We start from the raw sequence: 144,179 nt of genomic DNA on the forward strand, positions 1-144,179 counted from the left end.
TCAGTACAAGTATTTAGAGGAAATTAAATAGGCATCCTAATTGGGAAACTTATTTAGGTGTTCATTCTAGTGTGTTTGAATACTTATGTGTTCATCCTCAAATTGTTATGTTGCCCCATTATGCCCTTGATAATTAATTAATATCTATATTGTATTTTACGTATCTTTATCTATAAGATTAGGATGTTCCTATTTTTGTGGGATTAGTTGAATTTGGCACAAGTGGTTGACAGGAAACAATACACCCAATTACCCACTTTGAATCACAATCAATCTCTCTCTCTCTCTCTCTCTCTCTCTCTCTCTCTCTCTCTCTCTCTCTCTCTCTCCAATGGTAAACTAGCACGTGAGAATGGATGCAGAAAAAGAATCTCTTCTGCACTTTACCCGTACGCACTCTACTTCATCCAAAGTTCATCAATTGTACTCTCCCACTCCAACATTGATCTCCGACTCACCGCCGAACTATCACCACCCAACTCCCCTTCTTGACCAGAAAATCGCTCCATGGATTTGTATCGATTTTTGTATTTTTTTGTCATCTAAGGATGCGCAACTGTTGATGAAATGGCCAACAGACTTGACATGCTTTAAATTTCGGATCGGACTTGTACCGGTGTCCTCTAGCTTTTTAATGGTAAGCACCGGTATCCTTTGTTTGCGCGCATCTGATGCCCAGGGATATTCGAGTAATTTCAACTGAAAAGGGCCTATCTTTTTTTTGTTTGGATTGTTTCAGTTGGTTTCATTGTGTAGAGGTATGAAATCATGCGTAGTAGCACAATATTAATTCTAAAATGTATACTTGTAGTTACCGTTTCGATTGTTCGACTTGGAGTGTAAATTAATCATATTAGTTTTGAATTCATCATATTTAAAATGAATACTTATCCCAACAAATAAGCTCCTACTTCTTGTCATGATTTTAGCATATGTGTTTCAATTTTTCTAAATTTTGTCATGATTTTTGTTTATTGTAGTATTGTCCGGACAATTATTCGATACGTGTTCATGATTTTTTTTATGTTTTATGGTGATTCCACAAATTTTGTTATGATTTTCTTAATTGCCGCCGTTACCAGATTCTGTTGCTGGAATATGAGGTATTATGTTTTTCAATTTTTGTCATGTTTGTGAATTGATAATGTTTGGTTCATCTACCTCGATTGAAACCTACACTTCTCAAAAAATTTCATGTTTTTTATTTGATCATGTTTTGTTCATCTATCTCAATCGAAACCTACACTTCTCGAAACTTGCCATGTTTTTCGATTTTGTCATTTTTTTAAATTGATCTTGTTTTGCTACCTCGATCAGGTTTTGCCATGTTTTGTGTATTGATCATATTTTGCCATGTTTTCCGGCTTATACATTCGTTTTTGTAAGAGTTGTGTTTCTTTTTAGATTTTAGGGGAATGCAAATATGATAGAGAAGATTAGGAGAGAGAAAAAATTCAAAAGATTAGGTGAGAGAAATGTTTGAAAGATGAGAGAGAATTGAGATAATTAGAAAAGATAAATAAAAAAAGAGAGAGAAAGATTTGAAAAATTAGGAGAAATAAAGGGTAGTTTAGGATTTAATTGAATTTGAGGATGAAAAGATAAGTATTTAAACACATTAGGATGAATACCTAAATAAGTAAGGGGAAAAGGATGGCTAATTAAGTTCCTATAATAAGAGAATGTTTGCCGAACAAGTAAATTATACGAGACTACTCCCTTCGTCCATTTTTAAATGTCCCGCTTCGTAACTCCAATTTATTAAAAAAACATCATCATTACATCTTTCACCTCAATTTTTACCTCCACTTTTTCAATTTACCCTTTATAGAGATATTATTATTATACTTTTACTCACTAACTTTTCAAATTGGAATCTACGTTTAGGAACAAAATGAAAAATATATCAACTTTTATCCGCTAACTTTACAAAATGGACACTTATTAAGGCACAACCCAAAATGAAATATTGAACTTTAAAAAGGAGACGGAGGGAGTATTACATTTTCTCTCGCACGCAAATAATGAATTCCGACACAAAGTATTTGTCATAAGAGAATATTTTCTAAAAAAATCCTTGCCAAAGTAGATTTCTAACTCCATAAAAGCCATATAGTGCAAAATCCTAAGTTGCCGCGCACCTGGCCGGGCTTAACTGCCGTCCGGACGAAAATAAACAGAGAGCTTCAAAACGACGTTGTCAGTGACCATCCGAACGGCCATCATCTCAATTCAGACAGAGGTGACTATACTAGGCCAACTGATCACCACAAATTTCCACCTTGGCGAGATATCCATATGCCACTCAAAGCACGGACACATAAGTAACTACCCAAAACCATTCTCTTCATGCTCGAACCAACAAGATTCCAAGGAAACAACCAAGCCCTTGATGAACGAACGGAATTGAACAAGCAACCAACTACAGATGAACCAAAACTCAATCCAAATCTTCAAACATCGGAACAAACGACCCATGCAAAATCAAAGGACCAAATTTCTAAAGTATCAAGCTAACTTGAAACACAAACAAAGCCGTGACAACTTTAAATTTCGAGTCCCAATAGCCAAAATTAAACCAAATTGTCAAACCAAACCAAAAAACTAAACCACAACGAGAGCGCATAAACACAATATGTAAAGTCAAACAAAGCGCCTTCAAGGCCGTCCCAAACCACGCCCTAAGTTGGATATGCCCAAAAAGGTGTTCAAACAACTGCAAATTCGACTAATTCTCAACCACATTCAAACTCAACACCCAAAAAACTTGAAACACCAAATTTGTAGTCCCGTATAACAAATACGAATGTTTCAACTCAAATTTGAATCCCAAGTTAATCTTCAAAGGATCTATCTCTAACAGCTTCAAGTAGCTATGAAAATTTTCAAAACCAATTTTCAAATGATAGATCCAATAGCAACACAAATGAAAACCGACTAAGAAACCAAATTAATACGTAGCTCCAAGAGAAGCAACATCAGCGGACCCTAACCGAAGTCAAGCATATCAAAGAATTGAGAGTGCCTCCACCATCCCTAATCTCAACAATCGAATTCACAAAATAAAATTGAGAGTACTTTATGATCTAATAGTTCGCTACGGTGGCGTCGAGCTTTTGGTGGTTATGGTGGACACATGTCAAGTGGCGATGGTGGGTTTCCTTGTTTGCAATGGTGCTGGTGTGAGAGGAGATATGGTGTTGGTAATAGAGTACGCCGGCAGACTTTCTCCCTAGTTTAGGAATAGAACTATAGAAGACCAAAACGATGTCATTTTGGCGAAACTCAAGTGTCTTATTTTCTACCCCAAAACTACACCGATTTGGCAGGGCTTTAAAGTGCAGTGACTCTTCAGGGCTACAGGGACCCGGAATCCGTATCCAACACCTAGAATTCGAGGCTCTCTCCAATCAAATAATTTACATGTCAAATTTTCATTTTTACCTTAAGATTGTGGACATGGGATTCTTCACAATGAAACATGGCATCATTCTTTACCAAAAGTTTGTCAAGTTGGACCAGGTAGGCAAGTATCCAATTCTCAAATGAAACATGGCATCATTCTTTACCAAAAGTTTGTCAAGTTGGACCAAGTAAGCAAGTATCCAATTCTCAATTGTGTGCCCATATATGGTTTTAGTAGTTTATTTTGCAAATAATAATGTTCGAAATGCCGTGTTAAAAAATCGGTTCATTCAGATATTGGTAAGTTCTTGAATAATTCATCCATTTTTCTGTCGTAAAATTCTGTATTGCAAACTTTTGGACCAAAAACTTGGTGAATTGTTCTAGCATTTATCCATATCTCATTGAGCTAATTCTTTTATAGAATCTGTTAAGGAAATCTTTTCTATAAAATGAAGATCTTTGATCATTGATGCGAGACTTGATGAGTACAAAAATTTTGGATCCCCTTCCATCAATATTCCTAGAATTCTTGGCAACATAAATGACCCCACTCAAAATTATCTTGTTGGACAAAGTTCTTTTATTGGTCACTATGTATGGGGCCACCTCCACATGTATTCATGGATGAAATCGAGGCCTCCAATCAATTCTTTATGATGGAAGAGTAAGAAATACATTAATAACAACAAATATTACAATACACTATGTGCATCTTAATCAACTCACTACGCAAAAACGTTAAAAATCATCATCGAACCCTCTACCCAATCTCTAGAAAAATCCCCCACATCCCCGAATTTCAGATCTATTCGGGACAGGATGTGAGCGGGTAGGGTCATCAGCCGAAATAGCCATCCCTACCTTTCCCTGGTTGAATTGTGGGACACCTTGTGGGTGAGGAGTTATCCGTTTACAATATGCTAGGACCCAGTTTTTTTTTCATTTTGAGATTTCTGCTAAGGGAGTTGTTTGTCCATTTTTCTCCCTTTGTATTTTTTACTAGAATGTTATAACTTGTTTGGTTGCAGAGATTATTAAGATCTCCGGAGAATTTGCCTTTCGTAAAGATTGGCGATTCAACATCTCAAACAGGTTTCAAATTCGGGTTGAAGTCCGATGATCCATAGTAGGACACTCCGGGGACTATCTTTGGACAAGCAACAACTTAACATAAATAAGAAACAAGATAATAGCAAAAGAAATGTGCCTAACGAATAGCTAAATTCAATGCCATGAACTTTCAGATAATCAAACCAAAGTACACATTTGACATCCCTTGTTTTCAATCAAGCATACAATTCCGATAGCATCCCAAATTTTATGTCGTTACTTCTTAGGTCGAATGATAGCACATTTCACGACAAGTCCGTGCTTCCAGTCCCCATCATATTGCCCCAGGCTGAATTCCATGTATCCAACGTACTGTGCCGACAACACGAACTCACCTACCAAGACCTCACACCAATTGTTCAGAGGCTTGTCTTCTAAACTTTCAGAGCGCTTCAAAGCTTTTGAGTGTTGGGGTTTGATTGTAAGATCCAAATTGAACTGTGAGTCGTTGTTACGTTTCATCAGGATAAATACAATTTCGTACAAAGTTCCTGGTGAGAGATTAATTGTTCGGATAGCGCCTCCAATCTCCAACCAACATATCTTCAATAGCTCAGCCACTTCTATGTCTTTCCCGCTACAAAACAAGAAATGAGAATCTTAAACTATCAATGTCTGAAAATGATATTAGATTTGCTATATGTGAGTGGATATATTAGTACTCAATTGTAAAGCTCTTGAATTTCAAGTACCACTGTTGTTGCTGCCTAGTACTTAAAACTATAGATGTTCAAGAGCAAGATGCATTACCAAGCAAGGTGGCCTTTGGATGGTGCTGGTAATAGTATGTGAAATACAATGTCTGACACATTTTACTTAAAAATCGAGAGGCGGAGATGTAGGTTAAGATTTTGCAAGAAGTTGCTCAATGCATTTTTTATCCTACTATATTGTACTGATTTCATTTTGTATCCTGATTTTATCGTGATAAATGAAATTATTTTTGCCGATAAAAAAAAAAAGGTGATCCAAACCTGCAACATGCCATCCTAAACATCGGTTCACTCTTCCATTTCTACACCCTCAGGGGAATTCGTCTTCTCATTAACCTAGGGTAGATGAATTTCGCCCCACATAGCAAAATAGATTTCCGATGTTGCGCTAGTATTAAGGAAATCACTCATAATTTGGCCCCATTGGTTTGAGTACTGATTATAAGTGTTAAATAGAGCTTGCACTAATTAATGGTAAGATGAAGTTGCTAGAAATAATTTTCTTACCTTGTTTCGTTATCTTCCATCCATCTCCAATAATCAGGATTGTCACCATGGACGACTGCGAGTTCTCTTGCGAATAGCACGAAGCAGTTCTTGTTTGACTTCTCATCAACAAAGTACTTCTGCAACAAGAAGATAAGAACATGAACAAAACCCACGAGCTAGCTAGTAAAAAGAAGAAGTCGCTTCATGCACGAGGCTCTTATTGAATCACATATCAAAACGGTAAAAACTCATGCAATTTTACTCCACGATGATTGACAGCGAAGCATATCCTAAAAAAAACATTGTAGGCATCACAATGTTCCATCAATTTAATGGGTAGGAAAATTAACATCCTTGGTGATCCAGGCGAGAATCACAGATTAACAACGTTGTCCCATTGAATCTAGTTCTTGGGATCTCGGTTAAAGAACTTACCATTTTGTTGGGCTTCAAGAAAACACCGTCATAAAGCTGCTGACAGAGCTGGTCAGGACAAGAAGTGTCGAGGGCTATGCCGTGTTCGTAGAGAATCGCTAAGAAACTGAGTGGGGGCCTTGTGATTCGTCTACTGTTTCCAGCTGCTATTTCCTTCCCCTTGGATTCTTTCCCCCTTGTTTCTTCATCTTGGTTCCTGGCCAAGAAAAATTAGGATGAGCAGTGAAAATTAAGAGAAATTTTGATCAAAACCATAAGCACAACGAGCTGATCGATCAATGTTTCCATAAAAGAATATATCAGTGCAAAAAGAACCAGTGCCACAATCACTTACAATGCCATCTGATCTATCGATTTGAGTTGTTGGCAAGCAGATTGATGTGGGAGCAAAGAAGGAGTCGGCTTTCCAGTTGGAGGGGAAAGAAAAACTTATTATGCACTACCGAAATACACGTAGGACCTAGGGTGTGTGAGACCCACCCATATTGTGAGTGAGTGTGTGTAAGTGTTTTATGTATTTGTTGTAGTATTGTTGACCGAAATATTGGGCGGTGTGATTTACGGAATACTCTCAAATATATTTACGTCACTTTTTATTTTTCAATCACCCAATAAAAGGGTTTTGTTTGAAACCTATGGAAAGATAAGAAATGAAGGGAAATTAACTTTTCCTCTGTTTGGTTTAAGGGAACATTAAGATAAATAACAGAACAGAGAGTAATTTTCCTTTACACTTTCATTTTCTTTCTTTTCTTCTATTTTCCTTTTCTTTCTTATCCCCAAGTTCCAAACAAGCGCTGTTTTTTGGCACGTGGGCAATATAGCACTAAATGTTAGTTAGAGTATCACATGAAAAGTATACTCCTTCCGTTCTAAATTGCTTGTCCCTTATACTACTTTGGGATATTTTAAATTGTTAGTTCTTTTCGATAAGTCAAAACAAAATGTATTCAATCCTTCAAAATAGTCCACAATAACAATGATTTATTCAAAAATTGAAATATAAGGGCATTGCTTCAAATCAATGTACCTCTTTTTAAGCATAAATGCATTTATTAATGCATGCTTCCTTAAAAAGTTCAAATTCCTATAACGAATTAGCAATTTAGAACAAAGGAGTATATATCAAACTATGGATTGCAAAGTTCAAAACGATTGAACAGAGAAAGTATCACATGAAAATATCATATGGAATTAATGGAACTCTTGATTGCGAAGTTGAAAAAGATTGACCCTCTGTTTGGAACATAGGGAAAACAAAGGAAACAAAAGGAAAATAAGAACTTTTAATCCGTGGATGATTGGTTCCTCATTAAGGAAGAAAAGAATAAGAAAATAAATTAAAGGGAGATTGCTGGAAACATGTGTAAAAGATTGAGTCTCGGATTGGATAAATAGAAAAAGAGTTGGACCTTAATATATAATTGGATGACTCAACTCTTATAAAGTTTAACCGTTTAAGTGAATATGGATCATTCAATGTATATTAGATCCATGAGATGTGGTCGGGACTTTATAAATACTCTCTAATGGATTAGCCTTATGTGCACACGGGAATACCTAACAATTAATTAATGTTTCGAATTGAAAATCTTGAGTGAAATTTTACCAAAAGAAGTAGGAAAATCCATTGATGCGCTCGCTTGAGGACACGCAAAGGATAAGAATATGAAGTAGTATTAATTATTGAGTACTGCTAGGTGTACCGACCATTTTTGGACCGAAACCGTACCGACGGCCGCGCGCGGCCGTCTCCGGCCACCGGACGGCCGATCCGAGCCGTCCAAAAATTTTAAAAAAAAAAACCGAGGGGCCCCACGCGGGAATTAACGTCATCCGATGTGTGTAGGGTGCTTGATCTAAACACCCTATTTTTCGTGTATACATATATACACGAAAAATAGGGTGTTTAGATCAAGCACCCTACACACATCGGATGACGTTAATTCCCGCGTGGGGCCCCTCGGTTTTTTTTTTTAAAATTTTTGGACGGCTCGGATCGGCCGTCCGGTGGCCGGAGACGGCCGCGCGCGGCTGTCGGTACGGTTTCGGTCCAAAAATGGTCGGTACACATAGGATTTTCGATTAATTATTACCTCGTAAAGCACCTTCAATATAGTTGTGATTCAGTGTCATTGTCGGGGTCTCTCTCTTTTTTGTTGTCCGTGCTTTGTTTCTAAGTTACACTTCTTCTTTTTCCCTTTTTACCTTTACTCTTTCAGTACTTCATGGTCCTTAGGACCCACAAAATTAAATAGCTGCCACAGTAATTAGCGTGAAAGACGAGAAATTTTTGGGTACCGGATGAATAACACGTGGCCGTGCCCGCTCGGTGCATTCAGGCCGTTCAAAAGTGTGTTAGATGACCCAGATTAAAACCCTCTCTCTCCTCTCTCTTTCTCCAAATCCGAGTCATCCAACACACTTTTGGACGGCCCGTATGTGCCAGGTGGGCATCACGTGGTACCAACCCGGCAACAACAAAAACAGAATCAGCATACGGAAAAATCTATAGCATCTTGAACTTCTTGATCCTTATGTCTTATGTTTTCTAAAGCATTTGTCTCATTATTGCTTGGTACTTTTTTCTTGCATGATACTCCATTTAGATACAACAAAGAATCCTGGGCGAAGACTCAGAATTTTTTATGTTTGTTGAATAGAATATAGTCATGCATTGCGAGAGTATACAGTGGGGTTGTTTTCACTAAATTTTGTTGTCTTCAGGCTAATAATAATAGTTAAGTTAATTTTGTTAAATGGTATTTTAGTAGGTGTATGTGAGGAAAATGACCTACATAGAAACCCGTAAAAATATTAGCCATTCAGCAAAATTGATCATGTTTTCCGAAATTTTCAAATCTTCATACCCCTATGTGGATATGCTATTTTCGGAAACTACAAAGATTTTGCCTATAAATTTGTAAAGTAGATACTCTCTCCGTCACTTTTTAAGTGTCTAGTTTCGTAACTCCAACTTATTAAGAAGACATTATCATTACACATTTCAAATCAACTTTTATTTCTACTTTTCCTACTTACCCTCTATGGAGATATCATCATCACACGTACATTTAGGTGCAAAATAAAAAATATACCAACTTTTACCCACTATGAAGATTGAAGCGATTGCACATGCATGCAGATTGAAAAACGATGCTAATACAATCCTAAATAGTTTTTGTAGAAGAATAGGGAATTAGTACAAATGATAAATATCTCAAGCTAATAACTTATTCTTTTTCGTTCGATTCCAATATTTCTACAGCAGCCAACTATCCAAGAGTTAACTTGATTATAGAGATTTGCAGATAAACACAAGTCAGATGATCAGTGTTAGATAGAGAGAGTCATGTCTAAAGAAAGAAAAAAAAAAACAATTCATATATAGCAGTCTAGGGAGATTTGAGAGCTTCAATTCGAGACGGACTTCATTGTATAGCTTTTTGAGTTTTGTTTCCCCGTGTTTTGTGAAAATATTTGATTGTGTGATTGCCCGTGGAGTTGGTTTACATTCCGGTAAGCTGAACCACATAAATGTCTATCTCGTTTGATTGTTTGTATTTCTCTCTCACCCTTACTATGTGGTTTGGTTCACTACAAGAATTTTGGGATCTCCCAACGGTTTTTTAGTAACGGTTAAAAAAACCGTTGGTATAGATGGTGTTTAGCAACGGTTTTCCAAACGTTACTAGAAACAAGAATATAGCAACGGTTTTCATGCCACCGTTACTAGATTACAAGACTATAGCAACGGTTTTCCATAACTGTTACTAAAAACCGGACTATAGCAACGGTTTTCCATAACCGTTACTAAAAACCCAACTATAGCAACGGTTTTCCATAACCGTTACTAAAAACCGGACTATAAAGACGAAAAAATTGACTTATTGGCTTATTTTTTGTTTTTATTCAAAAAAATTAAGTTTTGATTGAAATTTTTTACTTTTATGATTCCTCTCGTCATGACGAAGCAATCATCCCAAAAAAATTGAAGAGAAACTAACAAATGCAAAAAAAATTTGAATAAGGACAAAAAATAATCCGAACAAGCGTAGCTATCTTTACTATGTAAAAAATAGACGGTTCCAATCGAAAAAAAAAAGTAGGTGTTTGTATAGTATAAACCAAATTTAAAAACTTGGATTAAGAATAAATCGATAAAACTCTGATGACATAAGTTAGCCCAACCGGTTTGCATAGTATAAATATTAAAAGGCCCTCAATATTACACAAGTGCTGGGCTAGCCCAGCTGGTTCGTACTCGCGCGCGCATACGCGAGGTCCTGGGTTCAATTCCCAGGAGAAGCAAAATTATTGTGTTGCCTTCCATGCGCCACGCGGGCGCCACGTGGGCGACAGGTGGGGGGGCCACATCAGTGCCACGTGGCTGCCATGTCATATTTTACCCCAGATTTAAAAAAAAAAAAACTTGCCTTTAGCAACTGTTAAGAAACCGTTACTAAAAAATTACCCCAGATTTTAAAAAAAAAAAAATTTGCCTTTGCTAAATAAACCGTTACTAAAAAAAAATCTATACCAACGCTTGTCAAAACCGTTGCTATATGTCTACACCAACGGACATCTCGCAACGGTTTGGGTAACGGTTGGTGAACCGTTGGTATTGCTTTTAGTAACGCTTTTGGCCGTTGTTAGATCCCAATTTTTTTGTAGTGGTTTAATTTTTTCGTTTGCGATGCTTACTGTTAGACTTATCCAACATCGCTCATTTAAGCCACCCAAACTTGGTTAATATATTATAGAAGTTACTCTACTTATAGCCAATTGGTTTTAAGTTGAAACCCTCTAATAAATCTAACATGATATCAGAGTTAAGCTTTGGGTGTCCTCACTTCTGGTAGGAAAGTCTCTTTCATCCCTTCCGCACAACACTTTCTATACACACATCAATGTGGGGGCCATTATTGATTGGATGACTTGTACCAGATTCTTACGTGATGGGGAAGGGAGTTGGGGCCATTGGGACCGTGAATAATCTCTTCTTTTGGACACTCGTACCATGTTTTTTTTCTAATAACGGTGGACAAGTCCAGCGATCCAGGAGAGAGAGAGAGAGAGGCAGGCTTTTCCCATCGTTCCTTCTCAGTTCCTTTTTACTCAATCATCAAAGATAAAATGAGACCCCACTTAAATATATAGCCATCACTCTCTCTTTGTCTGTGTGCGCGTGTCTATTGGAGAAGAAGGGTACCATTCAGCTATCTCATTAATGTTGATTCAAGCAGGTACGTACTATCTCATTAATCTAACAACTTAGCATTTTCAAGATTTTGAATAATGGGGTATCGGGCAGTAGCTGTAGCGGAAGTATATATTGAACGACACGTAATGGGAAATGGTTGTAGCAGTCGTGAACTTCTGAAAATTATTTTTGACAAAAAAAGTTAATTTTGAGTGCGGTCTAAATCACTCATAACGGTCGAGTATTGGCCTAAAAAGTTAATTTTGAGTGTGGCCTGAATCACCCATACGCATGTAGTTTTCGTCTCACCAGTATATGGGGCAACAGTATTGAAAGGCTAAAAATATCATTAGGCTTTAACCGACACGATACATAGCGGACGATTATTAAAATGTTGCCACTGATTTTTTTTTTATAAAATACTGTTGCCCTAGTCCGGAGGGTTGCCCAAGCCCACGGACTTGCTGGGCTTACCCTGGCTGGCCTTGCTGATTAGTAAAGGAATACTGCAGCACCAATTTTATTTTGGTGAAAAATGTTTTCCGATACATAATTTACACATTTTTTTTGGTGTTTGTTGCGATAGAGGCAAAAAGCCAAAGCAAATGTTAATTGTCAATAATTCAACAAAGAACCGAACTTAGCCGAAGAAAATTATCTGTTTTCTTACCACCACACCATTATCCAATATGATCAGTGACTGGGCCGGACTGAAGCAGGGGAATGTGAAAAATTCAAATGATTTTTTGGTGTTTGGAGATTTTGACACCGAATTAGGAACCGAGCTGATTATTCTCTATGAATTGTGAAATTAGGGCTTTAATCCGGTCTTTGGAAGTTTTGACGTATCTTGATTATTTGGGCAAATTAGTGTTTTTGTTTGCAAGATATTCTTGATGGACGTACATACCAATGATATTTTCATGCAAAACTTAATTTCATGGTCATCCATTAAAAATGAGAACACTTAATTAACAATGAATGCTCACATTTTTGTTTTTTCGTTTAGTTAAAATTTTTCAGTATTTTAGTTCAGAACTTCAGATTTTATTTTTACTTAATGAATAATGAATATATAAGTTTAGTTTCACATATTGAGGTTGATGGCAAATGATTTGTAAGGTTAAGAATAATGGATGCCGCTGTTTGATAAAACTGATAATTGAAAGCTGAAAAATTAAATACTGAATGCTGAACTTTTTAAGTTGAAAAGCTATTTGATAAATGTATTAAGTACTGAATTAAGAAAATGATAAATAACTTTAGTTTCGATTCTCTCTTAATTTTACTAATGGTCACAATGTATTTGTGATAATAGTGGAGTGATGATTGTGGTGGGGGTGGTGGGCTAGTGGTGATGGAGTGAGGGTGGTGGCGGTGGCGTAATGGTGGCGGTGGTTGTGTACTGGTGGCGATGGAGTGGTGGTGGTGTAATGGTGGCAGTGGGTGGTGGCGGTATAATGAGGGGGGTGGTGGCGGTGGTTGTGTATTGGTGGCGGTGGAGTGGTGGTGGTGGTGGTGTGGAGTAGTGGTGGTGGTGTAGTGATGGCATGGTGATGGTGGTGAAGTGGTAGTGGTGTTAATGGAGTAGTGATGGTGGTGGTGGAGTGATAGTGGTGAAGTGGTGGTGTAGCGGCAGCGGCAGTAGTGGTGGTGGAGTGGCGGCGATCGTGGTGGCGGTAGTGGAGTAATAGTGGTGGTGGAATGATAGTGGTGGTGTATTAGTGGTGGTAGAGTGATGGTGGTGGTGGAGTGGCAGTGGCGATGGTGGTAGTGGAGTACTGGTGGTGGTGGAGTGATGGTGGCGGGTGTGATTGTGGTGGTGGTGGTTGAATGAAAACACATATTTTTTAAAAACTTTTTAGCCTACATTTTAAGACACTTAATTTGTCAAGCAATGTGAAATGTTTTTATCAAACACTTAATCACTTATTACTTAATTGATTAATTTTAAGTGTTGAATTTAGGTTATCAAGCAACCCTTATGTCATTTCCTGCGTCCCAATATGTTTGTCTAGTTTTTGTCCCAATATGTTTGTCTAGTTTTGAGATTCCAACTTTTTAACGAGACAAAAAATATTACTACCAAAAAGCGTTAAGTTTTCAACAATACCCCTCACTATTTTGATAGTACATGATATTGCACATTCTTTTAGGCATAATTAAAGAGAAAGGGTATTAAGAGGACTTTTTTTTAAGTCAATTTAAAATTGGACAAATATTTTGGGATATGTAAAATTTAAAAAGTAAATAAACAAATTGAAATGGAGAGTAGTTTCCTAGTCCGCCATGCACCAAACACCAAACAACAAGAAAATGGACCAGGGAGGTACATATGGTAACGATGATTGTTACAATAGAATTAATTCATGATATTCTTTTCATTTTCAAATGTTTCTTAATACAACAATATTTTTGTTCTGTACATATTCACTCGAAAAATGAAAATGTCCAGTTCGTCCTTGACCATCGTCATTACCATAGTCACTAGCTAGCACCATCCTTTTCACGATTGCAATGAAGAGAAAAACTTCTTTACGGAGCAACCCGTAAATAAAGTTTACGACGCTCAACAGCATGTGTCCCATAGTGTTTTGAACGGTTCGGATTAAAAACCAATTGTTACGGGTCAAATTTGAAAAACAAATCTCAACTATTGATTGCCAAAATAGATGGCCGTGATTGTGCGGAGCCGTGAATAAGTTATTTCTCTCTTGCAACGAAACGTAATAAATTGTTTTCCCTTGAAAAGTTTGCCACCGGAACAACATATGGAGCGTAGAATTAGAAAGTTCAATCCGTTAATTTACTTTCCTACTGCTATAAACTAGCATTCGACATGATTTCACATATTGAAATAGCTGTATGATCAGTTGTTGGCAGTGTGATTTTGATCAGCAGAAGACAGACCCGCCAACTCATTCCATCGAGTTGGACAAACCTGTGGAGGGAATGGGAGCCACGAGGATTGATCTTGCTCAGCCTCACTGCCCAAATCGTCCTCGTGGGTCTCGGAAACCGCCGAAAGTACATCGCCAAAACTTGGGTCAGAACCATTGTCTGGTTCTTCTACTTGCTTGCCGACTCTGTAGCCACAATGGCCATTGGCATCCTGTCGGATGATATCGGGGAAGTCTACTGGAACGGTAAGAACAGGAATCCTCGCTCTTCGAATAACCAGTTAACGGCATTTTGGGCCTCTTTTTTGCTCTTGCACTTGGGTGGGATGGACACCATCACCGCCTACTCGTTGGAAGACAATGAGCTATGGCTGAGGCATTCTTTCAGCGTCATTGCCCAAGCAGGGACGACCATGTACATCATGCTCTTGTCATGGTCAACGTCGTCTCGTCTTTCGCCACTATTTATCGTGGTCTTCTTTGTTGGCCTGATCAAGTACTGCGAACGAGTTTGGTCTCTCTTCTCAGCGAGTGAGAAAAGGTTTAGGGACTCGATTCCTCAAATCCCAACTAGCGAGTCCAAGATAATGGAGGAATGTAAGATGAAGCAGTTGCAGGGGTACCATGTCACCTCGCATCAAGTTCTTGAGGCTGAGGTCCCGGTGGTCGATGATCGGATTCCCGAATCTCACGATGCAAAGGAAATACTTTTGGCCAATGCCTTCTTTGAGATGGTCAAGCGTCTCTTCGCTGACCTCATACTTGGCTTCCAAGATCGGGATGCCAGTAGGGCAATCTTTGAAAGCAACGCGATGAACCCTGAGAAGGCTTTAAAGGTAGTCGAGATTGAACTCGGATTGATGTACGATGTTATGTACACCAAAGCAACAGTAGTCTATTCGGCTTGGGGGGTCACTCAACGAATCGTCGGAAGTTTTCTGATCCTTGGCGTATTGCTGATGGTATCACTGGACGGTGCACTGGTGGTAAAAAACTCCTCCAAGACAGACCAAACCATAACTCTGGTATTGTTGGTAGTTGCTTTGATTCTGGATTTATGTGCATTTGGGGAACTATTGCTCTCCGACCAAACTGCTCATTGGTTGATTAAGCGCGGGAAATATGCAAGATTAGAAAATATCAATCATATCCGTACCATGATACCAACAAACTGGGGTCGAAAACGCAAGAGGTGGTCGAAAACCGTGGAACAATTCAGTCTGCTAGAATTCTGCTTTGCGACAAGAAGAAAACCCTTGTTTTGCCTCAAAATCCTAAAGCTGTTACACATTGAGGAAGTTGCCGAGATTTTTTGGTACCAGAGCAATACTCCTCCAGACCCACTTTATCTCGGATTAGACGAAGATTTACCAAAACAAATCTTTAAACGGTTCAAGAATGTTATGTCTTGGGGAAGAAATAACAACAAAGACACAGATCTAAAGTCCCTGTACGGCTATCGGGGAGGCCTAGTGCTCGAAATTTACAGCCGCAAAGATCTTCAGTGGAGCGTGGATATGGCATTCGAGCGGAGCGTTCTTGTGTGGCACCTTGCTACAGAGATACGTTACAACCTCGATTGCAGAAGGAAGCCGGATGCTACTAATACCCCGTCGTACTTGCACGACAGAGGCAAGTGCATGTCGCGCTATATGCTATACCTCCTAGTTAAGCATCCAGATATGTTGCCGATTGGGATGGGACAAATCAAGTTCAGAGACCTATATTCCAACCTTGCGGACTTCATAGAAATGCATAAATCCAAGTCGCTTAAAAACGTGACGGAAAAAGAGGCTGCGGATTTGTTGATAGGCTTGGTGAAGGATGAGAACATGGTTGTTGGAGGAGGGGACATGAATAATTCTGTGATATTTGACGGCTGTAAGCTCGCATCACAACTCGGAATGTACGAGCAGGAACAAGGAAAAGACGACGTACAGGAACGTATATGGAACGTAATTGTTTTTGTTTGGATGGAAATATTGGGTTATGCTGCAAGCCAATGTAAAGGACGACAACATGCTCAACAGTTGAGACGAGGAGGAGAGTATCTCACTCATCTCTGGCTTCTCATGGCACATTTTGGTTTAACTGATCACTTCCAAATACCTCGTAGTCGTGCTGTAGCTGAGGTCGTTTTTAGGTAAACAAAACTAAGGGTATGAATGTTTAATTGTTTAGTAGCCGTTCTTTTGGATTGTGGCTGTTTTAAATTTGGTGTTAGGTTGCTTTGCGGCTTTCGTGCTTCTTGTGATGTTTTTGGTCGGCTAGCTTCTTGCCTTTCTTTGGGTGTGATTTCCAGGAGGCTTTTGCCAGTGTGCCCGTGATCTTTTTAATCTTCGTTATCATCTTCAAAGATTTATAAAATTTTCTTTTTGCCTATCAAGTATATAAACCACCAAACTTTCCTGATATATAAACCACCAAACTTTCCTCTTGTGTTAGTTATATCAGTTAATCCAACTTCCCTCTTGGAATAGGAGTCCTTGTGATGTTCATATATGTGGATTGTGAGAGGCAATGTCATGTACCCTGTTAAATCCAGCTAGCGACTAGTCTTGGGAAGATTTTATACGTCTTCCTTTAAATACCTCGTAGTTGGGATTTTTAGAGGCAGGTCCTTTTTTTAGCTTCGGTTTCATCTCAATCTTGAATAATCTCCTCCAATATTACCTTTAGAGCATCTCCAATCCATCTCCATTCCTTCAAAATAGAGAATGAATGTGACCCATTGAGGGGAGATTTTGTAATTTATTTCCTTTTTTCTTCACTTTTTGTACTTTTTGGGAGAATTTTTGAGGGACCCATCGTCCTTTTTAGAGTTTTGGAGAAATTTCATACTCCAAATTTGCTTTTGGTCCTCTAAAAATTTACGTTTGGAGGATGAAACTCTAAAAAGGACGGTGGGTCCCTTAAAGATTCTCCTAAAAAGTACAAAAAGTGAAGAAAAAATGGAATAAATTACAAAATCTTCCCACAATGTGTCACATCCATCTTCTATTTTGGATAAATAGAGATGGATTGGAGATGCTCTTACCCAATATAGTTTTTGACTCATTATTTCAAACAAAAATACCCTCTACAATTCACATAACACAGTTCATATAGCGCCCAATTCACATAGGCCAGTTCACATAGCACACAGTTCACGTAGCCCCAATAATACACAGTTCACATAACCGATGAGGGGGTGTCCTTGGGACTCCCGTATTCCTTAAAAAAACCGATCGCTTCCCAAGCACGTTGACAGAAACATGTTCTTTGGACAACAAATCAATAACATTGGCTTGTGATTGTTCTTTAAGCTTAGCATCCATTTCAGCCTGTTAAATCTTAAAATTGTAAGCTTATGATATATTTACGTAGACATACCAACTAAAAATATGTGTGCAAAGAGGAAAGGAAAATGGATATAAATGAAAGCAAATTGCCATAAAAGATTTTTTAAAAAGCTATAGATAATCCCACTGACGATGTTAGGCACACAGTCTGACAGCAGCAAAATGATGATGGATATAAATGAAACCAAGTGAACACAACAGTCGCCATATTAAAAGGATAACCTGCAAACATGTCCCAAAGAGGAAAGGACTATAATCATTCAAATGTTTGATTCCTAGTGATTAGAACTGTTAAAATGACCCTTGGTTGATGACTAAGTCCAAATATTTTGCACAAACACATTACCTTATTTGCCTGAAACCTGGAAGATGCAACATCTTCGCGAGAGCTCATCCCTTCCTCATCCTCACACAATTGATACTCCTCATCATCATTGCAACAATCCATCTTGCTCTTTCCCTCCTTGATAGTTTTTTCCTTGGCTGTCAGATTTGAACCAAATAATGCCTTTGACATGGTCTTTAATCCCAAAGCAGATAGCACTGCTGAGTCTCGTCCAACGTTTCTCTGTCTGTCCATCTCATATTTTGTCAGCCTCTAAGAACTACACCCAGGCTTGACAAAATTTCTCTGAACTTTGGGCATCCTTGGCAAAACCACATATAAATGACAAACGAAGAGATTAAATAAATATCAACTAAAGCAAGCAGCAAACAAAACTAGCATTTTGAACAAACAAACAATTGCAAGCACAAGAAACTAAAAAAAGAAAAAGGAAATCTAATAACTGATTACATCACCCCTCGTAATTGATAATTGACGGTAAACCTCATAGAAATCAACATACTCAAATCAATTTTGTGTGATCCTCTATAAAACTGAGAAAATTTCACTATGCCCCAACAGATCGATCTTGGAGAATCACTGACTAGTGCTCAGAATATGTAATGAGTCCATGAATTGGTAAGTGATATGGTAACTGTATTGGGAAATACTATTAATCAAACTATTAGGGTATAAATCAAGACAAACCTACATATAACGCATGGGATGGGTCTAGGATCTGTAAGAATTGTCAACAACTAGCATCACATAAGTCTTAATTGTTCATCCGGAATCACTCTCCGATTACAAGGCTTTAAATCACAGAGAGAGGGAGATCATCTAAGTTATGCGCAATCAACGTGTAGGTCTTCACAGAACACACAAAACTTAGAGTAGAATATTTACCTTTATAGTCTGCTTCTCGTAAAAGAGCCCTAGAATAAACCTTCAAACGATTGAAAGAAGAAAGAGGAACAGATCTTAAGAAGGAAACAGAGAGCGGAAGAAACCGTCTAGAGAAGAGGAAGTCGTGGGTGTTGTTTCTCCGCAAAAAGTGTAAAAACCAAATCCACTTGGAATCGCAGAATGCTAGGACTGGATTGTTGTCCAAATTTGTATCAAAGGCTTGAAAACCTCCATCTGACTTCTAATTGAACGAAAGTGCACAGCTTAAGGTAAAACCGTGAGGAGGTTTGTGGTTTGCATTAACAAAAAGGAATTAAAAATTCCCTAACTGTGGTTAGAAAATGAAAAGAAAAGTAGACAAGACTTAAAATAGAATTAAAAGTACTTTATTAACGGTTAAATAAAGTCTGATTACAATAAAATGAAATGAAATAAAATGTATTCTTGGCTAGATTAATGGGAAAGTAAAAATAATTGAAAGATAAATTGGATAAGTCATGGACTTGATGGTCGTGTACAAAGGCCAAAGCCTACAAATGTGATATTTATAGGCAGAAGTTCCAACTACTTGAGCTGCTTCCAAAGGCTTTTATGCATGGCTGTCAAGTGTCCTCCTGGTTAAGGCTTAGGCTTGAGCTGCTTCTACTTCCTCCAATGAGTGATTGCCACATGTCCAAGCCTTGCTCCTCACTCCAAGAAATTTGGTAAGACCTGAAAGGCCTGAAAAAACTCTCATTTTCTGCATAAAAACTTGTAAAAGGGTAAAAAGAATTTTGGCTGTGCAGAATTTCTAGGCCTTTTGAGCTATTTGTAAGCTATTTGAATACCTGGATAGAAGATCTTGGGCCCACCAAGGTCAAAATTTTACCAAACCTTTCAGCTATTTCATTGGCTCTTGAGCCCTTTTTGATAGCCCACTTGTTATTTTTAGGTATATATATATACACACACAATTATATATGGAATAGAGAGATTTTGTGGGACTTGTGCCCTACCATTTGCTTTCTTTAAGCTTTCATACAGCAGACCTAATTGAGTTATTTGTGAGCAGCTTGTATGTTGCTAGAGAGAACCTTCTAGACCTGTGAGCTGCTTGGGATGTTACCTTGCATGGCTGCCATGTGTCCCAAGCTTTGCTTCATGCTGAAGGATAGTAAAAACTCAGACCTTGAGTTGCTTGTAAGCAGCTTACCTAGACCACCTACTAAGCAAGAACATCCTAGGCCTTCAAGCTGGTTATAAGCAACTTAAGGCCTTTTCTTGTCAAATAAAGGCCATATGAGACATTTTAAAAAGCAGGCCCATCCGTCATTTGGGCCTGAGCTTGAGGTGAATCATAGGCCTCCATCATTTATAAGCCTTGTGAGCCTTTGGAGAAAACCCCAGGTTTTAGCTGATTTGGACCTACTAGAAGACCTTATTGTTGCTAGGGGAACTTCCTGGCCGGTCATGTCTGGGTCAAAAATAGCCTACTAGGTCCTGCCCAAAGAGCCAATAGCCCAATAAGTCCTCTTCATTGTTTTGTTGATAAAATTACCCCTCGTAAAAAAAAAAAAAAAAAAAGCGATTGGAGAGGACGATCCAGCTGCCACCACCGTCACCACCACCACCACCACCACTACCACCAGCGCTACCACCATGCCACCACCACGTCACCGCCACCACCACAACCAAGTCACCACCACCACGCCGTCGCCGCCACCACCACCACCACCACCACATTAACAGTGTTAATTTTTGTCTAAATTAACATTCGATCCATACAACCTCCTATACCACCACCACCACAACGCCGCCACCGCCACCACTACTGCCGCCACCGCCACCACTCTACCATCACCACCACGCCGCCACCACCACCACCACAATGACCACTACCATGCCGCCGCCTCCACCACCATAATTAACAGTGTTAATTTCCATATAAATTAACACCACAATTAACAATTAACAGTGTTAATTAATAGTTGGCCCATATAACCACCACCACCACCACCACCACCACGCCGCCGCCGCCACCACCACCATAATTATCAATGTTAATTTTTTTCTAAATTAACTGTCGACCCATACAACCTCCTACACCACAACCACCACAACGCCCCCACCGCCACCGCCACTGCCACCACTACCATCACCACCACCACCACCACTCAACCATCACTAACACCATCACCACTACACCGCCGCCACCACAATGACCACTGCCACGCCGCCGCCGCCGCAGCTGCGACCATAATTAACAGTGTTAATTTCTCTCTAAATTAACGGTTATAAATTAACACCACAATTAACAATTAACAGTGTTAATTAACAGTTAGCCTATATAACCTCCTATATCACGACTTACACCACCACTCCACCACCACCACCGCCGCCACCACGCCGCCACCACTACCACCACCACGATTAACAATATTAAATTTTGTCTAAATTTATAATTAACAGTGTTAAATTCTATCCAAATTTACAGTTAATTGTAGGAATCCTTCATATACAAGAGTGTGTACCGTAGACTTTTCCATATATTAATAATAAGACCGCAAGAAAGCTACAGCCTCTCATATCTTTTTCCTGTACACAATCTTATCCTTTCCTTAATTGATAATTGGCTAAGAAATGAAGACAACAGGAACGCTGGAACCTCCACCACCACCACCACCACCCATACTCCACTACCGCCACGACCACCAAACAAGTAACTCAAATAACAATCCAAAAACAAATATTCCCTTTGTCCCATAATGTTTGTTCGGTTCGCAAAATGAGAACTACAAAATAATGCATTTCTTTTAAGAAAAAATTCAAATTTTTTTCATAAGTTAAAAGAACTCGTCGAGATCTAGTAAATTGTTGAATTTTTTCCAACTTTTCTTACAAAAATAGTATTATTTTTACGTTTCCGTTTTGTGGACCGGACAATTTAGACAGAAGTTAACACTGTTAATCGTAAATTTAGACATAATTTAACACTATTAATCGTAAATTTAAATAAAAGTTAACACTGTTAACCATAAATTTAGATAGAATTTAACACTGTTAATCTTGGCGGCGGTGGTGGTGCCGTGGTAGTTCTGATGGTGGAGGCGTGGTGGTGGTGGTAGTCATTGTGGTGGCGGCGGCGTGGTGGTAGTTAATTAACAGTTTTAAAACAGTGTTAATTGACAAAATTGGTACACTAAACAACATCAGAACAACCGGATACAACACCAAACAAAAATCAAACTTTGAGCCATCTTTCTCTACCACAGAATTCGTAAATGGTGTATCGTACACCCAAAACTAAAATGAGCCACATAAAATAAAAAATAAACCACAAAAATTCGTAAAATCAACCTTAAAAATTCGTAAAAAAGGATGCATGCCAAATTTCAAACTTTACAAAGAAAAAGGGGTGATAAAGAGTTACTAGCAATGACATGCGCCATGCTCAACAAACGCCACTTGTTTCACTACCCCTAATGTAACCACAAACTCATAGCCCACCTTCATCAATCACCGAATTCTTATCGGTGCTTCAACTTCCGATGATTCAACTCATCAATTATTTTCATTTTCACAACGCAAAAGATTCGGCAAAAATTTACCTTATTTTCATTTTCCAAGCACTACTAATTGGAGTATTAATCAAACCTTCATCATCTTCTTAAACTCCTCAAAATTAACACACCCGTCGCCGTGGACGTTGACTGAGGCGATCATCCTTGAGCAGTCGGCGAGGGAGCACTTCTCCCCCAGGATCTTCACCACCGAGTGCAGCTCCTTCGCCAATATCAGCCCGTTACCATCCTTGTCGTACAAGTCGAACGCGTCGCGAAGCTCCTTGTTTGCTGCGTCCGGCGACGATGACATTCCATTTCAGTGGAACTCGGTGAACTTGCGGAGGTCGATGAAGCCGTCGCCGTCCTTGTCGATCTCCGCCATCACGCGGCCGACCTCCTCCGCAGCACCGCCGTGAACTCCAAGGCGGAGATCTTGCCGTCGCCGTTCGAGTCGAACTTTCTGAATATCTAGAGACAGAGAGGGGAGTAAAGTCGGGGCAGAGTTTTGTAGCTATTTAATTAAGGGCAAATAAGTAAAATCACGGTGCGAGGACTTAGTGGGAATTGAACTAGTGGAGAAAAGGAGCTGATGGGCTATGAATGGGAAACTTGCGACCGGCCTGGTATTTTCTCTTGTTGCTAAGAACTAGCTTGGGTTTGGATGAAACGCTCAGATCTAGTGAGTTGTTCCAAGACTTTGCAAACTCAATTGGCCCTTTTGCATTCAAATTGGCCCAATTCTGTAGGTGACCGATTTATAAGGTTTCTCAAGGCCTGAAACTACCTCCAAAGCCATTATTCTATTCTTTTTCTAATTTTAGCCAAAAATGGGTGTAAACAGATTTATGCTCGGAACACATGAAAATATCAGAGCGCCAATTTTACAAGCGAAAACTTTCCATGGGTTCTGTTTTTACTACTAGATTCTATAGAACTGTGGATATACCATTGCACACCAAATGTATATTGCGTTTTATGGGACACACTTTGAGATCCTACACAAACTATAAGAGTCGCTTAATTTTTAAACACATTTTTAAGGGAATTTGTAAAAGATTAGCTTAGCCGAATATCGATAAAGACTTGATCGATTCTATACACAAACTACTAATAAGAAATTGAGCAAAGAACTAATCAAGCCTTTATCGATATTTAGATGAGCTCATTTTATGCGGAGACCCTTGGAAAATATTTTTTAAAAATTGAGCGTCTCCGATCATTTATGTTGAATTCCGAAATGAGTCCCATTAAATGCGGTGTACATTTGGTGTACCCATAGCGGGGAATAGGTTCTATTTTTTATTTACTCATAAATCTTTATTGTATTACGTGATTTACTCTTTTATGGAATTCCTTTTTTGTTATTTTTTTTATTCTTTGGTCAAATTTTTATGAGTAAATCACGTGATAGTTTGACAAAAAAAAAAAAGGAGTCCACATTTTTCATCTTAATTTCTTCTTTTAAAGTAAAAAATTAAAATTTTCCATAGTTTTTGCTTTTTTGAAAGAGGAATAAAAAATATTAAATGTTCCAATCACAAGCCAAAAAATGTTCACTTAAAACAAAAAAAAATTCAAATGTCTTATAGGTAAAATTATGCTAGAAAAAAGGTCCATGTATGAAATGTATGAATCTAGCCTTTTCCCAACTTGGAGAGCTTGTCGCCGAAAGATTTCATCTTTTACCTATCCATAACACATTGCCAAAGAATAATTGGGTGTTGGCAAAATCTTTCCCTCCATGAGCTGACTTTTCCCAATAGCTTTTGCCAAGGAAAAGAGCAAACGTCGCAATTCTTTGCCAACATAATCAATTTGTCATCGCCAAAAGCCTACATTTACCAATGAAATTTGTGCTGCGTCGGCAAATTTATTCACTAATAGTGCATTTTCTTGTAGTGACCACCATCATATACTGTCGTCGATCGCCATTATCGTCACCACTCTGCCATTGCCACAAATACTTTGTTGCCACTTCTTCTGCCACCATTATGACTAGCACCACCACGACTACCTCAACCATGCACGCCTCCACTCCACCAGCACCAGCTCGCAGCACCACCACCACAAACACTGTCTACCACTCCACCACCACCACCATCACTCTACCACCACCAGTATCACTCCACCATCAGCACCACAATCACCACTCCACAAATTACCACAAATACATGGTGATCATTAGTAAATTATAAGAGAATCACTAGAACTAATGGAACTAATATAATTCATCATTTGTTTTAATTCAGCATTCAATCTTGTGTCAAGTATCCCTCTGTAATTGCGGATATATACTTGACATCATTACAACTAGTGGAACTATAATTAATTCATCATAGTAAGATTAGAAGGATTAACTGACTTTGTATGGGGTGATACGAGAGAATTTGGGCTTACTAAACAGGTATCCCTGACATAGACTCAATGGAAAAATTGGATTCATGTAGCCAGCTACCTAAATTTATTGGGACATGAGACTTGGTTTTGTTTGTTTGGTATTTGTTTCGATTCAATGTTTAATATATTTCTCAAACATCTTTTCAATCTAAAAAATTCTACATTTAGCTTATAGTACTTAATTTTTTAGGTTTTAGTTTAAGTTTTCAGTTTTATCAAACAACATCATAGTTTGGCTTGGGACCACATATAAGATAAAGATAAGTTGTACCAAAAGACTCGACCCAAAAAGAGCCACGACTCTCTCTCTCTCCCTTAGGCGAGTTTTCCCCTCTAGGGTTTCTCATTTGTTGTCACCGCCGGGGGGGGGGGGGGGGAGGCTCCTTCCCTCCTCCCCCGGGCTCCTTTCTTCCTCCTTCATCTCCCCCTATTCCCTCTCTCACCTTCCCTCTACCCTTCGATCGTTGCTTTCTCTCACCCCTCTGTTTTCTCTGCTTGATGTTCATTTCACCGCCTTCCCTTGTGTGGGAGGGTGTGGCGATTGAGCTCTTGCTTTTTTCGCCTCCGGTCAAAGGTTCCTTGGTCCCTCCGGGAGCCTAGTGTTGTTGGGTGGTGCGGGGAGTCTCAGAGGTGCAGGGGTTTGGTTGGTGGCGATGATTTGGCAGGTGGTGTGTTTGTGGTGGTGGGTGGTGGAGCGATGGTCATGGGTGGTGTACCGTAGTTTGTTTTTTCTCTAACTATTGTTTTGTAGGTTTCTCAAAACTCCAAAAATGATCGGTAAAGATGCAGTTTCCATTGATGATGCTTCCTTTCGGTGGTGGTAGGGTGGACATGATTCCCATGGCTGGATTGCTCAAGTCGCTTTGTTTGCCGAAGTCCAGTCGATGGCCACTCCAAGTTTCTCAGTCGGGCGAGGGGTCAACATTTTCATCGCTCTGGGTTTTTGCTGTTGCTGATTTAGATCAGGTGTTGTTGGGGATTTGCTGGGGCCTGATGTTGGTGGTGGTGTGCTCCTCTTTGCCTTGACTGTCTTCGGTGTTCATTTCTGTAGGCCGGTTCCCTTTGCCGATCTCTACATCTGGGAGAGACCAGGTCGGCTTAACAGCGAGGCTGGACTCTAGTGTTTTGTGCAACAGTGGATGTTGAAGGTGGTTTGGGTGGGCCGGTCCAAGGGTTGGGCCGGATTTGGGTGTTTTGGGCTTTCATTATACATTTTGGTTATATGGTTGGGCTTTATCGCTTATCTATTTCAGACCTTTGTAGACCTTTGGGTGTTCCGAGCTTTGCCCTAGAGATGTATTGTCCAACTTTTTGTTAGATTCCCTTCCCCTTTTTCCGTTAATGAAATTTATTTTTGCCGATAAAAAAAAAAGACTAAAAATTCTCACAAACAGTCAACAACTTAACAAAATTAAGTAACAAGATAACTGCAGGAGGAATGTGCCAGCAACTGCTAAACTAACGACTAGCTAAACTCAGTCACGTAAACATTAGGACAAACATAGCTAAACTCAGTCACGTAAACATTAGGACAAACAAACCAAACCCAAACTTGACATCTGCCAGGCATAAATCTCATGAATAGCATCCCAGAATTCATGTGGCTACTTCTTTAGGTCGAATGATAGCACATTTCACGACAAGCCCACTCTTCCAGCTCCCATCATGCTGCTCCAAACCGAATTCCATGTTTCCAACGTACTCTGGTGACATCATGAACTCACCTACCAGCAACTCAAACCATTTCTCCAAAGGCTTTCCTTCAAAACTTTCAGTGCGCGTCAAAGCTTTCGAGTGCTGGGGTTTGATGACAAGATCAAAACTGAAGTCTGAGTTCATCCGGCCATCAAATTTCTTCACTTCAAATACGATTTCGTACACAGTTCCTGGAGAGAGATTAATTATTCGGACATAGCCTTTGATGTCTATCCAACAAACAGCCAATAGCTTAGCCACTTCAATGTCTTCCCCACTACAAAACAATTTATTGAGAAAAACATCAAATTAACTATTATTGTTTGAAAGCCATCGAAAAGTAGATTTGGTGACCCATGGGATTAATGTTAATCTATTGGTATGTGATTGGACAAATTAGTAGTCAGTTGGCAAGCTCTCTTGAGTTTAAGTACTTCTCATGTTGCTGCGTTTTGCGTTTTGTTTGTGGGCATGTGATTAGGTGTTCATTGATTAATTTTCTAAAAGAGATTGTGTCTAGTTTCACACATTTCTCAAGCTAAAAGTGCTTGTTTACTAACCTATATATCCCGTTCTCCTTAACTTTTTTGAAAACAAAGTTGATTTTGTCTTTATTTGAATTTTTTTCGCATTTGTTAGTTTTTCGTCAAACTTTTTTGACTTACTGATTTGCCTCGACAAGAGAAATCAGAAAAGTAATTTTTTTTTTTACTTTTACCCAAATATTTTGAACTTTTACCTAAATATTTTGAACAAGGACCACTTTTAAGTAAATTAAAAATGTATTTTATGTTGGTTGTTTTGTTAAAAAGTGGTCATTATTCAAAATATTTGGGTAAAAGTAAAAAAAAAATTTACTTTTCCAATTCCTCTTGTCTAGATGAATCAAAAAGTCAAAAAAATTTAGTACAAAACTAACAAACGCAAAAAAAAATTTGAATAAGGACAAAACTAAAAAAGTGAAATAAGTTGTTAGAGGAACGGGAGTCACGGGACCATATTGGCATGCTTTTATTATCTATATATAGGCATGCTTGTATTATCTATGTAGGCATGATGATAGTGACTAGCTTAGAGATCATGATTTAACTGTTGTGTAATGAGATCTTGCTCGGGTCTGAATACGTTTCTTCAATAGATATATGTCCTTATTAGAAGGGGACTATATATATTCTTGTTTCTTTTTCGTCGAATACAATTTTTACTTTTCATGAGGGCGAGTAATAATCCCTTTAAATCTATCACACTTTTATTGGCTTTTAGTCTTTTTCACATGGAGAATGTACAATGCCAAAAGTGCTATATTTTTCGCTGAAAAAATTATTTACTTTTGGTTATAGTATTCGGTAGTGATATGTCACATGGGCCTTAATTTATAAAGGAACCACCTCACTCAAATAGGACATCACGCATATTAAATTGAATAAACGATTATAAGCATGCCCATAACCACTCACAACACTGCTGCGGCCACCAAATTGATCCACCTCACAAGTCTACTGTGCGTCACGTGAGGCTTGCTCCGAGTCTCACAAAAATACAAAAATACATATTAATAAAATTTTAAAATATTTTTTTATGGAACTCTGTAAAAAATTAGTTCCAACGGATCGGATATCGGAAGGTATGTTTTTTAAATTTGTATTTTCGTCCTTACGAATTCAGAAAACATACCTACGGATACCCGTAGGAGATGATTTTTTTTACAGGGCTCTGTAAAAAATTATTTTAAAATTTATAAATATTTATCTGTATTTTTGTGGGGCTAAAGTAGGCCCCACGTGGCGCGCGGTGGACTTGTGCGGTGGGCTTAGACTTAGTGAAACACTAAGACCCCGTTCGTTTTGGTATTTTGGATTTGGATTTATAGGTAATAAGTGTTGAGAGAAATAGAGTAACGATTGGAGAGTGACAGAGAGAAAAATGAGAGTAATGATCAGAGAGAAATAAAATAATGATTAGAATAAAAATCCAAAACCCTTATTCTTGAAGGAGGACAGCCAAAAAGGGTTATGGTCCCAAGAAACCAATACACCTACGCATCTTGTACTCTCCTCAAGCACCTTCTCCTCCATCACTCACTTACTAGATTCTTAGTGTGGTCACCTTACAAGGCCGAGTGGTTCTTTGACTTCCTCAATGATTTTTATTTATTTTTAATTTTTGATAGTCAAAAGGGTGGGAAGGAGCAACCAGCTTAGCAATAACCCCCATTGAGCGTGACTATAGGGGTTCCCTATCCGCCATGGCACCACCTGATGCACAATTGGCCTAACCGCACCCCCCCCTCCCCCCCCAATAGCCCAAAGACTCATTTGCAAACGTGAGACCAAGCTACTAGCCGGGACTCGAACCCACGTCTCCGTCAAGGAGGGTAGTGAACCCTGCCAACTGGACTACCACCTCAGTGGTGTCCTCACTAATTCACTTGTCCTCACTAATTCACTTTCCCATTTCTACAACCTCAAGGGTATTCATCTTCTCATCAACCCTACCATGAAGGAATCGCTCGTGATTTGGCCGCATTGCTTGTGGTGTTATTGATTTGAGTGGTTAAGTGTTAAACAGGGCTTGCAACACGAATTAATGGCAAGATGAAGTTGCTAGACTATGATTTTCTTACCTTGTTTCCTTATCTTTCATCCATCCCCAATATTGAGGACTTGCACGGTGGACGATGCTGAGTTCTCTGGCAAATAACGCGAAGCAATTCTTCTTTGAATTCTTATCAACATAGTACTTCTGCAACGACGAGATAAAATATGAACAAAATCCATGATTAAAAAGAAAAAAAGTAGCTTCATGCACGAGTTCTCTCAAAAAATCACATATATATGGGAATAGCAAAACTTCTTACAATTTTTACTATGAGTCCTCTTGGTGTGCTGGTAAGATGACTACTAACCCACACGTCATGGCTGGGTTTGATTCCCGCCCAGCACTTCCTTTGTAAGTTTTTATTTGTCAAATAACAATAACATCATGGGAAAATCTGTTCTAGCCAGGTTTGGAACCTTTATCAAAGTCAACACAAAGAAAAACCCAAACCCCTAAATCAAAGCATGTTTTGGGTGAAACGTGGTCTAATATTGTTATATATAGAAACTATTTCTTATTACATTGTAATTGTTAAAAAATTAGAAGCCCCATTTGATGATTTGGCCTAGGACCCCCAACATACCTTGGCCGGGCCCTGGTTTCTGCTTTAATTATGATTAGCTTCAGTAATTGTTGGTTAGATAAATATACCATACAATGATATTATTATAATGGTCATTCAACTCGACCATGCTGCAGATTGATTCTTGATCAAAGAATTCATGCATGTCTGTGTTTTTTTAATTATTTCAATTTCACCTTAATATTTGCTAGTACGTAGTAAAAGTCTCCTCCCAATACTCCAATGTTATTACTCACCAGTTTGTTGGGTTTTAAGAAAACACCGTCATAAAGCTGCTGACAGAGCTGGTCAGGACGAGAAGTGTCGAGGGCTACGCCGTGTTCGTAGAGAATCGCCAAGAAATTGAGTTGGGGCCTTGTGATAATTCGTCTTCTGTTAATTCCAGCCCATGCTATTTCCTTCCCCTTCGAGTCTTTCCCACTTGTCTCTTCATCTTGGTTCCTAGCCGATCGAGCAAAATTAGGATAAGTGCAAATGATCCGAGAAACCAAAAAAACAAAAAAAAAAAAATTATGTATATATGATGATCAGATCATATGCACAAGTTGATAGCCCCCGCCACAACCACATACAGGCCCATCGGATTCTGGTTGTCCGCGAGCAGATGGAGATCGATCTATTGGTTTCGTTTCTAATGCTGTATGTCTCGTGTGTGCATGTGTGAGAATACGCGCGGGAGCAAAGTACATACGAGCCAGCTTTGGAGTTGGGAGGGGAAAGAAAAACTTGTTAGAGCATCTCTAATCCAATACTTCATTTTTGTCTTCATTTCTTCATTTGAGAGTATCAAAATAATATATTTTATTGCAAAAGTGATTTTAGAGGAAATCTAACTCCAACCCAATACTCTATTTCTACTTCTATTTCTTTAAAAACTCATCCCAAATCTCAAACTTCCCCACTTTCCCTCCAAAACTCAAATTTTCATTTTTCTAACTTCATTAAAAAAATACTCAATATGAGTCTTATTTTGAAGATATTGTACATATCTTTTGATTGGTACCAATTTTATAAAGGATTAGTGTATCAAAACTAATTTGATGAACAAAATGGGATTTGGTGAGGGTGAATAGTGAAATGGAGGACATCCTCCATTTTTTTCTCCATCCTCCATATTTGGAGTACCAAACATGATCCTCTCAAATGGAGGAGAAAATAGAGGATGAATTGAAATGGTATTTCTTCCAAAAATGATCCTCTCAAATGGAGAAATAGAGGAATGGATGGTGCATTGGAGATGCTCTAAGAAGAGCATCTCCAACCCATGCTTTATTCCTCCATTTGAGAGTATGAAATTCCTCCAACCCATCCTCTCAAGCCTCCTCTATTTGAGAGGACGGGATTTTGATCCTCCATATTTAGAGGATGGGAGAAAATATTGAGGATCTCCTCTAAAATCACTTTATGAATAATAGAGGGTTTGTGGTTGGAGTAAATATGAATAGTAATTTCCTCTAAAATCACTTTATGAATAAAATAGAGTATTTTGATACTCTCAAATAGAGTATTGGATTGGAAATGCTCTTATATAGACGCTCCCAAGTTATTGGGTCGTGTTACTTTCGGAATAGGGCTGGCTATTGGAGATAATCGATGCCACCCTTGTCAACATCGTATCCCACGATCCAAGGATATTCTCATACTCAATGTTCTAAAAATCGCTAGGCACTAGTCGGGCAGAAAAGGGGTGACTAGCCTAGTTGGTCGCCTAACACCTAGGCAAGGACTAGGCACCCAACTAGTCGGCTGTCTAATCTAGGCATCGGACCACCGCGGGGACTAATAGGCCTAGGCAGCCGCTTTTTAGAACACTGCTCATACTAGGGCTCTACTTCTAAAGCGTCTATATATTCACTCCCCATGCAATGGGGATATAGGGATAGTCACACGAGTACTCTTGCAACATAATTTGCTTGATCTCTATATAGTTTTCTCCACAAATATTCTTAGGCTTTAAAAGGGGTGTTGGCCGGCATGACACCGGTGTCGAGTTCTCTTTCACAGATTATTAAGATTGACCGCGCCAAAAACTGACTCATCAACTTGCATATACGGTATCAAGTCGGCAGTAAGCTTTTGGCGGTGATGGGTCTATGGACCATGGTGCAGTGTGGGTGTTTTCACGGCTTGGTAGCAGCAAGTTCAGAGTGGTTGCTGGCGGCTGAAGGTGGTGATAGGAGCTTGGATATGGGTTTCTGATGGCAGCAATTGCAAAGGTGTTTATCACGGGTGATGGTTGGGATGCAAGGCGTTTGCGGCTGGCTCGGGGCGTTAGTGGTGGAGAAAATGTGTAATGATAAGTATCATGTAAAAATGCAAAATGATAAGTATCATGTAAAAATGTCATATGGAACTCCAGATTGCAAAGTTCGAAAAGATTGAATTACATTAGTGGTGGAGAAAATGTGTAATCCACTCTCATTAAGAACCTGATAAAACTTAAGTAACAAAATGTGCGCTTGTAAGTTGTACAAACGAATGCTCAAAAGAGCTTAAAAAAAGAGTATGTATCTGCAGTAACCCCTCTAAAATCTCACCAAATCCAAAATACAAATATTCTCTCATAAATCCTAATTGAGACTGATGTTTTCTTTCACACGTAAATAATGAATCTCAGTACAAGTATTTGGAGGAAATTAAATAGGCATCCTAATTGGGAAACTTATTTAGGTGTTCATCCTAGTGTGTTTGAATACTTATGTGTTCATCCTCAAATTGTTATGTTGCCCCATTATGCCCTTGATAATTAATTAATATCTATATTGTATTTTACGTATCTTTATCTATAAGATTAGGATGTTCCTATTTTTGTGGGATTAGTTGAATTTGGCACAAGTGGTTGACGGGAAACAATACACCCAATTACCCACTTTGAATCACAATCAATCTCTCTCTCTCTCTCTCTCTCTCTCTCTCTCTCTACTCTCCCACTCCAACATCGATCTCCGACTCACCGCCGAACTATCACCACCCAACTCCCCTTCCTGACCAGAAAATCGCTCCATGGATTTGTATCGATTTTTGTATTTTTTTGTCATCTAAGGATGCGCAACTGTTGATGAAATGGCCAACGGACTCGACACGCTTCAAATTTCGGATCGGACTTGTACCGGTGTCCTCTAGCTTTTTAACGGTAAGCACCGGTGTCCTTTGTTTGCGCGCATCTGATGCCCAGGGATATTCGAGTAATTTCAACTGAAAAGGGCCTATCTTTTTTTTTTTTGGATTGTTTCAGTTGGTTTCATTGTGTAGAGGTATGAAATCATGCGTAGTAGCACAATATTAATTCTAAAATGTATACTTGTAGTTACCGTTTCGATTGTTCGACTTGGAGTGTAAATTAATCATATTAGTTTTGAATTCATCATATTTAAAATGAATACTTATCCCGACAAATAAGCTCCTACTTCTTGTCATGATTTTAGCGTATGTGTTTCAATTTTTCTAAATTTTGTCATGATTTTTGTTTATTGTAGTATTGTCCGGACAATTATTCGATACGTGTTCATGATTTTTTTTATGTTTTATGGTGATTCCACAAATTTTGTTATGATTTTCTTAATCGCCGCCGTTACCAGATTCTGTTGCTGGAATATGAGGTATTATGTTTTTTAATTTTTGTCATGTTTGTGAGTTGATAATGTTTGGTTCATCTACCTCGATTGAAACCTACACTTCTCAAAAAATTTCATGTTTTTTATTTGATCATGTTTTGTTCATCTATCTCAATCGAAACCTACACTTCTCGAAACTTGCCATGTTTTTCGATTTTGTCATTTTTTTAAATTGATCTTGTTTTGCTACCTCTATCAGGTTTTGCCATGTTTTGTGTATTGATCATATTTTGCCATGTTTTCCGGCTTATACATTCGTTTTTGTAAGAGTCGTGTTTCTTTTTAGATTTTAGGGGAATGCAAATATGATAGAGAAGATTAGGAGAGAGAAAAAATTCAAAAGATTAGGTGAGAGAAATGTTTGAAAGATGAGAGAGAATTGAGATAATTAGAAAAGATAAATGAAAAAAGAGAGAGAAAGATTTGAAAAATTAGGAGAAATAAAGGGTAGTTTAGGATTTAATTGAATTTGAGGATGAAAAGATAAGTATTTAAACACATTAGGATGAATACCTAAATAAGTAAGGGGAGAAGGATGGCTAATTAAGTTCCTATAATAAGAGAATGTTTGCCGAACAAGTAAATTATACGAGACTACTCCCTTCGTCCATTTTTAAATGTCCCGCTTCGTAACTCCAACTTATTAAAAAAACATCATCATTACATCTTTCACCTCAATTTTTACCTCCACTTTTTCAATTTACCCTTTATAGAGATATTATTATTATACTTTTACTCACTAACTTTTCAAATTGGAATCTACGTTTAGGAACAAAATGAAAAATATATCAACTTTTATCCGCTAACTTTACAAAATGGACACTTATTAAGGCACAACCCAAAATGAAATATTGAACTTTAAAAAGGAGACGGAGGGAGTATTACATTTTCTCTCGCACGCAAATAATGAATTCCGACACAAAGTATTTGTCATAAGAGAATATTTTCTAAAAAAATCCTTGCCAAAGTAGATTTCTAACTCCATAAAAGCCATATAGTGCAAAATCCTAAGTTGCCGCGCACCTGGACGGGCTTAACTGCCATCCGGACGAAAATAAACAGAGAGCTTCAAAACGACGTTGTCAGTGACCATCCGAACGGCCATCATCTCAATTCAGACAGAGGTGACTATACTAGGCCAACTGATCACAACAAATTTCCACCTTGGCGAGATATCCATATGCCACTCAAAGCACGGACACATAAGTAACTACCCAAAACCATTCTCTTCATGCTCGAACCAACAAGATTCCAAGGAAACAACCAAGCCCTTGATGAACGAACGGAATTGAACAAGCAACCAACTACAGATGAACCAAAACTCAATCCATATCTTCAAACATCGGAACAAACGACCCATGCAAAATCAAAGGACCAAATTTCGAAAGTATCAAGCTAACTTGAAACACAAACAAAGCCGTGGCAACTTTAAATTTTGAGTCCCAATAGCCAAAACCAAATTGTCAAACCAAACCAAAAACTAAACCACAACGAGAGCGCACAAATACAATATGTAAAGTCAAACAAAGCGCCTTCAAGGCCGTCCCAAACCACGCCCTAAGTTGGATATGCCCAAAAAGGTGTTCAAACAACTGCAAATTCGACTAATTCTCAACCACATTCAAACTCAACACCCAAAAAACTTGAAACACCAAATTTGTAGTCCCGTATAACAAATACGAATGTTTCAACTTAAATTTGAATCCCAAGTTAATCTTCAAAGGATCTATCTCTAACAGCTTCAAGTAGCTATGAAAATTTTCAAAACCAATTTTCAAATGATAGATCCAATAGCAACACAAATGAAAACCGACTAAGAAACAAAATTAATACGTAGCTCCAAGAGAAGCAACATCAGCGGACCCTAACCGAAGTCAAGTATATCAAAGAATTGAGAGTGCCTCCACCATCCCTAATCTCAACAATCGAATTTTCAAAATAAAATTGAGAGTACTTTATGATCTAATAGTTCGCTACGGTGGCGTCGAGCTTTTGGTGGTTATGGTGGACACATGTCAAGTGGCGATGGTGGGTTTCCTTGTTTGCAATGGTGCTGGTGTGAGAGGAGATATGGTGTTGGTAATAGAGTACGCCGGCAGACTTTCTCCCTAGTTTAGGAATAGAACTATAGAAGACCAAAACGACGTCATTTTGGCGAAACTCAAGTGTCTTATTTTCTACCCCAAAACTACACCGTTTTGGCAGGGCTTTAAAGTGCAGTGACTCTTCAGGGCTACAGGGACCCGGAATCCGTATCCAACACCTAGAATTCGAGGCTCTCTCCAATCAAATAATTTACATGTCAAATTTTCATTTTTACCTTAAGATTGTGGACATGGGATTCTTCACAATGAAACATGGCATCATTCTTTACCAAAAGTTTGTCAAGTTGGACCAGGTAGGCAAGTATCCAATTCTCAAATGAAACATGGCATCATTCTTTACCAAAAGTTTGTCACGTTGGACCAAGTAAGCAAGTATCCAATTCTCAATTGTGTGCCCATATATGGTTTTAGTAGTTTATTTTGCAAATAATAATGTTCGAAATGCCGTGTTAAAAAATCGGTCCATTCAGATATTGGTAAGTTCTTGAATAATTCATCCATTTTTCTGCCGTAAAATTCTGTATTGCAAACTTTTGGACCAAAAACTTGGTGAATTGTTCTAGCATTTATCCATATCTCATTGAGCTAATTCTTTTATAGAATCTGTTAGGGAAATCTTTTCTATAAAATGAAGATCTTTGATCACTGATGTGAGACTTGATGAGTACAAAAATTTTGGATCCCCTTCCATCGATATTCCTAGAATTCTTGGCAACATAAATGACCCCACTCAAAATTATCTTGTTGGACAAAGTTCTTTTATTGGTCACTACGTATGGGGCCACCTCCACATGTATTCATGGATGAAATCGAGGCCTCCAATCAATTCTTTATGATGGAAGAGTAAGAAATACATTAATAACAACAAATATTACAATACACTATGTGCATCTTAATCAACTCTCTACACAAAAACTTTAAAAATCATCATCGAATCCTCTACCCAATCTCTAGAAAAATCCCCCACATCCCCGAATTTCAGGTCTATTCGGGACAGGATGTGAGCGGGTAGGGTCATCAGCCGAAATAGCCATCCCTACTTTTCCCTGGTTGAATTGTGGGACACCTTGTGGGTGAGGAGTTATCCGTTTACAATATGCTAGGACCCAGTTTTTTTTCATTTTGAGATTTCTGCTAAGGGAGTTGTTTGTCCATTTTTCTCCCTTTGTATTTTTTACTAGAATGTTATAACTTGTTTGGTTGCAGAGATTATTAAGATCTCCGGAGAATTTGCCTTTCGTAAAGATTGGCGATTCAACATCTCAAACAGGTTTCAAATTCGGGTTGAAGTCCGATGACCCATAGTAGGACACTCTGGGGACTATCTTTGGACAAGCAACAACTTAACATGAATAAGAAACAAGATAATAGCAAAAGAAATGTGCCTAACGAATAGCTAAATTCAATGCCATGAACTTTCAGATAAACAAACCAAAGTACACATTTGACATCCCTTGTTTTCAATCAAGCATACAATTCCGATAGCATCCCAAATTTTATGTCGTTACTTCTTAGGTCGAATGATAGCACATTTCACAACAAGTCCGTGCTTCCAGTCCCCATCATATTGCCCCAGGCTGAATTCCATGTATCCAACGTACTGTGCCGACAACACGAACTCACCTACCAAGACCTCAAACCAATTGTTCAGAGGCTTGTGTTCTTAACTTTCAGAGCGCTTCAAAGCTTTTGAGTGTTGGGGTTTGATTGTAAGATCCAAATTGAACTGTGAGTCGTTGTTACGTTTCATCAGGATAAATACAATTTCGTACAAAGTTTCTGGTGAGAGATTAATTGTTCGGATAGCGCCTCCAATCTCTAACCAACATATCTTCAATAGCTCAGCCACTTCTATGTCTTTCCCACTACAAAACAAGAAATGAGAATCTTAAACTATCAATGTCTGAAAATGATATTAGATTTGGTATATGTGAGTGGATATATTAGTACTCAATTGTAAAGCTCTTGAATTTCAAGTACCACTGTTGTTGCTGCCTAGTACTTAAAACTATAGATCGATGTTCAAGAGCAAGATGCATTACCAAGCAAGGTGGCCTTTGGATGGTGCTGGTAATAGTATGTGAAATACAATGGCTGACACATTTTACTTAAAAATCGAGAGGCGGAGATGTAGGTTAAGATTTTGCAAGAAGTTGCTCAATGCATTTTTTATCCTACTGCATGTATTGTACTGATTTCATTTTGTATCCTGATTTTATCGTGATAAATGAAATTATTTTTGCCGATAAAAAAAAAAAGTGATCCAAACCTGCAACATGCCATCCTAAACATCGGTTCACTTTTCCATTTCTAAACCCTTAGGGGAATTCGTCTTCTCATTAACCTAGGGTAGATGAATTTCGCCCCACATAGCAAAATAGATTTCCGATGTTGCACTAATTAATGGAAATCACTCATAATTTGGCCCCATTGGTTTGAGTACTGATTATAAGTGTTAAATAGAGCTTGCACTAATTAATGGTAAGATGAAGTTGCTAGAAAGAATTTTCTTACCTTGTTTCGTTATCTTCCATCCATCTCCAATAATCAGGATTGTCACCATGGACGACTGCGAGTTCTCTTGCGAATAGCACGAAGCAGTTCTTGTTTGACTTCTCATCAACAAAGTACTTCTGCAACAACAAGATAAGAACATGAACAAAACCCATGAGCTAGCTAGTAAAAAGAAGAAGTCGCTTCATGCACGAGGCTCTTATTGAATCACATATCAAAACGGCAAAAACTCTTGCAATTTTACTCCACGATGATTGACAGCGAAGCATATCCTAAAAAAAACATTGTAGGCATCACAATGTTCTATCAATTTAATGGGTAGCAAAATTAACATCCTTGGTGATCCAGGCGAGAATCACAGATTAACAATGTTGTCCCATTGAATCTAGTTCTTGGGATCTCGGTTAAAGAACTTACCAGTTTGTTGGGCTTCAAGAAAACACCGTCATAAAGCTGCTGACAGAGCTGGTCAGGACAAGAAGTGTCGAGGGCTATGCCGTGTTCGTAGAGAATCGCTAAGAAACTGAGTGGGGGCCTTGTGATTCGTCTACTGTTTCCAGCTGCTATTTCCTTCCCTTTGGAGTCTTTTCCCCTTGTTTCTTCATCTTGGTTCCCGGCCAAGAAAAATTAGGATGAGCAGTGAAAATGAAGAGAAATTTTGATCAAAACCATAGCCACAGCCACTTACAATGCCATCTGATCTATAGATTCGAGTCGTTGGCAAGCAGATTGATGGAGGGGAAAGAAAAACTTAGGGTGTGTGAGACCCATCCATATTGTGAGTGAGTGTGCGTAAATGTTTTATGTATTTGTTTTAGTGTTGTTGACCGAAATATTGGGCGGTGTGATTTACGGAATCCTATGGATAAATGAAAGACTATCAAATATATTTACGTCACTTTTTATTTTTCAATCACCCAATAAAAGGGTTTTGTTTGAAACCTATGGAAAGATAAGAAATGAAGGAACTTTTCCTTTGTTTGGTTTAAGGGAACATTAAGATAAATAACAGAACAGAGAGTAATTTTCCTTTACACTTTCATTTTCTTTCTTTTCTTCTATTTAACTTTTCTTTCTTATCCCCAAGTTCCAAACAAGCGCTGCTTTTTGGCACGTGGGCAATATAGCACTAAATGTTAGTTAGAGTATCACATGAAAAGTATACTCCTTCCGTTCCAAATTGCTCGTCCCTTATACTACTTTGGGATGTTTTAAATTGTTAGTTCTTTTTGATAAGTCAAAACAAAATGTATTCAATCCTTCAAAATAGTCCACAATAACAATGATTTATTCAAAAATTGAAATATAAGGGCATTGCTTCAAATCAATGTACCTCTGTTTAAGCATAAATGCATTTATTAATGCATGCTTCCTTAAAAAGTTCAAATTCCTATAATGAATTAGCAATTTAGAACAAAAGGAGTATCATATCAAACTGTGGATTGCAAAGTTCAAAACGATTTAACAGAGGAAGTATCACATGAAAATATCATATGGAATTAATGGAACTCTTGATTGCGAAGTTGAAAAAGATTGACCCTCTGTTTGGAACATAGGGAAAACAAAGGAAATGAAAGGAAAATAAGAACTTTTAATCAGTGGATGTTTGGTTCCTCATTAAGGAAGAAAAGAATAAGAAAATAAATTAAAGGGAGATTGTTGGAAACATCTGTAAAAGATTGAGTCTCGGATCGGATAAATAGAAAAAGAGTTGAACCTTAATATATCATTGGATGACTCAACTCTTACAAGGTTTAGCCATTTAAATAAATATGAATTATTCAATGTATATTAGATCCATCAGATATGGTTGGGACTTTATAAATACTCTCCAACGGATTAGACTTATGTGCACACGGGAAAACATAACAACTAATTAATGTTTCGAACTGAAACTTGAGTGAAATTTTACCAAAAGAAGTATGAAAATCCATTGATGTGCTCACTTGAGGACACGCAAAGGATAAGAATATGAAGTAGTATTAATTATTACCTCGTAAAACCAAAGGTATAGCTTACCTTTGTTCTCTTTTCTGTTCTGATCTTTGAGGGGGCTGGCAGGGCCAAGGCTGGTAATCAATACCAGTCCTGGTCCTAAAGCTGGCAAGGTTTCAAAAATCGTCATGGTAGGAACCAGCGCGCGATGGTCTCACTCTCTCGCGCGACACTCTGGTGCTGCATGAGATGGACCGCATGGGGATTGGTGTCCTACTGTTTTGCATTTATGTATATATAGATCATTCTGCTAAGTATGATAAAAATCAGTTTACTGCTTTCTTTAGTATAAACTGCTAGTTTGTATTTCAATATGAGTTTCTGCTGTTTTGAAGTACCCTTGGGATCATTCTGGACCTGTCCCAGAACCCAGAAATGTGTAAACCAAGCACTGGTCTGGTTGCGCCAGGGCGCGGCCATCCCGCGCTAGGGCGCATCATCGCGCGCCAGACTGGCTCTATCGCGCGACAGAGCGCCAGGGCGCACCATCGCGCGCCAGACTGCCTCCATCGCGCGACAGAGCGCCAAGGCGCATTCTTGCGCGACAGACTGGCTCTGTCGCGCGATAGTATACCCCTGACCAGTGAGTGGCCTTGCACGGGTAGCTTAGTTTTAGGCCATTATGTTGTCCCCACACTGTTTATGGGGTGTTTTATTAATTTGTAAAGCTTTAAACTGCTTTAGACAGTATATTATGCTGCCTATAAACTGCGTGGTTTGTCCTGGATGTGCACTGGTCCTTCCAGAGCCCAGAGGGTTTGAGAATAAGAGCTGTGGATTTGAGCTCACCGGCGTGCGCGTATCTTGGAATTGTGCGCGCAGGAGTGAACAGCATGCAGTGACTTGTTCAGTGCATGCTGGTTTCTTCCTGCGCACGTCACTCCAAAATAGGGGCCTTCCAGTTTGTTTAAACTCCCACAATAGTCTATTCTCATCCTATACTAACTGCTCATCCATGCTATCTATCACATTTTGCAAACATGTTACAGTTTTAATTCCCAATTAACTGTTCCCCCGCCCTAATTGGCTAAAGAATTGATTAATCAAAAAGAATCGCAAATGAACATCTTTCGCAAATGCCTAAGTAGAGACCGATCTCCCGATTGAGCGAGAAGGGTGCCATAAAACCCTTCCTCTCTCATAACCTGGCTCCCGAACCCAGATATGGTTTCGACGGACTGGTTCCTTAACTTTTTCAAATCAAACAGCGCGGCAAGTACTTCGAAATACGGTTCCTTGGGTGTCGGACGTTCAAAACCCAAGTGGCGACTCTGTATTTTCGCGAGCGCTTGACGTCCAGCTAAAAAGCGCTCCCGCGAACCGGCATTTTTCTCTCTTTGGGAAGGGAACGGAATCCTTTTCCCAAAAAGAAAAAAAGGGCACGCATGCCCACAATGGCGACTCTGCTGGGGATCGAATCAATATTGGTCTATACTTAGATTTTAATACGCTCGAGAACAATCCCACAAAAGCCTGTCAAAATAGTGAGCTTCGCGCTGCTAAAGAAAGGATTGGTGATTTAACAGGATCTCATGTTCGGCCATCTGATCTGGGACTTTTTCCGATTGTTCTCTGGTGTAGTTTTCTCTAAGTATTGATTAAATAAAGAGAGCCTAATTTGAAACGGCATTTGCGAATTTGCGATTTCATTTCATTAATCAATTTCTTTGGCATCTTCATTTGCATCGATGTGGGATAAGCCTCGTTGGATCGTTTTGGCAATCCGGCACGGTTTACCGGAGCTTGGGGACCCTGAATGACCGACAACCTTCGACGATGATGAGTCATTCTACCGTTTAACTGTTGCTCTGCGATTACGCGGGTAGCGGGAGGTATATCTTGGCTCTAGTCTGAGGAACCCGTTACAAGCCAAAACCAGCCTTTGCATATACACAGCATTAGAACTCTCCAAACTAGGACAGGTACCTACAGGGTAAGATTACTTGCATCTAACCCCCATATACTGTCTACGTGTTACTGCTTTCCCTATCGCATGTACTGTAATACACTATTTTGCATAAGAGCATGCTTAAGGTTGTCTTGTCTTTCAAGTTTGTCATGCGTTGTCTAAGACATTGTTGGACCCGATGAGGAGTCGTTCATTCTGTTGAATGTTCGTTATCAATCACAAAGTCTTTAGTTCAATGAGACTTTGAGCAATCAAAATTTACTACATCCTTGGCTCATGCCCGATTGAGGATTCAACCGAAAATATGGAACAACAAAAGTAGTGATGCCATGTCACTGACGCCACCCAGGTTGAAGTGCGAAGTCACTATACACCGCAGCGTTCAAGGTTAAGCTGCCATGTCATCACCGCCGGGTCATTCCAGATTCAAAGTTGAACTTTTAAATGGGACTAGTCGAAGATTTAGTCTATTTTGACATCTTTTAGGATCTGTCAATCTACTCAGGGACACATCGCCGAAAAGAATTCTGAGGATTCTGGCAACGTCTGAAATTCGTGAGGCAAACTCGTCTCTGTTTTTGTACATACATACCGTTATGCGTAGGAGCATGTTTAGGGCGGCTTCTAAGTAGTCTTTTTCGAGTCTGTCTTATGTTTATTAGGACACTGCTAGACCCAATGAAGAGTCGTGCATCTCGATGGAGCACGTTGTCAATTTTCAAAGTCCTTGGATCAGCGAGACTTTGAGAAATCAAACCTTTTTAAGCCCTTATCTCATGCCTGATTGAAGTTTCAACCAAAAATAAGGAACCACAAAGTATGGATGTCATGTCACTGGCACTACCCAGGTTGAAGTGCGAAGTCACTATACACCGCGGCGTTCAAAGTTAAGGTGCCATGTCATCAATACCGAGTTGTTCTGAATTCTAAGTTGAAACTTCAAGAACGAAATAGACAAAGGTTTAGTCTGTTTTGACATCTCTTAGTGTTAATCGATCTGTTCAAAAGATACACCTCGAAAAGAAATCCGAGGATTTTGGCAGCGTTCGAGCATCATGAGACAGACTCGTCTCTAGTTCTAAGGTCTAGGAGGACACTGACGACGATGATCTCTACATTTTCGTTCTTTCAATTCTCTCAATAAACTGCTGAAAAGGCGTCACTGAGCTTTCATTACTTTACTGCCAAAGCTTTGAGCCATTGCATCGTCGGAGAGTACCAAAAAGAAAAGCCAAACCTGCTTGGAAACATCTGCCGGAGCTGTTGCACCTTTGCTTCCAAGGTCATATCACCTGCCTCGTTCATCAATTCAGAATGGCAGTACAAATGGAGCTGGCTGAGCTCAAGAAGGCTGTAGAAGAATTGGGTCACAAGATGGACAAACAGATGATTATGGTCCAGGGACTCGTTGGCCTCGTTACCTCCACAGCCTCGCAGTCAGATATGGGGCTAGTCGAAGAACCTTCTCAAGCCTACCACCCTCCAATGGTCAGAATCAAACTGTGCTCAGGAGACATGTTCAAAGACCTGGCTGAGTTTCATGATGTCAAGACTCACTCGAAAGAGGATGATGATTCCTTGTTCAAAGCCATTGCCAAAGGGGAGGACATGCTTAGTGATGAATTTAGCCCCGAAGGCAAAAGAATGCATCCTGTTGATGTAGCAAACTGCAAAGCAAACAAGGGTTTCGCTTTGGATTCTCAGGTTCACTCGCCGGAACCCACCAAGAACTTTCTCATGCTTCTCTACACCTTTGGCCTCAATTTATGAGAAGCTCCTCGATGCTGGTTCCATCAAGCCCCTCAATCCAACTCCTCTACCCAAAAATCCATCACCCAACTTCAAGTAAAACCTCTATTGTGCCTACTGCCTGGCCATCCTACCAATTCTTGCTTCCGGCTTCGACATGCCGTTCAAGATCTCGTTGATTGTGGTATCATCACAACCCAACCACCATCAACAGCCGATATCAATCAGGTTCAAAACGCTCAAAGCTTCCGAGCCCGAACCCAACCCTGGAGTTTTTCTGTCTTCGAGGCACCTCTATCTACAGTAATGGAGAAGCTTTTCCAATCCAGGCATCTCAAGCCTTTGACCCCGACTTCCCCACCCAAAGTCTTACAGCCAACTGCAATGCCAACCATTTCTGTGCCTTCCACCAAATGCCTGGCCATCTCACAGACAAGTGCTATCGTCTCCGACACGAGATACAAGATCTTATCAACGATGGCAAGATTCAAGTTCCACCAAAGCCCAATGTCATTTTTGACTCCTTGCCTTAACACGGGTCTGACCCTCTGGATGGTCATATAACAGTCAACCCTACTTAAATCAACCCGAGCTCCGAGCCGAATGTACCCATCTCGTCCGAGCCCGAGGATAGCCTGCTGGCTGCTGTTTGTGCAATTGGGACTTTCTCTGCCGACATTTGGTTTGACAGTGATAAGGGGCTTGCAAATGAGAAGACCGACTGGCTGAGGTCCGTTGATCAAAGGAGCACCGAGTAGGTTTGGTCGAAGAAGCTGAGGAGGGCGAAGTGCTGTTGCTTGGGCCTGATACCCGCTGGATCCTACCTCTTTTTGTGGAAGCTACGGGTAGCTTTTTAACAATTGCGTTTTCAAAACCACGTCTAGTTTGCATTGGTGTTTTGTCTGAGTCTGACACAGAGTCTTTTGAGTCTATCTAAGTCTAGCTCTAAGTCGGAGGTTGTGCCTCTTGGCCCTCCACGTCGTAACTTTTATTTCAAGTTTTAAGTCTGCTATACTTGGCAAACTCGAGGGGCTTTCTTTATGATATGCATTATCTTGCTTCTAAGTACTTTGCTGGCTTGTGAATAAACTGTGTCGACCCAGACGACGAAGGGATAGATTTCGATGGGATCATTCTCATGTGTTCCCTCGCCGAAAGGGAAGACGAAAGGCATGCTCAGCCTATAAATTGAAATAATAGTTTTCAAATAAACTTGAAAGATGAAGTAGACCTCCAAATGGTTCAAACTGGTTTAACACTGTCCCCAAAGAAGCATTGCGCCCAGTCAGGCAAGCTTGAAGAATTCATCGATGTCTTGGCATTGTCTCACAAAGACACGCCTGGCATTGATCTTGAGACGAAAAAGCATCAAACCCCCTGCTATCGGGTGCCAATCTAGAAAACAAAAGCTCAGAAGGCTCCGGGCCTCGTACCGTGGTCAAAAAGTAACAACAGTGGCGTTCCGCCAAGTATAAATGGGGAAATGCACAAAATGGCTCGGAGCAAGGCATTTCCAACTGAAGCACTCTTGACTCTTCGTCATCAAAGCCATTTTATCTAGGGCTGTAGCAAAAGATCATCGACCTCGATGGCAACAATTCAATACTTTGGTCAGCCTGGATCAATTCAAAAGCTACCTTTTCCCTGAGAGAAGCTCGTTGGGCTGAAAACCCCAAGAGTGGGCGGTTCCAAGCAAAAATTAGAGCAGCCTGCTAGACCAAGAACCTATGAAGGAGGTCTAGGCAAAAGTAAAGGCAACATTTGAAAGCTCGCTAGACCGAAAACCCGAATGGGCGGTTCTAGGCAAAAGTTAGAGCGTAAAAGGTGAGGTAAAATACTGGAGCGAACCTTGGCCTGAATTACGTTTTGACCTGATTCCCTAAAATGTGGGATACGTAGGCAGTCTCTCTTCGAGACTCAGTCATATTTTATCAACATGGTCCATGGTTGACATTTTTGGTGCACACCAAGGGTCGAGAAGGGTCGAGAACAAGACAAGCTTCATCTATGCAGAAGGGGGGAAACCTTTCATTTTTCAATTTTATTTCAAACTACTACTTCAATTTCAAAGCTGAGCAAAAGCCTTAAAAGATTTTAAGCATAAAAAATAGAATGAAATGCTGGCGAGGCCTAACGGCTCACAGTTTATTCTAAGTTCAGCGAAGTCTGGTGTGAGCAGTTGCAGTAGCTTTGCAGTCATGTGCGCTAGTTTGAGGTTTACGCGCACTTATTCATAGTTATGTGCGTTGGTCTCAACCCTGCGTGCGCTTTTCCAATTCGCGCAGCGATCAATAGCAGTCAGCTACTGCCTTCGAGTCCTGTTCAAGGGGCTTTTTGCCAAGTTTTGTCATACCGTGCAGACCTAATGTGACTACACGGGGGTGTCGGTTTCAGTCCGGGCCTATATGTGTCATCATTTGCGTCTTATGTCCATCTTTGTGGCATTTTTCTAGATTTCAATCCATTGTCATGTCAAGATGCTATTCTCGGTTCTATTTGTTCGTGCAGGTCATTGTACAGCTATTTTGACCTTGCAAGTGTCAGTTTCACCTGTCTGAGGGAATATTTTGAGTTTTGGCATGTTAATGCCCAAAATTTCATTATCTCCCATGTGTCTAAGGGTCCACGTTGAATCCTGGGGCTCTTTCTCCCTTTTCGTTCAAGCTAGGCAAGTTTACGCATATGTGTGTCTGTCTGTGTGTCGACTCAATTTACTTGTCAATGCAAATTAGATATTAGCGGATGGTTTATTGCATTCTCTTAGACATCCTCAAAAGGAAATCAATAAACTAAAAAATGCAATTTTTACATTGCTATCCTAGCTTCTGTAATCTACAAGCTGAAGAATCCTGTGGACAGCAAGGGCACGTTAGCCCAAGGCCAAGCGAAGCATATCTATGGAACTTGTCCGCCCAAGCATCAAAGAAGGGGGATGCAAGCTCATTGCCGCTACTAAAAGTCAATTGGGCACGCTGGCTCACTCAACGTCTCTCTATCTGGATTCGCATCTCAGAAGCAAAAGACAATAAAGTACTGGGGCTCAGTGGTAGTCCTTAGGCATCGTTGTCCTCCTAGGAGCCGCCCTTAGCTTGCATCTACATTTTCAATTTGTTCATTTTGTTTGTATACATCGTTGCATATTGTGTATATCAACTATTGAAAACAGGAAGGTGGCCAGAATGGTTACCATCAAGTCTTTGTTTCCCGAAGGATGCGATGCAGTCTCCTGCGGTTTTGTTATTGTTGGTCAACGGATGCGAAGAAATCTCCCTAAATCCACGATTTGTTTACCAAAGGATGCGATGCAATCTCCTGCGGTGTTGTTCTCGTTGGTCAAGGATGCAAAGAAATCTCCCTGAATCTACGATTTGTTTGCCAAAGGATGCGATGCAGTCTCCTGCGTTTTTTTGTTATCATTGGTCAAGGATGCGTAGAAATCTCCCTGAATCCATGGTTTGTTTGCCGACACATGCGATTGAAAATCTCTGACGGTATTGTTCTCATAGCAGGATGCGATAAAATCTTCTGCGGGACCAATCAATGACAGCTGGTCCTGTCCCAATGTTCAACGGCTCGATCATTTTGTATAGTGATCCGCCCATCCAAATCAACGACAGCCGGTCCTGTCCAATTCTCAACGGCTCGATCATTTTGTATAGTGATCCGCCCATCCAAATCAACGACAGCCGGTCCTGTCCAATTCTCAAGGGCTCGATCATTTTGTATAGTGATCCGCCCTTTCAAATTAACGACAGCCGGTCCTGTCCAATTTTCAACGGCTCGATCATTTTTTATAGTGATCCGCCCTTTCAATTCAACGACAACTGGTCCTGTCCCAATGTTCAACGGCTCGATCATTTTGTATAGTGATCCGCCCATCCAAATCAACGACAGCCGGTCCTGCCCAATTTTCAACGGCTCGATTATTTTGTATAGTGATCCACCCTTTTAAATCAACGATAGCCGGTCCTGTCCAAAACTCAACGGCTTAATCATTCTACACACTGATCTGCCCTTTCAAATCAACGACAGCCGGTCCTGTCCAAATCTTAACGGTTAGATCATTTATACTGATGATCTTTCCATCCTGTCTGCAACGGCTCGGTCATTTATACTGATGATCCTCCCATCCAGACTTCAACGGTTAGATCATTTATACTGATGATCCTTCCATCCTGTCTGCAACGGCTTGGTCATTTATACTGATGATCCTCCCGTCCGGACTTCAACGGCTTGATCATTTATACTAATGATCGTCCCATCCTGTCAACAGTTTGATCACTCAGCACATTGATCTCTCCGTCCAATTCAACAATGGTCAGCCATATCATCAACGATGGTCAGCCATATCATCAACGACGGTTAGCCATATTGTCCTTATCAATTCAGCGATGGTCAGCCAAATCATCAACGACGGTCAGCCATATCGTCCTTCTCAATTCAACGATGGTCAGCCATATAATCAACGACGGTCAGCCATATCGTCCTTCTCAATTCAACGATGGTAAGCCATATCATCAACGACGGTCAGCCATATCGTCCTTCTCAATCAACCCGATGGTCAGCCATATCATCAACGACGGTCAGTCATATCGTCTAACCCAATCAACCTGATGGTCAGCCATATCATCAACGACGGTCAGCCATATCGTCCAACTCAATCAACCTGATGGTCAGCCATATCATCAACGACGGTCAGCCATATCGTCCGACTTAATCAACCCGATGGTCAGCCATATCATCAACGACGGTGAGCCATATCGTCCAACCCAATCAACCGGATGGTCAGCCATATCATCAACAACGGTCAGCCATATCGTCCGACTCAATCAACCCGATGGTCAGCCATATCATCAACGACGGTCAGCCATATCGTCCCACCCAATCAACCTGATGGTCAGCCATATCATCAACGACGGTCAGCCATATCGTCCGACTCAGTCATTCGCGATGGTCAGCCATATCATCGACGACAATCAGCCATCGCCTGTCTCTGTCTATTCAGTGATGACAACCTACCACGTCGCCTGTCTTTGCCCATTCAGCGACGACAGCCACATCGCCTGTCTCTGTCTATTCAGCGATGAAAACCAACCACATCACCTGTCTCTGTCCAGTCAGCGATGACAACCAGCCATATTGTTCGTGTTCGCCCCGATCAATAACGATCAGGATATCGTACGATGGCCCGCCCATTCGCAACTAGTTGTTCCCGAGGAGAGTCCGCCTCAGCCTGCCCCAAACGACTACCTCTACTTCAGTCTAGCTTCGCGCGCATCTTCCAGCAGGCTTATTGCTCTGTCTTGGATGGTCTTTGATAAGGAGATTGGCTCTGATTCCCAACAGATGGAATTCAACCTGCCTGACCAACCTACCCGTGTTTGTTGGAATACTTTGTGCCGAGGATAGCTTGATCCCCAGCAACGACGGCCTGTCCGGTCCAAATCTGCAAGGACAGCCTGTCCTGTCCAAATTCGATCAACAAGCGGTGATTCGCTCGTCCACTTCTACTTCCATCCCCGGCAATGGACAGCCAGTCCATTCCACCGATCAGGTTCCTTAAGTTTACTTGTCTACTTTGCTAGTATGCTTTGCTCTGGATTGCCATGAGGGGTGTCTAGAATTCTTTGACGTTACTTGTACCAAGTCGATGGTGCTTCAAGTGCCGTCAAAGAGAGGCTACTGTAGAAACCCCAATCTGGGCTTCCAGATTAGTTTACTTACGGTTTTTTATTCCCCGATGATGAAATGGATCAAGAACACCCCGGGAATGATAGCATGTTTGAGCTTTGGGTGTTTGCAAAACCCTTGAACCTAACCTAGCCTAAGCCACTTCAAAAACCAAAAACCCTACTGATGCGCGCCAGGGCGCAACCATCCTGCGCCGGGGCGCACCATCGCGCGCCCGACTCAATCCATCACGCGACAGAGCGCCGAGGCGCATCATCGCACGCCTAACTCACTCCATCGCGCAACAGAGCGCCAGGGCGTACCATCGCGCGACAGACTGACTCCGTCGCGCGACGGTCCAACCTACCACCAATCTTTCTGAAGGAGGACAGTTGGCCACCAATGCAACCTCAGCTAGGCCTCGTGGACTGGCTGAACTCCTTTGTTTCCAACCAGATTCAACTCCATCTCCTCCTATATATATCCCCCTTTGTTCTTCCCTTAAATGGTTCCAAAAAATTGAAAGGCTAAGTACAAGCTCTAATGCTTTTCTTCTAAATTCACATTCCTTAAAACACTTAAACACCTCAATCAAGCCTCAAACACATCAAAACTCAACACTTTTCAAACTCAAAAACCAAAGGTATAGCTTACCTTTGTTCTCTTAATTGTTCTGATCTCTGAGGGAGGCTGGCAGGGCCAAGGCTGGTAATCAATACCAGTCCTGGTCCTAAAGCTGGCAAGGTTTCAAAAACTGTCATGGTAGGAACCAGTGCGCGATGGTCCCACTCTTTCACGTGACACTCCGGTGCTGCATGCGATGGACCGCGTGGGGATTGGTGTCCTACTGTTTCGCATTTATGTATATATAGATCATTCTATTAAGTATGATAAAAATCAGTTTACTGTTTTCTTTAGTATAAACTGCTAGTTTGTTTTTCATTATGAGTTTCTGCTGTTTTGGAGTACCCTTGGGATCATTCTGGACCTGTCCCAGAACCCAGAAATGTGTAAACCAAGCACTGGTCTGGTTGCGCCAGGGCGCATCATCGCGCATCAAATTGGCTCTATCGCGCGACAGAGCGCCAGGGTGCACCATCGCGCGACAGAGCGCCAGGGCGCATCCTCGCGCGACAGACTGGCTCCGTCGCGCGATAGTATGCCCCTGACCAATGAGTGGCCTTGCATGGGTAGCTTAGTTTTAGGCCATTATTTTGTCCCCACACTATTTATGGGGTGTTTTATTAATTTGTAATGCTTTAAACTGCTTTAGACTGTATATTATGCTGCCTATAAACTGCGTGGTTTGTCCTAGGTGTGCACTGGTCCTTCCAGAGCCCAAAGGGTTTGAGAATAAGAGCTGTGGGTTTGAGCTCACCGGCACGCGCGTGTCTTGGAGTTGTGCGCGCAGGAGTGAACAGCATGCAGTGACTTGTTCAGTGCATGCTGGTTTCTTCCTGCGCACGTCACTCCAAAATAGGGGCCTTCCAGTTTATTTAAACTCCTACAACAGTCTGTTCTCATCCTATACTAACTGCTCATCCATGCTATTTATCACATTTTGCAAACATGTTACAGTTTTAATCCCCGATTAACTGTTCCCCCGCCCTAATTGGCTAAAGAATTGATTAATCAAAAAGAATCGCAAACAAACATCTTTCGCAAATGCCTAAGTAGAGACCGATCTCCGGATTGAGCGAGAGGGGTGCCATAAAACCCTTCCCCTCTCGTAACCTGGCTCTTGAACCCAGATATGGTTACGACGGACTGATTCCTTAACTTTTTCAAATCAAACAGCGCGGCAAGTGCTTCGAAATACGGTTCTTTGGGTGTCGGACCTTCAAAACCCAAGTGGCGACTCTGTATTTTCGCGAGCGCTTGACGTCCAGCTAAAAAGCGCACCCGCGAACCGGCATTTTCCTCTCCTTGGGATGGAAACGGAATCATTTTCCCAAAAAGAAGAAAAGGGCACACATGCCCACAAACAATTTGTGATTTGTTCGTCACTTCTGCACAACACTTCTATATACACATCAATGTGGGGGCCATTATTGATTGGATGACTTGCACCTGATTCTTACGTGATGGGGAAGGGAGTTGGGGCCATTGGGACCGTGAATAATCTCTTCTTTTGGACACTTGTACCATGTTTTTTTTCTAATAACGGTTGGCAAGTCCAGCGATCCAGGAGAGAGAGAGAGAGAGAGAGAGAGAGAGAGGCTTTTCCCATTGTTCCTTCTCAGTTCCTTTTTACTCAATCATCCAAGATAAAATGAGACCCCACTTAAATATATAGCCATCACTCTCTCTGTCTCTGTGTGTGTGTCTATTGGAGAAGAAGGGTACCATTCAGGCATTCAGCTAATCTGGAAGTGAAGTCACACAAATTATGATCTTGATTCAAGCAGGTACTGTCTCATTAATCTAACAACTTGGCATTTTCAAGATTTTGAATAATGGGGTATCGGGCGGTAGCTGTAGCGGAAGTATATATTGAACGACACGTAACGGGAAATGGTTGTAGCAGTCAACTTCTGAAAATTATTTTTGACAAAAAAAAGTTAATTTTGAGTGCAGTCTAAATCACTCATAACGGTCAAGTATTGGCCTAAAAAGTTAATTTTGAGTGTGGCCTGAATCACCCATACGCATGTAGTTTCTCGTCTCACCAGTATATGGGGCAACAGTATTGAAAGGAACCGAGCTGATTATTCTCTATGAATTGTGAAATTAGGGCTTTAATCCGGTCTTTGTAAGTTTTTACGTATCTTGATTATTTGGGCAAATTAGTGTTTTTGTTTGCAAGATATTCTTGATGGACGTACGTACCAATGATATTTTCATGCAAAACTTAATTTCATGGTCATCCATTAAAATTGGGAACACTTAACAATGAATGCTCACATTTTTGTTCTTTCGTTTAGTTAGAATTTTTCAGTATTTTAGTTCAAAACTTCAGATTTTATTTTTACTTAATAAATAATGAATATATAAGTTTAGTTTCACATATTGAGGTTGATGGCAAGTGATTTGTAAGGTTAAGAATAATGGATGCCGATGTTTGATAAAACTGAAAATTGAAAGCTGAAAAATTAAATACTGAATGCTAAATTTTTTAAGATGAAAAGCTGTTTGATAAATGTATTAAGTACTAAATTAAGAAAATGATAAATAACTTTAGTTTTGATTCTCTCTTAATTTTACTAATGGTCACAATAGATTTGTGATAATAGTGGAATGGTGATTGTGGTGGGGGTGGTGGGGTGGTGGTGATGGAGTGAGGGTCGTGGTGGTGGCGTAATGGTGGCGGTGGTTGTGTAATGGTGGCAGTGGGTGGTGGCGGTACAATGAGGGGGGTGGCGGCGGCGTAATGGTGGCGGTGGTTGTGTATTGGTGGCGGTGGAGTGGGGGTGGTGGCGTAGTAATGGTGGTGGTGTTGGTGTGGAGTAGTGGTGGTGGTGTAGTGATGGCATGGTGATGGTGGTGAAATGGTAGTAGTATTAATGGAGTAGTGATGGTGGTGGTGGAGTGGTGGCAATCGTGGTGGCGGTAGTGGAGTAATAGTGGTGGTGGAGTGATAGTGTGACACCTCACCTCACTTTTCGGTGGCCGGCGGTACTGCAGGAAGCAGGCTCCGTCCGGATGAAAGGGGGTAAGTCATGGTTTATAAGGAAAGATCCCTCCTACTTGTACAATCACTACAAGAAAAATGAAAATTGGTGACAAAAAAGTGGCGACGAAATTTAATTTCGTCACTAAATGAGTATATTTTGCGACAAAAAAATAAATTCGTCACTGTTTTAACAACTTCCGTGACAAAATAATTTCATCACTAATTATACTTGTTTAGCGACGAAAAATATATTTTCGTCACCAAAGGGTACCCATTTGGTGACGAAATACATTTTTCGTCATTGAAAGCTTAGAAAAGGTGACGAAATTATTTTTCATCACTAAAGATAATCATTTGGTGACAAAATATATATTTTGTCGCCAAATGGGACCAATTTAGCAATGAAATAATTTTTTCATCACCAAATGCTTAACTTGGGTGACGAAAAATAATTTCGTCACTATTTTAATGCTTTCAGTGACGAAAAATATATTTCGTCGTTAAATGTGTACCTTTCGTGACGAAACTTATGAATTGCGCTTTGTCACTAAATATATTTCGGATTGCGATTGAGATAATTCAAATTGGGTTTGAACAATAACTCAATTGCGATTGAGATAATTCAATTGAGATAATTCAAATTGGGTTTGAACAATAACTCAATTGCCTACAACTTTCATGTTTATTAAAACTGTTAATTTTAATGTTTAAAGGTTCAAAATTATATTCGAAATATATTTTCATGTTAAACATATGTGTTATATATTAAATATTTCAAATATTTAATGAAAAGTGTGAGTGGTGCAGTTGGTCGCGGCTTATGCAAGAAACTCAAGGGACTCGGGTTCGAAACCCAATAGGAGCAAAAAAGAAGAATTTTTTTCCCATATGAAAACGTCTTTTGCAACGAAAAATTTCGTCACCGATTTCTTATATTGGTGACGAAAATTTTCGTCACCGATGTGACCCATCGGTGACGAATTTTTTTGTCGTCAAATAGCAAAATAAGCGAGAAAAAAAAATTCGTCACCAATTATTCACTTTTTGGTGACGAAATATTTCGTCATCAAAAGACACTATAGGTAACGAAAAATAGATTTCGTCACCAGGTAAGAATCCTCGACAACCTTTAGTCGACAAATTTTTTTTCGTTACCTATATTATTTGTGACGAAAAACATACAATTTATGACAATTTTCATTCGTCGCCCAATGTAATTTTTCTTGTAGTGAATGCCTTTTAAAGCCGTGAGGGCAGGCCAAAGTGCATAGGAACTTCACAGTTAAGCGTGCTAATCCTAGGGTAGTCCAGAGATGGGTGACCTACTGGGAAGTCTATGGACTTTGGGCGTCTAAAGTAAACAATATTATACAAAGATGGAGTGTCGTTACAGATAGTGGTGGTAGAGTGATGGTGGCGGGTGTGATTGTGGTGGTGGTGGTTGAATGAAAAAACATATTTTTTTAAAATTTTTTAGCCTATATTTTAAGACACTTAATTTGTTAAGCAATGTGAAATATTATATCAAATTTTCTTAATCACTTATTACTTAATTGATTCAATTTTAAGTGCTGAATTTAGATTATCAAACAACTCTTATGTCACTTCCTGCGTCCCAATATGTTTGTCTAGTTTGCGTCCCAATATGTTTGTCTAGTTTTGAGATTCCAACTTTTTAACAAGACAAAATAATTACTACCAAAAAGCGTTAAGTTTCCAACAATGCTCCTCACTATTTTGATACTACATGATATTGCACATTCTTTTAGGCATAATTAAAGAGAAAGGGTATTAAGAGGACTTTTTTTAAGTCAATTTAAAATTGGACAAATATTTAAGGATATGTAAAATTTAAAAAGTGAACAAACAAATTGAAATGGAGAGAGTAATTTCTTAGTCTGCCACGCACCAAACACCACACAACAAGAAAATGTCCAGTTCGTACATATGGTAACGATGATTGTTACAGTAGAATTAATTCATGATATTCTTTTCATTTTTAAAAGTTTCTTAATACATCCATATTTTTGTTCCGTACATATTCACTCGAAAAATGAAAATGTCTTTAGAACAACCCGTAAATAAAATTTACGATGCTCAATAGCATGTTTTTTTAAAAGACCAACATGAAGGAAGGCTTTTTTCCACCGAAACTATTGAATCATGCTTCGCCTGACTGTCCAATAGTGTTTTGAACGGTTCGGATTAAAAACTAATTGTTAAGGGTCAAATTCGAAAAACAAATCTCAACCATTGATTGCCAAAATAGACGGCTGTGATTGTGCGGAGCTGTGAACAAGTTATTTCTCTCTTGCAACGAAACGTAATAAATTGTTTTCCCTTGAAAAGTTTGCCACCGGAACAACATATGGAGCGTAGAATTAGAAAGTTCAATCCGTTAATTTACTTTCCTACTGCTATAAACTAGCATTCGAAATGATTTCACCTATTGAAAGAGCTGTATGATCAGTTGTTGGCAGTGTGATTTTGATCAGCAGAAGACAGACCCGCCAACTCATTCCATCGAGTTGGACGAACCTGTGGAGGGAATGGGAGCCACGAGGATTGATCTTGCTCAGCCTCACTGCCCAAATCGTCCTCGTCGGTCTCGGAAACCGCCGAAAGTACATCGCCAAAACTTGGGTCAGAACCATTGTCTGGTTCTTCTACTTGCTTGCCGACTCTGTAGCCACAATGGCCATCGGCATCCTGTCGGATGATATCGGGGAAGTCTACTGGAACGGTAAGAACAGGAATCCTCGCTCTTCGAATAACCAGTTAACGGCATTTTGGGCCTCTTTTTTGCTCTTGCACTTGGGTGGGATGGACACCATCACCGCCTACTCATTGGAAGACAATGAGCTATGGCTGAGGCATTCTTTCAGCGTCATTGCCATAGCAGGGACGACCACGTACATCATGCTCTTGTCGTGGTCATACTTGGCTTCCAAGATCGGGATGCCAGTAGGGCAATCTTTGAAAGCAACGCAATGAACCCTGAGAAGGCTTTAAAGGTAGTCGAGATTGAACTCGGATTGATGTACGATGTTATGTACACCAAAGCAACAGTAGTCTATTCGGCTTGGGGGGTGTTTGGACCATGTATTCACCGCCCGTCGATAATCGACTGAAAGGTGGCGATTATGGAAATGCATCCTATTTTATTATTATTTTTGGTATTTGTATTTTAATAACATGTGCAGGACACTTGGCGTATCTCTATTTACTTGGAAGTTGAAAGGACACTTGTCATTGTCCTGCACACTTTGAGGTTGAAGAAAAGTTATTTGGACAAGTGGCATGCTCCTACACACTTTGATATTAGTGGGAAGTTATTTGGACAAGTGGAAGCAAAGGAGAATAAAGAGTAGTGGGAAGTTTGGAAGTTATTTCCTGCACATCTTTGTTTTTCTATAAATAGCCTTTTTAGGCTTCATTGTAAGGACACACAAACAACGCCAATCAGGCCTTTATCTTTTCTTTTTTAGGAGTAGAATTAACTTGTAATTGTTCACTCAATCATCTCGATTGATTGTTCTTCTACTTTGAGGGTTAATAAAGTCCATTTTGTTAATCTTCTTCCATACTTCACCCACTTCATTGTTTGTTTCCAAAGAAGTCCTGAAATACGGCAAGGAACCAAACTCCACTTTTCACATCCACATTCCAGCAAGCTTTACGATACAGTTTCCCGTCGATTCTCCGTCGATTGGAAAGAAAACAAGAATTTTTGGTAACAATTTTGGCGCTAGAAGGAGGGCACATTACTAATTTGGAAGTGAGCAATGGCACCAAATAGCTCAGAGATTGAATCGTTTGACTTGATTCAACGATTTGCGAGGGTTTTAAATGATCCAGAGAGTGAAATAGCCAAAACATTGATGGCTATGTTTAAAGTTGCAATGGCTCGAAATCAGCCAATAATGGAAGTACCAGTTAACGTAAACGTTAACCTTGGACAAAGCAGTGGATGTCCAAATCATGTTACTGAGTTACCTTTTTCTCAAGTATTTGAAAATCCAATTTTTTAACCTAGGCCTAGCCCAACAAGGCCAATGGATTTTTATCAACCACTTCCAAATACTAGTGGAAGTAATGGAGTTGGAAGTCAATGTAGTAATGACCAAAATGAAACCATTCCCATTGGTTTCAAAGTACCGCATGGATTTGGTACTAATCAAAGTCAATATGTGCCTCTTATGGCACACTACACATCAACCACAAGAACCCCAGAATTATTTGTTCAATTATTGATCAACAATATTCGGAAGAGGTATGGATTTTTTAGAAGCCATCTATATTGGTATCCGTATTGGTTTTGGTTGAAACATGCCCAATTTTGGTTAAGAGGTGTAGATATGTTCAATGCTTTTCTACAATTTTTGGGCAAAATATCTTAATTTTGTCCGCACCATCACTAATTAAAAAAAAAAAAAAAAAAAAGGGAAACCGGCCATTTTTTTGGCCAATTCCTGGATATAGAGAGATCCATATATCTTGGTGCCTTTCAAGGCTTCATTTATGATAACAGAGGAAACTAATTTCCGGCAAAACATGGCCATTTGTAATGGCTTTGTTTTTCGTTAGACAAAATCTAACAAACTGTATTCCATGTGCATGGATGTCGGCATCCTATGAGTGATGGCAACCAGTTTATGAAGAAGCAAAAATGGCCAACACTTAGGCCAATTTATGGAAGGCCCAATCTTATAAGAATTTTTATACCGAAATCTTCTGAGAATTTTATTGCCATGCATCGATGGATCAGTGCCAATAGTTTGTGGCCTCGTTTCCTTTCCACAGGCCTCTAGTTTCTAAAATGGCATTTAAGCCTTGCATTAAAGGCTTGATCAATTAAATTGTTCAAAGGAGGCCGCCATTTAATTGGCCAATTTTTGGAACAATCTGGGGGTTTACAATTTTGATCAATTTTGTTTTAAAAAAAAAAAAAAAAAAAACAAGAGAAGACATTATGATCGAAAACTTGTGTTTAGATAGCGAAAAGATCCTTGGCCATAAGTTGGCCTTTTACCCACGAATTGCTTCCCCATATGTGCCCAGTACAAACTTTGGAAGGGTACGGCTTATAAGTTGCCAATAGAGAAATTGGCACTTAATTATATTTTGGCCAAACAAAGGCCAATGGCTGCTCATTAAATTTTTCATTCCAGATTTTACAAGAAAATCAGAACATGTGGCCAATTATGAAATGAGAAATAACCCTCTTTTGATATCGAATTTGCATGGGGGGCAAACTCATCTTTACAAGAGCCAATGTGGTTCGAAAGTTTAAAACTCAAAACGAGTTGAATCATGAAAATAATCCGACAGAAAAATAAGGCCGCTACCATCGATTATAATCAGGGCCCGTCGATTGTATCAAGGCCCGTCGATACCATCTTTGGCCTTCCACTAAGGTTATGGCCGAATTATGAAATAAGAAATTGTCCTCTTTTTGATATGGAATTTGCATGGGGGGCAAACTCATGTTTAGATTAGAAAGTCAAATTAGTCTTAGAATATGAATCCTTTTTGCATAGGCCATTTGTACTAGTTTAACCTGTTCATAGGTTGACATGAATTCCAAGTATACAAAAACAGTTTGTCGATTGACAATTCATCAAGATACTTGGCTCTGTCGATGGATACTTGGTTCTGTCGATTGATACTTGGCCCCGTCGATTGACAATCCTACTGGATACTTGGCTAGATATAAACCAATCTCTGTTGATTAATGGTTTACACATGCCTATTGTGCAATGGTCCATAATACTTCAATAGATCACATTTCCTCGTTTCCTTTCTGTAGGAATTATAGTTGAAGGAAACTAATCGATGGAGGCAATATTATCCAACAGTGATCGACGGCTCGACAGTGGCAAAGCCAATACATGGTTTTTGACAGTGGAATTAAGCCTTGAAGGCTTTGTTCAGTCGAAAAGTGAAAAGATTGGTGTTAAATTTATATAAAACTCTTTGAGAGTTAGGGGCATAAATGTTTACCCGTCGATATCGACAGAGGGGTGATTTAAAACGTACTAGTTCATTATTCACTTGGGTTACGTTAGCACTTCACCCAAATGAATAAGGGGGGCATTGTTTGGACCATATATTCACCGCCCGTCGATAATCGACTGAAAGGTGGCGATTATGGAAATGCATCCTATTTTATTATTATTGTTGGTATTTGTATTTTAATAACATGTGCAGGACACTTGGCGTATCTCTATTTACTTGGAAGTTGAAAGGACACTTGTCATTGTCCTGCACACTTTGAGGTTGAAGAGAAGTTATTTGGACAAGTGGCATGCTCCTACACACTTTGATATTAGTGGGAAGTTATTTGGACAAGTGGAAGCAAAGGAGAATAAAGAGTAGTGGGAAGTTTGGAAGTTATTTCCTGCACATCTTTGTTTTTCTATAAATAGCCTTTTTAGGCTTCATTGTAAGGACACACAAACAACGCCAATCAGGCCTTTATCTTTTCTTTTCTAGGAGTAGAATTAACTTGTAATTGTTCACTCAATCATCTCGATTGATTGTTCTTCTACTTTGAGGGTTAATAAAGTCCATTTTGTTAATCTTCTTCCATACTTCACCCACTTCATTGTTTGTTTCCAAAGAAGTCCTGAAATACGGCAAGGAACCAAACTCCACTTTTCACATCCACATTCCAGCAAGCTTTACGATACAGTTTCCCGTCGATTCTCCGTCGATTGGAAAGAAAACAAGAATTTTGGTAACAGGGGGTCACTCAACGAATCGTCGGAAGTTTTCTGATCCTAGGCGTATTGCTGATGGTATCACTGGACGGTGCACTGGTGGTAAAAAACTCCTCCAAGACTGACCTAACCACAACTCTGGTGTTGTTGATAGTTGCTTTGATTCTGGATTTATGTGCATTTGGGGAACTATTGCTCTCCGACCAAACAGCTCATTGGTTGATTAAGCGTGGGAAATATTCAAGATTAGAAAATAACAATCATATCCGTACCATGATACCAACAAACTGGGGTCGAAAACGCAAGAGGTGGTCGAAAACCGTGGAACAATTCAGTCTGCTAAAATTCTGCTTTGCCACAAGAAGAAAACCCTTGTTTTGCCTCAAAATCCTAAAGCTGTTACACATTGAGGAAGTTGCCGAGATTTTTTGGTACCAGAGCAATACTTCTCCAGACCCACTTTATCTCGGATTAGACGAAGATTTACCAAAACAAATCTTTAAACGGGTCAAGGATGTTATGTCTTGGGGAAGAAATAACAACAAAGACACAGATCTAAAGTCCCTGTACGGCTATCGGGGAGGCCTAGTGCTCGAAATGTACAACCGCTAAGATCTTCAGTGGAGCGTGGATATGGCATTCGAGCGGAGCGTTCTTGTCTGGCACCTTGCTACAGAGATACGTTACAAACTCGATTTCATAATGAAGCCGGATGTTACTAATACCCCGTCGTACTTCCACGACAGGGGCAAGTGCATGTCGCGCTATATGCTATACCTCCTAGTTAAGCATCCGGATATGTTGCCGATTGGGATGGGACAAATCAAGTTCAGAGACCTATATTCCAACCTTGCGGACTTCATAGAAATGCATACATCCAAGTCGCTTAAAGACGTGACAGAAGAAGACGCTGCGGATTTGTTGATAGGCTTGGTGAAGGATGAGAACATGGTTGTTGGAGGAGGGGACATGAGTAATTCTGTGATATTTGACGGCTGTAAGCTCGCGCCACAACTCGGAAAGTACGAGCAGGAACAAGGAAAAGAGGACGTACAGGAACGTATATGGAACGTAATTGTTTTTTTTTGGATGGAAATATTGGGTTATGCTGCAAGCCAATGTAAAGGACGACAACATGCTCAACGGTTGAGACGAGGAGAAGAGTATCTCACTCATCTCTGGCTTCTCATGGCACATTTTGGCTTAACCGATCACTTCCAAATACCTCGTAGTCGTGTTGTAGCTGAGGCCGTTCTAAGGTAAACAAAACTAAGGATATGAATGTTTAATTGTTTAGTAGCCGTTCTTTTGGATTGTGGCTGTTTTAATTTGGTGTTAGGTTGCTTTGCGGCTTTCGTGCTTCTTGTGATGTTTTTTGTCGACTTTTTGCCTTTCTTTGGGTGTGATTTCCAGGAGGCTTTTGCCGGTGTGCCCGTGATCTTTTTAATCTTCGTTATCATCTTCAAAGATTAATAAAATTTTCTTTTTGCCTATCAAGTATCTATTTCTGTTGTTTGTTTGCGTTTTTTAATTTATCTTAGGTAACATATTACGACTACCATATGATTAGCTCCTGATATATAAACCACCAAACTTTCCTCTTGTGTTAGTTATATCAGTTAAACCAACTTCCCTCTTGGAATAGGAGTCCTTGTTATGTTCATATATGTGGATTGTGAGAGGCAATGTCATGTACCCTGTTAAATCCAGCTAGCGACTAGTCTTGGGAAGATTTTCTACGTCTTCCTTTAAATACCTCGTAGTTGGGATTTTTGGAGGCAGGTCCTTTTTTTAGCTTCGGTTTTATCTCAACTTTGAATAATCTCCTCCTATATTATTTTTACCCAATATAGTTTTGACTCATTATTTCAAACAAAAATACCCTCTACAGTTTACATAACACAGTTCATATAGTGCCCAGTTCACATAGCACACAGTTCACGTAGCCCCAATAATACTGTCATGACCAAAAACCTACCTTGAAAGTCGTGACCGGCCAAGCGGGTGTTAAGCCACCTAAGGCTTACTCATATTCTAGTTTAGGGATTTCTCGCATCATTGTCATTTTAAACCATAAAAGCAAAGTATGCGGTAGCGTAAAATAAATAACATAATCCCAGAGCTTCTAGGTGTACAATTATAATAATTACAGATCATTAAACTACACATGATTCTCCACGGTTATTCTAGCACTCCATTCAGTCCACAACTTGCTATCTACCTTAACCTGAAAAGTTGGAAAAGGTTTTCATAAGCCGAAGCTCGGGTGAGAAACATATACCGAAGTTACATGTTTGACCATGAAAATAGTTCAAAGCAACAATCCAAATATTTCATTGAACATCCAGTACATGCATTTTAGCCCGTAAGCTCATTTCTTTGGTCCAAGAGATGGACCATTTTCATTTCATTTCTCTTTCAACTTTTGCACTTTTGAGCGATAATAACATTCAACGGTATTTTTGTCAGTCGGTTGGGGAGCGACCTCATTGAAGAGTGGTAAGATATCATTACCCGGTGATGCCTGGCTGCATCTCCTACCTTATTACTTCACGCCACTAATATCTTTACCCGTCCCCTAGCGCTCGGGACGCCGTTCGAATGAATCATATTATCACGAGCATGTACTAGCAACCAATAAAATTCAAGTTTCCAAAACATATTGCCATGGTCTAGATTTAACCGTAACACATAAGATTTATAAACAAGCCATCGCATGTATTTCCCATTTATCATCATCAATTCAACCAAGTAAGAAGCTCAAATTTCATATTTTCCAGTAAAATCAAGCAATGGCATTTCATTCCAAAAATTTAGAAAATACATGTAACTAAGGTATGCGCAACTCACCTTTAAGAAGTGCTCAATTCATCACGTATGCGAGATACTTCGTTGAACTGGTACCTACTCCATTGAACTGGTACCTAAGTAGAAATGCACTGATTATCACTAACCCACAAATATTGCTCTGTAATTTGTCTAAATTAGTACACCCTTGTAGGACCCGTAATAGTACGTACTAGCTTGTGAGGTCGGAATATGACCTTTTAGGACCTCAATTGAGGGTTACTCCAAAATCACCATATCGGCAAAAGGAGTTTATGAAGGTTTGGGGACTGAGCAGACACAATTTGAAAAGTTGGGCGATCATAGAATTCCAATTGGCTACACTACATATTTTTCCATAACTCAGAGGCTAATAGTATAAATATTTCAAGGCCCAAATTGAACAATCCAATCAGATCACTGGGTTTGGTTCGGGAGTTCAGAGGTGCTGTTCCAGTAAGCAGCCAGGAAGTTCAATTCAAGTTTCTAAGACTCTCATTTGGGGTTTAATTTGTTGTTAGTCCGAACCCTAGCGACAAGTCCCTGTTCCAGAAATAATAATTCTAATTTTGAGACGCAAATGGTTATGGGTTACACTACAGATACATATATATATATATATATATATATACACATATATTTTTTTTTTCCTACTCTTATGTAAACTGGGGACTGAGAAATGAAGTTTACCGTGAGAGAGAGGATAGAGATTCTAATGAAATATGAACGGAAGTCGGCAGTCGACGTGAGAGGTTGGAGGAACAGGAGTCGTGCTGCCGCTTCTTCTTTCACTTTGTGTTTTCCCTTCTTTTTTTTTGTCTTTAGTTCCCTTAAATTCCCTAGAATATATCCATGAATTGGTAAGTGATATGGTAACTGTATTGGGAAATACTATTAATTAATCAAACTATTAGGGCATAAATCAAGACAGACCTACATATAACGCATGGGATGGGTCTAGGATCTGTAAGAATTGTCAACAACTAGCATCACATAAGTCTTAATCGTTCATCCATTGGGTGGAATCACTCTCCGATTACAAGGCTTTAAATCACAGAGAGAGGGAGATCATCTAAGTTATGCGCAATCAACGTGTAGGTCTTCACAGAACACACAAAACTTAGAGTAGAATATTTACCTTTATAGTCTGCTTCTCGTAAAAGAGCCCTAGAATAAACCTTCAAACGATTGAAAGAAGAAAGAGGAACAGATCTTAAGAAGGAAACAGAGAGCGGAAGAAACCGTCTAGAGAAGAGGAAGTCGTGGGTGTTGTTTCTCCGCAAAAAGTGCAAAAACCAAATCCGCTTGGAATCGCGGCGTGCCAGGACTGTATTGCTGTCCAAATTTGTATCAAGGCTTGAAAGTCTCAATCTGACTTCTAATCGAACGAAAGTGCACGGCTTAAGGGTAAAACCGTGAGGAGGTTCGTGGTTTGCCTTAACGAAAAGGAATTAAAAATTTCCTAACTGTTGTTAGAAAATGGAAAGAAAAGTAGAACAAGACCTAAAATAGAATTTAAAGTACTTTATTAACAGTTAAATAAAGTCTGGTTACAATGAAATGAAATGAAATAAAATGTATTCTTGGCTAGATTGAACGGTAAAATAAAGATAATTGAAAGATAAATTGGATAAGTCGTGGGCTTAATGGCCGTGGACCAAGGCCAAGGCCTTCAAATGTGGTATTTATAGGCATAAGTTCCAGCTACTTGAGCTGCTTCCAAAAGCCTTTTTATGCATGGCTATCAAGTGTCCTCCTAGTAAAGACTTAGGCTTGAGCTGCTTCTACTTTCTCCAATGAGTGATTGCCACCTGTCCAAGCCTTGCTCCTCACTCCAAGAAATCTGCTGAGGCCTGAAAGGCTTGAAAAAACTCTCATTTCTTGCATAAAAACTTGTAAAAGTGTAAAAAGAATTTTGGTTGTGCAGAATCTCTAGGCCTTTTGAGCTGTTTGTAAGTTGCTTGAATGCCTGGATAGAAGATCTTGGGCCCGCCAAGGTTAAAAGCCAAAATTTTACCAAACCTTTCAGCTATTTCATTGGCTCTTGAGCCCCTTTTGATGACCCACTTGTTATTTTTAGGTATGTGTGTATACACACACACACACACACATATTTATATATGGAATAGAGAGATTTCGTGGGACTTGTGCCCTACCATTTGCTTTCTTTAAGCTTTTATACAGAAGGCCTAATTGAGCTGTTATTGAGCAGCCTGTATGTTGCTAGAGAGAACCTTCTAGACCTGTGAGCTGCTTGGGATGTCGCCATGTATGGCTGCCATGTGTCCCAAGCCTTGCTTCATGCTGAAGGATAGTACAGACTCAGGCCTTGAGTTGCTTGTAAGTAGCTTACCTAGACCACCTACTAAGCAAGAACATCCTAGGCCTTCAAGCTGGTTATGAGCAACTTAAGGCCTTTTCCTGCCAATTAAAGGCCATATGAGATGTTTTAAAAAGCAGGCTCATCCGTTACTTGGGCCTGAGCTTGAGGTGAATCATAGGCCTCCATCATTTATAAGCCCTGCGAGCCCTTGGAGAAAAACCCAGGCTTTAGCTGATTTGGACCTACTAGAAGGCCTTATTGTTTCTAAGAACTGGCTCGGACCTGGATGAAACGCTCGGACCTAGTGGGTTGTCCCAAGACTTTGCAAACTCAATTGGCCCTTTTGCATTCAAACTGGCCCAATTCTGCAGGTGATCGATTTATAAGGTTTCTCAAGGCCTGAAACTACCTCCGAGACCATTCTTCTATTCTTTTTCTAATTTTAGCCAAAAGTGGGTGTAAACAGGTTTATGCTCGGAACGCATGGAAATATCAGAGCGCCAATTTTACGAGCGAAAACTTTCCGTGGGTTTTGTTTTTACTGCTAGATTCAATGGAACTGTGGATATACCATTGCAAACCAAAATGTATATTGCGTTTTATGGGACACACTTTGAGATCCTACACAAACTATCAGAGTCGCTTAATTTTTAAACACATTTTTAAGGGACTTCATAAAAGATTAGCTTAGCCGAATATCGGTAAAGACTTGATCGATTCTATACACAAACTACTAATAGGAAATTGAGCAAAGAACTAATCAAGCCTTTATCGATATTTAGATGAGCTCATTTTATGCAGAGACCCTTGGAAAATATTTTTTAAAGATTGAGCGTCTCCGATCATTTATGTGGAATTCCGAAATGAGTCTCACTAAATGCGGTGTACATTTGGTGTACCCATAGCGGGGAATGGGTTCTATTTTTTATTTACTCATAAATCTTTTTTGTATTATGTGATTTACTCTTTTATGGAATTCCTTTTTTGTTATTTTTTTTATTCTTTGGTAAAATTTTTATGAGTAAATCACGTGATAGTTTGACCAAAAAAAAAAAAAGGAGTCCACATTTTTCATCTTAATTTCTTCTTTTAATGTAAAAACTTAAAATTTTCCATAGTTTTCACTTTTTTGAAAGAGGAATAAAAATTATTAAACGTTCCAATCACAAGCCAAAAAATGTTCACTTAAAACAAAAAAAATTCAAATGTCTTACAGGTTAAATTATGCTAGAAAAAAGGTCCATGTATGAAATGTATGGGTCTAGCCTTTTCCCAACTTGGAGAGCTCGTCGCCGAAAAATTTCATCTTTTACCTATCCATGACACATTGCCAAAGAATAATTGGGTGTTGGCAAAATCTTTCCCTCCATGAGCTGACTTTTCCCAATAGCTTTTGCCAAGGAAAAGAGCAAACGTCGCAATTCTTTGCCAACATAATCAATTTGTCATCGCCAAAAGCCTACATTTACCAATGAAATTTGTGCTGCGTCGGCAAATTTAGTCACTAATAGTGCATTTTCTTGCAGTGACCATCATCATTGTCGTCGCCATTATCATCACCACTCCGCCATTGCCACAAATACTTTGTTGCCACTTCTGCTGCCACCATTACGACTACCACGACGACGACTAGTACTCCCTCAACCATGCACGCCTCCACTCCACCAGCACCAGCTCACAGCACAACCACCATAACCTCCACAACCACTATCTACCACTCCACCACCACCACTGATAGGCGCGTGAAATGCATAGGATTTTAGCGCCTAAGTAGGGAAATTAGCGCGTTAGACGTGCGATTAAGTCTCATTTTCCATTTAATGCGTGCACGTGGTTGGATTTTGTGTTTGTGCCTAATTTGCAGGGAATTGAGATGTTTTCGCGCTATTGAGAGGTATTCATAAAGGCCAAGATGGAGTTCGGAAAGCAAGAGGGCTGTGTGGACTAAGTATGGGAGCAAGAATTCGTGAAAAAGTGAATGAAGCCTTCGTGAGCGCTACAATAAAAAGACCTAGCGCTCAAAAGTGGAACAAAAGGAGCACGAAGGAATCAGAGAGTTCGCGAGCGCTATACCCTTTTGGGTATAGCGCTACATTTAGACTGAAGGGGGTCAACGGCCACGTCAGCAGGTCAACGAAACACGCCCTTAATGGATTCGCGAGCGCTACACCTATTTTGGTGTAGCGCTACCGAGGGCTTACGAGTGCATGGAACGGCGGCGTTTTGGGGTCGTCTCGGTTCGAATTCCGATTATAATTAGGATTTTAATTGTTTTTAAGGGGGATTAATATAAATACCCCGTTTTAACTTAGTTTTAGGGTAGATTTTTCATTGCAGACTTTACGTAGCAGCTTTTTCAACTAACGTTGTTTTGTTTTCTCTCAGTTCTTAAGTTTTCTGCACTACTTCCTTCAATCGCTTGGATTCTGGTAACGTTTGAGATTTTCTTCATTAATTAAAGTTGTTCGTTATTAATTACTCTTCGTAGATCTTTCTTTTATTTTCCATTTCTATTAAAAATAGATGATCATGTTTTTATCTAGGTTTTTATTGCCTGTTACTCCAAGCATGTGTGAGTAGTTCCTTAGGGTGCAGCCACGGGACGAAGGAGTCCTGTGACTAATTTAATCAGTATTTTACCTCGGGTACGTATTAATTTATTTTTCCGACAATTTTGGGATACGAAAGAGAATCCTTTTCTAATAAACAAAACCCAGGCATCATCAGATTTCAAATGCGCATGAGGGCTGGTGACAGGCGGTAGGCATTTATTGGGAACCCCCTCTTCCCTTATTCTGAAATCAGTGAATCAAATAATTGTGTCCCGAGTGAATATTGGTTAGGCTAGTTGCAGACGCTGGGTTCCCACGGCTGTACTCTCCTTTAAATTTATAGTTAATTAAATCAATTCAGTGATTTAGGTAGTAAATCAATCAATCAAACAAAAGGGTGGCTACCTAAGAGCCAGATTAAACTAAAGTTCATCACAATTGAGTCAACACCGTCCGTCCGTCTCTGTGGTTCGACTCCGGTACTTCCGGAATTATTGTGCTACATTGGTCGAGAGTCCTATGCTTGGGACACGTTTTCGCGTCTTTATTTTAATACACCCGACAGTTCAAGCATTTTTGGCGCCGTTGCCGGGGACGGCGACGTGTGTTCTAGAGTGTGAGATTTCATATTTTTGTCTTTTAGTTGAGTCACCATAGGTAGAGAGAAGAAGGTGTCCTTTAAACAGGACCCTCTTTATTATCGCGACCCGACACATCGTTTAGTTCGAAAAGAACTGGAGTCGAGTCAGCCTGTGTCTTCTAGTTCTTCATCTTCTAGTTTAGAGTCAGACTCAGCTGAGCATCAGTCAGAGTCCATTCCCATTAGTGGTTTTTATATAGATTTGCCTTTTGAGTCAGTTAGTGTCAGTAATCCACTTTTCCAGTCGGTTTTAGAATCAGAGTCAGAATCCGTTGAGATGGGAGATAGGCAGGTAGCTATTCAGCCGTCCTTGAGGCAGCACATGCATCCTGAGAGAACCACTCCTCTCGGACCTATTGTGTTCCCTCAAGAAACACAAGAGGCACGAAATGCCTTTACAGTAAAGCCTGGTGTCCTTAATAGTCTCCCTAGTTTCCACGGGAGAGAGTGTGATGATCCGTACGAACATGTGCGGACATTTGAGGGATTGGTGCGCAACCTTGCGTCTAATACCCAATATGAGAATGCGTGTCTCAAGCTTTTTGAGGCGACATTGAAAGATGGCGCGCTTCTGTGGTTTCGAATGCAAAAGTCTCAGTCTTTCACCACTTGGGCACAAGTGCGTGATGCATTTTATAGGAAGTACTTCTCTGAGGCTAAGACTAAGACTTATAGGCGTCAAATCCAAGGTTTTAGGCAGGAGAGGGATGAGTCATTTCTCAAGGCATGGGAGCGCTTCAAGGAATTGCTCCTAAGGCTGCCACACCATGGCTTTGAGAGAATTCAGTTAATTGGGTTCTTTCATCTTGGTCTCAATGCTGAGTCAGTCCAGCACATAGAATATTCTTGTAAAGGGGACGATTTCTTGTCCAAAACAGCAGACCAGGCATGGGATTTCTTAGATGACTTAGCTGATAGGCAGAGGGCTTTAGAGCCATCCGATTTTGAGCGATCCGGACCTTCTGGGTCCAGTGTTATCCCGGTCACCATTCGTGACCAGCGGCTTCAAGCTCAAGTGGAGAAAATGGCTCAGAGGTTAGAGGAACTAGAGGTGAGGCAGGCTCGACCAGTTCATGAGGTATCAATTGAGGAAGTGTGCGTGTGGTGTGAATGTAAAGGGCACACCGCGACCGTTTGCCCTGGGTTTATTGCCGCCAAGGGGGCAAGTCATTTTACCCAGGAGGAAGTCAATGCAGTTAGGACTTGGGATCCTTATTCTACCACGTATAATGCGGGATGGAAGGATCACCCCAATTTTGGGTGGTCTGACTCCAGACCCGTGGGTGGAGGTCAAGCTCAATCCTTTGGGCCACCTCCGCCGCAGCAGTTTCAACAGGCCCAATCGTCCAGGCCCCCTCAGGGCCAAGTTATCCCATTTCACTTCCAGCCACAGGCTGGTAGAGGGGCAGGACCATCCACTCGTGGTCCTCCCCCAGGGTATTCACAGATGACCGCGCGTGACCATAAGTTAGATGATACTGTCAATTCCCTGATGCAGTCACAGATGACATTTCAGACGGAAACGAGACAGCAAATTGGGGCTCTTACAACCCAAATGTCACAGCTCACTGCGGTGATCGGTCATCTGCAACAGGAGAAAGGTAAGTTTCCGGCCCAGGGTAGTACAGCAGGGGCCCATTATTTAGAAAATTCTTCAGGTTCCAATATTCATAACCCAAATCAGGAGGAGGCTAAGTCGGTCACCATTCTTAGGAGTGGGAAGGAGATCGATAAGTCCATCCAGCCAAAGCAGAAACCAGCTCCACCCCCGGAGCCGGTTGATGCACCAAAAGCAACTCCTGATTTTGTTGATGTCCCTAGGAAAGAGGAGAAGGATGATGAGGAGTCACCAGTGGTGGTGGTACCTGCAGCTGCAAACCCCACGACTCCAACACCGCAGGTTGTGCCAGTAGCTCCATTTCCCCAGAGGTTAGCGGTGAAACCTAAACAGAATATGAACCATCAAATGATTGAACTTTTTAAGAGGGTGCAATTCCCTATCACCCTGATGGAGGCTATTGAGTCTTTTCCCCAGTGCGCGAAGGTATTGAAAGACCTTTGCACGAAAAAGCACAAGGGTCAGAATAATGTGGTTCTGACCGAGCAGGTGAGCTCCATCCTTCAGACTGAAATTCCTGCCAAGTGCAAGGATCCTGGGTGTCCCACCATTACCATAGATATAGCAGGCCAGACGTTCGATAAGGCATTGTTGGATTTGGGAGCAAGTGTTAACTTGCTCCCCTATTCAGTTTACTTGAGGCTAGGTCTAGGGGATTTGAGAGCCACTCCTGTCACATTGCAGTTGGCAGACAAGAGTGTGAGAGTACCCAAAGGTGTGGTGGAGGATGTAATGATTCAGGTAGGTGAGTTCAAATTTCCCGCAGACTTTATTGTTCTAGACACTTGCCGAAACCCTGAGGTTCTAGAGAAGACTCCCATTATTCTAGGTCGTCCTTTTCTAGCCACCTCCAATGCCGTCATGAATTGCAAAACTGGCAGAGTCCAGTTGTCTGTTGGCGAGGAGATGATGGAGGTGGATGTCTATAATGTTAACACTCTTGAGGAGGATGATGAGGAGGTAGAAGAGGTGAGTTTGATTGATGCGCTCGTGCAGGAGCATATAGATACAGTTTTGTATAAGGATCCTCTGGAGATTGCTCTTACCGCCGAGGAGGCGTCATTTTTAGATTCTCCAGAGGTGGGAAGTTTGTTAGAGTTATTAAATGTTGAGGATTCAGTAGAGGAAGTATGTGGGGTCTCTTATGACCCATTGTTTGAGCCTCTTGGCGACCCTCCGCCCAAGGTTCTTCCGTCTTCAGTTCAGCCGCCGAAACCAGAGTTAAAACCTCTGCCGGACACACTCAAGTATGCCTTTTTAGAGGGCAGTGATACTTATCCGGTAGTGATCTCCTCATCCCTTGAGGAGAATCAAGAGAGGAAGTTGCTTGATTTGCTGAGAGAGCACATAGGCGCACTTGGCTGGACTGTAGCAGATTTGCATGGTATAAGCCCAACGGTGTGTACACACCGAATCGATCTTGAGGATAGTGTGAAACCCTCTAGGCAGCCTCAGCGGCGCTTGAATCCCCACATGAAAGAGGTGGTTCGAGCTGAGGTTTTAAAGCTCTTAGATGCGGGTATCATTTACCCAATCGCCCATAGTGAGTGGGTGAGTCCAGTTCAGGTAGTGCCTAAGAAGGCTGGGGTGACAGTTATTACTAATGAGCGAGGTGAGTCCGTACCAACCCGAGTTCCAACGGGATGGAGAGTATGCATAGACTACCGGAAGCTCAATGCGAGCACCCGGAAAGATCACTTCCCTCTCCCTTTCATTGACCAAATCCTGGAGAGGGTAGCTGGTCGGGCTTTTTATTGTTTCCTGGATGGGTATTCGGGATACAATCAGATAGAGGTTGCGTTAGAAGACCAGGAAAAGACCACTTTTACGTGTCCGTATGGTACTTATGCTTACCGTCGCATGCCCTTTGGGTTGTGCAATGCACCTGGTACTTTTTCCAGGTGTATGATGGGGATTTTTAGTGACATGGTGGAGAGAATAGTGGAGGTCTTTATGGATGATTTTTCGGTCTTCGGGGACTCATTTGATGGGTGCCTCGAGAATTTAGGAAAAGTATTGCAGAGATGTGAGGAGAAGCACTTGGTGCTGAATTGGGAAAAATGCCACTTTATGGTAACCCAAGGGATTGTGTTGGGACACATTGTGTCCTCCAAGGGTATCGAGGTGGATAAGGCTAAGATAGACTTAATTCGTAAACTTCCTACTCCCAAGTCTGTCAGAGATGTGCGTTCATTTCTTGGACACGCTGGTTTTTACCGGCGATTCATTAAAGATTTTAGTGCTATCTCCCGTCCGTTGTGTCAGTTGTTAGCAAAGGACGCACCCTTTGTGTGGTCCGATAAGTGTGAGGAGGCATTCCAAGAGTTGAAGCGGAGTCTCACTACTCCGCCTATTGTGCAGTCTCCTGATTGGAGTCTTCCCTTCGAGTTAATGTGTGATGCATCTGACTATGCAGTTGGAGCTGTTTTAGGACAGAGGAGGGGGAAAGACCCATTTGTGGTTTACTATGCGAGCAAGACACTCAATGAGGCACAGATGAATTACACCACTACCGAGAAAGAGTTGTTAGCAGTGGTGTTTGCCTTAGATAAGTTTCGATCCTATCTGGTGGGGTCGCAGATTACGGTGTTCACCGATCATGCGGCCCTAAAGTACTTAATGACCAAACAGGATGCGAAAGCTCGCCTTATTCGATGGATTTTGTTGCTGCAAGAATTCCATCTCATAGTTAAGGATAAGAAAGGGGTAGAGAATGTAGTAGCTGATCATCTGTCTCGCCTGGAGTTCGAGGATCCCACCTCGGATCTTCCCATTAGAGACTCTTTTCCAGATGAGCAATTGTTTGCTGCTAACGAGTGCCCGTGGTATGCTGATATTGCCAATTACTTAGTAACCGGGCAGATTCCTTCCCATTGGTCTACCCAGGAAAAGCAGAGGTTTTTAAGGAGTGTCCGACAGTACATTTTTGATGACCCATATTTGTTCAAGTACTGCGCGGATCAAATTGTGCGTAGATGTGTCCCCGAGGCTGATCAGCAGGGGATTATAGAGTTTTGTCATGGGGAGGCGTGTGGGGGTCACTTCTCTTCGAAGAAGACCACCGCCAAGATTTTGCAGTGCGGGTTCTGGTGGCCCGATATGTTTAAATATGTGCAAGCGTTCTGTAGGTCATGTGACCGTTGCCAACGGCTTGGCAAGCTGTCTTCACGTCAGGAGATGCCCCTCCGGCCCATTCTTGTGTTAGAGGTATTTGATTGCTGGGGCATCGATTTTATGGGTCCATTTCCTATGTCTCATGGTTTCGAGTACATTCTGTTAGCAGTGGATTATGTGTCAAAGTGGGTGGAAGCGATTCCCACTAAATCTTTGGAGTCTAAAGTCGTCCTAGAGTTTCTTAAGGCTAATATCTTGTCAAGGTTTGGCGTGCCACGCGCCATTATCTCAGATCAGGGCACGCATTTCACGAGTCGGTCATTTGGGAAATTGATGGGGGAGTTTCAAATCACTCATAAGGTATCCACTGCATACCACCCCCAGACTAATGGGCAGGCCGAATTAGCTAACAGAGAGATTAAGAGGATTTTAGAGAAGACTGTAGGTGTGACGAGGAAAGATTGGTCCACCAGGTTAAACAATGCGTTGTGGGCCTACCGCACTGCTTATAAGACCGTGTTGGGTGCTTCACCCTACCGGCTTGTTTACGGTAAGGCCTGCCATCTGCCAGTTGAGTTAGAGAAGAAGGCCTATTGGGCCATACAGAAAGTCAATTCAAGTTTACGTGAGGCAGGTGAGCATAGGAAATTACAGTTGTGTGAGCTCGAGGAGCTTCGGAATGACGCGTATGAGAACGCTAGCATCTATAAGGCTAAGGTTAAGGCGTATCATGATAGGAATATCCAGCGCAAAACCTTTAAGATTGGTCAGAAAGTGTTGCTCTATAATTCGCGTCTCCATTTGTTTCCAGGGAAGTTGAGGTCACGTTGGGACGGTCCCTATGTAGTGGTTCAGGTATATCCAAATGGTTCAGTCGATGTCCAAGATTCTAAGGATGATCATGTGTTTAAAGTTAATGGGCAGCGCCTGAAACCCTATTTGGAATTTCTAGAAGTAGGTGAACCGGATGAGGAATTGGTCAATCCTGTCTATCAGGATGACCCGGTTGCATAATTTGATAGTCATGATTTGCACGGGGAGCGAAAGCGTACCGCTGGACTTAATTGTTTGTCGGGCCCGGCCCTTAGCGATAGGGGTACCCATCATTGACTTGGGTTTATAGCTCCGCACGCCGCTATTAAAATAAGGATCGTGTGCCCAGCTCCGGTTAGTAAGGGCAATTTTGTGTCAGTAGCATTGGATTTTTCCTAGGATCTTTTGCTTTTGGCACAATCTATGTATTTTCATCTTTTATTTATTTGTTCTTTATTACTAGGATAATTTTTAATATCCGTGACATAAGGTTTTAGTTAGCTTTTCTGATAGGAGTAATTCACCGTGCACCACTCACGTCTTCCAGATTAGCCCCATCGGGGGCGGTATAGATCATAGGTTAGGCTTTGGTATTCCCGTGCTCCATAACCGCACTTGGCCCTATCTTGTGCCTGCCTAGTTACGATCTTAGGGGACGCTGGACTTAATTGTTTGGCGGAGTCCAGCGATGACTTGGACGCTCCGAGTTCTGATATTAACTCATGAATCTTGTGAATAATGCACATACTGTATATTTTGTACATAGTTCTCTTTTTGGTTGTTGTTTCTTTGTGTTTCGGGCTTTTCATTCAAAAGATTTCATCAACGCATTATTGTATCGGACTTTTAGTAGTCCGTCTTTGTGGTAGTTTACCGTTAATGATCCGTGCTCTCCGAAATTGTCCCTATCGGTGGCAGCTTAGGTCTGTGGGTGAGATTTACTTTTGTTCTTGTCTCACTTTGTTTCGACCGAGGGAACGCTGGGCTTAATTGCTTGGCGAGGTCAAGCGGTAAATTTTACTTCGAGCGTAATGTAACACATTTGACGGTCTAGTATAGCCACCCGAGTTTTGTCTCTTCGGTGAGACTCGGGAAGAAAAGTATGACTCGTGAGACTGCGTGAATGTCTGGTGGTGTTCTTTTATTTTCATTATTGTTTCTTGTTGTGGCCCGGCTTCTACTAGCGGGCGGTACTAATGTCATATGTTGCCTAGTAGGTAGTTGGTTCTTAAGACTTTTGCAGGATGAGCATGCTACCACATCAGCCTTGGTAGTTTGGGCCTCTCCGCCGGTGTGAGTGAGGCATTCAGGAGCCTCGAGCAGGGGTGCCACTATGTGTGGCGGTTGTCAGTCCGATAAAGCATTGGCGCGGCTCTATGTGACTAGCTGTGGACCTCGTGAGGTCCGAAGGAGCGAATTCTGGAAGCAGTTCCGATGACGAAACGCAACAGTGACAGTAAATTCCTCGAACATCGGCCGAGGTCACGGTGGTTGGCTGCCACCCCAGGTTCACTCTTTCCTTCTTTTTGCTCTTTCTTGTTCAGTGTCTCCATGCTTTGGGGACCAAGCGCATTTCCAGTTGGGGGAAGGGGTGTACTTTGTACACTTGCTTTTATTTTTATTTTTTATTTTTGAGCGTTGTTAGTTGGTTTAGGTTTTTATTTTTTTTTATTTTTTTTTTATTTTTTTTTATTTTTGTCTGGGGATACGATTGTTATGCTTGTTTGTATGAGTTAGATGAGCATGCTAGATTTTTGTCTTATTGTTTGCCTGTTTAACTAGTTTACATGCATATATCTGGTATCTCTGTTTAAGTATTTTCGCACCATAAGCAATGTTGAGTAGATGTTCCCACTTAGTTCACAGTGTGTCCTGAAAGCATTCCCATGTTTCTTTGTTCTTTGATTTCCGCAATTGCATAAAATAGTAGGCGTTTGCACCGCTTGTCGTAGTCTAAATATTTTGCATGCATGATTGAGAGTTGGAAACGTGCTTAGGGGATGAAACAAGGCAGTTCTTGTATGATTAAACCACTAAATGAGTCCCGTTGATCCGTTTTAGACCCGTCCGTGTCAGTCAATATCTGTGTCAACTTAGGAAACCGGTGTTTGGATGGGGTGTGTGTTTGGTGGTCCAGCTCTGTGCACAGTTTGGAGGCCTCGAATTGTTGAGATTAAGGAGCATCGTCATTCGGTGAGAATTAAAGTTTTGCTTTTGGTGCTGTATCTTGGTAAAAACCCAAATCCTTAAACCATTCTTAAGCCTAGCCATAATCCCTTTTAAATAAGAGAGAAATTTTGAAAAAGAGGAAAACCGAAGTCAACTGACCTTTGACCCGTTCAGCAGTTATTAGCTAAAAGAAAAAAAAAAAAAAAAAAAAGGAGTTAGCCATTCGGGAGCGCTACACCCAAAGTGGTGTAGCGCTAGGGTCCAGCGAAAAAAAAAAAAAAAGAACGCTGGACGGTCAAAGGGGGGTCCACCCCATTATTACCTTTTCAGAATTTTTTTTTTTTTTTTTCCAATACCCCACATAACCCCACGAATCTTTACTCTCTCTCTCCTCCATCACAATCATCTTCTTCCTTTCTTCTTTTCAACTTCCAGACCTCCAAAACTCCATAACCAACTCAAACCCTAAACCTTAAAACTTCATATCTCCCTCAAAACTCCACCAATCTTCACCAAAATCCACAAAAATACTCCTCTCACCCTCCTCTACCATATTATCCAACCCAAAATTCCCCTAACTCCCTAAAATTCCCAGATCAGAAAATCCCAAAAACAACCTTTTTAGCCCAAAACCCACCGAGAGTATGGCACCCAAAAAGCAAAATTTAGGCAAAGGGAAGGCAGTGGCTGGAGCCTCTGGTCCACCGGAGGAAGTTCCAAAGACCCGGGCTAAGCGTAGGGACCGGGAGCAGATTGACAGAGATAGTCAAGCGGAATGGGAGGCTTCCATAAAGGAGCGGGGCGTAAAGAACGAAAGACACATTGTTGATGATGGGTTATGGCCGGCAAATTTTGAACCTTTTGCCGCCATTCGGGACCAAGGTCTAAGGTATTGGTTCACTCCTAATCCTGGGTACAACAATGCTTTATGTGAGGAGTTTTATAGGAATATGGTTGTGCCGGAGCCGGGTCACTTTTTGGCTCCGGGTGCCCGGATTACTTCACGAGTAGGTAATACTTCAGTTTTTATTGATGTGGCTGAGATAGCCACTGCTTTAGATTATCAGAGGCCCACGAGACCTGTTAATTTCCCTAGGCCGGATGAAACTTTTGATCAGAATGAGATAGCTGGATATCTGTATGAGCACCGAAAGAATGCTAGGATTCCTCACTGGCCTGGTAGATTCACGACTGCGTATAGGTTTATCAACCAAGTGATTTGCTTTAATTTGTATCCTCGGGGTCGGGAGGGCGCACCCCAGAGGTCGGTTGGAAACTTGATGTATGCATTCATGGGTGAGGACACGGTTTCTAATTGGGCCCTTTATATTTTTGGGCAAATGTGTGATTTTAGAGATGCTCCGACTACTTTGAGGATGCCTTTCCCGTGCTTAGTTACCAAAATTTTGAGGACTAGAAATGTTCCGGGAAAGCGATTCTATAGTAATGATGATCTACTGCCGGGGGATTTGGATTCCTCGTTTATTCACCGGAGTATGGCCCAGTTAAGAGGGGTAGAGGGATCGTTACTGACTCCGCCACCGGCTAGTGCTAGTACTAAGACTTGGCTGGAAAAGATTTTTGGTTGTTTGACAGGCATTGCTAGGAGCCAGCGCAAGTTAAAGAGAGAGCAAAGGCAGTTGGCTCGGAATCAGGCGGACTTACTTGATAGGCAGCGCCACATGGAGGCACAGATGTCTGGGGAAAATCCAGGGCCGTTCCAACCTAGGAGGTGGCCGGCATTAGAGGTGAGCGATGATTTTGGGGATGAGCCTGAGGAGGAGCAGCATTCGGATGCTGGAGATGGGAACTGAACATAGAGCTAGACTGGGTGGTGGTGTTATTTCATGTGTCTTCTTCGAGTCTGTTATTTTATGCGTTATTTCATGTGGGGGTGTGATTTTGTCTATGTATTGGAGGTCTGCTAAGAGTCAAGGTGGCGGCCAGTCAGGGTAGGCTGTCCATGCGCTTCTATAGGCCGTCATCCTTTGTATTTTTCCTTATCTTTTGCAACCTCGGTTGTTAAAAGCCAATGAAGCCCTTAGTTGACCCAATGCACGTTGTTAACTCTCGTGCATGCATGTTTTACATTTAGCTATGAACATGTGGTATCTTTATTCCGTTGAGCTTTCATTGTTTTAATTGGCGTTAGTTTGATTGGCACGTGGTGATTTTTATTCCATCTCACGTTGGTCGCCAAGCGCCTCGCATGGGATGTTGAGTGTTCCGGTAAGCAAGAGTAACATTGTAACTTTGTGGGGACGTTTCATCTCTAGTATGTTTTGGTGCGGAATGGTTCAAATAATAGCTAGGGCATGCATGTGACTGAGTTAAAGGTGGCAATGAGGAGGAAATTTTATGTTCACTTAATTTTTATACAGGTTGCATAATTCTCGTATCCCCTGTTGAGTCTTGTTTTGTTATTTTTATTTCGTTGGTTGCTAGGGACTAGCAACGCTCAAGTTGGGGGATGTGATAGGCGCGTGAAATGCATAGGATTTTAGCGCCTAAGTAGGGAAATTAGCACGTTAGACGTGCGATTAAGTCTCATTTTCCATTTAATGCGTGCACGTGGTTGGATTTTGTGTTTGTGCCTAATTTGCAGGGAATTGAGATGTTTTCGCGCTATTGAGAGGTATTCATAAAGGCCAAGATGGAGTTCGGAAAGCAAGAGGGCTGTGTGGACTAAGTATGGGAGCAAGAATTCGTGAAAAAGTGAATGAAGCCTTCGTGAGCGCTACAATAAAAAGACCTAGCGCTCAAAAGTGGAACAAAAGGAGCACGAAGGAATCAGAGAGTTCGCGAGCGCTATACCCTTTTGGGTATAGCGCTACATTTAGACTGAAGGGGGTCAACGGCCACGTCAGCAGGTCAACGAAACACGCCCTTAATGGATTCGCGAGCGCTACACCTATTTTGGTGTAGCGCTACCGAGGGCTTACGAGTGCATGGAACGGCGGCGTTTTGGGGTCGTCTCGGTTCGAATTCCGATTATAATTAGGATTTTAATTGTTTTTAAGGGGGATTAATATAAATACCCCGTTTTAACTTAGTTTTAGGGTAGATTTTTCATTGCAGACTTTACGTAGCAGCTTTTTCAACTAACGTTGTTTTGTTTTCTCTCAGTTCTTAAGTTTTCTGCACTACTTCCTTCAATCGCTTGGATTCTGGTAACGTTTGAGATTTTCTTCATTAATTAAAGTTGTTCGTTATTAATTACTCTTCGTAGATCTTTCTTTTATTTTCCATTTCTATTAAAAATAGATGATCATGTTTTTATCTAGGTTTTTATTGCCTGTTACTCCAAGCATGTGTGAGTAGTTCCTTAGGGTGCAGCCACGGGACGAAGGAGTCCTGTGACTAATTTAATCAGTATTTTACCTCGGGTACGTATTAATTTATTTTTCCGACAATTTTGGGATACGAAAGAGAATCCTTTTCTAATAAACAAAACCCAGGCATCATCAGATTTCAAATGCGCATGAGGGCTGGTGACAGGCGGTAGGCATTTATTGGGAACCCCCTCTTCCCTTATTCTGAAATCAGTGAATCAAATAATTGTGTCCCGAGTGAATATTGGTTAGGCTAGTTGCAGATGCTGGGTTCCCACGGCTGTACTCTCCTTTAAATTTATAGTTAATTAAATCAATTCAGTGATTTAGGTAGTAAATCAATCAATCAAACAAAAGGGTGGCTACCTAAGAGCCAGATTAAACTAAAGTTCATCACAATTGAGTCAACACCGTCCGTCCGTCTCTGTGGTTCGACTCCGGTACTTCCGGAATTATTGTGCTACATTGGTCGAGAGTCCTATGCTTGGGACACGTTTTCGCGTCTTTATTTTAATACACCCGACAGTTCAAGCAACCACTACCACCATCACTCTACCATCACCAGTATCACTCCACCATCGGCACCACAATCACCACTCCACAAATTACCACAAATACATGGTGATCATTAATAAATTATAAGAGAATCACTAGAACTAATGGAACTAATATAATTCATCATTTGTTTTAATTCAGCATTCAATCTTGTGTCAAGTATCCCTCTGTAATTGCGGATATATACTTGACATCATTACAACTAGTGGAACTATTATTAATTCATCATAGTAAGATTAGAAGGATTAACTGACTTTGAATGGGGTGATACGAGAGAATTTGGGCTTGCTAAACAGGTAGCCCTAACATAGACTCAATGGAAAAATAATATTCATGTAGCCAGCTGCCTAAATTTATTGGGACATGAGACTCAGTTTTGTTTGTTTGGTATTTGTTTCAATTCAATGTTTAATATATTTCTCAAACATCTTTTCAATCTAAAAAATTCTTCATTCAGCTTATAGTACTTAATTTTTAGGTTTTAGTTTAAGCTTTCAGTTTTATCAAACAACATCATAGTTTGGCTTGGGACCACATATAAGATAAGATAAGTTGTACCAAAAGACTCCACCCAAAAAGAGCTACGACTCTCTCTCTCCCTTAGGCTAGTTTTCCCCTCTAGGGTTTCTCATTTGTTGTCGCCACCGGGGGGGGGGGGGGGGGGGGGGGGGGGGGGCTTCCCTCCTCCCCTCGGGCTCCTCTCTCCCTCCTTCATCTCCCCCTATTCCCTCTCTCACCTTCCCTCTACCCTTTGATCGCTGCTTTCTCTTACCCATCTGTTTTCTCTGCTTGGTATTCATTTCACCGCCTTCCCTTGTGTGGGAGGGTGTGGCGGTTGAGCTCTTGCTTTTTTCGCCTCCAGTCAGACGTTCCTTGGTCCCTCCAGGAGCCTAGCGGTGTTGGGTGGTGTGGGGAGTCTCAGAGGTGCAGGGGTTTGGTTGGTGGCGATGATCTGGCAGGTGGTGTGTTTGTGGTGGTGGGTGGTGGAGCAGTGGTCATGGGTGGTGTACCGTAGTTTGTTTTTTCTCTAACTATTGTTTTGCAGGTTTCTCAAAACTCCAAAAATGATCGGTAAAGATGCGGTTTCGATCGATGATGCTTCCTTTCGGTGGTGGTGGGGTGGATGTGATTCCCATGGCTAGATTGCTCAAGTCGCTTTGTTTGCCGAAGTCTGGTCGACGGCCACTCCAAGTTTCTCAGTCGGGTGAGGGGTCAACATTTTCATCGCTCTGGGTTTTGTTGTTGCTTATTTAGATCAGGTGTTGTTGGGGATTTGCTGGGGCCTGATGTTGGTGGTGGTGTGCTCCTCTTTGCCCTGGTTGTCTTCGGTGTTCATTTCCATAGGCCGGTTCCTTTTGCTGATCTCTACATCTGGGAGAGACTAGGTCGGCTTAACAGCGAGGCTGGGCTCTAGTGTTTTGTGCAACAGTGGATGTTGAAGGTGGTTAGGGTTTGAGGGTTGGTTTGGGTGGGCCGGTCCAAGGGTTGGGCTGAATTTGGGTGTTTTGGTGTACATTTTGGTTATATGGTTGGGCTTTATCGCTTATCTGTTTCAGACCTTTGGATGTTCCGGGCTTTGCCCTAGAGATGTATTGTCCAACTCTATGTTGGATTCCCTTCCCCTTTTTCTGTTAATGAAATTTATTTTTGCCGATAAAAAAAAAAAAGACTCCACGCGAAAATTCTAATAAACAGGCAACAACTTGACAAAATTAAGTAACAAGATAACTGCAGGAGGAATGTGCCAGCAACTGCTAAACTAACGACTAGCTAAACTCAGTCACGTAAACGTTAGGACAAACAAACCAAACCCAAACTTGACATCGGCCAGGCATAAATCTCATGAATAGCATCCCAGAATTCAGGTGGCTACTTCTTTAGGTCGAATGATAGCACATTCAACGACAAGCCCACTCTTCCAGCTCCCATCATGCTGCTCCAAACCGAATTCCATGTTTCCAACGTACTCTGGTGACATCCTGAACTCACCTACCACCAACTCAAACCATTTCTCCAAAGGCTTTCCTTCAAAACATTCAGTGCGCGTCAAAGCTTTCGAGTGCTGGGGTTCGATGACAAGATCGAAACTGAAGTCTGAGTTCATCCGGCCATCAAATTTCTTCACTTCAAATACGATTTCGTACACAGTTCCTGGAGAGAGATTAATTGTTCGGATATAGCCTTTGATGTCTATCCAACATACAGCCAATAGCTTAGCCACTTCAATGTCTTCCCCACTACAAAACAATTTATTGAGAAAAACATCAAATAAACTATTATTGTTTGAAAGCCATCGAAAGTAGATTTGGTGACCCATGGGATTAATGTTAATCTATTGGTATGTGATTGGACAAATTAGTAGTCAGTTGGCAAGCTCTCTTGAGTTTAAGTACTTCTCATGTTGCTGCGTTTTGCGTTTTGCGTTTTGTTTGTGGGCATGTGATTAGGTGTTCATTGATTAATTTTCTAAAAGAGATTGTGTCTAGTTTCACACATTTCTCAAGCTAAAAGTGCTTGTTTAGTAACCTATATATCCCGTTCTCCTTAACTTTTTTGAAAACAAAGTTGATTTTGTCTTTATTTGAATTTTTTTCGCAATTGTTAGTTTTTCATCAAACTTTTTTGACTTACTGATTCGTCTCGACAAGAGAAATCGGAAAAGTAATTTTTTTTTTACTTTTATCCAAATATTTTGAACAATGACCATTTTTAAGTAAAAAATGTATTTTCTGTTGGTTGTTTTGCTAAAAAGTGGTCATTATTCAAAATATTTGAAGAGTAAAAAAAAAATTGCTTTTTTGATTCCTCTTGTCTAGATGAATCAAAAAGTCAAAAAAATTTGGTGCAAAACTAACAAACGCAAAAAAAAATTAAATAAGGACAAAACTAAAAAAGTGAAATAAGTTGTTAGAAGAACGGGAGTCACAGGACCATATTGGCATGCTTTTATTATCTATATATAGGCATGCTTGTATTATCTATGTAGGCATGATGATAGTGACTAGCTTAGAGATCATGATTTAACTGTTGTGTAATGAGATCTCGCTCGGATCTGAATACATTTCTTCAATAGATATATGTCCTTATTAGAAGGAGACTATATATATCCTTGTTTCTTTTTCATCGAATACAATTTTTACTTTTCATGAGGGCGAGTAATAATCCCTTTAAATCTATCACACTTTTATTGGCTTTTAGTCTTTTCACATGGAGAATGTACAATGCCAAAAGTGCTATATTTTTCGCTGAAAAAATTATTTACTTTTGGTTATAGTATTCGGTAGTGATATGTCACATGGGCCTTAATTTATAAAGGAACCACCTCACTCAAATAGGACATCACGCATATTAAATTGAATAAACGATTATAAGCATGCCCATAACCACTCACAACACTGCTGCGGCCACCAAATTGATCCACCTCACAAGTCTACCGTGCGTCACGTGAGGCTTGCTCCGAGCCTCACAAAAATACAAAAATACATATTAATAAAATTTTAAAATATTTATTATGAAACTCTGTAAAAAATTAGTTCCAACGGATATCGGTAGGTATGTTTTCTAAATTTGTATTTTCGTCCCTAGGAATTCAGAAAACATACCTACGGATACCCGTAGGAGATGATTTTTTTTACAGGGCTCTATAAAAAATTATTTTAAAATTTATAAATATTTATCTGTATTTTTGTGGGGCTAAAGTAGGCCCCACGTGGCACGCGGTGGACTTGTGCGGTGGGCTTAGACTTAGTGAAACACTAAGACCCCATTCGTTTTGGTAATTTGGATTTGAATTTATAGGTAATAAATGTTGAGAGAAATAGAGTAATGATTGGAGAGTGACAGAGAGAAAAATGAGCGTAATGATCAGAGAGAAATAAAATAATGATTAGAATAAAAATCCAAAACCCTTATTCTTGAAGGAGGACAGCCAAAAAGGGTTATGGTCCCAAGAAACCAATACACCTACGCATCTTGTACTCTCCTCAAGCACCTTCTCCTCCATCACTCACTTACTAGATTCTTAGTGTGGTCACCTTACAAGGCCGAGTGGTTCTTTGACTTCCTCAATGATTTTTATTTTTTGATAGTCAAAAGGGTGGGAAGGAGCAACCAGCCTAACAATAACCCCCATTGAGCGTGACTATAGGGGCTACCTATCCGCCATGGCACCACCTGGTGCACAATTGGCTTAACCCCAACCCCACCCCCCCCAATAGCCCAAAGACTCATCTGCAAACGTGAGACCAAGCCACTAGCCGGGACTCGAACCCACGTCTCCGTCAAGGAGGGTAGTGAACCCTGGCAACTGAACTACCACCTTAGTGGTGTCCTCACTAATTCACTCTCCCATTTCTACAACCTCAAGGGTATTCATCTTCTCATCAACCCTAGCATGAAGGAATCGCTCGTGATTTGGCCGCATTGCTTGTGGTGTTATTGATTTGAGTAATCAAGTGTTAAACAGGGCTTGCAACACGAATTAATGGCAAGATGAAGTTGCTAGACTATGATTTTCTTACCTTGTTTCCTTATCTTTCATCCATCCCCAATATTGAGGACTTGCACCGTGGACGATGCTGAGTTCTCTGGCAAATAACACGAAGCAATTCTTCTTTGAATTCTTATCAACATAGTACTTCTGCAACGACGAGATGAAATATGAACAATTTTTACAATTTATGGGAATAGCAAAACTTCTTTACAATTTTTACTATGAGTCCTCCTGGTGTGCTGGTAAGATGACTACTAACCCACACGTCATAGCTGAGTTTGATTCCCGCCCAGCACTTCCTTTATAAGTTTTTATTTGTTAACAATAACATCACGGGAAAATCTATTCTAGCCAGGTTTGGAACCTTTATCAAAGTCAACGCAAAGAAAAACCCAAACCACTAAATCAAAGCATGTTTTGGGTGAAACGTGGTCTAATATTGTTATATATAGAAACTATTTCTTATTACATTGCAATTGTTAAAAAATTAGAAGCCCCATTTGATGATTTGGCCTAGGACCCCCAACATACCTTGGCCGGGTGTTTGTACCACAATTAAGATTTCCATCTTACCCGTCGATTTGACAACACGTGGCAAGGGTAAATATGGGCAAGTAAGAGGATAGAATGGGCTTACCCAAATAATGTAGAATCGATGGTGAAACTATGAAAAGTCTTGTCCGTCGATTGGCCTACACGTGGCGTATTCTTATGACCTTTTTGTCCGTCGATAAGGTGACAGGTGTCAAGTGGAACTGGATCCCACGATTTCACGATTGAAGAGGATGATGACCGCAATTAACGAGACAATTTTCCCAACGTGGGTATGATCGGCAGTTGGAGGAAGTTCTTAAGCAGAAATCAAGGGAGTCTTTCAACTGCCACTTTGGAGGGAAGATTTGAATTCAAAGGTAGAGAGGCCTATTTAAAGACAAGTTAGTAGCAGTTTCAGGGACACACAAACAACGCCAATCAGGCCTTTATCTTTTCTTTTCTAGGAGTAGAATTAACTTGTAATTGTTCACTCAATCATCTCGATTGGTTGTTCTTCTACCTTGAGGGTTAATAAAGTCCATTTTGTTAATCTTCTTCCATACTACATCCACTTCATTGTTTGTTTCCAAAGAAGTCCTAAAATACGGCAAGGAACCAAACTCCACTTTTCACATCCACATTCCAGCAAGCTTTACAATACGATTTCCCGTCGATTCTCCGTCGATTGGAAAGAAAACAAGAATTTTGGTAACAATTTTGGCGCTAGAAGGAGGGCTCATTACTAATTTGGAAGTGAGTAATGGCACCAAAGACTAGGAATCAATTGCCAACAGATGGCAACAATGACAATAATTCTGCCAACACTAATGGTGGAAGTGATGCAAATGGAGTCAATATTGGGAATCCAGACCAGAGAAGTCCAGAAGTAGGCCAACCAATTGGTCTAGAAAGTGAGTCACGTGACTTGGTCCAAAAATTTGCAAGAGTTTTAAATGATCCAGAAAGTGAAGTAGCCAAAACTTTGATGGCTATGTTTAAGGCAGCAGTGGTACAAAATCAACCAACGGTGGAAGTCCCAGTTAACGTACACGTTAACCCTGGACAGACCAGTGGATATGCTAACCGAAGTACTGAAATACCTTCTACGCAGGTATTTGAAAATCCAACTTTTGAAACTGTTTTTACTGGTATGAATAAAGTCCTAAATAATGTTAGCAATGGTCAAAATCAGAGCTTTTATCAAAGTATACCAACCACTGTCCCTATGGGAACAGAGACTGGGAACATTGGAAATAATGCCCATGGAGGGCAAAATGCGTATGCAAGTATTTTTAGGAATGATAATGGGAATATTCCAGGTATGGCTAATGGTGATCCAAATCTTTATGGGTATGATCCACCAAACGTAAGAAGACAAGATTATCCATATGGATATGATATTAGGCCTGAAACTCTTGTTCCTCCAAATCAAACTGGAAGAATTCAAGAGCCTTATTTAAGGGCTCAACTCACGAATATTATGCAAGACATGTATGGCCCTGGATTACGGAGAATCGAAAAACCTATGTTTAGAAAACCATATCCAAATTGGGTTGATAATGTGCCTTTTCCTAGGCATTATAGAATCCCAGATTTAGTTCTTTTCAATGGAGAGGAAAATCAATCAACAATAGAGCATGTTGGGAGATTTTGCCTGCAAATAGGCGAAGCGGATTTGGATGAAACTCTGAAATTAAAATTGTTTTCTCATTCTCTTACTAGAACTGCTTTTTCTTGGTTTATTAACTTGCCTCCAAATTCTGTTCATTCATGGAGGGAAATGGAAGAACAGTTCCATACTCAATTCTTTAGGCATGCACCAGAAATTTCAGTAGCAGACTTGGCTAAAATCAAATAAAAGCCTTCAGAGTCTGTTGAACAATATATGAACAGATTCAAAAAGATTAGGAATCAGTGTCATTTTTACATTCCTGAATCTGAAATAGTAAAGATAGCCCAAGAAAGGCTAGATTATGATTTTAAGAAACATTTTACTGGGACTGAATTCAGAGATTTATTTGATTTTACTTCCAAAGCCATAGGATATGAGGCTATTCTTATGGAAGGAGAATACAGGAAGAGTAAATCACTTGGCACATATTACCAAGATATAGAAGGAGATGTAGAGATTGATGTTGCCCAAGTAATTGGAAAGGCACCAATTGTTTGTGATACTTTAACAAAGGCTGAGAAACCTGTGAATATGCCTTCATCACATCCGAATAGGAGAAATCAAGCAAATTTTAGACAATACTCATTTGATTTGTCTAAAGCTGATCAACTTTTTGATGAACTAATTAATCAAAAGTTCTTAACTTTATCACCAGGGCATATGATTCCTCTTGAAAAGGATAGAAAAGGAAAAGATTACTGCAAGTGGCATAATTCTTTTAGACATAATACTAACAATTGTGTCACATTTCGAAATTGTGTGCAGGACCTGATCCAGAAGGGCCTGTTACAGTATGCTAAAGGAAATAAAGAAGTAATGGGTATTGATCCTTTTCCTTTGGTAGAGGTCAATATGGTGACTGCCAGATCGAAGAAAGGAAAAATGGCATCTCAAATTGAAAGAAGGATTCAAGAAGAAGAAGAAATTATGGAAGAAGAAGTTCAAGTGAGGCAGAAGTTTGAAAATTACTTTTGTTTAAGGTGTGATGAGAAGATCAAGAAAGGAGAAGAAATGATTGCGGAAAAAGAATACAATGGTACCTATGCTAAAGGTTCCATTAGATTCAACACTATGGGAAGTAGTGATTTGCAAATTTATGTAGGACCAAAGTTGATTTTTGAAGGTGAAGACCCTGGAATTTTTATACCTTCCAAATCACTCAAATGGTATGGGGAAGATGATGGACCATTCCTGTTTAAAGGATATCCTGTGATTCCAGCACTCCCTGGGAGGCCAAATGTAAGCCTAATATACCCACCTTCATTTATGAATGGAAGGGGAAGAGGATTTTACCCAAGAGGTGTAAGATTAAGGGGAAGAATGCCTTTTGTCAGGGGTGGATACCAAGGAAGGATGGTGACTCCACCGAATATCGAACATAATGGGTGGAACACGGTGAGACATCCTAAATTCCCAAATGTAAGGGAATTTGAGCCCATTACCAACACTCAGAAAAGGAGGTTACAAAGGAAGATCTCAGAAAGAGAAAGAAGAGACCAACAGATAGTGATGGATTCAACACAATGGCCAGAAATAAAAGCCAAACCAGCCCCTATGGTTTGGACTAGAGAATCAACTATGCCAGTTTCGGCAATACCTGAACAGAAAGCAAAGGAGGTAGGAAAACTTGGGGGGCAAACAAACAAACCAACCATTACTCAAAGGCTTGGGGGGCAAAGCTCAAGTTCTTCCCCTACTCTGTCGATTAAGGAGCAAAAGGCAGAATTCAAGAAGAGCTTAAAGAAGAAAATGGAAGAGTTTCAACAAGTATTGTTAGAAGATGATGAAGATGATGATCTGTTGTCAGTTAGCAGTTCAGATATGATGAAGGAAGATTTCAAAGATGACAAGAATGAAGTAGACTCTCAAAAGTCTACTACTTTTGGTCAAGCACTGGATACAATCCAATTCGGGTCAGTTTCCCCTACTAGAATTCATTGCAATATGATGTTAGTTTTGCCAAAAACTTTTCAGGCAAAACCTAATCAGCCCACAAGTTTAGAAGGGGATGTTGAAGACAAAACGGATGCTATAGTGAAGATAAACAAGCAGGAAGAAGATTTTAAAAAGAAGTCTATTCAAATTGAGAAAGATGCAAAAGGAAAAGATATGGTTATCTTGAGGGCTCCTGAAAATGCCTTGGTCAGGCATTTAAAGCCATTATATATTATGGTTCATATTAATGGGCAACCTATTAATAAGGTTTTGATTGATAATGGAGCTATAGTAAACATCTTGCCTTCGAAAATGATGAAGACTTTGAACAAAAATGAGTCAGATCTAATCCCAACAGAAGTGACAGTTGGAAATTTTGCAGGAGGATGTTCACCTGCTAAAGGTGTGATTTCTTTGCAATTACAAATTGGAAACAGAAAGATGAACACCACTTTCTTTGTTATTGATTCTTCATCCAATTATAATGCCTTGTTAGGCAGAGATTGGATTCACATAAATGGGTGTGTTCCCTCTTCTTTACATCAGGCATTAATATTTCTGAAGCAAGGAGAAGATGAAGGTATCGATGGAATGGAAATTTTCTGGGCAGACAGGCATCCATTTAAAGCAGATACCAACAATGTGGAAGCAGGTCTATATGATGAAGACTTATGGCCAGTCAAAGTAGAGGGTTCAGAAATTAAATCGATAGGGATAAGCATTACTGAAAGTCAATTCCTTAAATACATTACAGATGGTTTTAAGGAAATAAGTGAAGATTTTGTTAGACCTAACATAATTTTGAGGTCTAGTGGTTCTAAATCAAAAGTTTTCCATGATCAGTGACAATATGAGCCATGTGAATAAAGAGTTAGCTACATTAAAAGCTACTTTTAAGAGGTTATTTTCTTTCATTGTGTCCAGGAAATTAGAGGCTGATGAGCCTATTTCTTGTAATTGGGCAGACTGTGTAGTTGATGATAGTCCTTTGACTGTTAAGGAACTAACTATGGAAGATCTTAAGGCTGCTCCTGCTAAACTTGATGATAGTAAAGCAGAAGTAAAAGATCCATTAGAGGATTTTAATGTAGGAACAGAGGAAGATCCTAGAATTCTTCATGTATGTGCTGCTTTACCTGATGAAATGAAGGATCGTTTGAAGTATTTGTTGTGTGAATTCAAAGATTGTTTTGCTTGGGATTATCCTGATATGCCTGGTTTGAGTAGATCACTGGTTGAACATAAAATTCCTATTAAAGAGGACTTTGTTCCATATCAACAAATTCCACGACAGATGACACCTGAAGTCCAAAAAGAAGTAAAGAAAGAAATGGAACGATTGTTTAAGGCCAAATTCATTAGGCCTGTTAAATATGTTGAATGGATTTCAAATATTGTTCCTGTAATTAAGAAAAATGGTAAGGTAAGAATATGCATTGATTTCAGAAATTTGAACACAGCATCGCCAAAAGATGAGTACCATATGCCTGTTGTAGACCATTTAGTGGATGCAACTGCAGGCCATCGATTTCTTTCTTTTATGGATGGTTATTCTGGATATAACCAAATATTTATTGCAAAAGAAGATACACACAAAACTGCATTTAGATGTCCAGGATATATTGGGTTGTTTGAAGGGATTGTTATGGCATTTGGATTAAAAAATGCAGGAGCCACTTATCAAAGAACAATGAATGTGATTTTTCATGACCTAATAGGGAGGTTTATGGAAGTTTACATTGATGACATAGTAGTAAAATCACATACATTTGATGAGCATATAGATTACTTAAGGCAAGTTTTGATGAGAATGAGAAAATACAAGTTGAGAATGAATGCAATGAAATGCGCTTTTGGAGTTACTGCTGGAAATTTCTTGGGATTTCTGGTTCATAAGAAAGGGATTGAAGTTGTTAAAGATAAGGCTAAAGCTATAATAGAAGCACAGCCTCCAACAAGTAAACAAGAACTCCAACAGTTTTTAGGACAGGTAAATTTTCTTAGGAGATTTATCTCCAATCTATCTGGAAAAACTCTTGCTTTTTCCCCACTCTTAAAATTAAAATCTCAGAAAGATTTTAAATGGGAAGGAGAACATCAGAAGGCATTTGAGTTTTTAAAGCAATCGTTGGTAAGGCCTCCTGTTTTGATGCCACCAATAAATGGAAAACCTTTAAAATTATACATCTCAGCAGGACACCAGTCGATTGGTTGTCTTTTGGCTCAAGATAATGAAAATGGCCATGAACAAGCCATATATTATCTTAGTAGGAGATTAAATGAATGTGAGATAAAATACGAGCCTATTGAGAAGCTATGCTTGACATTATACGTTTCTGCTACCAAGCTAAGATGTTACATGTTACCATCGACGGTACATGTGATTGCACAAACGGACGTCATTAAATATATGTTGACAAGGCCCATATTAAGAGGTAAACAAGGAAAATGGTTATTATCCTTAATAGAGTATGATTTGCAATATGTGCCTCAAAAGGCAGTAAAAGGGCAAGCCTTGGCTGACTTTGTAGCTAATCATCCTAACCTGTTAATGGAAAAGGATGAATTTGAGATACATATGGTTGAAGTAAAACCATGGAAATTGTCATTTGATGGCTCTAAAACCGACAGAGGGGTTGGAGCAGGTGTAGTTCTTACATCTCCAAAAGGGGAATTCTTACAGTTTTCTTTTCAGTTAGATGAAAACAGAATTTTGACCAACAATCAAGCTGAGTATGAAGCTTTAATTATTGGTTTGGAAATTGCAAAAGAATTGAATATCAGGTATTTAAATGTTGCAGGGGATTCAAAGTTGGTGATTCGGCAGATAACAGGGGAATATAAGTGTAATCATCCCTTATTAGAATTACAACTACAGAAAGTTAAACTTCTTATAGAATATTTTGATGAAGTGCATTTGCAGCATGTCTTTAGGTTAGAAAATAGTGAAGCCAACCAGATGGCACAAATTGCTTCTGGAATTAGGATCCCAGAAGGACAGAGTAAAAAATTAATAAAGGTCCAGAAGAGATTCTTGCCTTTCTCTATTGAAAGAGATAGCAATGATTTTGGCATCATAGAAATAAGTTTAGTTGATGATTGGAGGGTTCCAATACGAAAGTTCTTAGAGAACCCAAAGGAGAAAACAGACAGAAATATAAAGCAAAGGGCCATTAATTATGTTATAGTAGGCAATGATTTGTTCAGAAAATCTTCAGATGAGGTACTATTGCTGTGTATTGATAAATCCCAAGCAATGACAGTTATGGGAGAAGTTCATGAGGGAACTTGTGGTTCTCATCAGTCTGGAGAGAAAATGAAATGGTTACTTAAAAGATATGGTTATTATTGGCCAACAATAAGGAAAGATTGCATTTCTTATGCCAAAGGGTGTCAAAAATGTCAACAATATGGACCCATTCAAAGGGTTCCAGCTTTTCCTTTACAATCGATTGTTAAACCATGGCCTTTCAGGGGATGGGCAATTGATATGATTGGAGAAATAATTCCTCACTCTTCTCAACAACATGAGTACATAATGGTAGCTACAGATTATTTTACAAAATGGACAGAAGCCATCCCATTGAAGAGTGTGGCACAGAAACAAGTTTTTGAGTTCATTGAAGAGCATATTTTCTGTCGATTTGGTATTCCTGAGACGATCACAGTTGACCAGGCATCTGTGTTCAATGGTCACGAAGTAATGACTTATGTTAACTCATATGGGGTTAAAATCTTGAATTCTTCTCCTTATTATGCCCAAGCAAATGGGCAGGTGGGATCTACAAACAAAATCATCAAGAATACTTTGTCTAAAATGATAGTTGACAATCCAAGGGATTGGTATAATTTACTGCCCAGAGTGTTATGGGCCTATAGGACTTCAAAAAGGGAAAGCACCAGAGCTACACCATATGAGTTAGTATATGGTCAAGCTGCAGTATTACCCGTCGAAGTTAATATTACATCCCACAGAGTGGCTAAACACTATGGCTCAAATGATGTGGATTTTGAGGAAGCAATGTATCAAGAGTTGGATGGACTGGAAGAATCCAGAATAGATGCTTTAAATAATATACAAGCACAAAAGAAAAGTCTAGAAAGAGTTTATAATAAGAGGATCCATAAAAAATCATTTGCAGCAGGTGATTTGGTTTGGAAGGCAATTTTGCCTTTAGATAAGAAAAAGAAAAGATATTTTGGTAAATGGTCTCCAAATTGGGAGGGGCCATTTCGTGTGTTAAGAGTGCTAAGAGGTGGTGCTTATCAGTTAGAATCTATTCTTGGAAGTATCCACGAAAGAACAATCAATGGAAAGTATTTAAAGGCATATTTTCCATCCCCGTGGGAGTTAATCGACGGATGACAACATAAATCGACGGATGGATAAATAATTCAAACTTAAACAGATCATTGATAATAGCCTATAAACTTAGGCTAAACTTTTCATTTAGAACAAAACAAGTTGCATTTCCTGCTCACAAAAGGAAATAAACATAAAATTTCCTATCTAGAAAGGAAATTTAGGCATTGATAGGGTTACCCTCAGCATCAATTTGAATAATTTCAAAATAATGTGGGAAACTCCAAGTAACAAAAACATGAAATTTGTCCCAAGCATAAGTCAGGAATGCATGTTCTTTGTCTCTAGCCATTGCCTCTGCATCCATCTTTATCTTTTTATCTACTAATGGCCTCATTGCCATTACACTCTTTTCAGCTTGAATCAAGAGATTGGCTTTCTTGTGGTTTTTCTTTCAAAGCCAGTTCTGATGTTTCTTGAACAGAGCTTTTGAGGAATTTGGCGGCAGTTCCCAATTGGAATGGTTTAGGTCCAACACTTTGTTGTGAAGTTTAACCACTTTGTCGTGTTGAACTTCATAATCGACCCAGAAAGGGTCATAGAAGGCAGCAGTGCTAGTCTTCATCCAAAGCCTTATAAGAGGCAGTGCAGTTTTAAACCCATGAAGATGAGTAGTAATGAGGCTACTCTCATAAAATTGAAGGGTTTCACATGCCCATAAGAAGTTCAAATGAGGGACATGTTCTTCCAGAATGTGAATATCCAAAAAGGCAAAAGCAGCCAATAGCTCTTTGGCTGTAGTTTCATCAGAATCCCTGTAAATTGAATACCCTACATGGGCTTGAGATATTGGGGGATTATACCTCAAATTCTCTAACTCTTGAAACCAATCAGGGTTTGCAGGGAGAGGAGAAATGTCAGGTTGGTCATCAGAAAAGCCAACGGGGAAAAATGGCTTTCTTACCATTTCTTTCCAATAGGCTTGTTGATCTTTGGCTTTCTGGAAGAGGGATTCGTGATTCTCCAAACTCGGCTTACCACCTGCCTCTGCCAGTTGAAATGGCATTGGCCTATATGGCATGGAAAGTAATGAATCCAGTAGCATGGCCTGTGGTTCCTCTCTGACCCAGGGAAACTGATAACTGACTTTGACGTGTGAACGTCGAACACTTGAATTGGGATACAGAGGAGGATCTTCCATTCTAACGATTACCCTTTCAGTGGGTAAGTGGATACCCCAATTGGATGGGGGGTTAGAAGGCAAAGGATCATCCCAGCCAGAAATGGCTGTGGTTGAAGAAAGTGGTCGATCGACGGTGTCAAGAGAAGGTGTTGGGATGTTTAGATCAGTGTCCATTTGACTATGAAAATGAGAAGTCAATTGAAAATACAGGAATCTGTAGGGAGGTATTCCCGAACAGGTGCAAAATGAGCCCGAGCATGGTCAACTGAGGGTCAACGCACTGTGGACCACTGATATGAGAAGTCAATAGTCCAGAGAGGTTGTACGATTCTCGGTACAATAACATGAGATGTTATTAGGACCAAATACAAGAAAAGTGACATGAGATGCCACTGTTCATAGAAACTTGTTCGGCAAGAGAGAGCCGAACAGGAGGAAAGCTCCTTACAAAGGATATGGTTCAAATTATTTCCTCAGGACCAGTAACACGTGAGGTAATTGGTCCAGGCCATCTGTTCGGCCATGAGATGGCCGAACAGAGAGAGAAGTACTATTTGAGGGAACATTCTGGAAGGTTCCAGAGTAGTCATATCCCATAAAGGGATAAAGATCCCAAGAATATAGGATCTGAGAAAGATACCCAACGAATATGGGATGTTCGGCTCTTAAAGGAAAAGATTCCTAAAAGGACTCTTTTCCATAAACTGATAAAGGAAACGAGACTCCTTGATATCCTGGGTTTCCTATACGAGTTAGGAATCCTATGGCAACATGGATGCTTGGACAGCAAGCATCCATAAATCTATAAATATGAGGTAAACCTAGAGGTGAAAGGTACGCAATACACTGCATTCTTATTGCTTTCCTACTGATAATTAGGGTTTGATCATTAGTACGAAATACTAACAAAGGCATCGGAGGGCCTTTGCCACGAGAGGCAAAGGTGCGCTCACTCCTTGTCTGTTTTGCAGGATAAGGGTTTCTCTGACGAATTAGGGTTACGTTCAAGAGGCACGTGAAGCCGCTGCATTCCAGTGCTGTTCAGAGCACTACTTGAATTTATCCACCTACAATTGGCGCCGTCTGTGGGAAACGAAAGAGTTCCCTTTGAAATACGACCATGGTGGAAGTAGAGCCAGCAACGCCACACGACCCGAAGGATGTGCTAATTGGAGGAGGGGATAAGTCTCCACCCGGGGCTCCGAGAAAGCCCGAAGGAGGACACAAAAAGACCACGAGTAAGGGCCACCCCCTTACTATCCATGGCAACTCCAGAAATAGAGATGGAGAGACGGCATCGAAGTCCACGAGAAGGACTAAATCCCATCGAGGGGATGAATCGATTGCACACTCCAGGAGTATATACCGTAGCGAAGACGTTCTTGATAAGAAGAGACAAGAAATCGAGGAATATGCTCGTTTGATCAAAAAACGAGAACATGAGATCAGAGAATTAGAGAGAATCAGAGAACATCCGGAAGACTCTGGACTATCTCGAAGAAATTCTAAAGACAGTGAATACGCTTTGGTACAGTACCAAAAGGCTCCTTCACGAGGAAGGAGGAGCAGAAGCAGAAGTCTGACCCCGAGGCGACGTAAAACTTCTCCACGAAAAGGGAGGAGCAGGATCCGAACACCCGAGCGAAGGAGGATATCTCCAAGAAAGAGGAGAAGCAGAGGTCGGAGTTCTACCCCCGAAGAAGAAGGGAGTAGAAAACATCATAGGGACAGGTACGAGAGGCCTGATTCCGATTGGGAACGAACTAGATCCAAGAAAGGACCAGAGGATGAAGCCATGACTGCACGGGAAGCAGCACGGAAAGCACTGCAGAATATAGCATCCTCCCCTTTTGCAAGAAAGTTACAGGAGGCTAGATTGCCGACCAGGGTAAAGCACGGGACATTCATCCTCTACGAGACAGACGCTGATCCCGTGGCCCATATACAGCATTACCAGCAAGCGATGTTTATGCATGAAGGGGATGATGCAATCATGTGCAAAATGTTCCCGTCGAGTTTGGGGAAGGTTGCTCTGTCCTGGTTCCACAAACTGGGCTCGCGCTCCATCCGGACATGGGTGCAATTGGCCGAGGAATTCACTGCACGGTTCTTGACGAGCAGGAAAGCTCCCAAAACCTTTGAGAGTCTTTCTTTTATGAAACAAGGAGAGGACGAGCCGATCAGAACTTATGCAAAGAAGTACTGGGAAACCTTCAACGAAATTGAAGGATGTAGTGAAGAATACGCTATAGCCACGTTCAAAACGGGCTTACCTGTTCGGGGGGAACTGCGTAAATCTCTAAACATGAGTCCCGTGCAGACATTGGCAAAATTAATGGAAAGGATTGAGCAGCACGCCAGGAACGAGGATGACATCCTACGAGAGGATGGAAAGTTGGCCGCCGAGCAAGCGAAGGGGCCTATAAAGAAAGTTGACAAGCCAGAGCCCAAAACTTATCGTGAAAGGAAAGACTATGGGCAGGCGAAGAAAGAGCAGTACAAGGATAAACAAGCTCCGGATCCCAAGTCATTCTTTTCAATAAACACGGTTTGGAAAGAACCCATTTACAGGATTCTTTATCGAATAAAGAATCAACCATACTTCAAATGGCCCCCAACTCTTGGTGGGAATAAAGATGCAAAACGTGCTACGAATCAGCACTGCAGTTACCATAAGGATTGGGGTCACATGACAGAGGACTGTGAGATGTTTAAACGACATCTTGATGATTTGGTCTCACGAGGTTACCTCAAAGAATTTATCCAAGAGGATTCCAAGGATAAAGACAAAGCAATGGAATTGGATTACGAACAAAATCCAAAAGGGGTAATCCATATGATACATGGATTAGCCGAACCTTATACGAGAAATGAGGTGAGATTGCTTCAGAGGCAAGTAAAACATAACCAACATGTGATGCAGTTGGGGAAGAAAAGAGGTCGCAACGAAGGGGCAAGCAACGAAGGCATAGTTTTTACTGATGAAGATCTGGGAGGAGTCCAGGTACCTCACAATGATGCTTTGGTCATAACCCTACGAGTTGGGGAATATGATATGGAGAGAATCCTGGTGGATTCAGGAAGTTGCACCGAAGTGCTATACTACGATGCGTTCAAGAAACTGGGGCTCACACAAGAAGATTTGGTACAATCAGTAACTCCATTGGTCGGATTTGGAGCAGGAGCAGTTTGGCCGTTAGGCAAAGTAACTCTGCCTGTTCGGGCTGGGACGGTGGTGCTGCGAACCGACTTCTTAGTGGTGGATGTACCGTCTTCCTATAACGTGATTATAGGAAGGACATGGTTGCACAAGATGAGGGCAGTCTCTTCAACTTTCCATCAGATGGTAAAGTTCCCAGGGTCTAATGGGATTGAGCACATCAAAGGTAACCAAAAGATAGCTCAACAATGTTTGGTTTCCATCATTAAAAGAGTCCATAATGCCCACCATGTTAATACCGTGGAAATTCCGGATCTGCCGACCATTGAGGATATTGGAAAAGACCCAACCGAGAGGGTAGTTGAGGATTTGAAGAAAACACTGATCAACGAGACTGATCCAGATAAGTATTTTCTAATTGGGGAATCGTTGCCAGAAAGGGAAGAAAATGAATTAATAAGTTTCTTGAAAACTTATGTCGATGTATTTGCTTGGACACCAGAGGAGATGCCTGGGGTAAATGCAGATGTTATTTGCCATCACTTGAATATAGATCCACAGCACAAACCGGTCATTCAAAAGAAACGAAGGGCAGCCGTACAGCACGTTGACGCTGTAATCGAAGAAGTGGATCACTTGTTGGAAGCCAAGGCAATAAGGGAAGTTTATTATCCAGAATGGCTATCGAATACTGTTGTCGTCAAGAAAAAGAACGGAAAATGGCGCGTATGTGTCGACTTCACAGATTTAAACAAGGCGTGTCCTAAAGACAGTTTTCCTCTTCCAAGGATTGACCAGTTGGTTGATGCAACGGCGGGATATGGACGGATGAGTTTTCTCGATGCATATCGAGGATACCATCAAATTGCAATGTTTGGGCCAGATCAGGAGAAGACGTCTTTCATTACACCACGAGGGTTGTACTGTTATAATGTCATGCCTTTTGGATTGAAGAATGCAGGGGCAACGTATCAGAGACTGGCGACCATCATGTTTAGAAAATTGCTCGGCAAAACTATGGAGGTTTACATAGATGACATGGTGGTAAAGAGTAAATCTGGGCAAGGCCATATAGCAGATTTGAGAGAAGCTTTCGAGATTTTGAGGAAATACAAGTTGAAACTCAACGCCTTGAAGTGTGCGTTTGGAGTCGGCTCTGGAAAGTTTTTGGGCCATCTTGTAACTCTAAGGGGAATAGAGGCAAATCCCGACCAGATAAAAGCCTTACAGAATCTGGAAAGCCCTCGGACAACGAAAGAAGTCCAACGATTAACAGGGATGGCAGCAGCTCTTAATCGATTTATTAGCCGATCAAGTGACAAGTGCAGACCTTTCTTTCAGTTATTGAAGAAAAGGGAAGGGTTCGAATGGGGAGCAGAATGTGAACAAGCCTTTCAGGATCTAAAGGGATATTTGGCCTCTCCTCCCCTTCTTTCGACTCCAGAAACAGGTGAGTCTCTGATTTTATACTTAGCTGTTTCTGAGCATGCTGTAAGTGCAGTACTTTTAAGAGATAAGGGATCCGAGCAAATCCCAGTTTATTATGTGAGCAAAACTTTGTTAGATGCCGAAACAAGGTATTTGCCCCTCGAGAAACTGGTCCTAGCACTAAAGACAGCAACTAGAAAATTGCCACATTATTTCCAGAGCCATAAAGTTGTGGTCTACACTGAGTTCCCATTAAAATCACTGCTCCGAAAGGCAGATTTCTCGGGAAGGATCTCAACTTGGTCCGTTGAGTTGAGCCAGTATGACATCGACTATCAGCCGCGCACAGCAATCAAAGGCCAGGTGTTGGCAGATTTTGTGGCAGAGTTCTCACCTGCGGTTGCACCTCTGCCTCCTACGAGAAAGGAGTGTGAAGCAAAGTCTCCTGTAACGAAGAAACAGGCATTAGCTGAACAAGATCCCCTGGAATGGAAGCTGTTTGTTGATGGATCAACTTGCAACACCGGTTCAGGAATTGGAGTTGTGCTTTTGCCCCCTGAAGGGTCAATGTTAGAATTATCTGTTCGGCTAGGGTTCAGTGCGTCAAATAATGTGGCAGAGTATGAGGCACTCTTAGCTGGTTTGAGAAGTGCAAAAATCCTAAAAGCTAAACGAGTTAGGGTGTATTCTGACTCACAGCTCGTGGTCCATCAACTGTCCGGGCAATATGAAACCCGGAGCGAGAAGATGGCGGCATATGTGCAGGTGACCAGAGATCTGCTCGATACCTTCGAAAGAGTGTATATTGAACAGATAAGTTCTGGAAAGAATGCTCATGCAGATTCATTGGCATGGTTAGCTGCAGCTGTGCCATCTGAGTTTAGAAGAAAAATAGCCGTAGAATATTTGGCTGAGCCGAGCATTGGCAGAAGTGTAGAGATGGTCTTGGACGTGAGCCAAGGACCAAGTTGGATGGACCCAATAGTGGAGTTTTTACGAGATGAAGTACTTCCTTTGGACAAAAAGGAGGCACATAAAATCAGGACCAAATCTGCTCGGTTCTGGTTATCCCCAGAGGGAAAACTATATAGGAAGTCTTTTACAGGACCCTACTTGCTTTGTGTGCATCCTGAGATGGTGCAAAAGTTCCTCCACGAAATTCACGAGGGGACTTGTGGAAGCCATGCTGGTGGTCGGTCCATAGCCCACCGAGCAATCACCCAAGGGTATTGGTGGCCGTACATGCAAGAAGATGCTAAGGTGTACGTAAAAATTTGTGAGAAGTGTCAGAAATTTTCACCAATGATTCGAACACCAGCCGAGGACCTGGTGCCACTGACAAGTCCTTGGCCGTTTGCTCAATGGGGAATGGACATAGTGGGTCCACTACACAAAGCAACTGGGAATCGAAAATTCCTATTAGTTGCAACAGATTACTTCACTAAATGGATTGAGGCTGAGCCGTCGGCCAAGATTACTGAACCTATGATAGAAAGGTTTGTGTGGAAAAGCATCATAACTCGCTTTGGGGTACCCTATTCGTTGATTACAGACAATGGATCGCAATTTCAGAGGAAATTCAAAACTTTCTGTGCCCAGTATGGGATAAGAAATTATTATTCAACTCCAGCTTACCCTCAGAGCAACGGACAAGCAGAGGCTTCGAACAAAACAATCCTTGATGGGATTAAGAAACGTTTGGATAAAGCAAAGGGGAAATGGCCCGATGAATTGCCATTGGTCCTATGGGCATACCGAACAACGCCTAGGCGGTCTACGGGAGAGACCCCCTATTCATTAGCATATGGAACAGAGGCTGTTATTCCATTAGAAATAGGTCTGCCGACCAACAGGACCACTTTGGTTGAAAGTGGAGGAAATGACAAAGCCTTGGAGATTGAGCTAGACTTTGCCGAGGAACGACGAGAACGGGCCTTGGTGCACTTGGCCTCATACCAAGAGCAGCTCATCAAAGGTTATAACAGGAATGTACACCCACGAGAGTTTGGTGTTGGAGACCTTGTGCTACGAAAAGTGCTCGGCAATACTAAAGTGGCTAATGAGGGAAAGCTGGGGGCAAATTGGGAAGGCCCATATCGAGTTACAGAAATCGCAGGCATTGGGGCTTATCGATTGGCAGACTTGGATGGGAACCCAGTGCCAAGACCTTGACTGCTGTTTTCTTGGTATTTGTTTTGAATACGAAATCACGACATTGGTTTCCCTCATTCGTATTGGGGAGCAGGGTATAGGATATCCTTTTAAGTACGTGATACTTGAACACAAGTTCGAAACACTTGTGTGAACTTCAAACAAGTACGAAATACTTGAGAGATTGTTCTAAGTACGTGATACTTTAAAGTACGTGACACTTGAAAGAACGCAAGTACGAACAAGTACGAAATACTTGAGAGATTGTTCTAAGTACGTGACACTTAAAAGTTGCAACACAAGTTCGAAATACTTGTGTAAATTTCAAACATATAAGTACGTGAAACTTAAACGTTTAAAGTACGTGAAACTTAAAACTCTACGAGAAGTACGTAAAACTTGGAAGCATACGCATATATGCATAAAAGTACGTGAAAATTTTAAATACGTGAAACGAATTAAGTTCGAAATACTTAAACCATCTTAAAACATCCATATCAGCAACATGTGGACAAGGTATCTTGACAGGAATAATTCAAAAACAGATGTGAAGAAAGGCAGAGCTCATTCATCTTCTGTGAGATCTTGGACAGCTGCAGGAGTAATTATAGGAGCTACTGGAGCAGCCAGCTCTTCTATGGGATTTTCATCTCCAAGTTGACCATCACTGACTTCCTTTTGGCCAGGATTGGTCATATTAACTTGAGGCTCCACTTCAGACACAGGTTGCTCAGCAGACACGGTCACCTCCTGCTCATCATTTGTCTCCTCAGCAACATCCTCCTCTTGACTAGCAGCACTGGGTAGTTCAATGTTGGTCCATAGAGGAGATGATTCAGGAATCTCAGCCTTGGCAAGGCAAGCTGTCCAAGAGGCCACCCAGACTTGGTCTTGTATCCCAGGCATTTGGCTAGTATAGCTCTCCGTGGCAATCTTGATTCCTTCATTATATCCTTTCTCAAAAGCAGCTTTGGCTTCAGTCTGGGTCGTCTCAAGCTCCTTCAAAGTTTGAGCAAGACTGTCCTCCGCCCCCTTCAGTTGTCCCTTTAGCCCATCTGCCACTGCCAAGGCTTGGTTCCTTTCTTTCTCGAGCCTAATGATGGTACGTTGAAGCTTGGTATTCTCACTTGCAAGCTTGACACGTTGAGGCTCAGACTGGCTAAGCTTTTGAGCCATAGCCACCATTTTTTGCATCACCTGGAACGATCAAAATAGTTAAACATGGAAACCAAATGCTATGGTATGCTATGATTTACAAAAGCGAACTTTTTACCTTGGCATTGTGAGACATGAATGAGCTTAGAAGGTTGTCAGGCGAGCTTGCCACCTCCTTCTGCATATCTCCTGGCAGCAGAAAAGCTTGAGACAAGGCAAGGGCAGTGCCTTCTGACTCAACACTGTCCCGAACAGTGATAGCTCGGCTCCCGTGTGAGAATGGAGGAGCCCAGAGGGGAGCAGGAGATGAGGAGGATGTAGGGGGTCTTTCTTGAGTTTCCTCCACTCGTTGACGTTTTTCACGGTGAAGGGTTTCAATCTCTTCAAGGGAAAATCCAGGGGGAGCATCTGTTTGAGTTTGGAGGCGACGACCACGACCTTGAACATTTTGGCCCCGACCACGACCTCTACCAGGAATGGTGAGGAGGCTGCCCAAGTCAATTGGCCGGTTCATCTCTGAAGTTGAGAAGGTACGGCCGCTGGAAGACGAGTTGGATGTGGAACTGGAAGCTTCCTCAGCAAGGGGGATAGGCTCGTCAGAGATTGGAGGAGTTTGGGAACGCCTCTCTTCTTGTTCGGGAACTGGTCTTGAAGGACCAGCTACTGCAGGATTATCAGCTGCTCGGGTTCGCCGATCAATAAACCCACCATATGAAGCTTTGTAGCTGAGAAGTACTTGGGCTGCTCTTGCTCGGCCTGCAAGGTATGTCCCTTCGCCGTTGAATGCAAGTGCTCGTCTGATATCAGCTACGTGAACTTGAGGGGTTATAATGTTATAACCACGGTTGATATTTGATGCTGAAAACAAAAGGCACAACGAAATTAGAAGCACGAAAAAGCTCTTCCTATGAAAAAGGACAACACATATGAAATTAGGGAAAAGCACTAACGTGGGCTCCCGAATATGTGAGGGGCATGAAAACCAATCACTTGGCCGTCCTCATCTCTGGGTTCGAAGTTGCCCGTGACAATCAGGAAGTCGTCGTCATCCCCTCGAGCAGAGTCAAGGAGTTCAAGGACTAGCTTTTTTCTAGAATCCCTACTTTTTAGATAATAAGTAAGGGCATCCCCAGTTCTGGAAATACTGTATAGATGGTGAATATCATACAGGCCTAGCGAAGTCCCTAACATTTGGTTTAAGGTATTTATGCCCATAACTACCCTGAAGAAATTAGCAGAAACCTGCATTGGCGAAAGCCTGTAATACGCTAAGACTTGGCGGAGCAGAGGGGCTAGGGGAAACCTAACTCCGCCTTCAACGACGGCTACTACTGGAATATGAAGGGTGTCAAAATCGAAGCTTTCACGAATGGCATCCTCAGGAGCCAAAACAGTAGCTACGTTGTCAGGAATCCCATATCGAGATCTGAAACTAGCCATGGCTTGAGGAGTACTACAGTGCCTACGAAATCTACCCATTACCAGATAGGATTTTGGAATTCTACGAAGTGTAAAACAATGGGGACAATGAAACCCTAAACTGCGGTTGAAAACAATCCACTAGAGAAATGGAGTTGTGAGAAGAAGAAATGATGACTTACGAGAATAGTCGATGGAATCCTTAAAAGGAGAGGTCTTGAGACGATGAACAGAGCTTCAATGGCGGGCGAACGCTTGAACAGTTTTTTCTTCTGCAGAGGGAGTCTAAGGGGAAGATTGGGGTGTTTTGAAAAATGGGACGAAAACCCAAAAATACCCCAAAAGTGGGTGGCGTACGTGAAACGTCATACCAGACGCCGTTTGAGCGTTCCGTTTTCCCATAAACACGTCAGCTCGTATTTAATGGAACGCAATACGATGATCGACGCGTGTAAAGGTTAGGGCTAAAAGCCTGTGACGGCCACAAGAAAAGATGATTTTTTCTTAAGCAAAGTGGTGAAATATTGCACCAATATGTGAAATAAGGTGCAGAAACAAAGTGAATTTGTTCGCTTAAAAGCTTTACTCGTCATCTGAGTAAAATATAAACGAGCAAAGCTGGGGAGCAATTGTAGGGAGGTATTCCCGAACAGGTGCAAAATGAGCCCGAGCATGGTCAACTGAGGGTCAACGCACTGTGGACCACTGATATGAGAAGTCAATAGTCCAGAGAGGTTGTACGATTCTCGGTACAATAACATGAGATGTTATTAGGACCAAATACAAGAAAAGTGACATGAGATGCCACTGTTCATAGAAACTTGTTCGGCAAGAGAGAGCCGAACAGGAGGAAAGCTCCTTACAAAGGATATGGTTCAAATTATTTCCTCAGGACCAGTAACACGTGAGGTAATTGGTCCAGGCCATCTGTTCGGCCATGAGATGGCCGAACAGAGAGAGAAGTACTATTTGAGGGAACATTCTGGAAGGTTCCAGAGTAGTCATATCCCATAAAGGGATAAAGATCCCAAGAATATAGGATCTGAGAAAGATACCCAACGAATATGGGATGTTCGGCTCTTAAAGGAAAAGATTCCTAAAAGGACTCTTTTCCATAAACTGATAAAGGAAACGAGACTCCTTGATATCCTGGGTTTCCTATACGAGTTAGGAATCCTATGGCAACATGGATGCTTGGACAGCAAGCATCCATAAATCTATAAATATGAGGTAAACCTAGAGGTGAAAGGTACGCAATACACTGCATTCTTATTGCTTTCCTACTGATAATTAGGGTTTGATCATTAGTACGAAATACTAACAAAGGCATCGGAGGGCCTTTGCCACGAGAGGCAAAGGTGCGCTCACTCCTTGTCTGTTTTGCAGGATAAGGGTTTCTCTGACGAATTAGGGTTACGTTCAAGAGGCACGTGAAGCCGCTGCATTCCAGTGCTGTTCAGAGCACTACTTGAATTTATCCACCTACAGAATCAATATGAAACCATCCCATAAGATTCCAATTTATAAAGAAAGGATTAGCAACGGTTCAGTTTCTGAGCAGTTAATTAAAGCAGTTATTACGCACGATGATCTCCACTAACAGGAAGTGGAGGAGAAAACGGTTGGTGTTTCCCAGGGGATGCCATTGGTTTATCCCATCGATAAAGAAGGAAATTATTAGCCACGATTTGTATCCATTACCGAGGAACGGATTGATGAGTTAATGGACTAATGATTCCCTATGAATTGACCTTACAAACCCAAAAGAAATGAGCAAGCAGGGGCTGATTTGCCCTATCGATTCTGGACAAAAAAAAAAAAAAAAAGTCGTTTAGTGTTTCAGATGATTGATTCTGAGAAATGCAAAAATGGGATAAAATTACCTAGAATTAATGAAGTGGTTTTAATACAAGAACTATAAAAGCCTGAAAACAAGGCTAAACAGCGCAAGAAAATAAAGATTACAACTATTAAGATGCCTAGAATACATAGGCCAAAGTTATAAGTTGTAATGTACAGACAAATCATTGGTTCTTGGATTTAACCTCCAAGAACAGCCTGGAGAAATAACTCCACTTACTGTTGGTAGCGTTATACTTTTCTTGATACTTCAGAAAATCGGTGTTGGCCATTGTGATAATGGTTTTAGTTCCTTGCTCATCACAGGATAGCTTGGATAACTCTTGATTGATCAACTCTTTTCGTGCCAATAAAACTCTTTGTTGGTCATCAAGTTGACTCAAATGGGCAAGAAGGGCAGCCTTCTCATCTTCAATCTGTTGCAAGTCATCCTTCAGTTGATGAATGTTGCCCCCCATTGTATCCAAACTGTTTGAAATAGCTGCGAATTGATCGAGAGTATCCTGTTTACTTTTCATCTCTTTTTGACAGTAGGCTGCTACTGTCAAACTCTCGTTTACAATTGAATCAAATTCTTCAAGCTTGATTTGTTCAGATAATGGGAAGACTTTCTTGGATATCAAACGGTTCATACAGCTAGAAAAAGCTGTAGCATGATCAATGGCAATTTCCAATAATGGAAGCTCAAGTAGCTCAAAAAAGGTTTTCATTTCATCTCTTGTTTCCTCACTAAGTTCAGAAGATGGTGGAGAGGTCAGAGATTCAGAAAATTCAGAAATGGACTTTGAGTAGAATTCAGAGTATTTCTTGGTCCTAGTTAGCATAAGGTCCAAATCAGAATTTGGTGAATTGGTTGGCAATTCAGTATCAGCCCTATGAATAGATGAAGGAGAAACCATTGGAATGGTGGGGTTGATGATCATTTCTGGGGCAGGGATGTCCCTTTCAACCTGCTGTAGCTCTAAGAATTCAGTAGCCTCAAACAATGGTTCTACAGGCTCTGATGCCATTTCACCTTGAGCAGGAAAATGAATCTCTGGTTGCATAGCCTCAACCAATGGTTCCACAGGCTCTGATGCCATGTCTCCTAGGGCAGGAGAATGAATCTCTGGTTGCTCAAACCCAGTAGTCTCTGGTTCTACAAGGGGATCAACTCCCAGGGTTATAGGAGAAGTAGGCACTGAACTTAATATAAGTTCAGTAATTGGATCAAATGTTTGAGCCTTTGAAAAGGTTGATTCGTGACCCATGTCAGAAATTTTGACACCTTCGTCTGAAATTGGTACTGGACATAATGAAGGAAAGGGGGCATTAAAAATAAAATAAAAATAAAAATAAATAAAAATAAATAAATAATAAAAAAATAAAAATTTTGATTGTCAGAAAAGGAATTTACAGAGATTAATAGATTTAAACTCAAACCTTCATCCTTACTGCCTTCATCATCTGAGTGAGGTGCCAGTTGCAGTCTCCTCCTTGTTTTCTAGATATGGAAGAAAAGAAATGAATCAATGGTGGATTGGTGCATGATATTGAAGGTCCACATTAGCAGAAATATGAGACTCTTACTCTTTTAAATGTCACCAATGTTTCTGAATCTTCAGCTATTTCTGGTAAACTGGTCTGTCGATCAGGTAAATGGAGACCTTTCATGGCATCCGCCATGAGTGGAGGATCTCGCATGGTACCTTGGGCTTGAAGAGTCCTATTTCTTTTCTTGGAAGGAAGTGAAACCTCGGGTTGCTTCCCTTTATCTTGAGCTCTTGGGCCTCTTGGTTTTGGGACAGGAGCCCTTGTAAGAACTGAAATCATAAGAGTTAGTTGATAGTTAGTAAGTGAAATCTCATGACTATAAAATAAAGAAAGATAATTTCATAAAGAAAATATACCTGATGAGGATTCTTCAGGATCAAGTCTCAAAAGACAGTTGCTCAGTTCTTTGTTGAAAATGGTGGGCTTAATGCAGTCCCAAAACAGTCTGAATTCTGAAGTGAGCGAGGGTTCGGCCACAAAACTCGCTAGTTGAAACTGGCCTTAATACCTTGAAATTGTCCAATCAGTTCCGTAATTAGGGAAGTTTGGGTCACAACTGGTCTTGTTTTGGCCAAATCCTTGATCCTCGGATGAGTGTGAGGGACAGGGATCCCTTGTGACAAACCAAATTGTCTAGCACACTGATTTGGCATGTAGACTTCGAAACTGCAATTGGAAAAGCGTGTAGTCGATGGAGAGAATCCTATCGACAGGAATCTTGATATCAAAATACTAGCCCAAAATTCATTGACCACTTGGGCTGGAACTAGAAATTTGAGGATAGGTTCTATCCTTCGTGATGCTGAGTAGTGGCAGTCCTTAAATGGGAGCCAATTAGGGAAATCTTCAAGAACAGGGCTATAAAAAGCTGTGAAGTATCTCTTGAAGGATGAGTCCTCATGTTTGGGTTCATGTGCTAAAAAGTATTCCGCGTAGCTCAAGCATTTACCCTCATCTGTCCTTTTTGAAAAATAGCTTAAGGGCTTCAGAAATGGAAAATAGGCATACAGCCATGCTTGGAGAATCCAAAAGGGACCACCACAATTACTGGTAATTTTATTGTTGGTAAATGTCCACAACCCTTTATACAACGTCCCTAGAACAAAGGGAGCCAATGCAAGCTGTGCATCTTGAGCTAGGCAGATGGCCAAGCGGATATATTCCTTGGTGATCTTTAAACCAGACACACATAGCACATATTTGTTGAGCCAATACAAGTAAAATGCTACTTTCTCAGTAAAGGATGGCTCTCTAAGGTCAGAAGTACAAAAAAGGGATATAAAATGTGAATAACTCCATGAGTTATCAGTAAAGGCCTCAAATGGTGGATCACAAGGGCAATGATCCAAGGCAGCATTAATTTCTGCACCTATACTCGATAGGCCAGTCAGGTGAGCGATGTCTAAAATGGTGGGACTCATGAGGCCATATGGGAAAACAAAGGTGTTGGATGAAACAGACCAAAAACAAGCAGCAGCGGCAATCAAATTAGGGTTAAAATCAAAGGCTTGTGTAGATATGTCTATGGCTTCATAAATCCCCATAGCATGCCATGAGAGGTGTAGGTATCCCCTCATACGATTGACCCACTTTACCCAAGATGGGAATACAGAGGGCCAGGATCGGATGGTTCCCCTGGTATTCCAACCAGTACGATGAAGACCCGGGAGCGAGAGGAGTAAGGGTTCGTCGAAATTCACCGGATAATATGTTGGTAGTGAATCAGGGGAGTTTGGAGAATAAATTGGACCCAATATAAATTTAGAGGGGTGACCAACTACAGGAATGAAATAAAGGGGTAACTGAGGTGCCTCCCTTAGGCATTGAGGGTACCTTGGGAGATAGGTCTCTGTCGGGGTTTCAGTGTCCTGAGAACTTGATTCTTTCTTCAGAGTTGACCGAGGTGTCGACGACTTGGAAGAAGCTTTGGAGACCATTGCTTTGCGTTGAGGAGCTTTCTTGGGCGCCATCGATCCTGAGGGTGATGGTTTGTATTGGTGCCCTAATTTTGTAAACGGAAAGAGATATATACGTTGGGAGAACCCCGTGTAGTAATCACGCCTTTTAAAAAAGGCAAAGGACTTATTTGCTCGAGTTAAATGATTTTCAACTCAAACAAATAAGGGGGGCATTGTTTGTACCACAATTAAGATTTCCATCTTACCCGTCGATTTGACGACACGTGGCAAGGGTAAATATGGGCAAGTAAGTGGATAGAATGGGCTTACCCAAATAATGTAGAATCGATGGTGAAACTATGAAAAGTCTTGTCCGTCGATTGGCCTACACGTGGCGTATACTTATGACCTTTTTGTCCGTCGATAAGGTGACAGGTGTCAAGTGGAACTGGATCCCACGATTTCACGATTGAAGAGGATGATGACCGCAATTAACGAGACAATTTTCCCAACGTGGGTATGATCGGCAGTTGGAGGAAGTTCTTAAGCAGAAATCAAGGGAGTCTTTCAACTGCCACTTTGGAGGGAAGATTTGAATTCAAAGGTAGAGAGGCCTATTTAAAGACAAGTTAGTAGCAGTTTCAGGGACACACAAACAACGCCAATCAGGCCTTTATCTTTTCTTTTCTAGGAGTAGAATTAACTTGTAATTGTTCACTCAATCATCTCGATTGGTTGTTCTTCTACCTTGAGGGTTAATAAAGTCCATTTTGTTAATCTTCTTCCATACTTCATCCACTTCATTGTTTGTTTCCAAAGAAGTCCTAAAATACGGCAAGGAACCAAACTCCACTTTTCACATCCACATTCCAGCAAGCTTTACAATACGATTTCCCGTCGATTCTCCGTCGATTGGAAAGAAAACAAGAATTTTGGTAACACCGGGCCCTGGTTTCTGCTTTAATTATGATTAGCTTCAGTAATTGTTGGTTAGATAAATATAGCTTACAATGATATTATTATAATGGTTATTCAACTCGACCATGCTGCAGATTGATTCTTGATCAAAGAATTCATGCATGTCTGTGTTTTTTTAATTATTTCAAAGAAGTAAGAGCTGTTGCCTACTGCTATGTCTTCCGTCCAATTTTTGTTTTACTACAAAGATCAATTTCACCTTAATATTTGCTAGTACGTAGTAAAAGTCTCCTCCCAATACTCCAATGTTATTACTCACCAGTTTGTTGGGTTTTAAGAAAACACCGTCATAAAGCTGCTGACAGAGCTGCTCAGGACGAGACGTGTCGAGGGCTACGCCGTGTTCGTAGAGAATCGCCAAGAAATTGAGTTGGGGCCTTGTGATAATTCGTCTTCTGTTAATTCCAGCTACTGCTATTTCCTTCCCCTTCGAGTCTTTCCCACTTGTCTCTTCATCTTGGTTCCTAGCCGATCGAGCAAAATTAGGATAAGTGCAAATGATCGGAGAAACAAAAAAAAAAAAAAAAAAATATGTATATATGATGATCAGATCACATGCACGAGTTGATAGCCCCCGCCACAACCACATACAATCCCATCGGATTCCGGTCGTCGGCGAGCAGATGGAGATCGATCTATTGGTTCGTTTCTAATGCTGTATGTCTCGTGTGTGCATGTGTGAGAATACGCGCGGGAGCAAGTACTGTTGGAGATTTGTATTTCAAAAACATAAATTTTAGTGAAGTTTCACTAAATACAAGAGAATCAATTTTTTTTTGAAATCAACCAAATCATTTCCGATACAGGAAGATTTTACCTGTTTACCAAAAGAAAAAAACATGTGTTTTTAGCTTGCTAATTGATTATGATTGATTTGATTAGAGCCTTAATTTACGTTAATTGATTGATTCTACTTTCCTAATTATTTTCTCTCCTCACCTATAAAAGGGGCTCTTCTCTAATCTTTCAAATACACCGAAAAAAACCATTTTCATATACTGAGTTCTAGAGAGCAAGAAAGGTTGATTGTGTTCTGTATTTTCCGGTCTTCTTCCGTGCTAGGAAGATCGAGACAGAGGTTGTATTCTGGGCTGTTTTATCCTGGAGGCGGCGTGGCTGTTACTGCTTGCACAGAGAGGGCGGAGCCGCGAAACGTCTTAAAGATAGCGACCTAGTCCGCGACTCAACCCAAACAGCAACTAACACGATTTCTGGTATTTGGCACTTCCATTAACAGATTGTGAGGTAAACGGTTCCATACTCTCCATCCTTTACAATATCCAACAAGTACATACGAGCCAGCTTTGGAGTTTGGAGGGTAAAGAAAAACTTGTTATATAGACGCTCCCAAGTTATTGGGTCGTGTTACTTTCGGAATAGGGCTGGCTATTGGAGATAATCGATGCCACCCTTGTCAACATCGTATCCCACGATCCAAGGATACACTCATACTCAATGTTCTAAAAATCGCAAGGCACTAGTCGGGCGGAAAAGGGGTGACTAGCCTAGTTGGTCGCCTAACACCTAGACAGGGACTAGGCACCCGACTAGTTGGCTGTCTAATCTAGGCGTCGGACCACCGCGGGGACTAATAGGCCTAGGCGGCCGCTTTTTAGAACACTGCTCATACTAGGGCTCTACTTCTAAAACGTCTATATATTCACTCCCCATGCAATGGGGATATAGGGATAGTCACACGAGTACTCTTGCAACATAATTTGCTTGATCTCTATATAGTTTTCTCCACAAATTAATATTCTAACTTAGGTATTAAAAGGGGTGTTGGCTGGCACGACACCGGTGTCGAGTTCTCTTTCACAGATTATTAAGATTGACCGCGCCAAAAACTGACTCATCAACTTGCATATACGGTATCAAGTCGGCAGCAAGCTTTTGGCGGCCATGGGTCTATGGACCATGGTGCAGTGTGGGTGTTTTCACGGCTTGGTAGCAGCAAGTTCAGAGTGGTTGCTGGCGGCTGAAGGTGGTGATTGGAGCTTGGATATGGGTTTCTGATAGCAGCAATTGCAGAGGTGTTTCTCACGGGTGATGGTTGGGATGCAAGGCATTTGCGGATATGGCTCGGGGCGTTTTTTTGGGATTGGCGACATATGGCAAATTCACAGCAGTTTATGCGATAGTAACCGCGTTTCATATCCCGATCTTTTGTGATTTTTGGCAGGGTGGTGGTTTGGGTTTTTGGGTGTTTAGGCTTTGGTTGGTCTCGGACCTGTGATTGGATCTCGGGTAGTGTTAAAGATTAAGTAATTTTAATTTTTTTTATGCCCTTGTCCTTTTAATCTTTGTACTATTGCAGAGATTAATAAAAAAATTTGCCGATCAAAAAGAAACTTGCATAGACGGTATCTAGCTCACTTTTTATTTCACAATTACCCAATAAAACTTAGTTTTTAAATCACACATGCAAAATGATAAGTATCACGTAAAAATGTCATATGGAACTCCAGATTGCAAAGTTCGAAAAGATAGAATTACATTAGTGGTGGAGAAAATGTATAATCCACTCTCATCAAGAACCTGATAAAAAGTAAGTAACAAAATGTGCGCTTGTAAGTTGTACAAACGAATGCTCAAAAGAGCTTTAAAAAAGAGTATGTATCTGCAGTAACCCCTCTAAAATCTCACCAAATCCAAAAATACAAATATTCTCTCATAAATCCTAATTGAGACTGATGTTTTCTTTCACACGTAAATAATGAATCTCAGTACAAGTATTTATAATAAGAGAATGTTTGCCGAACAAGTAAATTATACGAGACTACTCCCTTCGTCCATTTTTAAATGTCCCGTTTCGTAATTCCAACTTATTAAAAAAATATCATCATTACATCTTTCACCTCAATTTTTACCTCCACTTTCCCAATTTACCCTTTATGGAGATATTATTATTACATTTTTACTCACTAACTTTTCAAAATGGAATCTACTTTTAGAAACAAAATGGAAAATATATCAACTTTTATCCGCTAACTTTACAAAATGGACACTTATTAAGGCACAACCCAAAATGAAATATTGGACTTTAAAAAGGAGACAGAGGGAGTATTACATTTTCTCTCGCACGCAAATAATGAATCCCGACACAAAGTATTTGTCATAAGAGAATATTTTCTAAAAAAATCCTTGCCAAAGTAGATTTCTAACTCCATAAAAGCCATATAGTGCAAAATCCTAAGTTGCCGCGCACCTAGACGGGCTTAACTACCGTCAGGACGAAAATAAACAGAGAGCTTCAAAACGACGTTGTCGACGACCATCCGAACGGCCATCATCTCAATTCAGACAGAGATGACTATACTAGGCCAACTGATCACCACAAATTTCCACCTTGGCGAGGTATCCATATGCCACTCAAAGCACGGACGCATAAGGAACTACCCAAAACCATTCTCTTCATGCTCGAACCAACAAGATTCCAAGGAAACAATCAAGCTCTTGATGAACGAACGGAATTGAACAAGCAACCAACTACAGATGAACCAAAACTCAATCCAAATCTTCAAACATCGGAACAAACCCATGCGAAATCAAAGGACCAAATTTCTAAAGTATCAAGCTAACTTGAAACACAAACAAAGCCGTGACAACTTTAAATTTCGAGTCCCAATAGCCAAAATTAAACCAAATTGTCAAACCAAACCAAAAAACTAAACCACAACGAGAGCGCACAAATACAATATGTAAAGTCAAACAAAGCGCCTTCAAGGCCGTCCCAAACCACGCCCTAAGTTGGATATGCCCAAAAAGGTGTTCATGAAACAACTGCAAATTTGACTAAGTCTCAACCACATTCAAACTCAACACCCAAAAAACTTGAAACACCAAATTTGTAGTCCCGTATAACAAATACGAATGTTTCAACTCAAATTTGAATCCCAAGTTAATCTTCAAAGGATCTATCTCTAACAGCTTCAAGTAGCTATGAAAATTTTCAAAACCAATTTTCAAATGATAGATCCAATAGCAACACAAATGAAAACCGACTAAGAAACCAAATTAATACGTAGCTCCAAGAGAAGCAACATCAGCGGACCCTAACCACAGTCAAGTATATCAAAGAATTGAGAGTGCCTCAACCATCCCTACTTTCAACAATCGAATTCACAAAATAAAATTGAGAGTACTTTATGATCTAATAGTTCACTACGGTGGCGTCGAGCTTTTGGTGGTTATGGTGGACGCATGTCAAGTGGCGATGGTGGGTTTCCTTGTTTGCAATGGTGCTGGTGTGAGAGGAGATATGGTGTTGGTAATAGAGTACGCCGGCAGACTTTCTCCCTAGTTTAGGAATAGAACTATAGAAGACCAAAATGACGTCATTTTGGCGAAACTCAAGTGTCTTATTTTCTACCCCAAAACTACACCGTTTTGGCAGGGCTTTAAAGTGTAGTGACTCTTCAGGGCTACAGGGACCCGGAATCCTTATCCAACACCTAGAATTCGAGGCTCTCTTCAATCAAATAATTTACATGTCAAATTTTTATTTTTACCTTAAGATTGTGGACATGGGATTCTTCACAATGAAACATGGCATCATTCTTTACCAAAAGTTTGTCAAGTTGGACCAGGTAGGCAAGTATCCAATTCTCAAATGAAACATGGCATCATTCTTTACCAAAAGTTTGTCAAGTTGGACCAAGTAAGCAAGTATCCAATTCTCAATTGTGTGCCCATATATGGTTTTAGTAGTTTATTTTGCAAATAATAATGTTCGAAATGCCGTGTTAAAAAATCGGTTCATTCAGATATTGGTAAGTTCTTGAATAATTCATCCATTTTTCTGCCATAAAATTCTGTATTGCTAACTTTTGAACCAAAAACTTGGTGAATTGTTCAAGCATTTATCCATATCTCATTGAGCTAATTCTTCTATAGAATCTGTTAAGGAAATCTTTTCTGTAAAATTAAGATCTTTGGTCACTGATGTGAGACTTGATGAGTACAAAAATTTTGGATCCGCTTCCATCGATATTCCTAGAATTCTTGGCAACATATATGACCCCACTCAAAATTATCTTGTTGGACAAAGTTCTTTTATTGGTCACTATGTATGGGGCCACCTCCACATATATTTTTGGATGAAATCGAGGCCTCCAATAAATTCTTTATGGTGGAAGAGTAAGAAATACATTAATAACAACAAATATTACAATACACTATGTGCATCTTAATCAACTCTCTACACAAAAACTTTAAAAATCATCATCGAATCCTCTACCCAATCTCTAGAAAAATCCCCCACATCCCCGAATTTTAGATCTATTCGAGACAGGATGTGAGCGGGTAGGGTCATTAGCCGAAGTGGCCATCCCTACCTTTCCCTGGTTGAATTGTGGGACACCTTGTGGGTGAGGAGTTATCCGTTTACAATATGCTAGGACCCAGTTTTTTTTCATTTTGAGATTTCTGCTAAGGGAGTTGTCTGTCCATTTTTCTCCCTTTGTATTTTTTACTAGAATGTTATAACTTGTTTGGTTGCAAAGATTATTAAGGTCTCTGGAGAATTTGCCTTTCGTAAAGATTGGCAATCACTACAAGAAAAAACACCATTCCCGACTAACGGTTTAGTCGGCAATTGTAGGCATTTTAGTCGGCAAAAGCCTTCGCCGACTAAAAATTTTGCTCGGCAAGTTAGTCGGTGGAAGAGGGTTGGCAAAGGTTGTTGCCGACTAAAAAAAGTTTAGTCGGCTAAAGTATACACCTTTGCCGACTAACTTTTTAGTCGGCGAATGTGTTACTATTGGCCGACTAATTGTTTAGTCGGGGATGTATAACCTATTTGCCGACTAATGGTTTAGTCGGGGAATGTTTAACCTATTGGCCGACTAATTATTTAGTCGGGGATTAATGTGTTACCTATTGGCCAACTAATCGTTTAGTCGGGGAATGTGTTTTAATTATCACCGACTAATAGTTTAGTTGGTAAATGTCATATCGAATCAACTAATTTGTGACCTATTGGCGACTAAACTTTAGTCGGGAAATGTTCCATACCAATTTGTCATTCCAAAATTTTCTACAAATTTTTTCCACATTTCAGCCAACAACCATTAAATGCACAAAATTGCCAACCTAATGCAATTAATACAAAATAAAAATTTCAAGAAATAAATAGAAACTTTCATAAATAGAGGTGTCCACCAAATAGTTAAAAAACTTGTATCCAAATTCCTAGAGTGCAAAATAACAACACATCCACCATGGGGAGAAAATTAAAAAAAAAAATCCAAGCTCAGTAACAAAATGTATCCAAACCCCGTGGACACTCAACTTCAACAAACGGATAACCAAAAAAAATCCAAGGACGTCCACAACCAAAATCCAACTTCGACCTTCGTAGTCAAAAACCAACATCCCGCACGATACTCCATTAAAATGCCGTCCCTGTAAAAAACCAAAAAAAAAAAAGAACAATCTATTATTAGTATTTATGAACTAGTGTATCCCATTGCACAAAGCATGAACATGGTAAATATTTACTAATTAGAAGCTAGAACGAAAAATTATCTTGACATAATTATGCATACAGAAACAACTATAAGATTAGAGCTAGCCACACAACCTACAACATGGATAATGCAGCAGTAAAAAAGAAGGGTTAAATATCTACTTCTTCCTCCACCTATTCCAATTTTAGTTATTGAAGACCTTTGTTGTAGAAAATGAAGAGGAAATTGAATCATTGATGAATCTTGTACAAAAGCTAAGTGGAGAGGTGCATCAATTGTCCACGCAAAACGAACAAGCAATCAAGAGAAGGGAGAATTTGGTGAATTTGTATTGAAGCTGTACATTCTCACCTTACAAAAACACCAACTCTGTACAGAATCTATTCCCTACAAGCAGGAGACGTCACAATGACAGTCCTTATGATATCCCCACCTAGAAATATGAATAACGTTCCAGCCATAAGGTTTACAAGCAAAGATCATGCCCAAAAGCAAATGAAATGCATTAAATGCTTTATGAAATCTAGCAATGCTACGCTCCATGAATTTTCTGGAATCCTCCTATCAAACTAAAATCTGTTATTAGTCAGGCACAACTAAGGCACGTGGCTTACATATAGTTGAAGCTCTATGTGTCTAGTTTCCAACAAAGAAAGCGGAATGTGATTTCGAGTTTTCTAGGCAGAGTTATAGCCGTTTCCGTGAAGTGCGACAGTGCTATCAGCACTGACAGTTTCGCAACAGTAGTTCAGTATATGATTTTTAACTCCTTCCACAATTTAAATTCAGTTCTACAGATTTTACACAATAAATTAGACATATAGAGGCATTTTAATTTCACGTCTTACTTAATATAGCATTGTCATTAAAATCGGAGATCATTTGGTATTGGCGACCACATTATCGAAAGGCATTTAATGCGTTCGAAGATGTTTAAGTGTTATAGTGAACTAACCAAGCCCGCCAGAGGTATTTTTTCACGATCGAAATCATCTATCTTTGACGTAATACGAATTTAAACATTCGTACGTTCGAAGATGTTTAAGTGTTATAGTGAACTAACCGAGCCCGCCAGAGGTATTTTTTCACGATCGAAATCATCTATCTTTGACGTAATACGAATTTAAACATTCGTACCAAGAGTGAAGTTAGCCGCATATGGATAAGCACTTAATCGGACAACAAAATTCTTTACATTTAAGAATTTATGTGCCGATAAAGGGGCTTCCTTGGCCCGATCGAGCCAAAATTTTAGGAGAATCTTATGATTAAGAAGGAAAAAAAATGAGCGGTAGTGATCAGAAAGGTTGTATCGTGATCAATGTCGTTGGAACAAATATTTCCTTCCTTTGAAATTTTTAAAAAGATAGAAAAGTTGATATTCCATGACTAAACCTATTAGTTGGGAAATGTATTTCATTTTTTAATTCCGATTAAATGATATTACCAGACTAAAATATATGTGGTTGGAAAATATAATTTCGTTTTCTATTTTATTAAATTCAAAAAAGTGATTTTTGCTGACTAAATTTAAATTTAGTCGGCACAAAAAGAAATTACTGACTAAATTTAGGTTAGTCGGAATTAATTTTTTATTTTATAAAATTCAAAAAAATGATATTTCACGACTAAATTTAAATTTAGTCGGAAAAAAGTAAGTTCCCGACTAAATTTAGTTTAGTCGGAATTAATTTTTTATTTTATTAAATTAGAAAAAATGATATTTCTCTACTAACTTTAAATTTAGTCGGAAAAAAGTAAGTTCCCGACTAAATTTAGTTTAGTCGGAATTAATTTTCTATTTTATCAAATTCGAAAAAATGATATTTCACGACTAAATTTAAATTTAGCCGGCAAATATATTCTTTGGCCGACCAAAATAATTTAGTCGGCAACTATTTTATATTTTACCGACTAAAAATTCTTTAGTCGGTGATTGGCTTATATTTTCCAACTAAACATTTTTTAGTCGGGAAAGTTTAGTCGGGAATTGTGTATTTTGTTGTAGTGAATTCAACATCTCAAACAGGTTTCAAATTCGGGTTGAAGTCCGATGTCCCATAGTAGGGCACTCCGGGGACTATCTTTGAACAAGCAACAACTTAACATAAATAAGAAACAAGATAATAGCAAAAGAAATGTGCCTAACGAATAGCTAAATTCAATGCCATGAACTTTCAGATAAACAAACCAAAGTGGACATTTGACATCCCTTGTTTTCAATCAAGCATACAATTCCGATAGCATCCCAAATTTTATGTCGTTACTTCTTAGGTCGAATGATAGCACATTTAACGACAAGTCCGTGCTTCCAGTCCCCATCATATTGCCCCAGGCTGAATTCCATGTATCCAACGTACTGTGCCGACAACACGAACTCACCTACCAAGACCTCAAACCAATTGTTCAGAGGCTTGTCTTCTAAACTTTCAGAGCGCTTCAAAGCTTTTGAGTGTTGGGGTTTGATTGTAAGATCCAAATTGAACTGTGAGTCGTTGTTACGTTTCATCAGGATAAATACAATTTCGTACAAAGTTCCTGGTGAGAGATTAATTGTTCGGATAGCGCCTCCAATCTCTAACCAACATATCTTCAATAGCTCAGCCACTTCTATATGTCTTTCCCGCTACAAAACAAGAAATGAGAATCTTAAACTATCAATGTCTGAAAATGATATTAGATTTGGTATATGTGAGTGGATATAATATTAGTACTCAATTGTAAAGCTCTTGAATTTCAAGTACCACTGTTGTTGCTGCCTAGTACTTAAAACTATAGATGTTCAAGAGCAAGATGCATTACCAAGCAAGGTGGCCTTTGGATGGTGCTGGTAATAGTATGTGAAATACAATGGCTGACACATTTTACTTAAAAATCGAGAGGCTAGGCGGAGATGTAGGTTAAGATTTTGCAAGAAGTTGCTCAATGCATTTCTTATCCTACTGTATTGTACTGATTTCATTTTGTATCCTGATTTTATCGTGATAAATGAAATTATTTTTGCCAATAAAAAAAAAGTGCTCCAAACCTGCAACATGCCATCCTAAACATCGGTTCACTCTTCCATTTCTACACCCTCAGGGGAATTCGTCTTCTCATTAACCTAGGGTAGATGAATTTCGCCCCACATAAATAGATTTCCGATGTTGCGCTAGTATTAAGGAAATTACTCATAATTTGGCCCCATTGGTTTGAGTACTGATTATAAGTGTTAAATAGAGCTTGCACTAATTAATGGTAAGATGAAGTTGCTAGAAATAATTTTCTTACCTTGTTTCGTTATCTTCCATCCATCTCCAATAATCAGGATTGTCACCATGGACGACTGTGAGTTCTCTTGCGAATAGCACGAAGCAATTCTTGTTTGACTTCTCATCAACAAAGTACTTTTGCGACAACAAGATAAGAACATGAACAAAACCCATGAGCTAGCTAGTAAAAAGAAGAAGTCGCTTCATGCACGAGGCTCTTATTGAATCACATATCATAACGGCAAAAACTCATGCAATTTTACTCCACGGCGATTGACAGCGAAGCGTATCCTAAAAACATTGTAGGCCTCACTCTGTTCTATCATTTTAATGGGTAGGAAAATTAACATCCTCAGTGATCCCGGCGAGAATCACAGATTAACAACGTTGTCCCATTGAATCTAGTTCTTGGGATCTCGGTTAAAGAACTTACCAGTTTGTTGGGCTTCAAGAGAACACCGTCATAAAGCTGCTGACAGAGCTGGTCAGGACAAGAAGTGTCGAGGGCTATGCCGTGTTCGTAGAGAATCGCTAAGAAACTGAGTGGGGGCCTTGTGATTCGTCTACTGTTTCCAGCTGCTATTTCCTTCCCCTTGGAGTCTTTCCCCCTTGTTTCTTCATCTTGGTTCCTGGCCAAGAAAATTTTGGATGAGCAGTGAAAATGAAGAGAAATTTTGATCAAAACTATAAGCACAACGAGCTGATCGATCAATGTTTCCACTAGGGGTGGCAAACGGGCGGGTTTGGGTCAAATTGGATAAGTTGTTAGTGGGTTGGGTCTTTAATGGGTCATTGACCCATTTAGACCCATTAACTATGAGTCTAATTACCCATACCCAACCCGACCCATTTATTTGAAAGCAAACCCGACCCGCCCATTAACCCAATTACATATATACTAAAAATTATGATCGAAAAATTAGAAAAGTAAAAAAAAATTATGATCGAAACTCATAATTTTTTTCAAAAAGACGAGAATAAGTAATTTTTTTTGTCTTATTGATTTTTTTTTGTCTTTATTCAAAAAATTATAAGTTTCGATCAAATTTTTTTACTTTTCCGATTCCTCTCATCAAAACAAATTAATATGTCACAAAAATATGACACAAAACAAAAAAAATGCAAAAAAAAATTTGAATAAGGACAAAAAAATAAGTCAATTTTTTAATCCAAACCCTTTGCGGGACTACCATGAGAGAAATTTATTCACGGCGAAGCATAATTTTACGGGCCCATTCGCGCAATTAATGGATGAGATGTGTTTTCAATTTGGACTGGTCAAAATAACTATTACCGGTTACAATTGATTTTTAATTCGGACCATTCAAAATATTTTTGAACGTGTGTAATTTAGCACAAAATAATTGAATAAAAGAGAGAGAAGACCATGCTCCTGGAGATTGAGGGAGAGAGAGAGAGAGAGCGAGCTCCTGGAGATTTGCTGATTTGGGGGGGGGGGGGGGGGGGCGGGGGGAGGGAGAGGGAGGGAGGGAGAGAGAGAGAGAGATTTGCTGATTTGGGGGGGGGGGGGGGGGGAGAGAGAGAAGGAGGGGGGCCATACTCCTCCACTTTCCAATTGCAAAAGAGATCAATTAAGAGATGGAATTTGGTGGGTTACTTTCATTGCCCATTGGGTCATTAAAGTTGACCAAATTGATGCCCAATTATGACCCAACTAATAATGGGTTAACTGGGTTTGAACCCATTCTTACCCAACTAATAAATGGATTGAGTTGGGTCTATTTTCTAGTTGATGGGTCTTAATTTGTTAATGGGTCTGGGTTCAATTTGGTACCCCTAGTTTCCATAAAGGAATATATCTCAGTGCAAAAAGAACCAGTGCCACAACCACTTACAGTGCCATCTGATCTATCAATTCGAGTCGTTGGCAAGCAGATTGATGCGGGAGCAAAGAAGGAGTCAGCTTTCCAGTTGGAGGGGAAAGAAAAACTTATTATGCACTACTGAAATACATGCAGGGCCTAGGGTACTGTGTGAGATCCACTCATATTGTGAGTGAGTGCGCGTAAGTGTTTTATGTATTTGTTGGAGCATTGTTGACCGAAATATTGGGCGGTGTGATTTGCAAAATATTGTAGAAAAATGAAAGACTATCAAATATATTTACGTTACTTTTTATTTTTCAATCACCAATAAAAGAGTTTTGTTTGAAACATATGGAAAGAAAAAGAAATGAAGGGAAATTAACTTTTCCTTTGTTTGGTTTAAGGGAACATTAAGATAAATAACAGAACAGAGAGTAATTTTCCTTTACACTTCATTTTCTTTCTTTTCTTCTATTTTCCTTTCTTATCCCCGAGTTTCAAACAAGCGCTGTTTTTTTTTTGTTCCGAATTGCTCGTTCCTTATACTACTTTGAGATGTTTTAAATTGTTAGTTATTTTCGATAAGTCAAAACAAAATGTATTCAATCCTCTAAAATAGTCCGCAATAACAATGATTTATTCAAAAATTGAAATATAAGGGCATTGCTTCAAATCAATGTACCTTTTTAAGCGTAAATGCATTTATTAATGCATGCTTCCGTAAAAAGTTCGAATTCCTATAACGAACTAGCAATTTAGAACAGAGAAAGTATCATATCAAACTGTAGATTGCGAAGTTCAAAACGATTGAACATAGAAAGTATCACATGAAAATATCATATGGAATTAATGGAACTCTTGATTGCGAAGTTGAAAAAGATTGACCCTCTGTTTGGAATATAGGGAAAACAAAGGAAACGAAAGGAAAATAAGAACTTTTAATCAGTGGATGTTTGGTTCCTCATTAAGGAAGAAAAGAATAAGAAAATAAATTATAGGGAGATTGCTGGAAATATGTGTAAAAGATTGAGTCTCGGATCGGATAAATAGAAAAAGAGTTAGACCTTAATATATTATTGGATGACTCAACTCTTATAAGGTTTAGTCTTTTAAGTGAATATGGATCATTCAATGTATATTAGATCCATCAGATGTGGTCGGGACTTTATAAATACTCTCCAACGTATTAGGCTTATGTGCACAGGGAAAGACCTAACAATTAATTAATGTTTCGAACTGAAAATCTTGAGTGAAATTTTACCAGAAGAAGTATGAAAATCCATTGATGTGCTCACTTGAGGACACGCAAAGGATAAGAATATGAAGTAGTATTAATCATTACCTCGTAAAATCCATTAATTAATGTTTCAATAGTTGTGATTCAGTGTCATTGTCGATGTCTCTTTCTTTTTTGTTGTCCGTGTTTTGTTTCTAAGTTACACTTCTTCTTTTTCCCTTTTTACCTTTACTCTTTCAGTACTTCATGGCCCTTAGGACCCACAAAATTAAATAGCGGCCACACTAATTAGCGTGAAAGACAGAGAAATTTTTGGGTACCGGATGAATACCACGTGCCCGTGCCCGTGCCCGCTCGGTGCATTCAGGCCGTTCAAAAGTGTGTTGGATGACCCAGATTAAAACCCTCTCTCTCCTCTTTTTCTTTTTTCAAATCTGAGCCATCCAACACACTTTTGAACGGCCCGTATGTGCCAGGTGGGCATCACGTAATACCAACCCGGCAACAACAAAAACAAAATCAGCGTACGGAAAAATCTATAGCATCTTGAACTTCTTCTTGATCCTTATGTCTTATGTTTTCTAAACCATTTGTCTCATTATTGCTTGGTACTTTTTTCTTGCATGATACTCCATTTAGATACAACAAAGAATCCTGGGCGAAGACTGAGGATTTTTTTATGCTTGTTGAATAGAATATAGTCATGCATTGCGTGAGTCTACAGTGGGGTTGTTTCCACTAGATTTTGTTGTCTTCAGGCTAATGGTAATAGTCAAGTTAATTTCGCTAAATGATATTTTAGTAAGTGTATGTGAGAAAAATGACCTACCTAGAAACCTGTAAAATATTAGCTTTAGTCCATTTTTCATTTAGTTTAGAAGAAACTCACCCGTAATTACGTAAGAGATCATTCACACAATTTTAGTCCCTTTTGAGAGCTCTAAGTTCTTTAGGAAACACACAAAATTCAATGCATTTGAAGTCACAACAAAACGTATTTTTCACCAAAATTGATCATGTTTTCCAAAATTTTCAAAACTTCATACCCCTATGTGGATGCTATTTTCGGAAACTACAAAGATTTTGCCTACGACTTCGTAAAGTAGATACTCTCTCCATCTCTTTTTAAGTGTCTAGTTTCGTAATTCCAATTTATTAAGAAGACACTATCATTACACCTTTCACATCAACTTTTACTTCAACTTTTCCTATTTACTCTCTATGGAGACATCATCATTACACGTACATTTAGGTGCAAAATTTAAATATATCTACTTTTACCCACTATGAAGAAAACTCAGGATATGATATATACCCCACAATAACATGCAAATCAAGAAAAATGTTACATGAGAATATACATAAAGAGGCTACACGTGACAAACTTAAATAAGAAGCGATTGCACATGCATGCAGATTGAAAAACGATGCTAATACAATCCTAAATAGTTTTTGTAGAAGAATAGGGAATTAGTACAAATGATAAATATCTCAAGCTAATAACTTATTCTTTTTCGTTCGATTCCAATTTTTCTACAGCAGCCAACTATCTAAGAGTTAACTTGATTAAAGAGATTTGCAGATAAACACAAGTCTGATGATCAGTGTTAGATAGAGAGAGTAATGTCTAAAGAAAGAAAAAAGACAAATCATATATAGCAGTCTAGGGAGATTTGAGAGCTTCAATTCGAGACGGACTTCATTGTATAGCTTTTTGAGTTTTCTTTCCCTGTGTTTTGTGAAAATATTTGATTGTGTGATTGCCCGTGGAGTTGGTTTACATTCCGATAAGCTAAACCACATAAATGTTTGTCTCGTTTGATTGTTTGCATTTCTCTCTCACCCTTAATATGTGGTTTGGTTTAATTTTTTCGTTTGCGATGCTTACTGTTAGACTTGTTCCACATCGCTCATTTAAGCCATTCAAACTTAGTATATTCTAGAAGTTACTCTACCTATAGCCAATTGGTTTTAGATTGGAACCCTCCAATAAATCTAACATGATATCAGAGTTAAGCCTTGGGTGGCCTCACTTCTGGTAGGAAAGTCTCTTTCATCTCTGTCGCCTAAGTTGTCACCTCCACATGCATCCGGGCTGCACATGAGTGAGAGTGTTAGACTTATCCAACATCACTCAATTAATTTTAGGTTGGAACCCTCCAAGAAATCTAATACTTGTGTTACAACAATTTGTGATTTGTTCGTCACTTCTGCACAACACTTCTCTATACACATCAATGCGGGGGCCATTATTGATTGGATGACTTGCACCAGATTCTTACGTGATGGGGAAGGGAGTTGGGGCCATTGGGACCGTGAATAATCTCTTCTTTTGGACACTTGTACCATGTTTTTTTCTAATAACGGTGGACAAGTCCAGCGATCCAGGAGAGAGAGAGAGAGAGAGAGAGAGAGAGAGAGAGAGAGAGAGAGAGAGGCAGGCTTTTCCCATCATTCCTTCTCAGTTCCTTTTTACTCAATCATCAAAGATAAAATGAGACCCCACTTAAATATATAGCCATCACTCTCTCTTTGTCTGTGTGTGTGTGTCTATTGGAGAAGAAGGGTACCATTCAGCTAATCTGGAAGTGAAGTCACACAAATTATGATGTTGATTCAAGCAGGTACTGTCTCATTAATCCAACAACTTGGCATTTTCAAGATTTTGAATAATGGGGTATCGGGCAGTAGCTGTAGCGGAAGTATATATTGAACGACACTTAACGGGAAATGGTTGTAGCAGTCAACTTCTGAAAATTATTTTTGACAAAAAAAAGTTAATTTTGAGTGCGGTCTAAATCACTCATAACGGTCGAGTATTGGCCTAAAAAGTTAATTTTGAGTGTGGCCTGAATCACCCATACACATGTAGTTTCTCGTCTCACCAGTATATGGGGCAACAGTATTGAAAAGCTAAAAATATCATTAGGCATTAGCCGACACGATACATAGCGGACGATTATTAAAATGTTGCCATTGATTTTTTTTTTTTTTAAATACTGTTGCCCTAGTCCGAAGGATTGCCCAAGCCCATGGGCTTGCTGGGCTTACCCCTGGCTGGCCTTGCTGATTAATTAAGGAATACTGCAGCACCAATTTTATTTTGGTGAAAAATGTTTTCCGATACATAATTTACACATTTTTTTGGTGTTTGTTGCGATAGAGGCAAAAAGCCAAAGCAAATGTTAATTGTCAATAATTCAACAAAGAACCGAACTTATCCGAAGAAAATTATCCGTTTTCTTACCACCACACCATTATCCAATATGATCAGTGACTGCGGATCAAAAAAAATATATATATATGATCAGTGACTGGGGCGGACTGAAGCAGGGGAATGTGAAACAAATTCAAATGATTTTTTGGTGTTTGGAGATTTTGACACCGAATTAGGAACCGAGCTGATTATTCTCTATGAATTGTGAAATTAGGGCTTTAATCCGGTCTTTGGAAGTTTTGACGTATCTTGATTATTTGGGCAAATTAGTGTTTTTGTTTGCAAGATATTCTTGATGGACGTACGGACCAATGATATTTTCATGCAAAATTTAATTTCATGGTCATCCATTAAAAATGGGAACACTTAACAATGAATGCTCACTTTTTTGTTTTTTCGTTTAGTTAGAATTTTTCAGTATTTTAGTTCAGAACTTCAGATTTTATTTTTACTTAATAAATAATGAATATATAAGTTTAGTTTCACATATTGAGGTTGATGGCAAATAATTTGTAAGGTTAAGAATAATGGATGCCGCTGTTTGATAAAACTGAAAATTGAAAGCTGAAAAATTAAATACTGAATGCTGAATTTTTTAAGTTGAAAAGCTGTTTGATAAATGTATTAGGTACTGAATTAAGAAAATGATAAATAACTTTAGTTTCGATTCTCTCTTAATTTTACTAATGGTCACAATGTATTTGTGATAATAGTGGAGTGATGATTGTGGTGGGGGTGGTGGGCTGGTGGTGATGGAGTGAGGGTGGTGGTGGTGGCGTAATGGTGGCAGTGGTTGTGTACTGATGGCGATGGAGTGGTGGTGGTGTAATGGTGGCAGTGGGTGGTGGCGGTACAATGAGGGGGGTGGTGGCGGCGTAATGGTGGCGGTGGTTATGTATTGGTGGCGGTGGAGTGGTGGTGGTGGCGTGGTGTAGACACCCCAATATGATTTCCCGATCGTTTTACTTCGTTTTTCGGTTTCTTGTTTCCCCGATGATGAATCAGGTCGAAAACAGTCTTGAGAACATGGAATGGCTTGAGTTTGGCGTGTGTGGAACCCATCCTTAACCCTGAAAACCTTTGAATCCAAACCTGGACCATGGGTTTAACAGTCGCGCGATGCATTAGGACCATCGCGCGATGCTTCACTTGCCAGGTGGTGGTCAAAATCAAAGTTTTTGACTGTTGACCCTCGCGGGGCTTGTTTGACACTCGCGCGACTCTTCAACACCATCGCGCGAGGGTCAACACCTGTCATTTTCACCCGGATTGCGTGGTGATCAGGGGGCTACAGGCCTATGTGACCCCGTTTCGTCGACTGAACAGCGTTCTGGGGGGCTCCCCTTGCACCACCTCTACCCCATTCTCCCATCACCTTTGCCACCCCACTTCTCCACCAAGCAATTGTGACCAACCTTGTTGGCTGGTTGCATGGCCTTGTCTAGCCACCAACCAACTCCACCTTCTATAAGAACCCCCCCCCCCCCCCCCCCCCCCCATCCTTCATTTCAAGCGGTTACCAACATTTCCTTAAGAAAGAAGAAGGAAAGCTTAAACACAAGCACCCCATATTACACTCACTCCCACATAATCACTCTCCAAGCCTCACCACCTCCTTCAAGCCATCTCCAAGACATTCAAGCAAAGGTATAATACCTTTCTGCTCACTGTTCAAACCCCTGAGGGGGGCTGGCAGGGTCAAGGCTGGTAATCAATACCAGTTCTGGCCCTAAAGCTAGCAAGGTTTCAAGAGCCGTTACCAAGCACTCCCTCGCGCGATGGTCCCACATACTCACGCAACAGTTCTGTCTGCACGAGATTGGACCACGCGAGGAAGGGATGCTGGTCTTTAAGTTTATTATTGTGTTCATAGTTGCTTTCAAGTCTTTTAAAAGTATTAGTTCACTGTTTTGCATGTTAAAAATCATCGTTTAGCTTAGTTTATAACTTCACTTGGTTCGGAATGCTTTTGGGATGCTCTTGAACATGTCTCAGAGCCCTAAGTATGCAAAGCAATTCCTGGAAGTCCAGTCTGAACAATCGCGCGCGTGTATCACTCTGTCACGCGACGGTTCTCTGTTTTCTAAGGACTGCCCTTGCATGAGCAGCTTGGCCTTGGCCTCTGTTTAGTCACCCCCACTGTTTAGGGGTCATGTTTCCATAATATGTCCATCTGTCTGTTGTAATATTGTTTACTTTCAAGTACTTAATAAACTGTTTGGTTTGCACCTGGGTGAGCACTGGTCCTTCCAGAGCCAAGAAGGGAGTAAAATTCAAACCATTGGTGAGGCATCAACACTCGCGCGAGTTTATGGTATTGTCGCGCGACGGTTTGCTTGCATGCAGATGGATTCACGCATGCAAGCTGGCCGTTTGTTCGTGTCAAAGTCATACATAGCACTGTCTTGATGTATGATCGACGTTTTGGACTTTATTCCATTTACTATTTGTTATCTCGCCCATCCATGCCATATCTATCACATCCTGCAAACTGTTACAGTTTTAAATCCCCGATTAACTGTTCCCCGCCCTAATTGGCTAAAAATTGATTAATGAAACAGAATCGCAAAACAAACATTTTTCGCAAATGCCTAAGTAGAGACCGATCTCCGGATTGGGCGAGAGGGGTGCCATAAAACCCTTCCCCTCTCGTAACCTGGCTCCCGAACCCAGATATGGTTATGACGGACTGGTTCCTTAACTTTTTCAAATCAATCAGTGCGGCAAGCGCTTCGAAATACGGTTCCTTGGGTGTCGGACCTTCAAACCCGAGTGGCGACTCTGTGTTTTTGCGAGCGCTTGCTTCCCCGCTCGCGCTCCCTCGATCCAGGCCCTTGCGTTTCGGAATCCGGAAATTCCGAAGGGCACGCTGCCCACACGTGGTAATGGTGGTGGTGTTGGTGTGGAATAGTGGTGGTGGTGTAGTGATGGCATGGTGGTGGTGGTGTAGTGATGGCATGGTGATGGTGGTAAAGTGGTAGTGGTATTAATGAAGTAGTGATGGTGGTGGTAGAGTGATAGTGGTGGTGCAGCGGCAGCGGCAGTGGTGGTGGTGGAGTGGCGGCGATCGTGGTGGCGGTAGTGGAATAATAGTGGTGGTGGAGTGATAGTGGTGGTATAGTAGTGGTGGTAGAGATGGTGGTGGTGGAGTGGCGGTGGCGATGGTGGTAGTGGAGTAGTAGTGGTGGTGGAGTGATGGTGGTGGTTGAATGAAAACACATATTTTTTTAAAACCTTTTAGCCTACATTTTAAGACACTTAATTTGTTAAGCAATGTGAAATGTTATCATCAAATACTTAATCACTTATTACTTAATTGATTCAATTTTAAGTGCTTAATTTAGGTTATCAAGCAACCCTTATGTCACTTCCTGCGTCCCAATATATTTGTCTAGTTTGTGTCCCAATATGTTTGTCTAGTTTTGAGATTCCAACTTTTTAACGAGACAAAAAATATTACAAACAAAAAGCGTTAAGTTTCCAACAATACCCCTCACTATTTTGATACTACATGATATTGCACATTCTTTTAGGCATAATTAAAGAGAAAGGGTATTAAGAGGACTTTTTTTTAAGTCCATTTAAAATTGGACAAATATTTTGGGATATGTAAAATTTAAAAAGTAAATAAACAAATTGAAATGGAGAGAGTAATTTCCTAGTCCGCCATGCACCAAACACCAAACACCAAACAACAAGAAAATGGACCAGGGAGGTATATATGGTAACGATGATTGCTACAATAGAATTAATTCATGATATTCTTTTCATTTTTAAATGTTTCTTAATACAACAATATTTTTGTTCCGTACATATTCACTCGAAAAATGAAAATGTCCAGTTCGTCCTTGACCATTGTCATTACCATAGTCACTAGCTAGCACCATCCTTTTCACGATTGCAATGAAGAGAAAAACTTCTTTACGGAGCAACCCGTAAATAAAGTTTACGACGCTCAATAGCATGTGCCAATAGTGTTTTGAACGGTTCGGATTAAAAACCAATTGTTACAGGTCAAATTTGAAAAACAAATCTCAACTACTGATTGACAAAATAGACGGCCGTGATTGTGCGGAGCCGTGAATAAGTTATTTCTCTCTTGCAACGAAACGTAATAAATTGTTTTCCCTTGAAAAGTTTGCCACCGGAACAACATATGGAGCGTAGAATTAGAAAGTTCAATCCGTTAATTTACTTTCCTACTGCTATAGACTACCATTCGACATGATTTCACATATTGAAATAGCTGTATGATCAGTTGTTGGCAGTTTGATTTTTGATCAGCAGAAGACAGACCCGCCAACTCATTCCATCGAGTTGGACGAACCTGTGGAGGGAATGGGAGCCACGAGGATTGATCTTGCTCAGCCTCACTGCCCAAATCGTCCTCGTGGGTCCCGGAAACCGCCGAAAGTACATCGCCAAAACTTGGGTCAGAACCATTGTCTGGTTCTTCTACTTGCTTGCCGACTCTGTAGCCACAATGGCCATCGGCATCCTGTCGGATGATATCGGGGAAGTCTACTGGAACGGTAAGAACAGGAATCCTCGCTCTTCGAATAACCAGTTAACGGCATTTTGGGCCTCTTTTTTGCTCTTGCACTTGGGTGGGATGGACACCATCACCGCCTACTCGTTGGAAGACAATGAGCTATGGCTGAGGCATTCTTTCAGCGTCATTGCCCAAGCAGGGACGACCACGTACATCATGCTCTTGTCGTGGTCAACGTCATCTCGTCTTTCGCCACTATTTATCGTGGTCTTCTTTGTTGGCCTGATCAAGTACTGCGAACGAGTTTGGTCTCTCTTCTCAGCGAGCGAGAAAAGGTCTAGGGACTCGATTCCTCAAATCCCAACTAGCGAGTCCAAGATAATGGAGGAATGTAAGATGAAGCAGTTGCAGGGGTACCATGTCACCGCGCATCAAGTTCTTGAGGCTGAGGTCCCAGTGGTCGATGATCGGATTCCCGAATCTCACGATGCAAAGGAAATACTTCTGGCCAATGCCTTCTTTGAGATGGTCAAGCGTCTCTTCGCTGACCTCATACTTGGCTTCCAAGATCGGGATGCCAGTAAGGCAATCTTTGAAAGCAACGCAATGAACCCTGAGAAGGCTTTAAAGGTAGTCGAGATTGAACTCGGATTGATGTACGATGTTATGTACACCAAAGCAACAGTAGTCTATTCGGCTTGGCGGGTCACTCAACGAATCGTCGGAAGTTTTCTGATCCTAGGCGTATTGCTGATGCTATCACTGGACGGTGCACTGGTGGTAAAAAACTCCTCCAAGACTGACCTAACCATAACTCTGGTGTTGTTGGTAGTTGCTTTGCCTCAAAATCCTAAAGCTGTTACACATTGAGGAAGTTGCCGAGATTTTTTGGTACCAGAGCAATACTCCTCCAGACCCACTTTATCCCGGATTACACGAAGATTTACCAAAACAAATCTTTAAACGGGTCAAGGATGTTATGTCTTGGGGAAGAAATAACAACAAAGACACAGATCTAAAGTCCCTGTACGGCTATCGGGGAGGCCTAGTGCTCGAAATGTACAACTGCAAAGATCTTCAGTGGAGCGTGGATATGGCATTCGAGCGGAGCGTTCTTGTCTGGCACCTTGCTACAGAGATACGTTACAAACTCGATTTCATAATGAAGCCGGATGTTACTAATACCCCGTCGTACTTCCACGACAGGGGCAAGTGCATGTCGCGCTATATGCTATACCTCCTAGTTAAGCATCCGGATATGTTGCCGATTGGGATGGGACAAATCAAGTTCAGAGACTTATATTCCAACCTTGCGGACTGGACTTTCAAGAAATGCATACATCCAAGTCGCTTAAAAACGTGATGGAAGAAGAAGCTGCGCGGTTGTTGATGGGCTTGGTGAAGGATGAGAACATGGTTGTTGGAGGAGGGGACATGAGTAATTCTGTGATATTTGACGGCTGTAAGCTCGCGTCACAACTCGGAAAGTATGAGCAGGAACAAGGAAAAGACGACGTACAGGAACAGGAACGTATATGGAACGTAATTGTTTTTTTTTGGATGGAAATATTGGGTTATGCTGCAAGCCAATGTAAAGGACGACAACATGCTCAACAGTTGAGACGAGGAGGAGAGTATCGCACTCATCTCTGGCTTCTCATGGCACATTTTGGCTTAACTGATCACTTCCAAATACCTCGTAGTCGTGCTGTAGCTGAGGCCGTTCTAAGGTAAACAAAACTAAGGGTATGAATGTTTAATTGTTTAGTAGCCGATCTTTTGGATTGTGGCTGTTTTAATTTGGTGTTAGGTTGCTTTGCGGCTTTCGTGCTTCTTGTGATGTTTTTGGTCGGCTTCTTGCCTTTCTTTGGGTGTGATTTTCAGGAGGCTTTTGCCGGTGTGCCCGTGATCTTTTTAATCTTCGTTATCATCTTCAAAGATTAATAAAAATTTCTTTTTGCCTATCAAGTATCTATTTCTGTTGTTTGTTTGCGTTTTTTAATTTATCTTAGGTAACATATTACGACTACCATATGATTAGCTCCTGATATATAAACCACCAAACTTTCCTCTTGTGTTACTTATATCAGTTAATCCAACTTCCCTCTTGGAATAGGAGTCCTTGTGATGTTCATACATGTGGATTGTGAGAGGCAATGTCATGTACCCTGTTAAATCCAGCTAGCGACTAGTCTTGGGAAGATTTTCTACGTCTTCCTTTAAATACTGTTGGGATTTTTGGAGGCAGGTCCTTTTTTTAGCTTCGGTTTCATCTCAACCTTGAATAATCTCCTCCTATATTATCTTTACCCAATATAGTTTTTGACTTATTATTTCAAACAAAAATACCCTCTACAGTTCACATAACACAGTTCATATAGCGCCCAGTTCACGTAGCCCCAATAATACACAGTTCACATAACCGATGAGGGGGTGTCCTTGGGACTCCCGTATTCCTTAAAAAAACCGATTGCTTCCCAAGCACATTGACAGAAACATGTTCTTTGGACAACAAATCAATAAAATTGGCTTGTGATTGTTCTTTAAGCTTAGCATCCAGTTCAGCCTGTTAATCTTAAAATTGTACGCTTATGATATATTTACGTAGACATACCAACTAAAAATATGTGTGCAAAGAGGAAAGGAAAATGGATATAAATGAAAGCAAATTGCCATAAAATATTTTTTAAAAAGCTATAGATAATCCCACTGACGATGTTAGGCACACAGTCTGACAGCAGCAAAATGATGATGGATATAAATGAAACCAAGTGAACACAACAGTCGCCATATTAAAAGGATAACCTGCAAACATGTCCCAAAGAGGAAAGGACTATAATCATTCAAATGTTTGATTCCTAGTAATTAGAACTGTTAAAATGACCCTTGGTTGATGACTAAGTCCAAATAGTTTGCACAAACTTATTACCTTATTTGCCTGAAACCTGGAAGATGCAACATCTTCGCGAGAGCTCATCCCTTCCTCATCCTCACACAATTGATACTCCTCATCATCATTGCAACAATCCATCTTGCTCTTTCCCTCCTTGATAGGTTTTTTCTTGGCTGTCAGATTTGAACCAAATAATGCCTTTGACATGGTCTTTAATCCCAAAGCAGATAGCACTGCTGAGTTTCGTTCAATGTTTCTCTGTCTGTCCATCTCATATTTTGTCAGCCTCTAAGAACTACACCCAGGCTTGAAAAAAAATTTCCGAACTTTGGGCATCTTTGGCAAAACCACATATAAATGACAAACGAAGAGATTAAATAAATATCAACTAAAGCAAGCAGCAAACAAAACTAGCATTTTGAACAAACAAACAATTGCAAGCACAAGAAACTAAAAAAAGAAAAAGGAAATCTAATAACTGATTACATCACTCCTCGTAATTGATAAATGACGGCAAACGTCATAGAAATCAACATACCCAAATCAATTTTGTGTGATCCTCTATAAAACTGAGAAAATTGCACTATGTCCCAACAGATCGATCTTGGAGAATCACTGACTAGTGCTCAGAATATGTAATGAATCCATGAATTGGTAAGTGTATGGTAACTGTGTTGGGAAATATTAATCAAACTATTAGGTCATAAATCAAGACAAACCTGCATATAACGCATGGGATGGGTCTAGGATCTGTAAGAATTGTCAACAACTGGCATCACATAAGTCTTAATCGTTCATCCATTGGGTGGAATCACTCTCCGATTACAAGCCTTAAATCACAGAGAGAGGGAGATCATCTAAGTTATGCGCAATCAACATTTAGGTCTTCACAGAACACACAAAACTTAGAGTAGAATATTTACCTTTATAGTCTGCTTCTCGTAAAAGAGCCCTAGAATATAAAAAGGGCGCTGCTATTCGCAGCCCTCTATTTACTCTCATAGTCCGTTAAAAATTTTCAATTATACTCGACAGTTAGTTACCGAAATTGAGATATATTTTCAGCATCCAATTACCGAAATATAATATTTTTTTCAACAGATGTTTACCGAAAATGCATGTTCGGCAGTTGTTTACCGAAAGTTGAACATATTTTCGACATGTAGTTACCGAAATATAATTTTGTTTTCAACAGCAATTTACCGAAATGTTATTTATGATTTTCAACAACCATTTACCGAAATATAGTGGGCTACGAGAGAAAATAAAGGGCTGCGAATAGCGGCACCCTATAAAAAACCGTTGCACACCAAAATGTATATTAATTGCGTTTTATGGGACGCACTTTGAGATCCTATACAAATTATCAGAGTCCCTCAATTTTTAAACACATTTTTAAGTGACTTCGTAAAAGATTAGCTTAGCCGGATATTGGTAAAGGCTTGATCGATTATATGCCCAATTTACTAATAGGAAATTGAGCAAATAACTGATCAAGTCTATACCGACATTTAGATGAGCTCATTTTTTGCGGAGATCCTTGGAAAATATTTTTAAAAAATTGAGCGTCTTCGATCATTTATGTGGAATCCCGAAATGAGTCTTATTAAATGCGGTGTACATTTGGTGTACCCATAGCGGGGCTCAATTATTTTCAGCTGAGTTCTGTGTTTTAGTTACTCATGAATCTTTTTTGTATTACGTGATTTACTCTTTTATAGAATTGCTTTTTTGTAATTTTTTTTATTCTCTGGTCAAATATTTATGAGTAAATCATGTGATAGTTTGACCAAAAAAGAAAGGAGTCCACATGTTTGGTATTGCTTCTCTTAATTTCTTCTTTTAAAGTAAAAAATCAAAAATTTCCTCATTTTTCGCTTTTTTGAAAGAGGAATAAAAAAATATTAAACGTTCCAATCACAAGCCAAAAAATGTTCACTTAAAACAAAAAAATATGCAAATGTCTTATAGGTCAAATTATGCTAGAAAAAAAGCCCATGTATAAAATGTATGGGTCTAGCCTTTTCCCGACGTGGAGAGCTCGTCACTAAAAGGTTTCATCTTTTACCTATGCATGCATAATGCGTTGCCAAAGAATAATTGGCCAGTGTTGGCAAAAGCTTTCCCTCCAAGAGCTGACTTTTTCCCAATAGCTTTTGCCAACAAAAAGAGCAAATGTCACCAAAAAGTTTAACTATTTGGATTCTTTGCCGACACAATCAATCTGTCATCGCCAAAAGCCTACATTTACCAAGTAATTTTCATGTGTCACGTCGGCAAATTTAGTCACTAATAGTGCATTTTCTTATAGTGCACCATCATTGTCGTCGCCATTATCATCACCACTTCGCCCCTACCACAAATACTTCGTTGCCACTTCTGCCGCCACCACTACGACCACCACCACCACAACTCCCACAATCACGTCACCACTCCGCCACTACTCCACTCCACCAACACTAGCACCACCACCACTATCTACCACTCCACCACCACCACCAGTATCACTCCACCATCGGCACCACAGTCACCACTTCACAAATTACCACAATTACATGGTGATCATTAATAAATTATAAGAGAATCGATCACTATAACTATTGGAACTAATATAATTCATCATTTGTTTTTTTCGAGCAAACCAAATCATCCCAATATTATATCAAAACCAGCCAAGACATACACAGTACAATAATAGGACACTACCGGTCCCAAAATACAAAACTAACAAAATAAAATAAAATAAAAACAAAAAACAGAAAGAGAAACAGGGAAAACAGGAAAAAAAAATTCGCATGGAATCACGACGCCGGACCCGTCGAACACACTCGTAAGGCGGATACTTGACATCATTATAACTGGTGGAACTATAATTAATTCATCATAGTAAGATTAGAAGGATTAACCGACTTTGGATGGGGTAATACGAGAGAATTTGGTCTTACTAAATAAGTAGCCCTGACAGAGACTCAATGGAAAAATAGGATTCATGTAACTAGCCAAAATTTATTGGGACACAAGGCTCGGTTTTATTTTGTTTGGTATTTGTTTCAAGTCAATGTTTACTACATTTATCAAACAGCCTTTTAATCTAAAACTTTCAGCATTCAGCTTACAGTACTTCATTTTTTAGGTTTTAGTTAAGCTTTAAATTTTATCAAATAACATCATAGTTTGGCTAGGGACCACATACAAGATAAGATAAGTTGTGCGAAAAGACTCCACTAGGAAATTTAATAGTTAAAACTTAATATATACAGAGTACTATATATCGTAGAAGCTTCTCACAAACACGCAAAAACTTTACAAAAATAAATAAAAAGTTATTGGTTTCCCTTGGCTCTGATATGTACGGTGATGCCATTTGTTATGTCCAAAGGAATCGAAACCAACAAAGACACACACCATACACAAATACAAGAAACATCGAGATCACTGGCCTCTGGCTTCGTCCGCCATATGAGAAACTATATGAGGAATGTGCCAGCAACTGCTAAACTAACGACTAGCTAGCTAAACTCAAGTTGGGTGGGTCCCTCCTACTTGGTGGGTCCACAAGGGGCTCATTTGATTGAGTCCAAAATGTTATGGGGTAATCTTGCCATTCTTGAAATTGCAAAAGGGAATCTTGTAATTTCTCAATTAAATTACAAACGAAATCAGGAGAGACTTTTTTAGCCTCTGAAGTGGCCGCTGTGTCACTTTTTTTAGAGAGATACCGAGCTTCCAGAAACCACGAACAAAAATGAGCGTTTTGCTCCTTAGTTCAAGCCAAGATCCGACCACTATTGCTACTCCGATTTTGATGGGTTTTCAATATGTTCCATTATTCGACGAGCTCTACGTGTTGACTAGAGCCGATTGCGGAGTTTCTCTCGGAATCTAGGAGCTTGGGAACTCAACTTGATGAGACCTAAACTTGTACGCTTTGTTGATTTTGTTGAAATCTACTGTTAGCCCCATGGTTTTAGATTTTGATGATAACAAACACCACCTAATTGGAATTACATTAGTCAATTGTGTTTTATTAGATTAATAAATTTCTATTGGGCTAACTATGCTATCACTCATATTATAGGGACTTATCAGCAATTCCCTCATATCTATTGTTGTGCCTTATACAGGATAGCATTTTTCCTAAACCTAGAGTTCTATGTTTTACGTTGAAGGCAAGAACGACGGAAGCTATCAAAGGAAAGGAAAATTGTCGCTGAATAATCAAAGGGGATTCGGCTCTATTGAAGATACAGATCGAGGGATGCTCATCTTCAAAATTCCTATCTCCAATAGGCTAGTAAATTGAAGAAGGAGAGAGATTAAGGAAAATCTCTCCCTAATTTCTAACGGCTGGAAATCAACTCGTAAGGAAAGAGAAAGATTGACTGCGGGAAATATGAAGATGGAAAGATCGAAGAAGGAAAGATTGTGGCTGATTCTTTGCAACGGCTAGGAGAAAATTCTCAACGTTCAATTGGGTTTCAAGAATAAAAAGAAGAGAAGAACAAGTGCAGACAAATACACGTCTTTGCAAGCAATCTGTTGTGAGCTATCTCTTGGAATTAATTTCCCTAGTCAACTTTGTTCTTCATCTTGATTATTCTGCACTAGGTTGAGTGTTATCTTTGAACCTTATTGTAAAAGGGATTTCACACCTTTGTCTGAGATTGAAACCATTTTTGTGAGTGATTTTTGGGTAGAAAAATCATTTGGGTTTAGGTGTGACTAGCGCCGGAGTCTTAGCTAGTTGGGAGTGGATTCGGAGTAATCGCTCATTGTAAGGTTTTCTAGCACCCGCGAAGCTAGAGGTTTGTAACGACTATTGGAGATAGTGCAGCAATTCCCGAGAAGGACACTTGGGGAGTGGAGTAGGTCGTGAAGTTGCGGACCGAACCACTATAAAATTCTTGTGTTAATTTTCTCTATTCCTTACTCTTTTACTTCCAGTTTTGCATATCATTATCGCATAAGAAAATTGGTATAATTCTGAAATCACACTTGGGGTAGAAAAACTTGCATAATTAGTTGATTTTGTGCTTATATTGCAATCATAGAATTTGTTGAGTTGTTATATGCATCTGTTGTTTTTCTAATCTTTAAACTAGCTCAATCTATTAAGCTTGCTGGTGTACTTACTAGTTGAGTCGACCCAATTGTGCTGAGCGGGGCTCTAATTATTTTTGACTTAATCGTCTTAGGGTAAGATCTATGGCAACCCCTTATGGCACTTTCCTTCCCGAGGGCCAATCAAGCAATAGACCTCCTTTATTTAACGGGTCGAACTACAATTATTGGAAGGCTAGAATGCGTATTTATATTCAAACTGACTACAAGTTGTGGAGAGTTATTGTTGATGGGCCGCACCGTCGTACCAAAACCGTTGATGGGGTAGTAGTTCCTAAAGAGGAAAATGAATGGAATGCTAGTGATATTACTGGAATAACTGAATGCTAAAGCTATGAATTTGCTATATTGTGCTTTAGATCCTAGTGAGTTTAATAGAGTTTCTGCATGAGAATCAGCTAAGGAAATTTGGGATAAACTAGAAGTCACGCATGAAGGTACTAGTCAAGTTAAGAAATCTAAAATTGACCAGCTTGTTCATCAGTATGAATTGTTTAAAATGAAACCTGATGAATCCATCTCTAGCATGTTTACTCGCTTTACTGATATTGTTAATGGCTTGAAATCTCTTGGAAAGTCTTACTCTAATGTTGATCTTGTGAGAAAGGTTCTCAGGTCATTACCAAAGCAATGGGAGCCAAAAGTAACGGCAATTATTGAGGCAAAACGCGACCTCACAAATTATAGCTTGGATGAACTTTTGGGATCTTTGATGACTCATGAAATCACCATGAACTTGGAAGAAGATCAAGGCCATAAAAAGAAGGGTATAGCCCTGAAATGCTCTACCTCAAGTTCAAAGAATGATGATGGAGATGATTCGGAGTCAAGTTGCAGCGATGAAGAAATAGCTTTCATTACAAGAAAACTCAAAAGGTTCATGAGAAAGAAGAAAGAAAATGGTAAGAAATTTTTCAAGAAAGATGGAACCAAAAGTGAGAACAAGAGAGATCCTATTATATGCTATGAATACCCTCAAGCAAAAGATTCTAGCAAGAAGGCAAAAAGAAGAGCACTTGCAGCGTGGGGGAATAGCAGCGATGAAAGTGGTTCAGATGACGACAATGAACAAGCCAACCTATGCTTAATGGCTCATGAAAATAGCGAGGTAAACTCTCTTGAGGAATCTGATGATTTTACTTATGATGAACTGTTAAATGCGTTTGAAGAATTGCATGCTGAATTTAAGAAGTTGGCCTCCAAAAACAGTTTACTCAAAAAGAATAACTCCTCACTTCTTGCTGAAAATGAACTTTTAAAAGTAGAGAATAGAGCTTTAAAAGAGAATGTAGAAGAAGGTGTTTTAACAAACAAAATTTCTATTTTGGATCTTGAAAATGAAAATCTGAAAAAAGAAGTTGAAAACTTGAAAACTACTTTGTCTAAGTTTGTTAAAGGGAGAGATACTTTGGATGTTATTCTAGGAAAACAAAGATGTATTTTTTGAAAAAGCTGGATTAGGATTTGATCCCACCAAAAAGCAAAAGTCTTATCAGAATTTCTTTGTGAAATTTACTGCTTCAACTTGTCCTTTTACTACTTGTAATTATTGTGGTAAGAAAAATATTTTACATTCTTGTCCTATGAAAAGAAATACCTATGTTGGAACAAAAAAAGTATGGGTTCCAAAGAATCCGGTCACTAACCTTCAAGGACCCAAACAAGTATGAGTACCAAAGACCAATGTTTAAATTACTTTGCAGGTATGCTTGAGCACAAAGGCAAAGAATGAGAGGTGGTTCTTGGACAGTGGATGCTCAAGGCACATGACCGGCAATGCAAAGCTATTCAGCACTTTATCATCTAAAGAAAATGGCTTTGTAACATTTGGTGACAATAGCAGAAGTAAAATCATAGGTATTGGTAATATTGGTAAGGATCCTTTTCCCTCGATTGAAAATGTGCTTCTTGTTGATGGTTTGAGACATAATCTGTTGAGTATCAGTCAATTATGTGATAAGGGTCATAGAGTTATTTTTGAAAAATCACGATGCATCATAGAAAATATTGCAGAAAAGAAAGCTATTTTTGTTGGCACTAGACATGACAATGTTTACATTATTGATGCCCACTCTTTATCTTCCAGTGATGATACATGCTTGACTGCTATGAATGAGAATAATTGGTTATGGCATAAGAGACTTGCACATGCTAACATGCATTTGATTTCAAAACTTTCTAATAAGGAATTGGTTGATGGTCTTCCTAAGATGAAGTTTGAAAAAGACAGACTTTGCGATGCATGTCAAATGGGAAAACAAACTAGAACTTCTTTTTCAGCTAAGAATATTGTTTCTACGACTAGACCATTACAACTTTTGCATATGAACTTATTTGGACCTACTAGAATTGCTAGTCTTGGTGGTAAACATTATGCTCTTGTTATTGTTGATGATTATTCTATATATTCTTGGGTTATGTTTCTTGCACATAAAGTTGAAGCTTTTCCTGCTTTTACTAAGTTGTGTAGGAAAGTTCAAAACGAAAAAGGTTTTCTCATATCTAGCATTAGAAGTGATCATGGTAGAGAACTTGAAAACAGCAAGTATGAATTGTTTTATGATGAACTTGGCATTGATCATAACTTTTCTGCTCCTAGAACTCCTCAACAAAATGGTGTAGTTGAAAGAAAAAATAGGACCTTGAAAGATATGGCAAGAACTATGTTATGTGATAGAAATCTACCTAGATATTTTTGGGCTAAGGCCGTTAATATTGCATGCTATGTTATGAATCGTGTTATGATTAGGCCTATTCTGAATAATACTCCATATGAACTTTGGAAAGGTAGAAAGCCTAACATTAGTCACTTTCGTGTATTTGGCTGCAAATGTTTTGTTCATAATAATGACAAGGATGATTTGAGTAAGTTTGATGCTAGATCCGATGAAGGCATATTTATTGGTTATTCCACATCTAGCAAGGCATATAGAGTTTTCAATAAAAGAACATTAGTTGTCGAAGAATCTGTTCATGTTGCATTTGATGAGACTGATCATGTTCCTTCCAAGTATTTTCCTCGTATTGACAACTTAGATGATGAGGTGCCTCAAGAAACATCAGTAAGAAATGAAATTCATGTGGAAACTGCACCAAACTCAGTTTCTGCAAGTGCTGATGGAGTCAGCTCAATTGCAGCAGAACATGAAAATGGAGTCAGCTCAACTATTGCTGAACAAATGAATGAATTGATTTCAATCACTCCACAACATAGAGATGTTGATACTGTTCCAAGAGAATGGAGGTGTGCTCGCAATCAATTCAAAGAACAAATTATAGGTGATCCATCTCAAGATATGATGACTCGATCTTCTCTTCGTAATGTATGCAATAATCTTGCTTTCTTATCTCAAGTAGAGCCTAAGTCTTTTGTTGAAGCTGAAAAAAATGAGAGTTGGATTCTTGCTATGCACGAAGAACTCAATCAATTTGAAAGGAACCAAGTATGGACTTTGGTCCCTAAACCTTAAAATAGCTCTGTCATTGGCACTAAATGGGTGCTTAGGAATAAAATGGATGAATCCGGTGTAGTTGTTAGAAATAAGGCCCGACTCGTAGCCCAAGGTTACAATCAAGAGGAAGGTATAGATTTTGATGAAACTTTCGTGCCCGTTGCTAGACTAGAAGCTATTAGAATGTTACTTGCATTCGAATGTTTTAAAAATTTCAAACTTTTTCAAATGGATGTAAAGAGTGCATTTCTAAATGGTTTTATCTCCGAAGAGGTTTATGTTAAACAACCTCCTGGTTTTTAAAATCAAGAGTTTCCAGATCATGTTTTCAAACTCTCCAAAGCTCTTTATCGTTTAAAGCAAGCACCTAAGGCATGGTATGATCGTTTGAGTAATTTTTTTGATTGGAAATGGTTTTTCAAAAGGAAAAATTGACACTACTCTTTTCATAAAAACCAAAGATCATGATATACTTGTTATTCAAATATACGTTGATGATATTATTTTTGGTGCTACTAATGAAAGTTTGTGCGAGGATTATGCAAAGTGTATGTAAGACGAATTCGAAATGAGCATGGTTGGTGAACTCACCTACTTTCTTGGACTCCAAATAAAACAATCAGCTGATGGTATTTTTATAAATCAGTCCAAGTACATCAAAGACCTTTTGAAGAGGTTTGACATGGAAAAAACGAAGCCAATGGGTACTCCTATGAGTACTTCTATCAAACTCGATAAAGATGAAATGGGTAAGCCTTTTGATGAAAAGAAATACCGAGGTATGATTGGATCTCTTCTTTACTTATTAGCTAGTAGACCGGACATTATGTTTAGTGTGTGTCTATGTGCTCGATTTCAATCCTCTCCTAAAGAATCACACCACACAGCTGTTAAAAGAATTTTCAAATACTTGATTGGTACTGCTAACTTAGGATTGTGGTATCCTAAAGGCATTTCAATTGATTTAATTGGATATTCGGATGCGGATTTTGCTGGTTGTGCAATAGATAGAAAAAGCACTAGTGGTACTTGTCAATTTCTTGGACATTCTCTTGTTTCTTGGTTTAGTAAAAAACAACATTCGGTTGCTTTATCTACTGCTGAAGCTGAATATGTTGCTGTTGGAAGTTGTTGTGCACAAATTTTATGGATGAAACAACAGTTAGAGGATTTTGGTTTATATTTTGTTCATATTCCCATTAATGCGATAATACTAGTGCTATTAATTTGACTAGGAATCCTATTCAGCACTCTCGAACTAAGCATATTGATATTCGACATCACTTTATTAGAGATCATGTTAAACGAGGAGACATTGTTATTGATTTTGTGAGTACAGATTATCAACTTGCTGATATTTTTACAAAACCTCTTAGCGAGGATAGATTTTGCAGCATAAGAAGAGAAATTTGTATGTCGAACCCTTGTTGATTACTCTCGCTCTCATTATTTGTCATGACTCTTGATCTAACTCTCTTGAGTTATTTTTATTATTTCCGAGCAATAATCTGCCTCAATATTGTTGATGCTAATGTCTGGATTGCAGAAACAAAGGGCCATTCTTTTTACTAATGCTTTACATATGTCTACTGATTTTCCAATAAGAACATGCTTGTTATGAGATTCCAAGTGGCAGTCCTTCATTAAGAACAGATTAACTCTTTTTAAGTTTTTTTTGTTGATGACAAAGGGGGAGAAGTATTGGGTAAAGTTACAAAGAAGCTCAAGCAAAGGCGGCAAACATTTAGGGGGAGCAAATTGAATGAGATTGAGTTCAAGCAAATTATGCATCAATTAAGGGGGAGTCATCTTCTCTCTTATTATTTTTGCTCTCAATTCTTTCTATTGAATATTATAGTTGCAATGTTTGACATCATCAAAAAGGGGGAGACTGTTAGCCCCATGGTTTTAGATTTTGATGATACCAAACACAACCTAATTGGAATTATATTAGTCAATTGGGTTTTATTAGAATAATAAATTTCTATTGGGCTAGTTATGCTATCACTCATATTATAGGGACTTATCAGCAATTCCCTCATATCTATTGTTGTGCCTTATACAGGATAGCATTTTTCCTAAACCTAGAGTTCTATGTTTTACGTTGAAGGTAAGAACGATGGAAGCTATCAAAGGAAAGGGAAATTGTCGCTGAATAATCAAAGGGGATTCGGTACTATTGAAGATACAGATCGAGGGATGCTCTTCTTCAAAATTCCTATCTCCAATAGGCTAGTAAATTGAAGAAGGAGAGAGATTAAGGATAATCTCTCCCTAATTTCTAACGGCTGGAAATCAACTTGTAAGGAAAGAGAAAGATTGACTGTGGGAAATATGAAGATGGAAAGATCGAAGAAGGAAAGATTGTGGCTGATTCTTTGCAACGGCTAGGAGAAAATTCTCAACGTTCAATTGGGTTTCAAGAATAAAAGAAGAGAAGAACAAGTGTAGACAAATACACGTCTTTGCAAGCAATCTGTTGTGAGCTATCTCTTGGAATTAATTTCCCTAGTCAACTTTGTTCTTCATCTTGATTATTCTGCACTAGGTTGAGTGTTATCTTTGAACCTTATTGTAAAAGGGATTTCACACCTTTGTCTGAGATTGAAACCATTTTTGTGAGTGATTTTTGGGTAGAAAAATCATTTAGGTTTAGGTGTGACTAGCGCCGGAATCTTAGCTAGTTGGGAGTGGATTCGGAGTAATCGCTCATTGTAAGGTTTTCTAGCACCCGCGAAGCTAGAGGTTTGTAACGACTATTGGAGATAATGCAGCAATTCCCGAAAAGGACACTTGGGGAGTGGAGTAGGCCGTGAAGTTGCAGACCAAACCACTATAAAATTCTTGTGTTAATTTTCTCTATCCCTTACTCTTTTACTTCCAGTTTTGCATATCATTATCGCATAAGAAAATTGGTATACTTCTGAAATCACACTTGGGGTAGAAAAGCTTGCATAATTAGTTGATTTCGTGCTTATATTGCAATCATAGAATCTGTTGAGTTGTTATATGCATCTACTATGTTCTAATCTTTGAGCTAG

At 40.1% G+C, this 144,179-nt stretch overlaps 8 protein-coding genes, 1 non-coding gene and 1 pseudogene across 13 annotated transcripts; 2 read left to right on the forward strand and 8 right to left on the reverse strand.

Moving 5' to 3' along the window:
* Positions 1–4,600: 4,600 nt before the first annotated feature.
* LOC131303454 (protein PHLOEM PROTEIN 2-LIKE A1-like) lies at positions 4,601–6,557 on the reverse strand. Its single transcript, XM_058330326.1, has 4 exons — positions 6,490–6,557; positions 6,156–6,351; positions 5,739–5,857; positions 4,601–5,095 (listed from the first exon to the last, which is right to left on the reverse strand). Exons 1-4 carry the CDS (start codon positions 6,495–6,497, stop codon positions 4,735–4,737), a joined length of 684 nt encoding a protein of 227 aa, XP_058186309.1. The 5' UTR covers positions 6,498–6,557; the 3' UTR covers positions 4,601–4,734.
* A 10,764-nt stretch (positions 6,558–17,321) lies between these two features.
* LOC131303456 (uncharacterized) lies at positions 17,322–34,169 on the reverse strand. 4 transcript variants are annotated; one of them, XM_058330331.1, is made up of 3 exons: positions 34,159–34,169; positions 17,946–18,204; positions 17,322–17,581 (listed from the first exon to the last, which is right to left on the reverse strand). In XM_058330331.1, the coding sequence occupies exons 2-3, from the start codon at positions 18,177–18,179 to the stop codon at positions 17,405–17,407; spliced, it is 411 nt and encodes a 136-aa protein (XP_058186314.1). In that variant the 5' UTR covers positions 18,180–18,204; positions 34,159–34,169; the 3' UTR covers positions 17,322–17,404. The 4 variants fall into 4 exon arrangements, with proteins under 4 accessions (XP_058186314.1, XP_058186313.1, XP_058186311.1 ...); XM_058330330.1 differs by lacking the exon at positions 34,159–34,169 and adding an exon at positions 18,831–19,040 and having other exon boundaries at positions 17,328–17,581; positions 17,946–18,246; XM_058330328.1 differs by lacking the exon at positions 34,159–34,169 and having other exon boundaries at positions 17,329–17,581; positions 17,946–18,782.
* On the reverse strand, positions 22,175–25,275 carry LOC131303095 (probable calcium-binding protein CML18; annotated as a pseudogene).
* On the reverse strand, positions 26,308–38,739 carry LOC131303457 (protein PHLOEM PROTEIN 2-LIKE A2-like). Its single transcript, XM_058330333.1, has 3 exons — positions 38,296–38,739; positions 37,879–37,997; positions 26,308–26,741 (listed from the first exon to the last, which is right to left on the reverse strand). Exons 2-3 carry the CDS (start codon positions 37,896–37,898, stop codon positions 26,366–26,368), a joined length of 396 nt encoding a protein of 131 aa, XP_058186316.1. The 5' UTR covers positions 37,899–37,997; positions 38,296–38,739; the 3' UTR covers positions 26,308–26,365.
* Positions 38,740–51,460: 12,721 nt separating this feature from the next.
* Positions 51,461–61,081, forward strand: LOC131303096 (uncharacterized). The gene is made up of 5 exons (XM_058329887.1): positions 51,461–51,609; positions 55,285–55,783; positions 56,614–56,821; positions 59,561–59,870; positions 60,150–61,081. The coding sequence occupies exons 1-5, from the start codon at positions 51,591–51,593 to the stop codon at positions 60,797–60,799; spliced, it is 1,686 nt and encodes a 561-aa protein (XP_058185870.1). The 5' UTR covers positions 51,461–51,590; the 3' UTR covers positions 60,800–61,081.
* Positions 61,082–66,331: 5,250 nt separating this feature from the next.
* Positions 66,332–75,089, forward strand: LOC131303097 (uncharacterized). Its single transcript, XM_058329888.1, has 4 exons — positions 66,332–66,423; positions 66,550–66,579; positions 67,229–67,257; positions 67,895–75,089. Exons 1-4 carry the CDS (start codon positions 66,332–66,334, stop codon positions 73,621–73,623), a joined length of 5,880 nt encoding a protein of 1,959 aa, XP_058185871.1. The 3' UTR covers positions 73,624–75,089.
* Positions 68,543–68,651, reverse strand: LOC131305780 (small nucleolar RNA R71). Its single transcript, XR_009193339.1, has one exon. It is a non-coding gene; the product is annotated as a small nucleolar RNA R71 (small nucleolar RNA).
* A 6,240-nt stretch (positions 75,090–81,329) lies between the features above and the next one.
* Positions 81,330–109,879, reverse strand: LOC131303451 (protein PHLOEM PROTEIN 2-LIKE A1-like). The gene is made up of 4 exons (XM_058330323.1): positions 109,771–109,879; positions 109,439–109,643; positions 83,999–84,117; positions 81,330–81,715 (listed from the first exon to the last, which is right to left on the reverse strand). Exons 1-4 carry the CDS (start codon positions 109,776–109,778, stop codon positions 81,340–81,342), a joined length of 708 nt encoding a protein of 235 aa, XP_058186306.1. The 5' UTR covers positions 109,779–109,879; the 3' UTR covers positions 81,330–81,339.
* Positions 109,880–112,593: 2,714 nt separating this feature from the next.
* On the reverse strand, positions 112,594–120,764 carry LOC131303098 (immune-associated nucleotide-binding protein 10-like). Its single transcript, XM_058329889.1, has 5 exons — positions 120,757–120,764; positions 119,334–119,529; positions 117,917–118,275; positions 113,014–113,119; positions 112,594–112,668 (listed from the first exon to the last, which is right to left on the reverse strand). The coding sequence occupies exons 1-5, from the start codon at positions 120,762–120,764 to the stop codon at positions 112,594–112,596; spliced, it is 744 nt and encodes a 247-aa protein (XP_058185872.1).
* An 11,563-nt stretch (positions 120,765–132,327) lies between these two features.
* LOC131303459 (uncharacterized) lies at positions 132,328–133,525 on the reverse strand. Of its 2 annotated transcripts, none has more exons than XM_058330336.1 (3): positions 133,489–133,525; positions 132,602–132,901; positions 132,328–132,477 (listed from the first exon to the last, which is right to left on the reverse strand). In XM_058330336.1, exons 2-3 carry the CDS (start codon positions 132,833–132,835, stop codon positions 132,391–132,393), a joined length of 321 nt encoding a protein of 106 aa, XP_058186319.1. In that variant the 5' UTR covers positions 132,836–132,901; positions 133,489–133,525; the 3' UTR covers positions 132,328–132,390. The 2 variants fall into 2 exon arrangements, with proteins under 2 accessions (XP_058186319.1, XP_058186318.1); XM_058330335.1 differs by lacking the exon at positions 133,489–133,525 and adding an exon at positions 133,285–133,462.
* Between the last annotated feature and the right edge of the window lie 10,654 nt (positions 133,526–144,179).

This window comes from Rhododendron vialii, chromosome 10a (genome assembly GCF_030253575.1).
Source record: "Rhododendron vialii isolate Sample 1 chromosome 10a, ASM3025357v1".
In the NCBI taxonomy this organism is placed as follows: domain Eukaryota; kingdom Viridiplantae; phylum Streptophyta; class Magnoliopsida; order Ericales; family Ericaceae; genus Rhododendron; species Rhododendron vialii.

Coding starts and splice junctions, on each gene's coding strand:
- LOC131303454 (XM_058330326.1), bottom strand. Junction 5,858..6,155: donor TCTTGAAGCCCAACAAAATG/GTAAGTTCTTTA, acceptor TTCTTGTTGCAG/AAGTACTTTGTTGATGAGAA. Junction 5,096..5,738: donor ATGGAAGATAACGAAACAAG/GTAAGAAAATTA, acceptor CTTGTTTTGTAG/CGGGAAAGACATAGAAGTGG.
- LOC131303456 (XM_058330331.1), bottom strand. CDS start 18,179: ATGGACAGACAGAGAAACGTTGGACGAGACTCAGCAGTGCTATCTGCT. Junction 17,582..17,945: donor CCAGGTTTCAGGCAAATAAG/GTAATGTGTTTG, acceptor AAGATTTAACAG/GCTGAAATGGATGCTAAGCT.
- LOC131303457 (XM_058330333.1), bottom strand. CDS start 37,898: ATGGAAGATAACGAAACAAG. Junction 26,742..37,878: donor ATGGAAGATAACGAAACAAG/GTAAGAAAATTC, acceptor ATTGTTTTGTAG/TGGGGAAGACATTGAAGTGG.
- LOC131303096 (XM_058329887.1), top strand. Junction 55,784..56,613: donor AAGATCGGGATGCCAGTAGG/GCAATCTTTGAA, acceptor GGCACCAAATAG/CTCAGAGATTGAATCGTTTG. Junction 59,871..60,149: donor GAAAACCGTGGAACAATTCA/GTCTGCTAAAAT, acceptor ACAACCGCTAAG/ATCTTCAGTGGAGCGTGGAT.
- LOC131303097 (XM_058329888.1), top strand. CDS start 66,332: ATGCACGCCTCCACTCCACCAGCACCAGCTCACAGCACAACCACCATA. Junction 66,580..67,228: donor TGTTTTCGCGCTATTGAGAG/GTATTCATAAAG, acceptor GTTTTTATCTAG/GTTTTTATTGCCTGTTACTC. Junction 67,258..67,894: donor GCCTGTTACTCCAAGCATGT/GTGAGTAGTTCC, acceptor GAGTCACCATAG/GTAGAGAGAAGAAGGTGTCC.
- LOC131303451 (XM_058330323.1), bottom strand. Junction 84,118..109,438: donor TCTTAAAACCCAACAAACTG/GTGAGTAATAAC, acceptor TCGTCGTTGCAG/AAGTACTATGTTGATAAGAA. Junction 81,716..83,998: donor ATGAAAGATAAGGAAACAAG/GTAAGAAAATCA, acceptor ATTGTTTTGTAG/TGGGGAAGACATTGAAGTGG.
- LOC131303098 (XM_058329889.1), bottom strand. Junction 118,276..119,333: donor TCTTGAAGCCCAACAAACTG/GTAAGTTCTTTA, acceptor CTTGTTTTGTAG/CGGGAAAGACATATAGAAGT. Junction 113,120..117,916: donor GCTATCATTCGACCTAAGAA/GTAACGACATAA, acceptor AAATTTTCATAG/CTACTTGAAGCTGTTAGAGA.
- LOC131303459 (XM_058330336.1), bottom strand. CDS start 132,835: ATGGACAGACAGAGAAACATTGAACGAAACTCAGCAGTGCTATCTGCT. Junction 132,478..132,601: donor CCAGGTTTCAGGCAAATAAG/GTAATAAGTTTG, acceptor ACATGTTTGCAG/GTTATCCTTTTAATATGGCG.